Source organism: Prinia subflava, chromosome 1 (genome assembly GCF_021018805.1).
Source record: "Prinia subflava isolate CZ2003 ecotype Zambia chromosome 1, Cam_Psub_1.2, whole genome shotgun sequence".
NCBI lineage: Eukaryota > Metazoa > Chordata > Aves > Passeriformes > Cisticolidae > Prinia > Prinia subflava.
The window spans coordinates 43,138,892-43,260,787 of record NC_086247.1 but is presented as its reverse complement, the minus strand read 5'-3'; the positions used below and the strand labels follow the sequence as shown (position 1 = coordinate 43,260,787).

At 38.3% G+C, this 121,896-nt stretch overlaps 1 protein-coding gene across 3 annotated transcripts; it reads right to left on the bottom strand.

The window, feature by feature from the left end:
- Positions 1-1,296: 1,296 nt before the first annotated feature.
- Positions 1,297-119,062, bottom strand: NOL4 (nucleolar protein 4). Of its 3 annotated transcripts, XM_063394777.1 has the most exons (9): positions 118,979-119,042; positions 116,506-116,581; positions 80,714-80,997; positions 49,666-49,845; positions 48,733-48,924; positions 36,035-36,148; positions 13,218-13,398; positions 9,275-9,355; positions 1,297-3,249 (listed from the first exon to the last, which is right to left on the bottom strand). In XM_063394777.1, exons 3-9 carry the CDS (start codon positions 80,912-80,914, stop codon positions 3,056-3,058), a joined length of 1,143 nt encoding a protein of 380 aa, XP_063250847.1. In that variant the 5' UTR covers positions 80,915-80,997; positions 116,506-116,581; positions 118,979-119,042; the 3' UTR covers positions 1,297-3,055. The 3 variants fall into 3 exon arrangements, with proteins under 3 accessions (XP_063250847.1, XP_063250857.1, XP_063250865.1); XM_063394787.1 differs by lacking the exon at positions 116,506-116,581 and having other exon boundaries at positions 118,979-119,062; XM_063394795.1 differs by lacking the exon at positions 48,733-48,924 and having other exon boundaries at positions 118,979-119,038.
- Between the last annotated feature and the right edge of the window lie 2,834 nt (positions 119,063-121,896).

The window sequence follows — 121,896 nt, the reverse complement described above, 5'->3', positions numbered from 1 at the left end:
ATTTGCACACACAAAAGGGACAGAGGTTTATGGTCTCTCCTTCACAGGATAGGTCTGAATTTCAGTACCCTCTTAGAAGAGGAAGTTAAAACTATAATTGAACCTGTGATTGTTCCAAAGAAGAAATTAATGAACTTAGGGGTGGAAACAGCTCTAGAATAAAAACTCCCATCTGTCTGATGGAATTTGGTATAGACAAACCACTTGAGGACAGTTACTCTTAAGTATTTGTATGAGACTTTGGAGGACATCAATTGCTCCTATGATTGAAGAAGACTCTAAATATTCCAAAGGTGGCACCCAGAAGAAGAGGATGTGCCTAGAAGACATTGTAGAAGACATGGAAAACTATCAAAGCAGGCTGGGAATGGAGCTGGAAAAAGGGGAAACTAGTCATGGGCCTTGAAGGTTTTATGGTGATCCCAAACTTTCTTATTTCTCCCTCAGGAGAAGGAGTAATTGAGGGAGAAGTAAGAGGAGTGAGAGGATAGAACAATAAATTAAATTTCTTACCTCCTTGTCATCTAGCTTCTTGTTCTTACCTGGATTTAGCAAAAGAGCTGAAAAATGGTGAGGTTGCTCAGCTGAGGATTCCTGGCTGGCAAACAGCCTCTTGGACAAACTGCTAGTTGGCTGGTTGCTGCTTTGGTGGCAGTGTCAGGCACACTGCCCTGCACAACAACACCAAGGAAACTTGGAAACCTAGGCAATGCTGCCACTCCTGTCTGTGGAAGATGTTTGCCAGAGCTTTTTTTGGGTGAGGACAGCACAGTGACCTGGCACAAGGTACCTCCTTCATCCCCTCCTGACATGCAGGAGAGAGTGTAGATATTTGAAAGTGGAAGAGAGGAAAAAGGCTCTTGGGTCTGAAGGGGTTTTTGAATTCCTGGTGAGACAAAAGCTGAGGCAACCCCACATCTAGGGCAGAGATGAGCTGTAGCCTTTCAGGGGCACAGGGAGATGATGTTAGAAACAAACGCACCTCAAACAAAGACGGGCAACAACTGGTAAGGATTTGAAACAATATTCTCATATTGAAGAATAGGGGCCTCTAAAAAGACATCAAATATTTTTTAAAGAACAAATGTAGAGTGGCAAAGTGGTGGTCCTTCCAGCCAACTTTAAATTATATATGCCAGTTACTCAGTCCTACTGGATTTACTCAGTAATGTTGAGAAACAATGTTTGAGGGGCTGCATGAATTGGACTGGAAGGCCCTTTTCCCTGTTTATAAAGACTATAATAGTTATAGCTTTACATGCTATTTCATTTAAATGTTATAATGTTTCACAATCATGTATTTAAACACAGAAATCTGTTTATTTACCCAAACAAAACAGAGGAAATGATTCCAGCCCTCAGGTTTTGAATTCTCATTTAAATATGTGAACATGAGTCCACAACTTAGAGATGTTTGTGTATCTATGTACCTCCAAAATACTCATATTTCATAGGCTTTTTCACATTAATATTCACCAACAGTATCACAAAAGTTCTTTTTCTTTTACATAACTGTAAGCAACAGTAATTCTAGAAACACTAGAGAAAAAAAAAAGCATAGCAATGTCCACAGTTACAAGAAAAAGTGCACATTACTTGGTCACAATCACAGTCATTACTTGGAAAACTATATGTAACAAGTAGATATAAAATATCACTGATGCCTTAAACTCATTGTCAAAAACGGAATTACATAAAATTTTGTACATGAAATAAGGCAAATTTAGGAATGCACAAGAAACTTGTTATTCAACAAAAGCTAAACAACAGAACAAATAGTACAATAAGCATAAACTAAAGTACCTTTTTCTATATACTTAAAAAGAAGCCTGCCATAGTGCACAAAGAAAACACCATTAATGTGTAATCACTATTATAAAATAAGAAATAGAGGGATTGGGAAGAGTGGGGAAGGGGAGAGAAGAGTTTTATTATAGTTGCAGCTGCATCCACTTACAGTTTTGTACAGGTTTTAGCTAGGCCTGGGAATTATACAAATTATACCAGAAGTGTCAATGACCTTCCTTGGTAAGAATTTTGTTTAAATTAAGGAAAAAATATAAATACACACAAGAGTGCAAATTTTCAGATTGTCACTTGCAACCTCTTAACATTCATCATCTATATCCAATCACAACTAGAGGGACTTGTATAAGACAGCAGCAGTGATCATGAAGTCAGATGAGCTCACCGTAAGAAATCAAACCATCTTTTTTTTTCTCAACGATATGTCTTTTTTAAAAAACGCTCAACTCTTTATTAACTGCTAATAAAGCTGCAATATATTACAGAATGGAGTTGAGAATGGCATGAATGCAGGAAATGCATACTTCCTTTGGAAGGTATTCCATAGATGACAATTTACAGTACACAGGGGAGGAAATTATCCAGCATCAAGAGTTACTCATTGTAGAAAGAATATGAAGTTGGGGAGAAGGGCACAGCCAGGGATTCAAGAGAGGAAGGGGGGACTTAAAATAGCTCCTCAAAACATTTTCAGGACCAGTGAAAAAGTTTACCAAAGTAAAAATGAAAAATCTTGAATGAAAACAAAAATCTTTTGTTTCGTTTTTTTATAAAAATTACATTTTTTTAAAATACAAGATCCTTTTAATTGCAATTGTGCCCTGTAGCAACAGGACATTTGGCAATGTTTTGCCATATACTGCAGCTTTAAGTCCAATGAGTCAGTATCACATTCCACTAATATTGCACTTGGATCTTGAACCACTTGTTTTAAAAAAACATCACAGCATCTTCTGTTTCCTCCACTTGTTAGAATGAGTTAATTTCTAGCCACTTTTTCGATATTAATGCTGACACACTAAAACAAAAGCAATAGGCTGGACACAGTAAAGTACCTCGGAAATACCAGAGGCCGAAGTTCACTTGAAGCACCTTAACACATCACTTTATGGATCAAGAACAGTGTGGCATTATGGTAATTAACTCTCCTAAAAGACTGTGCAGTAACTGAAGTGTGTGCTCTGGGAAATCAAAATGTCATTAGTGGAAACTCTGAGATAAGACCAGGCCGGTGTGAAGGTCTTGTGACTCAGTTCTGCTGCAAGATCAGGTTTTCCAGTTCGTCTGCAGAGCGCAATAAAAACGCGGCCGACTCTCGGTACCCTGCCACCAGCTGCCTCACTGCGTTGATTTCAGTGGGACTCAGCTGCGGCCTGGAGCTGGAACTGCTGGAGGACCCAGAGCTGGTTGCTAACTGCCTCTTCATACTGAGATCTGTTGGACCTGCAGACAGCAAAGGAAAAGAGAAGAAGCTTCAGAGCTGCTGCCAGAGACGTTCCACAGGTTTGCAGATACAAATGCAGAGTAACAGGACCTGCTCTCAGCTGCAAGTAGCAGAAATAAGCAGTAAGTGTTCAGTTACTGGCTGCCTTGACAGGAACCACAGCAATTTATATTTATGTATCACAGACCCCACTTGCAGAACATAGTGGGCAAGTCCACTGGCAGCAGAAAGTTACCCTCCAGGGGTATATTCCAACAGTGTGAGCCACTTGCACCCCAAACCCTGCTCTGGGATCTGATGACGGTGATCAAGCAGAAGGTTCATCTCCTGCACCTCCCCCAGCTCCAGCTGCCGTCATAGACTTCATGGCAATATGCACACTTGCAATTTTTATCACAGAAAATCCAACTCATGCTCTCTAGACAGCTATTTTCACATTTTATGCTTCAATCAGCATGTGGCCAGATTGAATCCCTTGCAGACGTAGATAAATGGTCATCCACATGGCTTGCCTGACTCTGTCTGATCACTTACATAAATAGCTGCTCATGAATGAGATTAGGCTGGTGACAATCTGGCTCCCACAGTGAGGAGCACACTATCATCTGTGAGGGCTGCATACAGCTGGCAACACATTGCAAGGATCTTGTAAGGCCAGAACACTGACAAGAGATTCTGCAGCAATCACCATGCTGTCGTGTTGGCAGCTCACAGCAATATGCTTAGCACTTCTCTTCAAAAAAGATTCTCAAGACCATGAATACTTCATACAGAACACAGCATTCCTGAGGGCAGTCTGCAGGTTACTGTGATTGGCGAAACATCTGCCATCATGAACTTTGGCTTTGTGTGGAATTTCCCTGGCTGTTTGATCAGTTATTAACCAGCTAAGATGCATGGTGCTTTAATGAAGCGTTTTTCATTTCCACTTAACCCATTTTTTTCTTTCTGGAGTGTAAATTTGGACAGGTAGAATTGGACTGAGGACTTTTTTGAACATATGTAAAAGGATATAGATGGCAATTATACCTATTAAACAGAATGTTTTGTGTGACTCTGGGAAAAACTGCTCTCCCTTTTTGGCAGTGTAGCAAATCTTTACTTCTGGCAGGAAGAAGATCAGACTAGCCTGACCCTAATCTTAAGACTCTCCTGGAAATTGAGATCAAGCTAGCCAAAGCAATGTATCTTGCTCTTTTACAAGAAAAATATCACTCTTCAATTTGCTCAGGACAATATGCCAAGGTTTTCCAGCAAAGACTAGAATAACTTTAAAATTTAACATATTCAACTTTAGAACACAGAACACACTAATTTGTACTCTGGAGGTTATCCTAAATAATCCCACAAATTTATAAAATTCAAAACCAGAGATTTGCAATCATAAGCACTAGTGGAAAGGGATGTCTGATTTCCAGAAGCTGAAGATCTGGTCATAAACCTTATTTAATTTTCTTTCTTATATGCCTTTGCAGAGGTACAGGTGAGACCACAAAAAATGTGGAGATTTCCATGTCCCCACAAAAACTGAAGTTAACAAAAAAGCTCCCCTTGAGTGAGTAAAAGCAGAGATGGGACTATGGAAAGAAACTACTCAAACAGAAAGAGCCCCATTAGATCTGATTTCCTACTACACTACTAGAATGAGCAGCACTTAGCCTTACAACTTGTATTATCTGGTTTTACACTTGTATAAATGAACTGAATTTTAAATGACTTCCAGTGTACAAAGGATAAATTAAGCACAATTAGCTCAGTGAATTTGTTTGAGTGTGACCTCACACAACAGGAAAATGACTGAAGACACTCAGATGATATTTTTAAATAAAATCTTAACCCAGCACCGGGAAGAATGGTATACCAATCATAATGCCAGTTGTGCTGAATGGTTGTAAGAAGCCATTAAAGACTTCTATATTTATTGAGGCAGTAGTGAAAAAGCTGCCACTGACATATTGAGGGCATTGTGCTCCATATGAACCTACTTTAACTTTTATGTTCTTTCCTTGACTTCATTCATGTCACTGCCAAAAACACACACACACACTCAATCTCAATATCTGGCAGAACAGAGCTTCTGCAGCAGGGCACATCACTTTTATGAAATGTAACTGAAGGTCTTTTCTCATTGGTAATCCAGATTTTAAGTGAAAGAATAGGATATCAGTTTGTGTCAATCATAAATAAAATAGACATGGAAATGTGCTTGTTCTAGGTTTCCCTTACACAAACTGATGGTGCACTGCTGTGAAAGTAAAACTAGGAGCAGACCAGATGTCCATTATGCACAATGAGTATAAGTCCTCACAAGTCTATAGGGTCACATTATTTAAATACTATGAAGATATGGCTGGCTCTGTATTCCTAGATGTCTGGATTAACTTTCATGAAGAAAGTTATTTAATTCTTCAGAATATTTATCTTTGGATCCTGCAGGTACTGGAAAAAAGTCGGATGGCAGTCTGCATACACAAGGGACAGTCACAACACAAAAGTCCTCTTGGTCTGGGAGATTTCTGTTGTGTCAGAGCTCTTATATACAAAGAAAATAAAATATCTCAAATTTTAACATACCCAGTTTCTTCAAACTACTTGGTAGGTTTATTTTTGTTGTTGTTGTTTCAATTTACTAGTAAAACAGTATTTTATGTCACTCCCCAACTCCTGCCTTGTTCTTAAAAAAAAATTATGTCCTCCAACTCCCTCAAAGAAACTCCCCCCTGAGGAAAAAAAAACAACAAAGGAATACACACAGAGAGAAAAGTTTCATAGCTATGATTTTGGGACAGTGAGAACACCCATGCCTTTTCAGGAAGGTAAGCTGACAGAGAACTGAACACAAAAAAAAAATCCCATGCTTCATGTGGAGATAAGGATTTTAGCTCTTTTAATTAAGTTATGGGACCTCTACATCTCACCTCTAAAGCTTACCCATGACTGCCCAAGCTTTATATCTGGGAGAACACCTCACTCAGAGATTAGTGCCAGCATGTGTTATATTGGTCTCAGCTTTTAATAGCTACGACAGACACTGACTAGAGATTCTCGAAGATTGGCCAGGCTGCTAAATGCTAATAATAAAATTAGTAATAAAATAATAAAATACTGTAACTTATTTGTAGCTCCATGAGTCACACCTGGTCATTTAAAAACTAAGGAATAAGTGAAACCTATAAGTGCATTCTTGTACTGTAGATTTTTCCAGTGTAGCTTTATGCAAATCAGCTATTGAAACTTGGAAAACTAAACCTTACTCATACCCACCATATCTCTTTAATCAGAAAAATAAATCACAGCTATTCTGAAGGCTTAGCATAGCTGGTTAAGAACACTTCATGTACATCTATCTCCAGAAGCCATCACCACAGGTTACTAAATCTGGAAAAAGCTGAACAGCTTCACAATCATGTCTTTTAATAACTATTTTTACTATTTCTTTAGCGTATTTAGCATAATTTATTAGGCTGCCAGTCCTCACAGGAACAAGAAAGTGTATACTTGCAAAGAGGGAAAATGGAATATTTTTGCAATGAATTTTGCAGTGTCAGGTTCCTCCAAGATGTTACTGCACATTTTAGCATACTGCTTCCTATTCTGGAGTACTTCAGGATTATTAAAAATCTTGATTGCAAACATTATCAGGTTCCACAATGTCTGTTGAGCAAGCAAATATCACAGAGATTAGGACAGGAGATTTATTTCCATTTTTTTCTTTCTCCCAGTGCATATTGTCATAACACAAAATTGTCGCCTTCCATGTTTTTATAACAGCACAACAATCTCACAAGCACTGGATTAAAAAAATTGCTGAGACAGATCCTTTCTTTTATACTATTTCAGAAGATTAAAGTATTGCTCTTCTGCTTCTTGTTTGGACCACCTGATTGCACTTTAACATGGGAATATTTTTGATTTACTATCTCTGTCTAGTTACATTGACCTAATTTCCCCTATGAGGTGCAATTGTTCTTGCTGGAACCACATCAGGCTCAATATGTAAACTCTAAAACCCACTCTTCATGTGCTAGACAAACATTTATGAAATTAGCTGCTAGAAATGTCTGCCACTAAATACACTGTGGAACAAATGGCTTTTTCCGTAAATTACAAGACTTTAATGGAACTAGTTATTGCCTCGTGCGCTACTCATTACCAATGTGATTTATATCAAATTCCAAAATATGGGTCAGATGTAGATGTGCTGCTGATACTGATTGCTTAGATACTATCAACTGTCTCAGCAAAATTCCCTTAAGAGTTGTATGTTGTCACTGGGTAGCTACCAGTCTTATAATTAACAACTACTGAAAGAATAATAAATGTGTCAGTGACTCTCAAAATGGTTATCACTATTGTACATAATAATGTAGAATAAAAAATAATTTTTAAAAGCTTTATGTGCTTAAGCATCTACATGTTCATTAGTAGTTAAGCAACCTTTTCCACCAGTAATAATGCAAAAAAGCAGTGACACTTATTTGGAGAAAAATACATTTGCCCATGCTTTGAAATCTCTTGTGTGTATCTCTTCTATTGCACCTACTCTCCTCTTCCATTTTATCCCCACGAGGGGCTTTAGAGAAGAGGTTGGACTACATTCCTATATACCCCAATAAAATGAAATAGGAAAAATCCTATCAAAGTATGCTACCTTTTCTTCCAAATCAGATGTATTTATTGTAATGAGAATGACTTATTGTGATATTATGTATCTGTCAATATTTCCTCCTGTCTTCAAACATAGAGCAGATGTGCCTGTAAGTATTGTTTCAAGTGCCAGGAGAAACCAAGAAAACAGGGACTGATAAATTGGACCTTTTAGGCTTCTTTCTCCCTTGTACACCTCTCTCTCTGGCAGACACATCTTCTGCTACCTCAGACAGCAGGAAAAAAAATGCTGTCTTGCCTGAGGAAAGTGATATGAAAACACAGAAATGCCTACAGCCATCATTCATTTTCAGTGATCAGGGAACACAGTGGTCTGGGATTAAATGATTATGTGAGATCCTTCCAATCCACCATAGGAGATTAATTATGAGGTTTATACCGTGTTGTCTTAACAGTTGTCACCTCAGCTTTGAGCAGAGGTAGGAAAGAAGGATACCTCCCAGTACATCCACAGACATTCCATTCCTATCCTTGTGGTGGGAATGGAGTAGTTATTGCCTGTGCCACATATCTGACAATTTGAAGATGATGAGGAAGGAGGAAGAAGAATGTGGGGAAGATCTTAACAGAAAATTCAGCCAGCATTTTCAAGCAAAAAAATTCCCTTTGTCAAAATATGGGTCAAACGATTTAATTTCTCCCAACCCCACCTCTTGAGGTTTTAAATGGGATTAAACATACTGTCCCATGTTCCTAACTCTATCACTCTTGATCTGTTTCTTCATGCTCCAGGCTCTGTGTTAGAGACAAACTGTGTTCTCTTTCCCCTCTCTCCACTTTGATGTCATCAGGTTAGCGCTGAGAACACAAAAGACTGTGCAAGAGTAGAGGTATAAAGAAGACCAGGAGAGAGGAACCACAGCAAAAACCCATTCAACCCCTATATCCTGGGTAGCCAATCTGTGGGTAACCCATTTAGCACTTTAAAAATCAGCTACATATTGGATATTTTCATCTGTTGGTTTTTTCCCCTAGTTTGTCACTAAGAACATCACCAAGTTTATCACCGCTATCAATCATGCAAGTGCCAAGATTTAAAGAAGATTACAACTTGACCAAAATTTTGGATGTGGAAAGGAGGCACCTTCCCTGCTGTCTCATGAGCAAGTGGAAAAGAGTGCTCAGTACTCCTCTCCCTGCCAGAGATCAGCACCATCATGCTAATCCTTGGAGGTCAGCAGCACCTGCTCTAGGAGATTCCCCCAGCTGCTCCGTTGTCTTCAGCAGGGCTGCACCTTCTGGAGGACCAGGATGCAGAAGGACCGGACCAGGAGGGCTGACTGGCACATGGGTAGGAAATCCAGGGCCAGGATTTGCCGTGGTGTAGACATAATGGGATTCAGCTGAAGAACTCACCTGAGCTGGAAGGGGACTGGACGTTCGTGGTGCCTGGGATGCAGTGCTGAGTTGTGGCTGTGGTGGAGGTAGGCTGCAGATCTGTGGAGAGAAATGGAGACACAACACTTTATCTTACTGTCACGTGAGGGCATATCCTGCATGGCCAGCCCAACACTGAGTCTGAAACACCCTCTTTTTATACACACAAAAGGAATTCACTGACATTTCTGTCATTTCAGACAATGAGGCAGAAGAAACAGTCCCAAATCACCTCTAGGCAACCCAGCTATGGCAGCAGAAACACATTCCACAACTCTTAGAGAAATTAGACTTCAGGAAATGAAGCAGCTGCAAAGACCATGACTCCAAGGAGCCCAACATGACTTCAGAGAGTGCTGACAGTCATCAGGAGAGGGCAGACAGCAACCTAGTGGACTGAAATACATGGGGAGACAAGCCAATCCCACTGCCTCAGGAGATGCTCAGGCTACATGCAGGGACTTCAACAGCTCCTGGGGGTATCAAGAGATTTTGCTCCCAACATTATCTCCTGTCCTGATCCTCCTGCTCTCAAGCTGAAAATTCTTCCGAGCTCAGTCCAGGAATGATAGAGGGGGGACAGCTGGAGCCTTTGTGGCTGGCTAATTTGTTGACATTCACTTAGCTATTGCACCTTGAAGATTCTCCATTCACTTCTGTAACAGGAACTGCAATAGCCTCAAAAAAAAAAAGAGCTGTGGAAATCCACCCTTCTCGATGAGTAGTTCTCCTTTACCATCTAAATGAATCAAACACAACATGACCAAAGGTTTCTCCCAGCCCATGTACATGCTGACAGACACTACGTCAACCCACAGATTGCTTTGTGAATGTTTCCAGCCAAGCTGGATTGGCCTAAAAAGTTTAAAAGGAGGGGGAAGAGACATCTTGGTGCTGTAAGACCAAGCCTTTTCCTTCTGTGCTTTCTTGCCATAATAAAGGAGGGGTCATTGCACAAGCTGCTACATTCTGTTTGCTCAGATTGAGCAGTTTCATGAAGGCTTGCCCCGTGCAGTTGTGTGAGGAGCTAATTATGGCTCTGTAATTAGTCATGTGGAAGGACAGACCTCCCCATGTGGAGGGAAGCACTGCAACAGCAGGCAGAGTGGGGTCCCTGAGCCAGAGCCACCAAACAGTTGGGTGAACAGATAGCTAAGTCTGTAAGGTCAGAGTAGGGATGAACTTTATATGGAGGAAACAGCCAAATTAAATGAGTCATAGAATACAAAATACATACATCAGCTGGACTACTAGACAGAGAGTTAATTGGACATTAATTATCATATTACTGTGGGGGAAGGTCCAGAAATAGGTAATCAAGCAGTGAGTTTTAGATAGCTATTGCAGCAATTGCAACTTCCTTTTTTTCTGTTTTAGCAGATACAAAAAAAAGACCATATTTGTTTATACACACATTCTGACTGAGGTGTATATTTGTTTTTACACCAGGAGAACATCTGTAAACGTGACAAGAACATTTGATAGGTTACTATATTGAAAAGGAATTGCATTTTTAAATTAGGTCTTAGCTCCTGCAAACAATTCAGAAGTAAATATCCTGTTCTCCAGAGAAATACCTCATTAACCATTTTAACAGCCTTGCATATGTTTGGAACAAGAGTCCTTGAAACAGCATAATGACTGCAAGCAAAGGTCCTGTGAGGTCTGTCACGAGGGCCATGGTTACCCCTGTCAGCTGCAACTCCAGCCACTCCTCTTGCCTACCAATGGACACATCAGAGAGGAGTGACAGATCTCACTGGCCTCCAAGTCTCCCGGCTTCTCCTGTAGGGAAACCAGCTACTAGAGCCAGAGCAATTTACCCTTAATATCCAAGAGATAATTAGGTTAGCTCCTGGTTTTGTGTCAATGAGACCAAGGAATGGACAGAGTTGCCTTTCCACAACTTTCCTAATGATCTTCTTGAAATGGCAAGTGGATCACAAATCACCAACCTAACTAGACTGTCAGCATCAACAACTGGTTTCCAAGTCCTGGCACACAAAGACTTTTGGTTTCCAGAGCTTATGTACTTTGGTTTGTGTAGGATCCCTGTGGAGAAGATGGACATCTTTGCACAACCTTCCCACTATGCACAACCATATGGGAGAAGTGCAATGGCTTACTGGTCTTTCAAAATAAAAGGACATACAGACAAAATTGTCTAGTGCAAGTAGGGAAGGCAAGGAAGAAGAAATGTTGAGCATATGTCTGTATACAAACCTGTCTTGAGCTTTAATTGTGAAAAAAACACTGGAGTCCTCCATGTTAAAGGCACAAAGAAGATGTGGCTTTTAATCAGAAGGCAAGACGAATTGATGGTGTTTAATTTGTACATAATTTTTTAAAATTACATGCTGAAGAGACATAGAATACTTTTGCTTAAACCTCTCAATTCACTGCAAAATGGGATTTATGAAAATGTATCCTATTACAAAAAGTTTGAAGGGAAAAACAAGTACACAAAACAGTTGTGATTCCTCACAGTTTAAGATTATATTAACCAGGACAATATTGATGGCTTAGGCTGACATATAACACATGGGGAGCCTAATCTTACTCTTAGCTGGGTAAAATGGCAAATGCCAACTGTTTTCAGCAGAAACTGGTTTAGATCCTCTTTGGACATAATGTAAAAGACAATTTTAAAGTGCTTGTGCATTTTCACAAAAAACCCAAATTTCCACTGCTTGCCTTACTATTATGAAAATATTTGATCAGAGACCATATTCAGTGCCTCAGATATGCTCTCCATGTGTATGGAAACAATTGTAATCATCTTTCACTCTGAGTCAAAACTTATGACAACTAAAGTATCATCTTTTTAATGACTTTTTAGAACTTAGCACAAATCATCTACAGACCTTTGAGAATTCTGCAGGCAGGGGGTGAGGAAGAGGATGTGACTGAAGGTCCCCAGCATACCACATTACAATAACTCCTTGTAGGCTGCTGCGCTGATAACATTTTGGAAGCTGCTGAGCATGCCAAATGTAGATGCTGTAGCTGAGCAATTATCATCCAACCTAAGTCAGTCCCTCTGCCTGAACTGGCACTCTCGTCAGCCAGAGAAGGATCAGCCAGGGCAAAACCCCAGGGATTTCTCCATCCTCTGAGACATTTCTTTAAATACAGTCCCGGGAGTCAATCAAACCTCAGGCTTCCAGAGTAATCACATTTCTCTGACAGAGAGACAATACCCTTTTTATCAGTACGGTATTGCTCTGCATTTGTACAAAATCAATATGAGGGATAATTTCAAACAAATACTACAATTTGCTAACATTTTTTTGTTACAGAAGCTTGCCAATGTAAGAAGAAAGGAGTGTTGTCTACATAAACGACACCACTTGCTTTTTCAGAGGGATATACAATCTCATGGTAACACATATTTACCTTATCATTTTTAGTGTAGGATATAAATGAATATGCTGATTTCTCATTTAACACTTGTTATGCCAGATCCTTATCTGCAGTAAATTAATATAGCTGGTGAGACCATGTGACAAATCTATGTCAAATCATTTGTGTTACACAATATGGAGTTAGGTGTTTTGAAACTTGAGCCAAAAATATACTAATGGCCTCATTTTGTGATCAGGGCAGGAGAGGACAGTAATGACAAAGTGCTATAAAGTTATGCAAACAGACTGAAGATTTAACCTGGCATTTTTTTACTCCTCTTTGTTAGAGGCTTATGGTTCAGTCTTGCCCTATTGTGTATTAGTCCTGTGAAACTGGAAGGAGACTAGCATGCAGGGAGCAAGTATTTTGCCAGCAGTAGCTGTTTGCAGGTTTGTGCTCCTGCTCGTTATGGGATAATAGCCTATGGATATTGAACCCCATGGGCTAGCTTTCTGTACGGCAGGGGAAATACCCATTGGCACGTGCACACACAGGCACAATGTGTAAGGAGACTCACCACTGCTAGAAGCATCATTGAGATTTAGCAGCCCACCTCCGAGCCCTCTGTAACTATGGTAACTGTAGGTGCCGTTGCCGTTGATGTACAACACCTCCTGCGTGCTGGAAACAGCTGATGTTGAGTAAGTGACCTGGGCTGGCTCCTGTTTGCACTGCTTGTCAGCTGGAGCAGCCTCATCCTGCAAAAAACAAGAAAAGGTTTGGAATTATGGCTGCCTTTCACCTTGCATGTGAAGGTCTTTCCCATTGTTAGGATTCTACATCTACTGCTTTCACAGAAGTATAATGCATGTTAAACAAGCACAGATATGTTTCTGATTCACCAAATATCAGCATAAAAGAAACAATGGAAATAAGCAAAAATACAGGTCTCCTTAAAATCTGAGAATATTCATTTATTTGTGCTCCACAAACCAACTACACTGCATCTCAAAGAAGAACATGTTCCCTCTCCCTGTGAAGAGCTCACAGTCCTCTTCAAAGCCCAACTCTGTCCAGAAATAGTGGGAAAGGATAGGAAATGGCCATTTCCTGAGTACTGGAGTGACTCTTACAAGTCAAAGAATCATATACTTCTTGATAAGAAAAAATAATAGAGAATGCAGCATCTACTTATTTTGATGCATCATTCTGAGAAATGACAGAAGGAATAGAGGAATAGAATAAAACTGCATTCCTGTGTTTGGAGAAGTCTGAGTGAGTGTCCTTCCACACAAAGGCTATAAAGTAGGGATGCCTCCACAAAAGTGACTTGAATACTGTTATCTGTGTTAGAGCAGTGCCTGTTTGTACACCATTAGTTTTCCTCAATGCTTCCTGCTTGCCTTTTTGATGATTGCATAGTATTTAACAGAATTTAGCACAACAGCCCTTCAATTTTCCCTGACAGGAGATGTTTCAGGTGAAAGTATATTTTTCCCCATCTGTACTTACTATATCTACTGCTTAGAGTACCTCACCTCCACTCATGATCACAGAATGCCACGGTAGCAACTTTATTAATGACACAGGAAAATAAAGAAAAGCATTAAGAGAAGATTTCATGCATTTTAGGTAGCTGGAAACAAGGAAAACCATCAGTGCGTGACTTCTCATACTGCCACAGGGACCTCAGTGACACAAAATCTGATTTAGTGTGTATTTATTTGAACATTGTCTTTGTATCTTGACTTTTTTTATGGGTTTGATTTTACATGCTCATCTGGTGAAAACATGTTTCATTGCTTTCAAACAAAATGGATCTATGGAAGTCTTGTTTTTAAAGGACCTTTTCAGAGTAGTTAACTGAAAAAAAAAATCTGCTAAAATTACCTTGCCTTTGTGTCAGACTTTTGTCTATTTTAAGCATCTCTCCTCTGCACAACCCTTTAATGGTTCATAAATATACCAAACTTATTAAGAATTCTATAAAATATCTGAAACCTTTTTTACAGTTTTTACTTAGAGAGATCAAATAGTTCAAGCACCGTCCAGTCTCTGTGTTGAAGTAAAAAGGGTTGTGAGTCCTTTATACATTAGGAGCAGTTGTTGGTCCCACTTCTCAAAAAGACACTATTGACTTTTCTTAGATGAAGACATCCCTGTCTTGCAGGTATTTATTGGTGAAAAGACTTTCACCTGAAGCACAACTGAGATAACTTAGGGGAAGGGACACATAGTATTAACAGAAGTTTTAATATTTAATATGGAACATTGAGCCATCAGACAATTCCATAAACAATAAAAATGGGGCCTCTTGGGCCCCTATGAGCTAAGGCAAAACTTTACATTTTTTAGAGAGCTGGTCAAAGTGGTCTCCTAAGCATTTTCTTAAGTAATAATAATCTTAAACAAATGGCCAGAATTGCAATGTATTTTTGCCAGGAATTCAAATTTAACATCATTTACCTTTTATCTCCAAAGGTCATTGATGTCTCTTATGAGAGAAAATATATTATTTTCTAAGAGAATATTCATAGTAAGGTAATCACATAATTCACAGTAAGGTTTTATCTTGGCAACATAGCTTAACTCATCGTCCAAAATTTTAACACTCTCAAGACTCAGATGTTCTGCCTCCTTATGTCTAAAACAAAATGATACTTCCTGCCATAGACTCACTCAGAGCCTCATTTTTTTCACAGAGGTCAATAGCAGAACTTCTGCAAAACTATCAAGGACTAAACCGTGTTCAAGGCACAGTGCAAATAGGACTAACTCCAACAGCTGAGCAGAGTGACTCAGGATTGGTCTCCTTATGCTCCCTGTCTGGAACCCACAGATTGCTGTCCCTGAACTCACATGTCCTCCAGAGCCCCTCTAGGCAGGGCACAGAAGCCCTAACTGGAAGTCTCCTGCAGAGAAATGCACTGAGCTCCTGGCAAGGTCCAGAAGGCAGGGCCTGGCTGGAGAATGCAGCAATGGTGCTTGTGCCCCTTGGTGCACAGCAGCCCACGTGTTCCGGAGCACGGGGCCAAGAAGTGGGAGACCAGAGTTCTGGCTACTCGTCACACTACATGGTAAAGAGGCAGAAGGATTGGGATGCAGGGTCTCTGGCTGGCAGAAGGATTGGGATGCAGGGTCTCTGGCTGGCAGAAGGATTGGGATGCAGGGTCTCTGGCTGTGGTGAGGAGGGGACCTGAACCCAGAGCTGCCATCTCCTAGCAACCAGGCTCCAAGCTAAACTGCACTGGGAGCCGGCGATGAAGCTGTGACACTGCGCGGGAAGGATGCGCAATTCACAGGGCTGCAGAGACAGCACACAGAAAGGGAGCGTGACTCAGTTCCCTCTCAGAAGTGCTGCCCTGGGAGGCTCCCTCACAGCTACTCCCAACACAAAATCCACAGGCGGCTTTGAGGTCAGAATGCCAAGGCTGGAGCTGTGATGCTGAGGGGGTCTTTGTACAGAACTAATCACAGCCCTACAAAACACTGTCACATGCCATGGGATGAGGCTTGAGGTGGAGTCTGGGCCCTCCAGTGGGGAAGGCATTCTCAGGGAGCCTCAAGGAGTTGAGGATTCTGAGACCAGGACTCCTGGTTCTGCACATGAATCTCTGGCCACTCTAATCTCCTGGCCACTATGCAAAAGGAGGCTTCCTCTAAATATTACACATCTCTTTAAAGAGCACACTGATGACTTGTGCCTAAATGATTAATAAGTTGCCATACGTTTCAGATATTAAATCCGATCCTTAGTTAAGTGTTTACCTCAGTCTTTGTAATAACTACATGCAGAAACAGGGCAGGATTTTTGTCAAGCTTTTTCTGAGCAGGCTCAGGCATTAGCCCTACTGGTAGGATTATGAACCATCAGCCTGGTTAGGGGTTGCCTCTCACACATTCCCCTGGGATTTAAGCTTTTTTCTGTACTTCAAAAGGCAAAGTTGTGCCTTGTAGCCATACCAAGGATAAAAAAACAGTCTGTCTTTTACTTGGGGATGGAAGATATGAATATCATATTTACTTTTGTATATCTGAGATTCATTCTTCATAGATTAATTCTCTTCATTCTTTTCACCTGAAATGCCTTTGATTTTAAAGTAATGTAGAAATTAAATGTATTGTTGTTCCACTGAGAACTGAGATCTTTGAAATATTCTGTGTTAGTTATTCAGCACCTCCTGTTTCTCCCTATATAATGTTTACACTGAAAAGGCTTATTTATTTAAAATTTTATTTTAAAAATCCTTTAATATCAAAACAATCATTAGCAGTTAACTAACCATTTAGTGATGCATTTGACCTAACTACCTGAAACATACGCTGTTGTCATCATAACAATATACTAAACTTTTGAATTATTAACTAAGCATTGTTAAACTATTTATAATTTACCTTTAATAAGAAGTATGACCAAGGTGCAGATAAAACATTTGTTCATCTAGAATTTGACTCATACTATCTTAATTTAGTATATGCCAAAAGAAATAAATCATCCCTCTAAATTATTTCTCTTCTGAATTTATTTTGGAGGAGAAGCAATTTAAGTCTTGAGCACAATACACGTAAAATGATTGAAATCAGAATATGGAAAAATATTTCTTAGGTACAAAAGCATGCTAAAATACAAATTTCTCTGTTGGCTTGAAAAGAGGAAGCATGTGGTCCTCAACTTGATATATACCAGATATTTATGTCTCAGTTTTATGTCAAGGTCTGCACAGTGAGAACACTCTTTTTTCCACAAAAAAGCAGATAGATAAAAAATTTATTTGATTTTATTTTTAATCGGGGGAAGCAATTTAGTAACCCTCTAAGGACAGAACATCCTAAGAAAATTTTCCATGAGCTGTTGCATAACCAGTATATTGAAGAAACCCTTGCCTGCTCTGACTGATGCTCTGAGCAGCAAATGAATAGTTTACAGAGGAATAACCATCCACAGCAACATGATGTTGGTGCAGATTGTCAGGACAAAAAGCAAGGCTCACTGGCAGTTCCCAGCCTCTTGTTCCCCTGCCAGCAGAGGCACAGCACATACAGCTCTTTTCAAGCAGTCTTCATGGAAACATCTTTAGCACTGTCACTGATCCCTTCTGTTCCTCATCTCCTTTACCATCTCCAAAATAACACAAAAAAGGCAATAGTTTGTTGAAATAGAAAGCCCTGGCAAATCTGTGCTACACTGAGTTTTGATCCCTTATATACACAAGTGTCAGAAATTCAGTGTAGTCCAATCAAGAGAGAGCAGTACTATTGCCTTGGCTTCCCTGTCAGTAGCAGGCAATGCTAACATGTAAATAAATCTAAATCCCAACATGGAGTGTGTGTGCAAATCAGCTCACATGGCCAGTGCTAGCTCACCACAGAGCTAACAAAACTGCAAAAAGAGTATAAATGGTAATGTTCCAAAAATGCAAGGTTGGTGACATGCACAGAGCTACTGCTTTCAATAATGCAGTACTTCCCAGACTGACAAATCAACGACTCTGAGAATAATAGATTTTAATTGCCCCTATGTCAGTGTGATTTTTTTCCCCATGAATTAGAAAAGAGACAGAAAGGCAAGCACACTTTTGCCTCATATTTCTTGATACTGCCTTTTTTAATAGGATAAACTGAAAAATGTGGATTGCTTGTTGTTCTTGTCAATAAACACTTGCTTTAGAACAACACTTTGAGGTTAGGAAAACTCAAATGCAGATAAGTCTTCAAACAAATAGGCAAGCCTATTTGCATATGATCTTCCACTTTTTCAGCACAGGAAAAAGAATTCATTCACTTGAAAAACAAAGCAGGCTTTAAAATTTTTGTTAGGTCTCAGTAACTTGTAATATGGCTTTAGAGGAAAAGAGATAATGTTTTATATATTTTTCTCGTTTGAATGCTACTAATTTAATTCTTCAATCTTTGAATCAAAAGTAAAATAAATAGAAACATGATAAAACCACATAAAACTTTTCAAAGCATACCCAGTTAATCCTTACAATACTCCCAATAGATAGGAATTTTATCAGTGCTTTTCAGATGGTGAGATTCTGGCAACAAAGGCAACCTTAATCTAGAGTTACCTCATATGTAAAGTACTTGAGTTCTGCAACCATAACAACATAATGGGCTTCTCTTTGTGTAAATTAATTTTTAAAAACTCTGAAGTTTTTATCTGGGAACAAACTCAAAAGTTATATCACAAGACACCCTGCTATACCCACAGAGAACTGTGGGGCTGGGAGTTCTCTGCCCACCTCAGCTTTTGCACAGAGAAGCAGCTGCCAGGGTAAGCAACCATCATCATCTGCATGGAGCAAGGTATTTAAAGGAGGACAAGCCACATGAAACCTGGCTCCCACTGAAGGGCCCAGAATCTGGCCCCTTCTTAGACACCAGTCTGCTGTTGCCAGAACCAGTTGGGTACACCTTGTGCTCTGTCTTTGCAAAATCCATGAGACTTCACCCCATCCTCTTTGCTTCTCCAGTCTCACCCTCTACTCCTCATCTCAGTTTCAATCTTCTTGCCTGGCAAATCCTAACCTCTCCTTACCAAACAAGTCCCTTGATGCCAGATACCTGAGCAACTTCACCAACTCAAGGCTTTTTGTTTCCTTGTTTGTATTTCACCAGTGTTACACACATTGATGGTTCCATTTGAGATTTTCTCTCTGTGCTCAGACTCCCATCAGTATCCTAAGCCCAAAAATCTTGTCCCATGGGGAGCAAAGCCATAATTAGCCAGAGCAGCTCCTGGTTACAATAACTCACATTACTTGTCATGAGTAATATCTGGTCCTCTTTCACCACCTGGTGTGAGGACCTAGTTCTTTAATCCACCTGGACAGTTTCCATGACACTGCCAGCCTCAGCTCACTTAACCTCCTCATCCAACCACATCACATAATGTCACTTTCCCTTTGTCCCTTGTTTTCACTACTCCTGTCAACCCTCACCAGTCTCCAGCCCCAACGCTTTTCCCCTCTTTTCTACACTGAGATCAGAATTTAGCCACTAAAATACTTTGACTGGGTAAGCATGTGTACCCAGTGTCACACCCTTGGTATAAATGACACCACAATTTTGTCAAGAGCAAACAGAGATTTTTTTTTTCTTTTTAAGGAATGGTAAATATACTTAAGGATCAAACTACTCTTGCAGGATAAAATTTCTCTCATTATTGAAAATGGTTGCAATTATCTCTGAGAGAGTTCAACAGATGGAAGACATAGAGAACAGTAAATGTAATTCCAGTGGGCTGAAGGTCATGAAGCTATCATCAAAGAGCACACCTAGTATTGTAGTGGGAAATGTCAGGTAATCTTAATGAATGATAATTCTACCAACTGCTTGGATGACACACATTGTTCTGACAGAACACTGGATCTTTTATTAGCTTTAATTACATTTAAGTAACTCTCTAGTTTTTAACCCAGCTTTTGATTTTATGGCCAATATCCTGGCAACCTGGACAGCTAAACATTGCTTTGGCATGTCACAGTAAGCTATATTTTCCCTTAATTCTACAGTAAGGCTGTGGACTCAGTGTGCTTAGCAATAGTGGAAATTATATTTCTGCAAACGATGGATGTGGATTTTCACTTCAGTTTTGGTTTCCATTGCACATTCTTTCTGCCCTCTCTAGTTGCTAAGGCTTGTGTTGGGATTACTACTGAATATACTAAAAAATAAGCCTGTTCAGACTAGTGAGGCTTGAACAAAAAGAAAATATACCTATATAATTCATATTTACATAGACCTACATAATTTCCTAAGTTTGAAATGCAAATGAAGCTACAGAGTAGTCCTTTGCATTGGCTGATCTTCATATCTAAAGTACTGATTATTTATAGTCCTGTAAAAGGACTTCTTTTAATGTTGTAGGATGTGCTTGTAGGATGAGCTGTAAGCTCAGCATGGAGACAGTGTAAGGCAAGACCAGGAGAACTTCTGTGCCCAAAAGCTGATCTAAGGAAAGATACTACCTTCCCTCAAAAGCCTTATTTGTCTTATAATGGAATGAACAAAAGCCGAATTTTCAGTTAAGTCAGCAGAGTTTCAGTATTCACAATAAGAAATGCAAAGCATTTGCTACAGCCTCTGGATTTGCACATAATAATGTTAACCTGTGTGACCTGTTTGCCATGTAGCATCATGCCTTCTTACCTCAAAACTATTTTGAATAAAGTTCTATGAAATTTCCAGTCCTTGTTGAGAGATTATTAATAACAAAATTAGCATATACTTGAAATTCCAACTTGCTGTACTGTACCCATAGCTGAAACCTGAAAAATGAGTGCTAAAATCTTATAGCTCTTTAGGAAAATACTTAAAATATAACACAGCAATATCTTATTTAAGGGAAAGAGTTCTTGTCTGATAACTTTTCAAGACTTATATATTTATATTTGTCACATAATATCTCTCTATGGGTATTTCTCCACCTCTCAGGCTAGTCACAGTATTCCTTAAAATGATAAATCTATTGACAATCCCAAACCCTGGTGTCCAAAACCATCAGTAAAGACAGATTTAAAAAAATAATTGCGCCTTCAGACAGATTCCTTCCCCATTAAGTTTAGTTGTCCTTCAAAACAGCATTGCCGGAAAAGGCATTAGATTTATGGATGAGGTCTACTTACAGCCAGCAAAAAGATGCCTGAGATTTTATCCAGAAGTACTTAAGGCAAATTTGAGCAAGCTGGCTAAAATAAAACATCAAGTAAAGTTCAAGTAATACCACAGAACTCATGCCAGATATTCCTTAGACTGGGAAATATTTTGATCATTCAGAGTGGACTCAGCAGTGAAATCAAGAGCGACATAATTGCTGTTCTGGGGTTTGCACAATATTTCCCCTCTCATAAGGAGCAGCTGGGGGACTGCTAAGTTGTTTTCCACTCTCTCTTATCAGATCTAGACTATGTTTTTCTCTGCCACGTTCTCTGCATTATTTTCTTCGTTTTACTTACTTAAATCAAGTATGTATAAAAAATGAGAAGCCCATTTTTGTGTGACATACTACACAATTTGTAGCTCAGTTGGAGATGGCTATTCCAGCCAAGCTGAACACTCCTGCTTTAGCTGTGAGTCTATTATCTCATCATTACATGGAGAGCACATCAGTCTCAGAGGAGAATTTTCTGGCCCGAAAACCTGAGATTACATAAAAAAGTGCTCCCAGCCTGCAGAGGCAACTGTAATGAATATGTCACTGCCAGAAGTCTAGGTATTAATGATGATTTTGCTTTGAAGTCCAGTATAAAATTTTTCACATGTCCAATAAAAAACTATAAATAAAATTTTTAGATGGTGGTGAAATATTGATAGAGTCTAACTGAGTTAAATTGAGTGTAATACAGAGTCCAGTTAGGCATCTAAACTGCCTGGAATGCCAATAGTAATGTGAAAACTTGAAGAGTGCCTATCAAAACGTTAAGTTAGCTGCCAGCACTTCAAATATCTCCAAACTGTCCTCCTGACACAGGGTATAGAGCCAAGAAAAGAAAGCCATGCTTTAGTTTCAGATTAGAATGGCAGTAGGTTTCTTTTGCTTTCAGATTATTAACACTGAAATGAACTGTCACCATCAGCATTGTCACCAGACATCAAAAATGACATCAGTCAGTGTTCAACAAGAAATGAAAGCATCAGACTGACATGGAAAAGGAAGATCAAAATAAAAAGGTGCTATTGTGTAGAAGAAAGATAAATGCCAGAATTCTGCATTTCGGATAGAATGACACATGATCTATAAACTGGAATGGGTATATTAACCTTAAATAAAAGGTTTGTGTTTTCACATTGCAGCATTTGAGCTTTGTTTTTTCACTACTGCCACATCACCTGCAATACAGAAAACATCCTTTGGGAAGAGGTATTGCATGGCTGTTGCAAGGAGCTGTTGGAGAACCACTTTTGTTGGAGCAGTACCTAAGCAGAGGGCTCACTGCTCATAGTCTGTCAGATTTTCAGTTCATTATCCACTGTGGTAGCAGAAGTGCAACATGAGCTTTCAGAGGTCACCGAGGCTGCTGCTTGAGCAAGGACACATGGATGAGCTACTTCTACAGTTTAGCACAGTCCCTGGGGAAAGAGAAACTGTGTTCTACTAAAGGACTGTGTTTCTCTACCCAAATGGAAAGGGATAGCATTTATCTTTTCCTGTGGCCCTTAAGATGAACTTACTGCTCTTTAGTGATGTTCTAGATAGTTGATTTTTGAATGTGGTCTCCCTGGTGTGTTTTTTCCCCATAACAATATTAAAGGAATTAATATTAAAATATAAAAATTTATTAAAAAGCATAACTCAATTGAGAAATCCCATTTGAGGTGGACTAATGGTAGAAAACATCCTTGCAAGTTAATTTTCTCTATAGCTCCTGGTGTTTTTGTCTTAGGTTGCAGTTATCACCATTCATAAATTATTTCGTAAGTTATACTGATCATGCTCTCTATTTTCCTAGAGAATTTTATTATATGCAATAATTTAGTTATCCAGGTATTCCACCCCTACTAATTGAAAGTTGTCTCAATATACGAGACAGATGCACAGTGCAGGACTGCACAGTGCACCACAGTGTGTGCACAGCAGTGACTTCTTCAGTGCAAATTTAAATCATTTGTCCAACAGTGGCTGGCACCGGGTTACAAGCAGCTACAGACGTGTAAGAGGCAGGATTGGCCTGGATAAACAGAGGAATCGTGCCAATGCCTTTGAGTTTTGGCAAAACTCCTATGGGTGACAGTGTATTTCACAAAATATACATGACATTTCCTATGGAGAAAGCAGTACAAAGCCAGAGAAAGGTGTCATGCGAAGAAGAGAAGAGTCTTCAGCCCCCATTTTCTGCCTTGCAGAGGAAGACAACAGGAGAGAGGGCAGGTGGAACTTTTTTCCTCCCTCTTGTATCAGCAGAGGGAAGAGACTTGTTAGGACCCAAGCCTCATGCAGAATTTCTTCCTCTCAGGATAGGGCAGAAAACAAAGGCAGACTTTTACTCTGACCCAAAGAACAACACAGCATGATCCTTGCCTTGGACCTTATGATAAGGTATTGATTAAGGCTTTGTTTTTTAGTAGCCAACCTTGAGAATCCCCATCTCTTCTAGTCACACCTCCCCACCCACTCCCAGCCACCATTTTCCTTTAAAGTAAAGGAAGTTTCCCTTGGAAGACTACACCAACTCCTGCAACATCTGACATGGAGGATATGAAAGGATCCTTTCCTTCACTCTGTCACCTCCACAGAGCTCTCAGACTAAGATCACTCAGGACATGGGGCCATGGGCATAGGTTTGCTGTGTTTACTGGGTGCAGATTTTCTTAAGAGATTTCAAGTACATGCCTGATCCCAAAAGTGATGCACTGCATAATGAACTCCAGGGCCTAGGATGCCCCTGCTGGAATTAGAGTAGCTAAAAATCTGAAAAAAACAAAGGTAAAACTTCAGGGGAAATGAAGTAGAGGTTATGTCATGTTTATTGTCATCTTGCTACATAAACCTCCGCAAAACCAATCTCTGCAGAGGCCAACACCTTGCAGATGATCATAGCTACTGATCATTTTTGCTGCTTCTTTATTGACAGACAGTACTAATGGAGGAGTCTGAATATCTGACTTTTCTTCCAAAAGAGAAACAACATGAACTACAAGAAAACAATGTCCTCTTTTGCCATCCCAAGAGTGGTTTTGCCTGTAGGTAATGGTGCTGAATGAATCACTGTATTACTGAAACTGATGCATGATGACAAAGGCATAGCAGTACTCACTGCTGAACCAGAAATATGCAAAGCAAGAGAAATTCCTCCTTTGAAGTGTATTCCTCTCATTCAGAACAAGCCTTGCTATGCCTCAGGCAGCTCCACTTTTATTATCACAATCTCAGTACTTTTCATGCCTATGTGTACTGTCCTAAAGAAATTATCTCAGTAAGGCACTCCTGCAGGAGTTTCTTTCCTCCTTAACAAAATGCCATTTTCCAGTGACTGTGATGGGCAACACTTTCAGCTGGGACAGATTAGCATTACTCCATTCAGTGCAGAAGGACTGTGGCACCAGAGTACCAACAGAGAAAATCTTTAAACTTATGAATCAAATGTTTAGGAAGCGCACAAGGAAGCGTGTGGGAGTACTGGAGTAATGCTTGTGCCAGCTTTGCAGATTTATTACTACAATATCATCATGGTCAACAAAATTAAGCCTCCCACTATAGGTCTCTTCATCTACTGCTATACAACTGATATCACTCCCACCACTGCCAGCCTGTTTTGTTGACAAAAAACTGTTTTCCATAGTCCTGCCATATCTGGGATATTGAGATGCAACCACTGAAAAAGGCTCAAAGGAAGACTATGGGGTACAATTTGGATTTTGAGTGATTCTTCCTATTTCTCTTCTGCTTCAGACTTTCTTTTAATATTACACGTACTGGAGCATGTGGCAGGAAGAATGGACCAAAGCACTTTATGTTAGATTCCAAATTAAAGTCTTCTGCATTTAGAAACAGATAACAGCCTAGATAGACATGAAGCATTCGAGGTCATTGCTGAACTTCCTCAGTTTCAACTAATTAAAAATGTCTGTGTGTTCTACTTTGAAAAGGAAAAAATTAAGCACGCTGGAGATTCCATCCTTTTGTTTCCACAGGTAAAATACAGCAGAAGTTATAGGTCTTCAAAAAAAAAAAAACAAACCAAAAAAACAAACACAAAAAAACCCAACAAACCCCAGATTTCCTGTCCATTAGAGAGTGAGCAATTACTTTTTTGCATTCACTTAATGATTGGTTCCTTTTTTCAAAGGTAGGTTCAGATATTTTAAAGATATTTTACCCTATGTTTGATACATTTGAATGTTAATTATTTTATTTCAAGCCTGCATTAAAACTTGAAGAGCATGTTTGTGGAAAACAAAATTCTTTCTTATAAATTCAATGCAGGGTGTCTTTTTATGAATACTGTCTCAGGCAAAACCTCAATTTTACTGTTTAAAAAAGAAATCTTTTAAAAATGGTATTTAAATTGTATTAAAAAAACCCAAACAAACCTGACCTCCACACCCTGTCTCCAACTATTTAGTAGAAAGAGAATATTTTGTTACTGAAGACTTGCACTAATTTTTTTATAGAACTTGGCACACATCCTTTAACTTCAGTACTGTGAGGGTTCTGTATTTTAAAAGATTAGGCAAATAAGAAGTGATGTTTGGGGCATGGCCTTTTGACTCTATAATCATCCAACCAAAGTAGCATATGCCATTGGAGGAAACAAAGAAATGAACTTTGACTGGCCTTTGGAGGATGCACTTTCTGATTTGCTTTATTAATGGAGACAGTAAAGCTGAAGTTTAATATGAAATACCATGAGTAATAAGCATGAAATACGTGTACTGCAGTGCAAATCTGTTCCCCAAATATTCTCATTTCAGGGGAGAATTCTTTTGGCACAATGCCCAGGCTGCTGGCCACAGCCTGCTTGGCTGCCTTGTCCTGTGCCTAGCCTCTTTAGCAGCATTTAGCACTGCATTCAGCTCCTGCTCTCACAGCTTATTATTGGTCTAATTTTTTTATTAGAAAAATATGTTTCTAAATTTAGGACATCAAGCCAGTTGTTGAATCACAAACATGTTCCTGCTACCAAATATAAGCAGTCTGTGCATACACTTCTACACGTATTTTCTGTGGGCAGAACTGCATGTTCTAATTGAGGAATACTTCTGAATCCATTGTGCCATTGATGTTTGGAATTTAGAAGTAATTTATGTCTCTCTAAAATCTTTTAAATCTTACTAATTCAATAACCAAAACCAGAATTTGCCTCTCTTGAAAAATAAGGTTACTCTCATGCACACTGGCTTTATGTCGATTTCATTAAACTGGCCCACATTTTGCGTGATGACAGGGACTTATTCAGAATTTAATCCAGAAACATTATTCCCTACCCGTGCTGTTGGCAGGAGGGTGTGTGCAATGAAGTCATTAGCTAAACATAAGAAAAGAAAGACACATATCTATGATAGAAACATCTGACAGGCAAGAAAATGCTTCTCATTTAATATCTTCCTGGCATATGAAAGCAAAGGATAAGTAAACAGCTCTCTGTCCCTGGCTTTTAAGGCTGGAGCAGGAAGAACAGAAGGCCTGACTCTAAAAGCTCCAACTTCAGACCTCAATAGAGAACTCTTACATCTACATTTCCACTGTCCTTTCCTTTTCTGCCTCCTTGACATAAAATGGATGTTAAAGACACCTGGAAGAATGCTGTTCCCAATGCTGTTTGTTTTCATTCCACCTATGGTAGGAAGGGGGATAAGATTGCTTTAAAGTTCCTGTCCAAGAAACAACGCAATATTCCATTTTTGAGCCTTCAGCTTTATCAACTTCCAGAACAGAAAACTTACGTTGACTTAAATTTTACCTCACATTCGAGATCTTATTGCAGCTCAGGGTGCCTTAAAGTATATTCAGAAATCAGCAGCTTGAAATTCAACTACACATGCTCAGCATAAAGAGCCTGGAAAAATACAGCATTTTCTAATTTAATGATCTCTGTGTTGAGGTGAAAAATTAGCTGTTCACCTTGGGGCCTGACTGAAAATCCAAGGCATGAAATTATTTAGAATTGCATGCCTTGCACATTATTCGTTTCCATCGCATGTAGCAAATTTAATGTAGGTTGGTCTGGAGTGTGGAGGGAGGCAGGTCTGGAGAGTGGAGGGAGGCTGCCCTGTGATCCTCGCCATCCTCTCCAGCTGCATCTGCTAATGACAGAACCCTATCCAGCACTGCTGAAACCAGGAATTTTGCCACTGACTTGAAAGGCAGCAGGATTTAAAATTACAATGCATACTATTTATTTTCTTCCCCTTGACAATATGGCCAGTGCACTCTGGGTAGGAAACTAAGCTTCCCCATACTTGGACATAATTTGATCTCCTGACAATAATCCACATGCAGCTAAACGGTGCCTACATAACATTTTTTTTTGCCTCAGTGGTTAAGGCATATCATTTGGAACCACAAAAACAAACCAAAGACCAACCTAGAAGTAAAATAAACACTAGATGGGGAAATGATGGAAGTGAACAAGGCCTGAAATGCAAACTTGAGTGTGGGTATCCAAGGACATTACAGCCATCTTAGTGATCATTTTGAACACAGATAAAAAAGGATAAAGTACTGAAGTACAGAAGTCATTCTGATCCCTATTAAATACCAAATCACAAAGAGATGTCTGAACACAAAAAGCCATTATTAATAAAGATTCTGTAGTGTATTGAGCTCTTTGCAAGTGACATTTGCCTCTTTTGGGATTCCAATTTCTATTTGTTTGCTTTATGTTAAGTGAACCATCTGCTTCCTTTTGCTCTTTTCTAAGACTCCACAATCCTCCCATTCTGAAGCAAAAATCACTTTGAGCTGGAGTTTTTCAGGTCTTGTGTAAACATACAACAGAGGTAGGACATGGCCCTATCCCTCTGCATGGCTGCCACTTGGGTGAAGTGCCTTTTTTCTTCCATCCTCTAGAGCAAATTGGGCTCTGTCAAACTCAAAAGGAAGGGAACTCCTGATGCTTTCTCCTCCACCTCTTACAAGGATGTACAGTTGATGTGCTCCTCCTGCATACTGAATAGCTGTGACAAGGACTCCATCACCCTGACACAAAACCACTTCTTTGTGCTCCCTCTGCATTTGCAGCTTTCTGCCACACCAGCACTGCCTCAGCAGGGCATCCTCCAGCATCAGCTGGGAGATATTTTTGCGTAACTCCCTTTTCTGTAACCAATGTTGTCCAAATCTGCCCTAAACAATACATTGCCCTATGTTACCACGATACAATATAAATAATAGAATACAGAGAACATTTTAAAACCATAAAATTTTTTTACTTCCTCCTGGGAGCTGTATTGGTCAGGAAAGAGAACAACATAAAATCAGGGACACAAATGTATATCATTCTTCCTTCTTTCCTGCTCTCTAGGGGTAATACATGAAGGGTAATGCATGTAAAAACTCCTCAGCATCAAGATTTAGAAGCTGAGCATTAATTACAAAATTCTCTCTGTCCTCCAAATATGAAGGTTTAAAAGGCTCTTACCCATCACTGCTGAAAGCCAGATACAGTGATCTTGCAATAGAGGTCCATGCCCACTGCAATTTAGATTTTTAATTCGTTTCTTCCAAAGCCGTTTCACAAATACCTGTAATTTGTCCACCAGTAATTTCCTTCCTTTCTTAATCAAAACATAAACTGCTCCTGGTCTGCAACAGCCAGACATTATTTTTGTTAATAAAACGGTGCTTGAATAGTCTTTTTTTTATGTCAACCCCCCTTTTACATGCAGCAAAACAGCACCAGAAATTGTATGGAGGCAGATCATTACCATCTCCTCACAAACCTCAATTTCTTTAAAAGTTTAGGAATTAGATATAAATAGAAGGAAACCATAGCAGTTCTTTCTTAGTGGCAGTACATGTGCACTTTTATTAATATTCAGATACTGCATTAGCACAGTACCTGTATCCAGTTCTGCAACCAGCTTGTACCAATCTGCTCTCTTCGGGTTGCTGCTATGACAACTATCCAAAGTCAAATGTTAGGTCAGCTCCCAGCATATGTGTCTGTGCCATAATTCATTTTTCAGAAATCTAATAGCCAACTATTCCTACTCCTCTAACAGATAAAAGCAATATTGTTAAAATTACTATATGTTACAATACCCTTAACAGCCTATTCACCGAAAACTTTAGATTTTCCTTGCTTTTATCCTCCAAAACAAAAAATGGCTGAGAAGGATGGGTTTAAAGTGCCTATTTGCAAAATTATCACAGAATCAGCTGAGTTGAAAGGGTCCCATCAGGATCATCAGGTTCAACTCCTGGCCCTGCCCAGTCTCTAAGAGTCCAAGAGTCTCATCACGTACCCAGGAGCATTGTCCAAACATTTCTTGAGCTCTGTCAGGCTTGGTGTTGTGACCACGTCCCTGAGGAGCCTCTTCCAGTGTCCACCCTCTGGGTGAAGAACTTTTTTCTAATATCCAACCTAAACCTCCTCTGACACAACTTCAGGCCATTCCCCTGGGTCCTGTAACTGGTCACACAGAGAAGGGATCAATGCATGCCCCTCCTCTTGTCCCCTCAGTCTCTTCTTCCAGAATGAGCAGACCAAGTGACCTCAGCTGCCCTTCATACAGTTAGGGATCATTACATTTTTTCTTCCTTGGGAGTTAGTTGTTATCTTTCCCTCCACCACAATGATTACTGATATTTAATTTGGCTGGTCACAAGTCACAGCATAGAAAAAAATTACAGCTGTCATGTCGACGAGAGATTTCCTTAAAAATTCATTCAGTGTTTATCACAAAGAACTTCTTCATAGCATCATAGTGCATAATGCTCTGTGAACATAGACTCGCCCTTGTCAATTTGAAAAGCTCAAATCAACAAAGTTTTTTTTAACTGAGGTTAGCACATCAAGTTAGCTGTATTGTGATGTCTGTACAGGGAATGGATGAGGACAACACCTTTATCAGACTATAACGTTGTCTGACTACTCCTATTTTCATGTAATCTCTGGAATGAAAGGAAACTGTACCTTTTAAACACATATTTTTTAAGAAATTAAATGCAGAATAACCTTTTCTTATCATGTATATTCTATAAAATACTGACAGACAAGCATTCTGTGAAGAGACTACTAATTTAAAAAGCACCAGCTCTGACTGAGAAATGCCTTTGTTAGGATGGGAAATATGTAAGATAACAGTAACTTTCATTTTCCTCTGAGCTTAAGTTTTTCTTGGGCTCAACTTGTCATTTGCTATGTATCTACAATAGAATCCCACATTGAATGTCCAAACACTTGGGGCATAAGGATGAAAGAAGTGTATGTAGCTCCCTCCTTTGGCTGATCAAAAAATTGTGCATGTTATTACAGCCTTTCCATGACATTAGTCACTGAAGTGGAGTAAAAATGGCTAAAATGACATGGATTGAATCCAGAAGAGCACCCAGGCCACTGGCTTTGCAGTCATATGTGACCACTGTTCTATCTGCAAATATAACAATGTATTCTCAAAGGTCCAGACTCCTAACTGGTATAAATCAACATGTTGTGAATGAAGCAACATTAATTTTCTAAATGATCTGGCTAACTATACATGACATGTCCATAAAAAGGTTCATATACTTCTGCAGTCATATCACTCTATGATTCAGCTATTTTCCTGCTTTCCTATTTTCATCCTCCCTCCTCATTCCCAAGTGCTGACATTTTGTCTTGATTGCCAAAAACTACTTATTTCAGTTAGAGAAAAATGCTCATTCATAAATTTTGCAACACAACAGCACACAAAAAGTACAAATTCTAAACAAAAAAACAATTAAACTAAATGCAGATGTTACAAAAAACCACTTGTGTCCAAATGAAGAGGAAGGCATTTTTTCCTACTATCATCCTTACATGCTTTTCCACAGATAAATTCCATCAGTTCATCTTTTTTGGGGAAAATAAAGAGGCAGGTCCTCTCGCATACTGATGTACATAAAATACTATTTACTCTTACACCTTCCCTTGAAGACTTTTCATGGCTTTTTAATCTCAGACAGAACAGTAGCAACACTAATCCAGCTCCCCTTTCTCCAGAGTCCCATAGGCCAGCCCTGCTCCTCTGTTTGGAACAAACAGAGACTGACAGCGGTTCAGCTCTTGGGACAAAACTTCCATTTCTGTGATGAACAACAAATTGAACCACATGACCAAGGTCTCTGGAGTGCATAAAGCCAGCATCCTGCCCCTCTGCTCACTGCTCAGGACATAATGACAGGGTTACTTCTCCCATATTTTTCTACTTATTTAACCATGCTTCTTTTGCCCAACCAAGATGCAATTTGATATGCAAAGTGAAGAGCATGGCAAAAGAAGACTGGTTCTACTGTTCACCATATGCAATGAATAGAAGTGAATAGGGCTATATTCTAGCTCTACTTATTTTGTTTAATGACTCCCTTGTCCTTTGTAGTTCAGAACCTCCACTTAATGCAACTGCTTCATACCAAATATTGCTAGGGGTGTCATAAGTATCTTGAAGGATTATCCCAGGAGAAGAAGCACAGAAAATCTTAAGGATTCAGATAATGCCTCTTCTATCTCTAACCAAAGCAAAATCATGTAAGGTTGATTCAGTTATTGTTTCTACATTTTTCATCACCTGTGATCAAAAAAGTCTTTAAAATTCAAGAGTTACTCTGTTTCAGTATCCAGACTCAACAGAGGTCATCTGGAGAGAGAAAAGCTCTGCATTGCCTCTGTACCATCTTCCTGATCACCGCTGTGATCAACCAAGATCAACCAAACCTAGCCAAGTGGCACAAGCATTTCACTGTTCAGTACTACCAGTAAACCTAAACAATTTCAAGGTATAAATCTATAAAAATTGTGCAACAGAATAAATTATTTTTGGTACCAGGCAGAATTTAAAAGTGGAAGTGACAGGATTCTTCAGTTGGATAATAGGTATCAAATATATAACTTCTCAGAATTAAAGCTTCTGGCCAACCAAACAGTGCTTGATCTCAAGAAAATGAAAATGCACTGAAGCTTAAGAGAGCACTTAGGTAACATCTAACACGGTCAGACAGCCAAAGCATTACAGTCTGAGCTACCACGGCCTAGTAAATACATTTATATTTCCTAAAGAGAAGTCTCACAAACTGAAAATGCTTTTATTGTTGCAGTTCACAACAACTATGGGAAATTACTAGTTTCCTCAAAGACAAGAAAGCATTGATTTTCCCATTAAGAAATAAATTCCTGGCATTAAAAAAACAATATTGAAAGTAAGTCAGTGACGCCAGTGAGACCAGATTTCATTAACTTATTTTTTAAATTGGATTTTTCTGACAGAAACTTTTTGAGTTAGGAAATAAAAAGACCATATAAATGGAATTTAAGACATAGGTTGAAAGATGGTTTCTTTGTTATTCAGACTTAACTTCATCACATTTAACACTGTCCCCAGATCAGGGCTATATTAACCACTGCAGCTATCAGAAATACTTCTAGGAAGTAATCCATAAGATGAGGTATTTGTGTGTGCAGAAACACAGACACATAAGAGGTTTCTTCAGAAGAGAAAACAAATGTGTGCATGGGGTTGTAGGTATATAAAGCAAATCCTTCACATCTAATACTTGTGGAAGAAACAGCAAATACTCATGAGTGTGGCCAACACTCCATTTAAAAAAATGAGGTGTTAAAAGCATCCTTAGTTTTGATTTTTAAGCTGCTTCTTTTTGCTGAGCAAATAGTTGAGGTGGTTTTTCATCAAATCACTGCTAAAATTAACACTATAGGCAAAAAACCCCTATTTAATTTGGAAATTCATGTCATTTTAACAAATAGGGACTTCCACAAGGGACATACATGGAAGATACTCAGAACTTCCTTCTCAAGGCCTGTGTTGTGTCAGAGAGAGAAGGAAAAATGGAGAAGAAGAGGAAACAGTATAAACAAGACAAGAAAAGAAGTTCAGGAGGCTGCAAAGTTTTATCTTAGCTTCAGGATTGGGCATAACACTCACTGTGTTCTTAATTAATTCATGGGTTTTGGGTAATATTCTGAAAAAGGTGGTGGAGATACAAATTACCGAATCATAGAAACACAGAGTCAATTAGGTTGGAAGAGCTCTCTGATATCATCGAGTCCAACCTATCACAAGAACGTCACCCCATCAATTAGACCATGGCACTGAGTGCCACATCTCACTTGGAGGCAGATCCCCTGTCTGGAACACAAAAGGAAGAACTTCACTGTACTGCGTGCAAGAATGAAGGAGCCTTAATGCAATGCTTCCAGTCAGCTCTGAGGGGAAGTGCTGAATGAGTGCTGTTGCCGGATCCTCTTGACAATCTACTTGCCAAGACTTTCTAATGCTGGTCATCCATCAGAAAATCTCTTGATATAATTTATGAAGTGGTATTTTTATCATCAAAAGCTTATTTATCTTATTTCCCCTTTGTCCCTCACAAATTTTCACTGGCATCCTCAAAGCCAGTCTACCCAGAGGTATAACACACAATTTCGGAAAATAAGGGACTTCTTTTTTTTCCTTTTCTTTTCTTTTTTTTTTCTTTCTTTTTCTTTTTTTTTTTTTTTTTAAGAGCTGTGGAATTACAAAACAACATGATGAACTGAATTTTTTCAATCTTTCTCTGTTTAAAAAAATATAATGAAAATATCACATTTTAGTTATATGTAAGAAAAGTAAAGGAAATTTAACAGTAAGTTAAGAGGAAAAAAAGGAAAGACAAGCAAAATAGAACCCAATACCCCAACACCTATTAGTCACACTCTCTGGGTGAGGATACAGGTCCAGTTCCCATCCCAGCATGTGAACTGAGCACACTATTGTCCATTAAATACCACACTCAGAAATATTATGGAATGCTTTGCTCTCAGTCTAGCTCATTAATTCCACATCCTCGGAATAAATAATTAAATTTCAATGGAACTGGGGTTAAACCCAAGGTTTTCTACTTTTCTGATGACTTAGCTATTTCACCCTGAAGGGTAAATTTCTCACTAAGTTTCATGAAGCTACCCAACACATTGCCATATTTTCTTTTCCAGCATGTTCCGCATATCTACTCAGCATATCTGTCCTGAATTCACAAGTAGTTTTGCAAGCACCAACGCTACACCAGCTCAGCTAATTTACTGCTTGCTGAAACAAATGGCTGGTGCTATTTGCAACTCCAGTGTGTTCCCAGAACTCACTGGCAAGAACGGGGAAGAGATGAACGAAGCAGAACCCAACATCCATTGTTCACAGGCAGCTTTGCTACTTTAACATCACAGTTACAATTAAGGTGATCAGTTGGGAGATATTCTGACTACAGATTCTTAATTCTGTAATGAAATATAAAGAAATGCCTCTCCCTCCAGAGATGTTAACAAATCCTTCTGTGACAGTAATAGTACAAATAAAAGAAAAAAATCCTATTAATATGTTTTTTTGAGTTCTGACTACAGTTTAAATATTGATTTTTGTTTCAACAGGTCTCTGGTTCCCTGAAGAGCGTAATGGGATTCTCACTTAAATCACTTGAAAACTCTGCCTCACCCTGGCTGAACCAAGGAATTGAGCCATTAGTTTTGTGCAATGAAAGTAACAGATGTTTGGGCAAGGCATTTCTAGTTCCCCTTGGGCTAAGAGCACACTGACTTTGTAGCTTTTCTTTTTATTATTACTGAAAAATCAGAGAGCAAATGAGAGAATATAAAACCTGCACAAACTGAATGAGCACTTCTTCTAAACTAAATTACATTTAATATTACAGTGCTTTGACATCCCATATGATTTGTAAATCTTAAGGCAAATTTAGCACGATAATGTAAATACTAGCAAAAAATATCACAGCAAAAAGAAATAGCAACATACACACTAAGATCCTAAACTACCAATTTTATAAGTATAGCAGTAGTCCTTCATACAGTTAGGGCATGATCTGAAAGAACTCAATGGACTATGCATAAAAGGAAAATATTCTTTTAAAAAATGTTCTATTCCACAAAATAAAAGTTCATCTGCCATGATAGAAGCACATTTTGGAACACATGAGATATCACTAGGATTTTTACTTTCTTACAGTCATGAAGAGAAATAAATCATAATAGCCTTTGTAATAAGAATGTTAAACATTTACTGTATCTGTGAAGTGAGTAAATAATGAAAGCCTGGAATGAACTACCAGTTGGATTTTAAAAACCTAAAAGAAAGCATGTAATTTCCAGAAAATAATAGGCAATAAAATTGTAACGTGCACCTTTTGTAGTAAAAGGTGAATAATCACACAAGAAAAAAACATATGAGCTTTAAAAACTCACTAATAAGTTAACAGCATTTTATACAGCACAGTAACTTCTGTTTCAGGAAAAAAGGTATTTTCAGTCAATAACACTATTTCCCCTTATATTTAAAATGCATACACTTTTTGAAAGAGAATACGTGCACAAATAAAGACACTGATTCATGGACACATGCACGGTTTCTGTTATTTATGTACATTATATACACTCTATGTTCTGTTACTTTTAATTCTTGTATAGAGATTACACATTATGCTTCGAAAATCTACAGCCATCAAAAAGTAAATATATAGCTTTGTCCAGCTGGACATTACAAATATATTAGACCTCCTCAAATATTTTAGACACAGCTTATGTAAATATAGACAAAGACATGCTTGTGTATTCATTAAAAAAACCTACAGCTTTTGTATTTCAATTAATCTTGCTAGCAAGAAGCATATAAGGGACTGCACCACCCTTCTGCATGGCATCCTATGTGACGGAGTCCAGTGCATTTATAAATATGGATGTGGCAGACCCCCAAAGAACACAGTACCTGCTGTCTATCCAAGCGCATCCTTTTTGCAGCATTTCTGCTTTCACTCTCACAGGCGGAAGCCAGGATACTCTCTGCAACTGCTGAAGTGAGGTGTGAGGGAATAGGTCGTGACTATGAAAGAGAAAAAGAAACACAGAGATTATTCCTAGCATAACCCACAACATCCTTTCTCAAAGCACACCATACCGTCACCTAGGCAGGAAAGTCTGCTCATTGAAATGCAGTTTATACCAACAAAACAGGGAAATGGAACTTGCAAAGATGAAAAATGAAACTAGTTAGATGTTAAAGCCGCAGCTGATCCACAGATCCACGAGAAGCCCTCTCCCCCCACAGCTCTATTGTCCAGTGTGTTTAGTCTGGCTCATTAGGCTGTACTTTGAACAGACAGTGGCATATTCTCTGCGTTCCAGCAGCACCCTGGCCGTCTGATTCTTGTTAAGAAAACTGAAAGGCTTTTTATCCTGTGCAGCATGTGACAGAGATGAGTAGTGTTTTTTATAGTCATACAAAAAAAAAAAGAAAACCACAACAAAAAACCCACCCAAGTGATAGGGTTGAAACATCACTCAAAACCTAACAGATTGTCAGAACATTTCAGAGCAGCCTCAATCTGTAGTATACGAATATTTGCATTCCTTGCTGCAACATGACTGATGTGATTAAAACGACTTTAGAAAAAAACCCCTGTTTTTCTTTCAATAATGCCAGCCTTCCAACACTCCAGATATTTTGTGGTTCAACTAGATATGGTTCATGTTTCCTATTCAAAGCCTGTCATTACTAATTTCATAGCATTTACACATTTAAGGTTAAAGGTGCAGCGAATCCCCTCCCAGAAAGGGAATGATAGAATCTTTTTGGTGTCATTGTTGATGATGAACTCCAGTATGATCTTGCCAATCATTTCACTAGGAAGAATATTTACGCAGCTTTTTTTTCCTAATTACATACAAAACAATCTTCCTGAAAGATGAAGCTCATAATAATCTTCTTCATTAATATACAAAGATATATCAGAACTACCAAGAAAATAAACAAATTTGGGATAATAACAGAGATACTGATGTACATATAAGCCCATTACAGAGTCTGTAATTTACTGAGCCCAGTTCTGAACTTCCACAAATTTTCAAAGCTTCATTGAACTCAAATTTACATTTACAATGTAAAATTTTGCCTACTGAGGATGTGGCCATGGGTGAGGGGGTTTGGGTGTGGTTTTTTGCTTGTTAGGGTTTTTTGTTGGTTTTTTTTTCTTTTGGGAGGGGAGGTTCTGTTTTGGTTTTTGGGGGGTTTGTTTGTTTGGTTGGTTGGTTTTTGTTTGGTTTTGGTTTTTGGTATTTTTTGAAGAGTTTTACTTTCTTACTCCCAAAAACATGGATATGAACCTGCTATGAAATGTCAATTAGTTTTGGAAGAAAGCTTTGTAGTTATTCCTATTCAGTTCCTAGACAACAGCATTAAAACAGATCCGTTATATGGGTTCAACTGATTTTATGGTTTTCATAAAATTTCAGAAACCTTACATTTGAGGAGTCAGCCATTATCAGCATTAGATTTTTACCTTTAAAAATTAAAGTCCATTTATTGACTTTGGATATGCTCTGCAGAATGCCAATTTTTAATCTGACACACCACAGTCTGTCTGGGACCAGAAGATGAACTAGCTTTCAGAAATAGACAGGGGTTTATGGGTCTTCCTCACTAGTGAAACAGGCTTATTTCTCCCCACTTACATGAGAACAAGGTCTCTGGCATCAGCATAGCAGCAGTGCAAGAAAGGCAACCAGAGCCTGCAATACTAAAATAAATTGTACTTGGATTGATTTGATAGAACAAGCACTTGAACTTGTTTGCAGTTTGAAAATAATTCAGTCTAAGAGATGAGGGACACTGACGTAAACCCCAGTGTCATGACAGAAGTTAACATCACATGCAGTATAAGCAGACACCCTACTCAAGGCTCCAGAGGATGAAGTAAGTCTGTGCAGAAGGCTATCACTGACGAAGCATTATATTTAATGAACTACCTCCCTAGAAGGGTGCTGTAACTCTGAATTTCTTGCTGCATGCCATAGATCCTTCTCTGTATTTTCTGGCCAAGTACCACTGTACATGCCACTGGTTTGTGCATGTTCAGGGTGTACTGACTGCAGGCTGCATGGAAGTCTCATTGTGGTCCTGTAACAGTGATGCTCACACAATGATATTCTTGGAAAATAGTGATCAAACATCTGGTTAATTCCTCCAACTCAGGTCTTTAGGTAAACCTGTAATTAAGCTACACATCAGTGGATTTTTTGGAGGTGATATATGAGCCAAAAAACCTAATGTTCTGACCAAAGAGTAAATTGAACATCAATTCTCCCAGTTTATTTGTTTATGGGAGAGAATATGTTTATTGAAGTGTTTTGCAAAAAAAGAAAAATGAAGTGTTATGATAAAAATCAAACAATTATCTTTTCTCTAAAAAGGAATGTATTGGTCATGTGCTCACTATGAAATCTTGAACTCAAGTTAGCACCTGCAAAGAAGAGGAAATCTCTGGGTACTGAAGTATCTTCCTCTTGAAATACATGTTAACCCATAATTTCTCTCAATCATCACTGCAGCTGGCTGTTGATATGTTCATGTCAAGAACTACCTAGAGTGAACCTTAGGGAAAATGTGATGAATACATGGCCCAGTCACTTGGGGAGTAAAGTACTGTAGCAAAGCACATCTGCTCAGGGTTCAGGCTCTATCAACAGAGTTCTAGTGTGGCATTGACTGAGAAGATGAAAACAGTCTTCTGCTACTAGGAGCAGAGCTGTTGAAATGGAGATTTTCTGCTTTGCAAAATTCCATATCTGTAAAGTGTCAAAAGGATCAATTTCAAAAAGCCTCGCCTAACAGGAAAATTTGCTTTGAAATAAACACTTTAAAAAATTGTTTTAAAATAAACTGAATTAATATTTCCATCTTCTAAGCTCAGAAGCCCCTTTCTGGCTTATCCCAGCTTCCTTTTCCTCTCTACTTCTGATTATTCATGATCTCTCTCATAACTACAGCTGTAAAACCAATTCTGTAAGAAGCTCAAACATCCCTGTTGGGTTCCGAACAGCTCTCAGTTCCCAAGTTGAGGGTGAGATTCAAAAGCCTTGGAAAACATGACAAAAGTTGTAACATTCAGTTTTGTAGAAGGAAACCTGCAGATCTCAGCCAAAAGGACATTTTGCAGGTTCCCAGGCTGCCCTCTGCAGAGCTGAGAGCTGAGTGCTGGTTCCTACATGTTTGGAACTACAGAAGGAAATGTGGGAGCCAAGGAGAACTTTTTCCTCGTGCTCCCAGGCTGCCCCCACAATCCCTGGATCCACAACCTGCCCACTGAACTAGCAGAAAACCAGGTTTCATTTTATGTCAAAATAGAAAGCCCTTGACAAACTAACATTTCTTAACGGGAAAAAAAAAAAAAAAAAGGCATTACCAAAAATTTCCCAACCAGCTTTATGTGGTTTAGAATGTGCCTAGCGTTGTTTGAGGTACAACCTTCACAACCTCCATCTGGTATTTCTCTCATTTTACAGTGATGTAAAGCAGGAAATAACTATATTGGAACTACCCATGTGTAAAACAAAAGAAAATAAGAAATCCTGTAAACTTAATCTACCAAAAGTAGCAAATCACAAGGCAGGATAACATTTTTGTCATTTTGAACCAAGGACAGATAGAAAAGACACGTGAAAATTTCATAGGTGAAGAGATGAATAAAACTTAGAAGGGATCTGGTGAACAGTATAATACAGACCTTCTGCGCAGACTACATGCCCATCACACAAAAGCAGTACACAAAGTTGCTTTGCATTTACTTGGAAACATGATACTGCTCGTGACTGCACTAAAGCAGGGGTCACATTTTGAACATTCATATGGTTTTGGTTTTTTACATCTCAGCTGACACACAGCTAACATCCAGCCTCTATCACAACATAGGTGAAGAGCATTTTGATAAATGATATAAGGAAAACCTGTTAGATTGCATTTGCACATGGATGCCTTTGCTTATAACAACTTCTGTGTTTATCACAACTTTATCACAACTTCTGAAGTGACTAACATTTAGGAAGTGGTTGGAATTCCCTCAGTAACCCATGGGAGATGAACAAACACCTTCAGTCCTCTCATATTTGAAACTATTGTGAGGCCACCACAGAGCCTCAAATGTAGAGGACTGTAGATGTAGATGACACATTCACTGTAGAAGACAACAGTGAAAACAAAGCAACATGCACACTAACCCACCCTTTTGATATACACTTTTGCATGCTTTTATGAGAAATAATTTTTTGATCAAATCGATTTGAACTTTTTACACACTCACCCCTTTTCTCTTTCTGAAGAGTTTACAAATTGTTGACAGATATACTTTTGCAAGTTGCCTATTGGAAAATAAAATTAGTGAATACTTCTTGCTAGTCTAATAAGCGCTGTTTTGCCTAAATTATGTTAAATCTAATGAAGACCCTTTCATGACTTTGATGCTCCCTAGATCTGGGTCTCAACAATCAAAGCATCTTGCAACAAGCCTTTCTGGAGTTACCGAGTAGTCCTGCAAGGTTGCTGCTTTTTAGTGGTTAAAATCAGATATCCTTGGCCCAGTTCATCTAGAAATTAGCTCTCTTGGTATAATCTCTGACTCTTTAACAAAGGAGAGACTAGCATTATCAATATGCTGTAAAATATGCATTTTTACCATAACAACTGTATGCCGAATCATCAAGTCTGCTGTTTAAAGTGAGGTTTAAACAAAGTGACCTTTGCAATATCTTCGTGTTAAACACCAAATACCTTTTCTAGCATAGTCACATATTTCCTGTATTTCTACACAGAATCTAAAAAAAACCCCTTCTATGTTTTAATTTCTCATGTACATTTAGGGCATAAATTTACCAATTATTGATCTACTACTTAACTGATTATATTTCAGTCTAAACCACTAGGAGCAGTATATTCACTAAAAAGAATTTTGCAATTTACTGTGCATGTGGTAAAGTCCACCCATGGTTAGAGATCCATTGTCTCTAAAGTTACTACCTTGGCATGTTTTTTGAGATCCAGTATGAATAAAAGCCAAAGTTGTACTACAGTTTGGTCTACATACTTTTACATGTTACATCAGTCAGGCTCAGTTCTGAAAATACACATCTATCTGTTTAGTTAGATAATAAGCACACATGTACTCCTGCTGAAATGCCAAACATCATAAGCTGATGTGTGCATAAATATTACCTTCTTGTTTAGTCAAATTTACACCAAAAATTACATCTTTCAGTATAAGACAGTTGCAAACACATAAACAAGCAAGTTACTTCATTTTGTTCACAGACACCCTAATATAAATCATAAAATCACTGAATCATTTGGGTTGGAAAAAACCTGTAAGAACACTGAGTACAACCATTAAAGCAACATTCCCAACTCCACCACTAAACCATGTCCCCAAGTGCTGCATCCACACTTTTAAACGTCTCCAGAGAGTAACTCCACCACTTCCCTGAACAGTCTGTTCCAATGCTTCACTTCAGCTGAAGAAATTTTTCCTAACAGCCAATCTAAATCTTCCCTGGCACAAGTTGAGGCTACTTCCCCTACTCCTATTTTTTGCTACTTGGGAAATTATAATTGTGAGAATGAGGAAGTATTTAACTGTTACTCAAACTTCAAAAAATATGGTTTAAAAAATTCCAAAGTGATTTGGCATCCAAAATTGAAAATGAATGCCTAAGATGCCTCATTGACAGTAACTAGACTTTCCCAAAGGCATCACTAAGCACTTGTCTGTGTGTTGCGCTCCCAAAACCTAGACAGTCCCTAGTGCTCTCCTGTATGTCAGCTTTTTCCTGGTCTTATTGCAAGACCAATGCATTTCCAAAATTATATACTGCAAATATGCCACCACTCTTTCATAATAAATTATTAAGATCTAACACAATGTCCTCAATTTTCCAATATATTTGTAACAGTGTGCAATATCTAAATAACGCTTTTTCACAGAAAATATGCAAAATATGTTACAGGACAGGGAACACATTATCTTCAAATAAGAGTTTTTAATCAGAATAATTAGTGAAGTGAAGTGAAGTGAAGTGTATGACAGAACTGTCCTACACAGCACAGTTGCAAAAGACTCAGATACCCTTCTGCAGAGTATTTTTGAAGACTGAATTAAGTACAATAGTGCCCTATATTAGATGTAATTTTATAGTGGTTACAAACTGGAATAAATTCAATACTGGGAAGAAATTAGGATTTAGATTAGATATTGGGAAGAAATTTCTTAGTGTGAGGGTGATGAGGCACTGGTTTGGGTTGCCTAGAAAACCCTGAAACTCTTCAAGACCAGATTGGGTGGAGCTTTGAGCAACCTTATCCAGTGGAAGGGGTCCCTGCCCATGGAAGACAAGTTGCAGCTAGATGAATCTTAAAGTAACTTCCCACTTCCCAAACCATTTTGTAATTCAATGATTCCATGAATTGCTACTACAGAATAGTTGAATATGAACAACTGGACTGGCATTTTAATGCCTCTAGCACTAGGTTTCAATTGGGTTTGATATATTTTGCTCTGTCCTGTGGTCTTGTAATAAACACCCAATTGTAACACCTACAAGAGGATTCAATGAAACAGCTGGAAATATTTTCTCTAAATGGCAGAAGAGGATTTTTGAAACACCTAGTGATGTTCAAATCACTTTTTTAAGGTTTCAGCTTTGAAATACACTGAATTGAAACATTGCACCTTGATTATGATGGCACCTTAATAAATCCAAGTATATCTTAACACATCCATATTCCTGTCTAAAAGTTTAGCAAATGACTCTTTCCAATCAACCACCATGCTGCTGTTGCTGCTGCTATGCCTACATATGAAACCAGGTCTGGCTCTGCCTGTTTGAGCAATTTCAGCAAGGCTAGTGGAAATTTTAAACTACTTACATGAACAACAGCAAGAATATCCATCTGACTTTATTTACACAAAAATGAAGTATTTTGTCTAAAGTAGTCATCCAGGCTTCTTTTTTGTTTCCTTGTTGACGAACCCTCCAGACTGGTTCATCTAAGTGCTTCGCTGACGGCTGAGGGAGCCAAAGTCACCTAATTTCTCTAACAAACCTAGGCACAATTATCTCTATCCAAGATTTATCTGGCATTTTGCAATGACAGAGAACTCCAGGAATCATCCTGCTGACCCAGCTCCTTCAGAGTCAGGTGAGGATTGTACTGAATAATACTGATAGCACTTTACTAGCAAAAATCCAGAGGACTTTGGAAAATTGAGTATTATTTAACATTATTTACTGTTTCCCCTAAAATAATACACTGAATTGGCTTCCTATCCTTAAACCATTGGCACAGGACAGTTAATCAAGTAACACTGCAGCAAGATCTCTCATTCTAAGTCAGAATCACAGTATCAAAACCCACTGGAATATTTACTATTTTTTTTTCTGATTTCAAGCTTACAGGTAAACAGAGTGAACATCCTTTTAATCTATTCTCTTTTTTTTTCAATAAAAAGGGGATTTTGTTCTACATCAGAACTTATTGCCATTTCAGAGGGGATTACTTTAATTCTAAAATCAACAAAAAATTGAAACAAATGTCAAAATTCCATTCCTATATTTTCCTCTCTGACAGTATGTAGAAAACTAAGTCCTATCAGGTTGATATGTATTTTTGACTTTTAGTTTTAATTCTTTTTCCAAATACCATGCCTTTTTTAAAGCTAACTTCTTCAAAGTATCACTTCTTCCATTGCTCATTTTGCCAAAATTGCCTGTATTTTATAAAAGGTCATTAAAAAGCAAAACCTATCCGAGGAAGATTTAAGAGGAGGTAATTAAAGATCACACAAGTATTCACTTAATGGTGATGAAAAAAAAAAAAAAAAGAATAACACATCTAAGAGCCTCAGAAAAACTGTTTCTAGAATATTTTTTCTAGATTATGTGAGATCTAATGGTAAAAGTCTAAGTTTATCAGAGAGTGGCTTTGGCCTCTTTCAACCAAGTTCCCCATCAGACTTAAGTAAGTTAACCACTATCAAACAAGGGCTTGATGCTTACAAAGGGAAGTGCCCAACTGACAGAATTTGGGGTATAATACAAAGTAATACTATATTAGTATTTGTAGATCTTCATGTGCATCAATAAGAACATCATTGTTCTTATGATAATTTTCTTAATGCTTCTCAGCTTGTTAATCAATTAGATACGCATCCCTGAATCTACAGATCCTCATTTTCCTGAAAATGCTTATGACCTTTCCAGACATAAAAGCCTGGAGGACTGAAAACCCATGTGACTCAAGGGCAGCTGGACTTTTCAGCACTAAATTCAGCAAATATTGAAAGAGTCCTCTTTCTAAAACTTAAAAGCAGAACCTAGACACCTATCCTCTCTTAATGAGGCAGATTTCAGAGAACATTCCCCTTCTGGAAACCAGTCCTCACAGAAGCTGTTCAGTGTCAACACAGACGCATGACAAGCCACTAGACACATTCAAAACACCTTGATTAACATGAGCACAGTTGCAAATTGTTAAAACACTTCCCTCAGCCAACTGGCACAGCCAAGTGACAGTGGCAGTGAAAGACACAGAGCTTAGTTCTTTGTTCTTGAGGCTGGCAGTAGCACAGAAGGAGCTGGGATGAACAACACTGGGACCTAAATCAGGAACTGTCCTTAGGCACAGCGTGACTCTTCTCCAACACATCCAAACTTGTCTTTGGACAACGGAAAGCGTTTATGACTAACCTTTTCTTTCCAACACAGAACACTTTGATACTATTGTTTTGGATTACAGTAGTACTTTGAAGAAGGGTTTCCTTTTGCTTAAAAAAGGAAGATTCTCTTTGTGAATGAGAGTTTAAAGCCTTACTCTTGCATTGGGATGCTCACAGAAAAAATGGCACATCTATGAAAAAGATAGTGTAAGATGCAATTTCAAATTGAATGCAGTGAGACTGATCAAAGGAGATCATGAAGATGGGAGGAAGCAGAGAGTAGTAAGAAAATGTAACCACTGAGACAATTCAACCGTATTTGGTTATTTCTAGCATCTGAAGTTTTTCTGGACTATAACTAAATAAGTGCATTCCACATCTCTCCAGCAGTTGTCTACTAATTCTTTTTAATTGGCAGTTCTCTATCACAGCAGCTGGGACAAGTCTAAACTAAGGATTTGAAAAACATTAGTGAAACAGATCATCTGACTATTTCAGGGAGAAAATTCCTCTTGCATATCCTATAGAGGTCACAAAACATCTAATCTATATACAGGAATTCCCATTGATATCAGTCCTTGAGAATGAGGAAGTAATTTTTTTCTTTTGTTTATGGGTTAATGAATAGAAAAATAAATAATTTCTTTAGGAATATTAAAAAAATGTTTAAGTTCTCAAAGCAATACAGTACAATGCAGGCAGAAGCCCAACCTAGAAATCCCATCCGAAAGCCAGTGATTTCAGTATTTGACAGATTTCCCTCCCAATGAAAGATTCTGAGCAAGATCATAGAATTCAGTGAGAAAACATCCTCAATAGTCCGTTAGCAAGAGACAAGGGGAGGTGAAAAACAATCTTACAATTCATGAAAAAAACTGAGTGCCTTATTGAGGTATATTTTTGTGTCAGAATTAAAACTGCACAGCTACAACCTGCACAGTCAAATAGAGCATTTCCAATGCAGAGAGGAAGCTTCTCAAATGCATACTTGTAACAAGAAGCTGTGCAAGCTGCCTCAGAATCCACAGACAACTATCTGTCACAAGTAGGAGCAGAATAACTATAAGCAATCTCTTAAATATAATAACACTAAGAATCATGTTAATTAACAATATGAACACTCATGAGACTCAGTCCTTTTTATTGCCTCAAAGCTAGAACTGGCCTGTTATGCAGTAAGAACTGTCATTGAGATTACAGATGGCAAATAACTGACAGAATCAGGCTCCAGGCATGCTTTTTCATCTTTACCATGCAGTTTTATACTAATTTAACACAATGTTTACATTTTCTCTTCACTTTACAGTATGATGCTGTAGATAGCTGCACGGTTCCACACACAGTCTGAACTGTCATATGCCATAAAAGAGAATATTCTCTTTTTTTCATGCAGCTAGATGCTCCAAATGTAGCATTTTGAACATGAACTAAATAAAAAACTTGTATTTAACATGTGTATAGCAAAAACATCTCCTGTGGATGAGGATTATGTCTCATCTGACATACTGTTTAATATAACAATGGTACTGGTACTGCTGCTGATCAGATCATTATTCTGGTTTGCTGTATTTGAGGGTAACCCCTTATTCAAAACAACACCACAGTGTCCCTTCATGATTGTTGTGAACACATGTTATTAACCAGAAAAGGTGATTCTTCTCCATTACCAAAATGGTAAGTGCATTTAAAACAATCAAATAGCCAAATGCCTCTGTCCATGGTAGCATTTTATAAAATGCCTATAATCAAGAGGTGGTGATACAGTAACTTAGAAATCAAAAAATTAAAAACCCAAAGGGATACACATTAAATTTCAGAATTATTCAAGACATATGCATAAAATGCTACTTATTCTCTTAGGAAGTTGATGTGAGCTCCTCCAGAGATTTGGATAGTTTTTGGCTCATATTCCTACCTGCATACAGGGACACAGGACAAATATCCCTTCAGGCCCAAGAGGGCTGCAGTCTTTGGCATGAGTTCCAGTGCCTTGTCACTTCCATTCAGGGGCAAAAAGTCAGTGTTTTAGGGGGTGATTTGTTTGTTTGAAAATAAATAAAGCCCATCATAAACTGTCATGAAACATTATAAAACCAGGAAATCTTTCTGAACTATAAAGATTGCCTGTTTGGATCATATTCCTGGTAATCTCTGCTCTTTTTTCCCTCCAGGAATAAATGTGATCCCGCAACCTTTATTCGTATGAAAGTAACATTTGCAAATGGGCACTGAAATCAAGCCAACCCAGCTCTTATGGATCAGACTGCAGCTCCTTTTTCATATTGCAAAAGAGTTGCAAAATCTTTCAGATTACAAAAAGGAGCCAGTTTATATAGCTTCTCATCAGCATGAATAATGATAGTAATAACATCATAAATTGGAAGAGTAAGGAGACTTGCTAGCATTGGCTAATTTTGTAAGTATTTTCAATTGAAAATATAGCAAAATAAAATATTTGGCTTCATGAAAGCTGAACTTGATGTTAATGAATTATTGTCAGAGAGTAGATGTAATTTAATGCTACTTAGTATATTGTAGGAAATATTTCTTTTCTATTTGTCTTTTTTTTTGTTTTGGAGGGCTAAACAATCTCCTATGTACACCACCATTCAATCTTTGGCACTTCTGTCTGTACAGATGTCCTTTATTCTACCTGTTTTCCTTCATCTGAACTTCCATCGTTCAGTACGTGTTATCCCAATGTTTCAAATAATAAAACCATGAAGTTGATTAGAGTCCCAAACACACACAAAAATTTAGTTTCTGTCTTTGCTTCTTGTATTATCAAATAGTGGTCTTACCCTACAAATAAGCCTGATATTTTATTCTTAAAACTGTCAGCTACCATCTTAAACAACATATGGTACTCATAAATATTCTGCAAAAACTGCAGGAAAGAGAAAGACAGAGAGAAAGAGAAAAACAGTAAAATGCAATCATCTCCAATAATTTTTAATGTAGTCAATGGGTTTGCAGATGATTCATTAAAAAAATGGTATGTTTAATCTCTAAATGATATCTATTTGTAACAATGATGTGTTTTTGTTGTCCTGTAAAGGCCAGAGAGATAGCTAAGACATTAAACACAAAGCTGTGTAGCTATCTAGTTTCTTCTGACTTTTCTCCATTTTGGAAATGCAAAAATTTTCTTGAGATAATGGAGCTTCCAATTAGTCTGAAGACTTTATTTACTCATTTTTGTGCTACTGAGTAATATTAAAATAACAATGTCTGAAAACACTGTCAGTCGTATGCCATGATAATCTTCATGGGGTTTAGTTCCATTATAACTACTAAACAATAGGGATGCTCAAATTGTAAGTTTGATGTCTGTGTTTTACAACCATTGAACATGTTTTGCACACCTATCTATCCACTGAAAGATTTCAAAGGTGTTACTTTCACTGATAAGTAATTGGCTAAGGCATACAAGAAAATACTCAAAGCCAAAGCCATTGCCACTATGATGTTACCACATTGGGTATTTTCTTGAGTATAGTCTTTCTCTAGCAGGATCAATTTTATAGAGCTTACTGTTATCCAGCTAGCAGAGGCATTTTAAAGAAAAATCCATCTTACAGCAAGACTTTTCCAGGCAAAAATCAGTAACTGTAACTTAAAGTAAGAAATAAGTCACTATATAGTCCATACTTCACTTTCCCTCCATATGTCTTGCTTTGTTCTTCTTTCCTTATAGATCCATATTAGTTCATTTTGTGAACTCTAGTGTCTTATAGCACTTTTAAATCCAGGGGAATAATTTCAGGAAGAATGAAGGAGGGAAAAAGAAATCTCTGACCTTGTATTTCCAAAAAAAAAAAATAAACAAACAAAAAATAACGACGCTAAGATGAAAACAAAATAGTGCCATGGATTTACATATGGGGTTTTGATGGAAACTAGGGCTGGGTTTTAAGTCAAAACTCACCATCTCAAAACCACTTCTTTTCATCCGCCTGCAGGACTTGAGGTAAGTACGTATGCGTTTTCTGGCACGCTCTTGATACTCAGGGAATTGTCGCCTGCATGAGTCAATGATAGCCTGGATCTTTTCTTTGGGCTGCTTAGAGATTGGGACCATTCGGTCCAAGTTTTCATCTACAAACAGCCTGACAAACATCTGTTGGCAAGAGGGAGACAGAGGAGATGGGTTTGGAGGGCAGCTCTCTTCTCTTCCTAGCTTCCTGGCTTGATTACTGATAGGAAGACACTTTTTTTTCTATCCACTGAAGAGCTTTGTAATGGGAAGCCAGAAATATAAAGAAAACAGTTCTTTAAAGGGTTATTTGGGGTGGGGGTGGGTTGGGTTTAAAAAAATAGACAAGAAAAGAATAGTCTACAGGATACAGAACTTGTGAGATAAACCAGAACAGATTGTGAAAATAGGCACTACTTAAGTTTCATTATTAACAATAAGCTGTGATTGCTAATCATTTTATTGAACTGACTCACATTTTTTCTTTGTTTGAACAATTGCTTGTGTTTTCATGCATAATTATATACATTGGAAAAGCAATAGAGAACAGCTGACCACCAGAATGGCCTCCTGACAAAACTAGCTACAGCCTCTTTTCATTCAGTGGGTGAACATGCACATCCACACAGCCACGCACACAGTCACACATGCACACATACAGAACAAAGCTTTGTTTTCCTCACTGGTAAAGATGGCATTCTGCCTCAAAATTCTAAACGAAACACAGTAAATCTGTCGTCTGTTGGCAAGAGTTCAATGTGCATTAAAATGATAATTGAAATAAATCCCGCAAATTAATGTGCCTTTAACATTGCCAAACTTACCCAAAAACAACAACGCAAAAGGAACAGAAGAAGTAAACAAGATGGGTGCAAGAGAGCTTACGTTAAAAGCTTTCAGTCGCTCAGCTTCTACCCCATCTGATTCATTGACCTTCTCAGGATCTTCTTGCTCGTCATGGTCATCCTCATCCTCATCTCCTCGATTCAGAGACAGATCTTCAGCACCTCTGCCTACACTCTCATTCTTGCCAGAGTCATAGCTTGAATAGCTATGTGCAGGGGACTGAAAATAGAGAAAAAGAATATGCTTGCAAAAATTCTCAGCAAAAATAAGGTCCTATTTATAAAAATTCTTGGTAAATATTTCAAGAATTCCATTAATTCTTTTTATACTTTGTTCAAAATAAAGTGCTCCTAATCTTTCCAAGAGCAAACAATGCACAATTATATTAATTTCAGTGCTTTAAAAAAATGTGACCAACTGCAAATTCAGTAAATCTATTAACAAATTAATTACCTATGATGACTACAGTCAACTACCTACAGAAGTTTCTTATAAATACTAACTTCTTTGTATTAATCAAGATGTAAATAAGGGATAGCTGATTTGAACAAAACTCTAAAGAATTAAAATTTAAACATTTCTAGGCAAAGAGGATTCAAGTAAAAAGCACTGGTATTCACCCAATGAATATTAAATATTATAAAGAAAGGCAAAAATTTATTCAAAATAAGGAGATTATTATGTTCTAGTTTCACTTGCAAAACCCCAGAATGAATTAGAGATGTGTAGGTTTACATTTTAAATGCTCTCTGAGAACCATGTAGTAAAACCATTTTCTCTTTGAAAATCAGCATTCAGAACTTTCCCCTGAGCAGAAATTCATCTTGTTGGGTAAAACAGACAACCATCTCAATAAAGCGTATCTACTTCTAGGACCAAAAAGTTTCCAATTACCAAAAGTTAATACAGTGCATTTTCCCTTGCAATATAAAGTCCTCAGTTAACTGTTCCCACTACACACACTTCAAATTGCACACCATAAAAAGGCATCAGTAACAGAAAGCCTTCCACAACTTAACATTCTACAACATGCAATTTAAAGATCAAAGCTTTTCCCCAGCCACACAAAAATACCAGAGAGTATCACCACCAGAGCCATCAGATTCACATTTAGGTCAGTCAGAGCAAAGTTTTACTTCTATATCTTAATGCTGTAATATTTCACTATTTTTCTCTCTTGCTTCAAAGCATTCTGTACTCTGACTCAGGTGCTAGATGACAAATTTCACAAACACACTTTTTTTAGATGCCTCCTCCCTTAATATCACCAAAAGTCAGGAGCATAATTCCTCAAACAAAAATACATTTCAAATGGCATGCCTTGAACCACATTCTGAGCTTCCTAAAATTGTCTTTATTTCAGGGTGTTTTGCCAGCAACAGAATGAACCTGGACAGTGAGGTACAAGGGAAAGACAAACAAAACCATTCATCTGTCAGGTATATTTTTTACTTTATATTCTTACTTCAGCTTTTTTTTTTTTTTTCCTTTTCCTGTTTTCCTTTCCATCTTACTTTGGTCCTTTGTACACCATCAGTTTTAGAATCGCTTGCCTTGTCTTAACAGCACTCATATTCCAAGCCTTCCTTTTTTATGTATTCTCCCCAGACTATATTCTCACAGTACCAATCCCCTCTCTAGACCACTCTTTATTCCCCAGACCCTTATAGTAGATGTAGGAAGAGTGAGAAAACAGAATAAAACAGAAGAGCCAGCCTCTAGATAAAAACAGCTTCAACAAGTACCAAGCTCAGCACCACTTCTTCTGGGGCAAGAAATTAGCCAGGGTTCAAGATGGGAGATGGCATGGGAAGATAAGGCTTGCAAGAGCAGCAAAAACAAAACTCCAGTTCTTGATACACTGTTAGCTTGTCTTGTGAACATGGTGAACATCTACATTGCTGCCCAGTCAGGTAAGTTCAGGTTCCATCCTAAAGCAGGTGATGGTTGTATCTTATCACAGGGTCTAGTATATGTAAGCATGTTTTATAAAAGTGTTTAACCTGGCCAGTGGCTACCAGAAGGCCAACAGCTGCAGTCTGGTAGCCTGTTACAAAGGAAGGAGTGATTTCCCTCAAACCTGAAGAGATTCTCAGAAGATATTTTTTAAAAAAGAAAGTTACAATGAATTAATTGCTACTTTTGCACAGTGCTATGCAGTAGAAGATCTGATCTATGCTGCAAGACTTGCTCTTCTGTAGTTCTTTGTTTCATGTGCCGCTACAACTCTATAGCATGCAGAAGGCTTTGAGATAATCAAAAAGCCATTTCATGTACTAGGCACCACATAAAGCATAGAAGCTTCTGCCCTAAAGAAACCTACTGACTGAAACCCTTGTTGTGCAGACACTTGATCTCCCATGTGTCATTTCATCAGACTAAATCCAAACAGACTACTCATGTGCACAAAGTTAAACAGATGCAAAACTGATTTCAGTATGTACATATGTTTCGGCTGGATGCCAAGATCATGAATTATACACCAGGGTTGAGATTTCCTTTCGTGAAGGAAACATTCAAGCCCAAATGGCTTAAGTATGTCTCTCAAAAATGCAACAGTCAGGGTGGTTTTTTGGTTTTTGGTTCTGTTTTGGTTTGTTTGTTTTTTAAAGAAAGCATGGCGTAGAGCCTTGTCCAACATCTTTTCTAAAGTTTTTATTCAAACAACAACTTTAGTATCTTAAATGAACTGTGGGGAATAACAGTCTGAGAAAGTTACATGGCTGGAATCTATATTTATTCACTGTGAATCTGAGGACTGTACAGTACCAGGAAAAATAGGTGGTTTTCTCCTAGCTGTTTCATTAAAAAACTGAGGAAGAAGAAAGCTCACTTTGAGTTCGCAAAAGCTCAGTTAAGAAGAAAATTTTTACCTTTCTGTATTTCTACACAGATGAATATTGATTCAGAGAAGGAAGAGACATCTCTCACTTGTGTTGACTCTGTAACTGTGCAAAAGCCAATAATGATTTCCTTTTGCTACTCTATTAAGCAGCTGCAGTGCTAAGCAAGGGGTGGGAGAGCAGAGGACAACTCATATTTTGTACACAATACTCAATTTTAGGTCTTGCACTGTCCTTTCGAAAGTCTGCTCCCACTTTTGACAGACAGGAATATGCTCATTCAGATTCCTGAACAGACCTTGACACATACATTTTATGGTCCTGCACTAAACTAGACTGAAGAAGTGAACTTGGTTAAAATATTTTGGTTTTGCTTATTTGTTTGTGGATTTGTTTTTTTTTTCTAATATTTACCAGTCTGCTTAAGACAAGAAACAGTTCTTGGCACCAGTTCACCACCTGAAAGCAAAAACCTTTTGGTGACAGGAAAGTATGAGCATAGAGGGGAGCATACACATCTGTTAACAGCAATGAAAGATTAAATCTTGGTGGAGTTGAAGCATTAGTAGACATAAGATGTTTCACAGGTAAATGTTTTGTGCTTAAAAACTTAGGGCTGGATTAAAAAGTGACAGCAGTGACAGATTATTCAATGAGAAAAAATGAGGCCAAGGCTAAGTACACTATTTCCTTCCCAAAACATTTAGATGATTATTGACGTGTCTTAAAAATATGGAGATGATGATATGTATATTCTGACCACTTTGTTCTTGCCCTTTCTTGAAGGTTCTGAGTTGATTATTTTAATCTCTTCCTTGCAATAAGAAGTACTAGGCAGTACTGCTTTATTAAAATGAAAGTAAAGGTTCATGCCTAACATCCTGTTCTTAGGAGGTTGTGACATGAAATATCAACCTTTTCCTAATACATTACAAGTTAGAAACAACATTCACCTGAAGTCAAATCATACAATAGAAGACCTGGGAGGTCATCACAATGTCATCTACTTTATCTTGCTGCCCCAGAACAAGGACAGATGGTCAATCCTGACCACTGTTTTTCTAGTTTTTATCTTAAGACTTCCAGCCACAGAGATGCCATGCATCTCCAGACAACCTGCACCAATGTTCCACTGTCTGCAGAACCATTAAATCATTTTAACACCAACCTCTGACTTGCATAAATGTACTAAACCTATTTCTTTTTCATGTATGTACCATGGATTGCAATGGAGGAAAGGTGTGGTTTTGGGAGATGAGAGCATTCTCTTCCTTCTTTATGAGACTTTTTCCAACAACTGAGGACTGTTATCATGTCCCCTCCTCTCAATCTTCTCTTCCCAATAAATTCATTTATGCTGTGAAGCTCATGTTTTCCTGATTCCTAATCATTCTTACTGGTCTGCTCTGGATGTTTTCCATCTGATTTGAAACCTTCTCAAAGAGCAACTCCCAAAACTCAAAAATGTATTCCATTTGTGGCCTTTCTATGAAAAATATATTTCTTAATTTTTGATCAATTTCTAGCATGCTTACAGAAGATAAACCTTATCCCTTTATTTGTAGAAGAATACCCCAAAGATGCCAAAGACAGCAGTGTAGAAACCCCCCAGTTCCCAACAGAAATCAAGCAGTTATTTTATGAGGACTAAAGCAGAAGTAATCCATAACATTTAAAAATATAAAGTCTAGCATAGTGTTTCAGTGCCTGCTGGGGTCTGATACTGGTGTACAGCCATTGGACAGGGTTTGGAGGATGACACCACATGAACTCATTGTACGAAGTTTGTCCCAGCAGAGATTCTTGTGAGTGTACAAATATGGCACTTAATTACCGAAACAAAAGTTATTCAGCGATAGAAAGATAAATACTGAGGGTGACTATTTGTAATGACCAAAACATGGAAAAATCATGTCTTTGAGGCTCTTAAAATGCCAATATGGAACAAAAGACCCCACCTCTCCAGGGAAAGATGCCTCTGATGGAAGTATGGTGATTCCTTTTTTAAACAAAGCTTCATTTTTAACATTCACATTACATTTTACATTTACATTTAGTTAGAAAGTTTTACATCAATCTGAGTAGTGTGTAATTCTTTCAGTTGTTATATTAGACACTCATAAACCAAAGAACTCCTGTGAGCAAGACAGACTTGCACACTACTGGCTCTACATGTTTCTCTTCTAGAAATCTGCCTCTGCATCTTTAAAAGTTGCTAAATCTTTTTAACGAACACATAAAACCACATTCTAAAGCTGACAGAATTCTGCTTGTCCCCAGTTGTACAACCAGCCCTTTCTTCTTTTCCCTACATTTCTGTATTTCCCTCTCTGCCACTGAATACACAAAAGTCTACAATTTCAATTACTCTTTCAAATTATGTGTGTTTTCTGTATATTTTCCCATGTGCTATTGTGTATACATATCTTTATAGCAACTATTCCTATGACACAGACAGGGATTAGAATATTCTGATGACAATGGGTTTGATTGCTTTGAAGATCCTTTTTTCCAAAATTATCAATTAAATTAGAACTTTATTTTAATTTTTTTCACATTTACATTTTTAACTGTCTCAGTATATTACAAAGTTTTTGAAAAATGCGTAAAAACAAGCTTTTGATAAACTGGTACGAATGAGAAGCATGCCTTTTATTTGAGATATATAAAAAAAATTAAAAGTTAACCCTGAAAGGTTAAGGGAAAATTCATGTCCTATATCTTTCCCTTAAAAATATATTTGAAATTAATAGTGCATTGTTAGAGTTCCACTTCATTCCTGTGCAAACTCCACATAGCAGGGAACTTGCCTACAGGTGGTAGTTGTAGTTGGCTTTGGTTTTATTTTTTTCATGAAATCTATAAATAGCACATTAGGAAACATAAAATACTTTTGCCATATGCATGCCCCTTTTTTATTGAAATACTTCAAAATAGAAATAAAAACATTTCTAATTTTTCCTCCTCAATTCAAGTAGAAGGCAGGAGGCATAATTGAATACTCAGATTCAGCTATTATCCTAAGGAATTCGCTATCAGGTTTTATAGATAGAAGTCCAACTCTCTATTATTTTGCATTAATAAGCCATTTTCTTTCTACAGCCTCTCTTATATCCTATGCTTTTCTATCTTCCAGACTTTACAGTTATTACCGTTTCTCATGGCCCCTTTAAACCTTCATATCATCACGTGTGGAACTTTACTGTCCATCTCCTCTTTTCTGATTACAGAGAAGACTCTGAATTTCCAAATACAATTCCAGCATCTCATCATCCATTTCAAGATCCAATTACCCTCATTTTTATAAAGTCCTCACATATTTGTTCATCTTAACCATATTTTTGCATCTGACTATGACCGGTTTGCTCCCCTTGTTACACCATAATTGGCCTTTCCAGCTCCTTTATAAATTTCACCTTTGATAATGGGAAGGCATCATTGTGTGCAATTCTGCTATTTGGAGCATGAGGATGACAGCATTTTTACAGGAATAATGGAGAGCTAGAAGATAGAGTTTGACTCTAAAAAAGTGTTATCTAGCGTGTTAAACGTTAAGTTGTAGAGGACTTTTTTACACAAAACTTGTATTATACTGAAATACTAAAAGATCTTTTGTGTTTGCTCTGTATTAACAACATGACTTCCAGAAACAAACCGTTCAGTTATTTACGACAGGAACTAAAAAATAAAAAGGTTTTTCTCACAAATTATCTTTGATCTATGGTCTCTCCGGAGTCATTATTTTTACCGTAGTCTCTGAGAGAACACTGACTGTTTCTAAGACTATCTGCTCATTCTTTCTCAGTAATTTTCCAATCTATGCCATAATATGTTTGCTTATAATATTCCTTTCAACAGAAGTATATTTATTAGCTATAAGGAAACTATAAATTACCCAGACACTTTCATTCCAGTGGATTTATCTGGATAACTAGAAGTTTGGATAATTGAAAGATAAGAAATAATTGAAAGACCCCCTGAAACACATATCTTCCTTTGCCATTTTCTCCTTTTACCTAAAATACAGTCTGTCCCAGGTCCATCTACACTGGTATTGACCAACACCAAAATACATCACTTTACCCTAATAGAAATAATCTCAAAAATTAAGTAGAGAGTAAAAACAGAGAGACAACTGAGAACTCTCAGTCAAGTAGAAGCATATTTATAGGCTAGAGTTTAAAGAGCTTCTTTCTAATTTTTCACAACCTATCTCTTATTACCTGATTGGATATCTTTAGGAAAGCTCCTGTTTCTTCTCCAGCCATTCTAGAGAAGGAGAATTCTTGGGGAAATCAGAATAAGTATCTCCAAATCACCCTAGTACACTACTATTGAGAGTGTGATTTAACACTCTCAGAGCAGAGGTGATTTAACAGAGCAGGAGACTTGCCTGCTTCTTAGCTACTAAATGGCTTTTATTTTACAAAGTTGTTTTATTAATGAACTTCTAGAACTTCTGTCACTAATGTAGGAAGACAGACTTTTTCAACCAAATACTAAAAGAACTTAGTTATACAACCACCAATAACTAGTTGCAAAGTGTGTCTGCTGTGTCTTTGGAAAAAATACAATGTCCTTTGTGGGCGTTGAAAAGTCAAACTGAAATGGTGACAGACTCAAATAAAAGATTAAGTTATTTTTGGCAACATACACTGCTATTTCGAAGTCTAAAAGAATCTGACAGAGTTCTGAGAATTTGAGAAACACAGGTTGCCACATAGGAAAGCTCCATCACAAATTTCTGGATTTCTGCAAACTCTGTGCCAGCAGAGTATTTAAATATTTTCTATAGTACACCCAAAATCAAACCAGAAGATCTGAATTAATTTATACTCTTTTAAGATCTTACATTGCAAAAGAAGGGGGAAAAAACCACAAAAATCCTAAACAAACACCACCACCAAAAAAAAAAACAAACCCAACCTTACTTTATTATCAAAGTTAGGAATACTTCATCAGTGAGTTTCTAAGGACAGTAATAGCATACTTTGCAGGTAGTATCATAGCTCAGTGAAGCCAAGAGCCTGAGGGACCCCCATGTAGTTCTTGTGCTTTTGGTAAAATCCATCAACCTAAAATTTCTATAGGAAAACTATCATTTCCAATATTTGGTGAAATTTTGACCTTCGGCCAAAACTCCTTACAGTTTCCATCCAGATTCCACAGCTTTCCCTTTGTCAGGGTTTGGGTTTTTTTATTTTCTTTTATAAATGAAATAGCAGAGTTCATATGAGGATTAGTGAACATTTTTCTTATGGAATATATTTCAGTGACTGCAGAGGTTTAAATTACAGGCAGGTAATGAGCATTTTTGGCCAGCAATTCTTTGGTTGTTAGAAAACTGGCTGGTAAGAGCTACAAAATATTTTATTAAAAAAAAAAGGACTAATAATTACTTTTCATTCTGTTTAAATTGAGAATGAAACCTCTAACGCAGGCAACACATTCAGGAAGTAAAATGGAGAACATTTATAAGACCTGAATATCACAAAGACAATTACACTGTAGGTCCCAAGACTCTCACTCCCCTCTTTGCAGCCTGTCCTTATCTAACTGACAGAGGTTTAAGATACAAACACATCAACAAGGATAAAACAGGCAAGCTCTAACTCTCCAGCAAGGAAACAGCAGAATCCCTGACAAAATCAAGTCTATCCCTTAAAGATCCCACTTAGTGACCAACAGTGCTACCCCTACTGTTCAAAAATATCTCAAACTGCTGCCAGCTTTCAAACCAGAAGCAGTTACTGAATGCTGCAATGGCCTCTGAAGTCTGACTTAGGTAGAAAGCCAATGTCAGCAAAAAACAGAAGATACAGGAGTGATATCATTTCTTGAGCAATAGTGTAAATATGCAAAGCTTACTGTTTTATTTCTATGATTTTAATTTCTTATGGGTACCTGTATGTAGGGAAATAATGCCGTCATAAATACAGAGGAGAGGGTTTCTTGTCAAGGCAGCATCACTGCATGCTCTGTTTTAATCCTGAGCATACTGCCACTGGAAAACCTAAGAATCCCTTTCCTGATTTTAGATGGGGAATAAAACCAGGGAATATGGAGCACATGCAATTCACTGCCTTAGTCATAGGCCACTTGTCAGACATCTACAGTTACCTGGAAAACTGCCATAATGTTTTTTTTCCTTCTGTTTCCTTCTTTTATGTTCATGCCCTTTGGTTCAGTTTCAGCCCTTTTTTTCCATGCTGCTTTCTCCTAAATCTTTTCATTCTTTATCTTTGAACTCATTATGCCTTTAGTTCTTTTTTGTTTCAATCTCTTCTTGATTTCTTCTCTTGCCTCTGATACTATTCCTTTGTTTTTTTCCTCCCTAAATTTCTCTCTGTTTCCTCTTGCCATAAATTTAAGCTGTGATATCAAAAGAGTTCAATAACCTGTTTTCTTCTTCAGTTCCAAAATGTCATAGGCCTGTTGGAGCAAGCCAAGAAGAGGGACACCAAGCTGATCACAGGAATGGAGCACCTCTCATCTGGGAAAAGACTGAGAAAATTGGGATTTTCAGCCTGGAAAAGAGAAGGCTTTGGGATAACCCAGTTGTGGCCTTCCAGTACCTGAAGGGAGCCTACAAGAAAGATTGTGAGAGACTATTTACAAGGGCATGTAGTGACAGGACAAAGGGGAATGGCTTCAAACTGAAAGAAAGCAGGTTTAGATTAGGTATTAGGCAAAAATTGTGTAAGGGTGGTGAGGCACTGGAAAATGTTTCCCAGACAAGTTGTGGACCCCCCACTCCAAATGTTCCCAGAGAGCAAACACATCCTCAAATGAAAGAGTTTGAGTTATATCAGGAATCCAAAAGAAAAGACTGATTTTTGGTTCTTGACATTCACCTTGCTCCCCTGTCCCTACTGTATCCTAGAAAAGCTAGAGATGGAAAGTACACAAGAGGCTTCCAGATTGTACAAAGTTTCAAAAGACACTTCCAGAAACTGACAGCAGAGGCAGATGCAGAAAATACAACATCACTGCAGGGTTTGTGTGCCATAAGAATAGCAGACAACAAGAAGAGCACTTGTATTCACTAGGTAAAGAGAAAGAAAGCAACGAAGACAAAAGGTGCCTCTATCCCACCGTTGCCAAGACTCTGGCAAAAGAGTGATATTTGACTTCCAGGAACTCAGTAACTCCCTATAATGTCTGCCTAAGGTCACACAGCAGCTGGGCTTATCAAACACATAGTTGTATGCTGAGCTGTGCACCTGTTTTCTAATACAGACAGACATGCAGCATTTTGTATCGTAACTCATATGAGAAGGAAGAACACAGTGCACACACAAAAGTTGGAAATAACAAGGAACTAGAAGTGATGATTGGGATGAGAGAGGAAAACGGTTTTAACAATGGAGTATTCTTGGTGTGCTGTTTCTGAATTCATCATTAGTTCTTCCCTGTGCTGATTTCCTCTTCCTAGTTCATTCCTACACGATGGCATTTCATAATATCTCACACCTTTCTCCTTTCTAGTCTGAGCATGGCATAAGTGCAAATAATTGGGAAGGAGTTTAGAATAAATTGATGGAAGCAGTGGAGGAGGGGGCTCCAGCTCTGTCTCCATCATTTAGGAGAATTTTAGGCCCTATCTCCTACAGGTTGTGTTGCTTGCTCAGTCACAACAGTCCTACACCAGAATAGGTGAGAGGAGGCAGTCCTGATACTCTTGCCCTTCTAACCAATCATTTACATATTCAGAAACACAGTTTAAAGGAAAAAAAAAAAAAAAACCAATAAAAAACACAGTAATAATAACATACTGAGAGATAGACTCAGGAAAAAAGCAAACCAATTGATTAATAACAGGAATGTAACCCAAAAGAATCTGTACAGTACTGAACAGCCATTTACAAGTGATGATGGTAATAAGATGACATATTAAAGACTGATTTTTCTAGGGAGAAGCTAGGAACACAACATGGCCACAACACAATCTTTTGTGTATGCAAGAGATATTGCCTAGTGAGAAGTACAAGGTACAATTTGAGAATGCTTGTTCTTGCTTTTGCTTTTGGCCTTTTACCTCTATCTGCTTATAGCAGCAATCTTTAAAGAATTCACTGGAGGTAAATCAGCTGGATTGTCCCAGTAAGTAGCCCTGAGAGACAGAGGTTAATGGCCCTAATTATTGCTTAAGGACCAGGTGGGAAGATTTAGACCTTGAGACCAATCAGGAAGGGACAGATGAAGATGGGGCTCCTGAACCACGGGGGAGGCCTGTTACTGGTCTGCAATAGTCTGAGTAAGAGAGTCGGAGTAAGAGAGGAGCAGCTGAGATGTCTGTAGCTGAAGCTGATGGAATAGATTACTGATTAGTTCCCTACTTATCTACCAAAAATAAAGCTGAAAGAAATGCATCTCATAAATCAAGTACACCTTGTAAGAAATGTGTCTAATTTGACCCTCCCTGTTTATAGTAGGATAAATAAAACATTTCTCATAAGAGTAAGCCAGAGGCGTTGCTTGAGGCTATCACAGGACTAGAATAACGAGAATGTTGCAAGAGAATTCTTCATAAAGGCAGTTTATACTGAGTTCTCCAGTTCAATATATCCCTAAGACTGATACAAAAAGACCAGGAAACAACAGAAACAACAAAAGAATCTTTCCATTCTAAATCTATGCTGACTGAGCTTCTGTTAAAGACGTTTTGGGGGTGGGGGATGGAGGACAGTATTATGAAAAGCATTAAACCTGACTCCCAGAGGAGAGCTACTCAAAAATTGCTGCTCAAACTACTCAGGCAGCCAATTCTAGCAAACAACACAGTTGCATTGAAGAGCAAATGCTCTTCCCCAGGAGAGTCAGACAGGCCATGGTAGTCCCCTAAATCCCTACCAATATCATTAAATATCTCTATTGGGTGACAGCTTTCCTGGTACTATCCTGAAGAAACCAGAAAGTGTCCTGGTAAGTCATATTTTTATCTGCCCAAGATGGTACAGGACTTTCCAGCTTGTACAAACATTGGGTGATACAAAAGTGAAGTGTTTTGGTTGGTCTGGTCATAAATGAGCCCTGAGATTTTATATGCTGCCTGTTAAACTCTCAGGCTTGTGAGAAGACAATCAGCCAGTTTCCTCCAGGATAGCATGGCATACTGTAAGCTCCCAGAACAGCTGCTGTTTAGAAAGGAAATTGCACTTAAGAGCTTGATCCCATGCCCCAGTATTCTCTGACTTCTTGTAGCTGAATAAACTTTGTTCACTGCAAAATGTTTCTGTCACTTGGTACTTGGAGCTCAGTTAGAGGAAGCAATACAGCCGTCAAGCAGCACTGAAATTTCGAAGATGATCTAATAGACTTGGTCTGTAAAGGGTCAAACGCATTTACAATCAACAATATTTACCTTCTACTAGGAAAGATATTTTGAGTTGTGAATACTGGGACCACTTAGTTGCATGCATTCAGTTAGCTAACTAAATCACGGCCGTGTAATGGAGAATTCCCCCAGCCGAGTATAAAGCTGAGGATAAAATCCTATTTGGCAAAACTCCACCTTCACCAAAGACTACATTCAATCCACCTTCTTGTAGAGGAAGGATTCTGTGAAAAAAAACAGCCACAAAAATTGAATAAATCGCAGCATACAATGCATGTTCTCATAATGATATCATAACTCAACTCAATACCTGACTGTGGAGAAATAACACCTATAAAAACTGCTTGGTATCATTCTCCAACCCAAATTATTTGATCTTCATCCTGCCACTAAATTCAGGGGAAAAGGATTTGATCTTATGATAAGTCAGCTTATCATACAAAGAGAACTAGCTGAAAACTAAATGTGAATCTGAACTGGACTAAAGTTTTATAGGTTGTTGGACCTTTTTATTTGTTTTCTTATTTTGTGTGACTACTATCATATCCTTAGCTTCCATAGATGAAATTTAAAGAAAAAAGAGGAAAACAAAATAGAATACATCTTAAAAATTAAAGGAACTCATCTATATATTTATTTTTGGAAAGTGGCCCCCCTCTTATGGTGCAACTGCCTACACTCTGTGCTCTTGAGTCTCCTCTTTCACAAATCCTTACCTAAGTTCAAGGCATGCAGTGCCATGATTTAAAGACCCTTCTGGAGCAGAAATATAGAATGTAACCCTCACCTGTTGCATTTTACTAAACTCAAATACAAGAGGCACAGAATTTGAGGGACAGAAGAGTTTTCTGTGAACATCCACCACCACTGTCACCAGAACTGGCATTGGTTCTGCTCTGTCGTGTGGCCAGGTCACGGATCAGAAAACCTGAGCAGGTTTTATTAATTCCTGAGCAGGAAATCATTTTAAAAACTGAAAGGCAAGGATAACTTTAGTAAAGTTCCCTTCCCTAGTGTGTATCTACAGTAGGGCTTTCTTGGAACACAAGGATGTGTTCATGTGTGGCATAGGATGCTAATAGCTTTGTATTCCATTATTAAAATTAACACCACACAAGCAGTGGAAGCATTTAGAAATGAGTTTTCTCTGGCATACATGACATTTTTGGCTTTGTCAAGAAATTTTGCAGTTCCAGTAGTAGTGTTTTTAGATGAATGTGATGATATGGGTTCAAGCCACTGAATTTTTCTACGTAGTATATGCTTTCAACAGTGCCATAAGAAACAAACAAAATACAGCCATGACTCATGCTGGCAGTCACAGCTTACCTCTACAACTCCTGTAAAGGAGTAGCTTTAGTATCTGCTCACTGATTCCTACACAGAGATATTCAGTATATTATATTTAAACCAGTTTATCTTCAAAAAGTAGAACTGAGGAAACCTGACATCCTAAAGATGTATGTCCTAGACCCCCAAGTCTCACCAGCATGCATTCTCCATTTCACTCCACATCTCTCTCACTTTTAGCGGGCAGGAGTTTGTGGCTTGTTGAGGGCTGGGAGATCACTAATTGCCCAAGTAGTATCAGCCTCTCAAAAGTCCAACTCCCTCATGAAGGCAGTAACCTGAGTCTTTCTACTTGAGCCAAATGCAGATCTCCACAGCTCATAGCAACTCATCATTGTCAAGATTACTACCTTGTGAAATTAGTTTCAAAGGTTATTCAGGGACAAAAAAACTGACAGAGCATAAAACACCCCCTTTGGAAAAAAAAATCAAGGCAACAAATTGCAACAAACACCTTCTCACATTGATAGAATAAACTGCACCATATGGATAGCAAAACAGTACTTTTTTTGCATAAAACTTTCCTGGCAGCCAAGATTTTAAAAAACATTTTTACCTGGGACATAAGTAAAACAGGAACAGCCTGGCATAAAATCTCTAAATAACACTTTGCATATAAATGTATTTTTATGGAAAGCTATATTTTGAAAAGATCTAACAAATATCTTGCAAATTATGACTCTAGGTAGAATTAATTTCAAAGTGGTGTGTGGGAGGTATCCATACAGAGAAGAATCCCATATTCATTAGCCACTTCCACAGCATTATGTGCTATAATACACTATTAATTTTCTGGATATATGTACAAGTGGCATTATTAGGAAGTTCAAAGTACTGAATAAGTTCGGGAGATGATATTTTTTATTTATTTAATATACTTAACCCCACAGCTTGATTGAAGGCAAAAAAATATAAATTGATGATTATACAAAATCTGTTAAAAGCATGAAATCACTTTCACAAAAAAACTTTTGGAAAGATGATGTTCTTTAAAAGATTCAACTTTCCAAGTAACTGCTTCTATTTAATAAACCTATGAGACGAATAGGTTAACAAATATAAGAACAGAATTTCTGTGCAGAGACATATTTCTTTTAATGCACTGTCTTCCAAGGCCCTGTTCTAAGACATGGGTGACAAATGGACCATACAGTAGTTTTTAATTGCTAATAAATTCTGCATTACATGCTTAATCAAAGTTCCCCATGAGTTTCAGGACAATCCCAGCTGTTATTAAAACTGCAAACCCCCAGGTTTATAAACTGAAATTAAAAAAAATACTATTTACCATTCAGCCTTTCAAAAGTTGGGGTAAAGATACACAACTCATCATAGAACCCAACTTTAAGCTTTCTGTCTTATGTTTTCCAGAGATCTTGTTTCATAGGCTTTAAATAATTCATCTATGGAAACACTATCTACAAGTTCACTTTGCACACCAAAAATGGTTGGACCTTCACTTGATCTGATTGCTGAAAAATACACTTAATTAACTAATTCAAGGTAAGATGTTGTCTGCTTTTCTTTCCTGGTAGGATGAAAGGCTTTAGAGTAGGATAAGTGAGGCACATTAATTTTTGAAATTAAATGCGATCCTTTTTCTTGCCTGTACCTGCCTTTCCACCAAAGTCAAAACATTTCTACTTTGTAAGATAGCCAGCTGTGGCTTGAGCCCATGGAAATTTGCCCTTAAATGAAAGTTCTCCCATGTGAGAGAGGGATGGGCTCTGAGGTTAGCATTTCATTTTGTACCAATGCCACTTAAAACGCTTTTACATTTTCTGTCATTAATCCATATCCTTATCAGCACCTTGCACTATTGCATTTTATTTTTTCTGGCCACTTCTCCTGGGACCTGTACCTCTGTGCCCCTTCCCAGGAGCCCCATTGAAGCTGAGCTGTACCATGAGCAAGTGGGGGCCAAGAACGTCCCAGGCGGCTCCTGGCTTGCTCCCTGCCCTTCCTGCACTGAGCTGTGACCTGCACACCCCCTCCTGCTTGTCTGCTGGTCACTGGGACCTGCTGCTGCCAGCAGCCCTGCTCTGCTGTTTGCTACCTCAAGTCTCCATAACCTTACACTGTTTTTTTCCTCAGTTCCAGACTTTTTCTTCCCTTTGATACTTTATCAAAGGTAAAGCAGTGACCTGTAATGCATGCTCACAAGATCAGATAGGAAATATGTTCCATTCTTGCCAATCTCACCATTTGTTGTAGTCAATAAATTGTCCTTCTGAGTGGCTTGGCTTTTTTTCTGAAATGAACAATTACAAGAAAAGGTCACTGAACGAAAGTCATGGTAACATAAAACTCAGACCATGGATTGAATTTTGAATGGGAAACTTTGCTGACTCCTCTATTAGCTGTTGCCTTCATATACTGTAGCAGAGTTAACAGGAAGATACCGCTTCTGGCAGAAGTGTAAGAAGAGGTATTGAAAGTCATGGGACCATCTGTTGGGGTAATCCTGCACCAAGAGAAGATCACCACACAGAGTGGATGCACTTTTTGAGCTTAATTCTCTCAGTAAGTAATTACATAGCAAAGCACTATATAGTTGATTTGGATTAACTTGTAAGGGTGATTAAGTTAGAGTTCACAACACCACAGGAGACAGGGGGTAATAATATTAAGTAATTTGTGCCAATTAGGAGGAACAGGCACATGAAGTGAAGGCCTAAAATGGCTGCATGGCAGTGAAAATGTGATGTCCTGGTGACAAAGCCCTGTCAAAAGAGAAGAAAGGAAGAAGGAGGCTATTGAACACCCCGGCTCTGACCTGCAGCAGAAGGACTTTGCAGAGCACTACAGGAGTTGGAGCACTAGCAGATGTTTAGGTGTTCGTTTTGGCCCTCACCTCTGTATATTCCTTGCTTTTTAAAGTATGGAGGCTCTTAATTGTTAAATCTATGTTTTCTGTTACACATTCCAGTTAACACCTGCCCAAAACACAGTGAATGGCAAACACTGTGCCCAGCTGCTCTAACACCAGCAATGGTGTATGTTACTGCAGGTTCTTTTGATGTATACATGGCTTTGATGGTGAAGCATATGAGTTTTAGAAATTGGGCTGCTGGAAAAAGAGTTTGTAATTTGAAGGTGTGTATATAAAAGCACACTATCAAAAGCAGTTGCCAGAAACACATGGAAAATACACAGGCCTATTATGCAGGACATAAATTTAGCAACCAGGAGAGCACTCAGACAAGCAAGCTTTATGAAATAAGCATTGTGAAACAGAGATTGTATGGTAAGAAGCAACATTTAAGGAGGAAGTGAAACAATTTGCTTTATAAAGGTTCACAGATGCACAGACATATTTCGTACAGTAAGTTGAAAACCCAGATTTGAAGTCCCATGGTTCTAGTGATTTTGACTATTATTTTTATTTTGACTTTTTCTTTCATAGCTAAAAAGAAAATTAATCAATCTCTAAATAGCTACAGACAATTAGAATATACTAACACTTCTACAGTCTCATCCTCCTGCAGTTCTCCCGCTTCGGGCTACGTAATCAGTACTTAGTTCAATCAACAAATAATCGCTATCCATTTCAATTCTGCAAGGCCAGAATCATATTCTGAGACACATTTGAAGAAGTTCACAGGCTAAATGTTTGTCTTCTATCCTGAGACATAAAGGAAACTACAGCATTAATGCAGGTGGAATTAACTGCAATTTGTACCAAACTCACTCGAGTGTCGTGAGAAGAGCCTACATGGATGAGCAAGACAGCCTGACATGGAACAAGAGGATGAGATGAAAGGCAGCTGAGCCCCATTGCCATCTTAGGATGCACTAGGAGCACTGTACAGTACTGGCAAAGCTCACACAAGGCCAGTGTGAGAGACACATCCCTCCAGAGAGGTTATGTTGAGCACAGATTACCCTAGAGCCCCTACAAGGGTACTAAATGCCAGCTCTGTGCAACTGAATCCCATTCTGCTACCTAAAGCCAGGAGGAACTGCCACAGATGCCAGCCTCTGTATTATGTAAATACACTCTACAAGTAAGCTGTATGACTGAATCCAAGTAAAATCATTCAACTTTAGGTTAATTAAGGCTTAATCACACAAATACTAGTAATACAGTCCATAGGCTGTCTTGGGCATACATAAATGTGTTTTTATGATGAGGCTTGGAAAGATTTATCAAGACCATCAGTGAAAATGTATTCCTCATGGTTCCGGCAAAGCCCAAGTTAAAACAAACATTTAAAAACATTGGTTTGAATTTTAGCTATGCTAATAAAATCGGAGGAAACTTTCCAATGGCTACTCAGTTGAAGTTGATTCTGCCTCTTTACCTTAAGTGAACAGGAATGTCTGGAGATAAGGATTCATACTGTGATTAATGTTCAGCTACAACGCACAAGAAACAAATGGATTCTCCAGCTTTTCTGGAGAAATTGATTGATTTGCTTTGGGAAAGTCAAGGAATTATGCCATGCCTGTATTTACTAATCAGTAGACAGTGGTAGAACATGTTTGCCTCACAGGACCAAGTATTGTCAAGTTGATTTATTTTTGTTGATGTTTTTAGAATCCTGAGCATGCTATGTAAATCCAAAGAATTTGGATATAGGAACCTCTGGTAATTAAAATATTGATGAACACATAAACAACTTATTCATGTTGTATAAAGTTATTATGCAGATCTATCTTCTTAGAAGCAAAATAACCTAAAACTTGTATTACCTGTATGAATTACAGATGTTAAATAACAAATGTAAAATTAACACAGCAGTATCCTATACATTTCAAGTACAAAAATTTCAACTAGGAAAAGAATAGTAAAAAGGGGATCAAGTGTTTTGAAGATGCTGCTATGACTGACTGCCTATATTACATGCAGAGAAAAGTTCTACTATTTCACAGTTAACAAAAGACACAATCTATTTTTATTAATTTGCTATTTCACATAAATAGCCCTATATATAAATTCTAGGTACTGTAAACATCGTTTAAAGTGAGCATTAAACATGAAAAAATCAAGTAACATCAAAATCTAAACACAGAAATGGAGAAACAGGCTAAAAGCAAAGCAGCATAATCCCTACCAATTAATTATAAAAAAAAAAAAAGAAGATAAATAATTATCTTCACAGATCTTAGATACAGTCTTAAAGACTACTTACCTCTTATACTAAATAGAATTATCTTGAATTGGCATAGTAAGTGCAGTAAAAATAAATATTGTCCTGGAGTGTATATCTCAAACCAGATGTATGCAGGGCTAAGTACTTAAGACTTTGAAATACAGATATTTAGGCCAGGTTTCTCAAAAGCTTAGGCCAGGCAACAGGCAGTCTGAGATGCTAAAAGTCTTTTTGGCTCTTCAAACATTCAAGACGCTTCTATCAATTCACAGAACCATAGAATGTGACCATTCAACTCTTGAACAGAAGGTAGTAGTTGTCACCATTTTCCTAAATGACACAATCATGCTTCATATACTTTCAGATTCATTAGTATATATATTTATAAAAAGAACACCTACCTTACATAGACATTTTTGTGTAATGATTTACTAGTTTCATATGAACAGTTTGTTACAATAATTTTAAAAGTGTTTTATCTCAATTCCAACCTAACCTATCCAAAGAAGTTTCATCTGCTGAGTCTTTTGATAAATTTGCCTTCCAAAGAGACAACAATCTATTAATTGGCAATAACCACTGAGATCTGTGATGAAGTCATGGCTGCTTCATCTCTAACATGGTAATTCCATCTTTATGCAGCATATTTTTCCGCTCCTCAGTGCTTTGTCACTCATTTAGATCCATTAGGAATTCCAAGATCTTTTTCCAGTATTACATAAACCTGTATATTATGTGTTTCCTGAAGGCAGGGTCGACACTTAGTTAAATGTACAGAGGTGGATTTTATAAAGCTTCTAATGAACCATAGAGAAGCATCACCAACCTTGTGAGATGGTTATCTTTAGGGTGCAACTGACACAAGCAGCATATTCCAAACCATGCCTGTGTGTCATTCCTCCATGCCTCCATCTCCCAGCTGAGCCAAGAGGGTGTGAGATGGCACACACGCCACAGACCCATCTAACTTCTTTTCCACTAAACACAGCTATTCTTGCTAAGCAACACACTGGGGAAAACAGGAATTTTCAAAACCTTTATTTTAGTCATTTAATACAGCTTTGGAAACAGGTCCAGTCCCACGGGGCTCCATCTGCAAAAGATTTTTTAAGAGCATATGACTAAGTGTACAAAGTGAGACAAGGATAAATTCATTCAGAGGGGGTCCAAAAAAACATATATCTCTGAATATAATTTAATAAAAAGGCCCAAAGACTATCCATGCGTCCTTTTGAGAGCCAACACACAGTTCACACCATAACGTTGTGGACTGAGAACAGGCCATCATGGGACCATTCATGGTAACCCCTAAGGAAATCAACTCACCTTTCCCTGTTTTGCATGCAGATTCTTTTATTAATCCTGAGAGGGTGCAGCCCAAGAGCTCAATGGTAGAAGGTACAGGGAAGAAATTCTGAGTAGTTCTGCAAGGAATCCTCATGGTGGAGTCAGACAGTTCCCAAATGCCATGGGAAACACAAGAGGAGGAAACATATTACTTCATGACTTCTACCAAAATATAAATTGGAGTCAGAAGCAAGATACAAGATTGCATCCCAATACAAATTAAAACACACATGACAAACAATCACACTCTTGTCTGCTAGAGCACCTGAACACAAAGATTATGTTTGTATAATTGTAGATGCTCTAACTACATGAGGTCTTTGTATGCTCCTGATTCATCTGTAGGATTCCATACTTTGGTTCATGGCCACTGGATATGACTGTTCTCATCAGACAAAAAGGAAAAATAAAATTATATATATATATATATGTATATATATTATGTGTGTATGCATGTATATGAAGAGAACAGCATGTACCATTTCTCATCAGATCTGAAGGTAGCTCATGGCATATTCATGATAAGAAGAGTTGGAGAACACAGACTGAATAGGTGTGAAGGCACACTGAGAATGACAGTCTGACCAAAGCAGCCGATAAGAAGCAGCATCTCTATGGGAAATATTCAGTTTTATCACGCCAAGATCCAAACAACAGCTGCAATATTTCATAGAAACACTGTGAGCTCCAAGAAGCAGCAGCTTAGGGAAAACTCTAGAGATGCATATGGAATTCATCCAGTATTAAAATGTTTCATGGCATGCCACACTTACATGGGTGAAATGGAAACTCACATCAGTTACAGACTCCTACCTTTGGCTGTATATTTTTATATCCTTTCATCAGTTCCCAGTGAAACACAAATGCTGACTGTTTACATAGCTCTCAAGTACCGGTTTCCAGGATCTTTCACTGATTGTGCAGAAATACTATTCTGTAATATTGGTTACCGTCATTGTTTTTTTCCTTACCATGTATTTTGCAAAATTATTTGTTCGTTGTCTTTTGACTGTGTTTAATAAACATAACAAACATTTCACGGCTTTCAATGCCTACCTACACCACTGTCCCCCCCGCCTCAATAACAACTGTAGATGCTGGTTTTTTAATTGTTTCTTTGAAGTATTCCAAATCAGTCACTGATAGAGATGAAATACAAAGCAGGATGTTTTGATGAAACATATGGCAGACAAAACCTCAAGCAGACTGATAGAGATTACTGGCAGTTGTTCTTTTTCACTCCCCATTCTGTGGGGAACAAGATACTGCTAGAGACCATCTGGGAAATCCATCTAGCAAATCCCTTGTTGTTGTAGGGATCTAGGACAACAGCCATGATTCCAGTTCCTCACTGTTTTCCATGGCATATTACAGCTGCACCACTGTTGTTTTCTAAAAGGCTGAAAGTTATTAATCAGAACTTCATGGACATTGTGAATTGAACCCTTGCACATCCTCTTGGAGTAAATGTCTATTATCTAGGTTCCCCTTTACAGAGGACTAGACTCAGTAACTGAACTTAATTCCTCACAATCCTATTTTCTGGTAAGTAATACTGTTATCTATATCTATTTTGCTCATAAAAATCAAAATTTAAGGTAGGTTTTCCTACGAGTCTTTAGAAGCAGATGGAGAAGAACAGAGGAGAATTACCAGAAAAGCTGAAGCAGCAAAAGGCAAGCAACAAAAGGAAAGATGAAAAAGAACAAAATAGTTAAATAATTTTAAAGTTGAATTCTACTTTTCTTTCTCTCTTTCCTCTCCTAAAAATTTGACCTTTTCACTTCTCTCACATCACTCAGTAACTTAATAATAAGTAACCCAATAATTTGCATTAATAAGTAGCCAAAAAAAGCATTCAAGGTTCTAATGTAATTAATTATTCCCAGCAATTGCTTTGGAGAGCACACAAAAGCACAGCTTGAAGGTGTATCAAGCATTCAGCAATAGATTTGAGCACTGGAGTTCATTCAACAAGAAAAAAAGATTAGAAAATGAGATATCTGTAAGACAATTAATAACAATTATATTTATTTTAAAATTTCATCAATATATTTTTATAAATGTCATTAAAGATGAAAAGCCTTTGACTTCTTTCCTCTCTTCCTTCAGGATTTGTCTTGGCATGTAGAAAAGAATTCAATACCAGAAAGAAAAACTCAGGAGTAACATTCATGATTATCAACTTCCTGAATAAGAATATAGTTTTGAAGGATTGTAATGTGTAGAAAGTAGCCAAATATGAAGCCATTCATCACAGATTAGTTTTAAGGATCAGCTCTCCAACCTCAGCATCTGAAAAATATAAAAAAAGACAGTTCATTAACTGTAAATAATATTAGGACTAAACACAATCACAGTAGGTAGCAATTATTGCTGCCCCATTATATCTTGCTCAATTTACCATCAAATAGTGTTTAATCTTCCAAGAGCAAGATTTGCTCTCAGTCTTTTTCTAGGTGGCAGAGGAGCTGCATATGTGATAACGGAAGAAGAAAAAGGAGCAGCAAATCATTTCACATGGTAGGATTTCAAACAAATCCAATTTCCTTCCTAATTGGGAAAAAAACCCCAACAAATCACAACCAAAAGGTGTCTATCAGGAACAAATCTAGGCTGCAGTGAACAGGAATTTGCCTGAAAGGTATAGACATGTGCTCCCAGACTGATGAGTTATACAACATTCTTGTCTGTAAACACGGAGGGAAGAAGTAATTTCAGACCTTACCTCACCGATTGCAGATGCATTTGATAGCTTTCTCTCTTTTCTGAACAGGTGTCCAGCCACTAAAACCAAGTTGGAGAAAGTCCTTCATCTCCTTCACGTACAAGTGCTCCATTTTTGATATGAATGACCAGACTCCAAATGTAAAAGTAAGTGAGGATAGACAGCTGGATCTGTGAGTAACACAGATGCAATCTGGAATGAAGAGTACCACTTTCTGGTACTTGACCAATCTGCTCTTCCTCCTTTAAAAAAAACTTCTGAGAAAATTTATAAAAGGTCACACCAAAACTTATTTTCTTCCATGCCAGTTTTACATTAGCTGGGATTTCATACACATATGGAACTAGATTGTGTTCTCCATTACAGGAATGTAAATCTGGAGTAGCATCATCAACTTCTGTTTAATTGACCTGGAGTTACATCATAATGAATGCCCCTCAGGAAATCAATTTCACTTCCAAGAGCTTTGACTGAACATGAAAACCTCCTACTAAATGTACTTCCAATGGGAAGAATTAGACACAAAACTGATGGTATCATAGACAAATGACTTTCATGAGTGTGACTGTTGGAGAGCACTACAGAATTAATATTTCCTGACAAATACAACACTGATTTTTTTTTTTCATGCAGCTGTAGTGGCATGAAAAGCATGCTCTTCAAAACAATTACATATTTAGCCATTTACTATGGGTAACCCACAAAATCAGAAGATTCAAGTCTGGAAAAAGCAGTGTTCTATAAGCCATAGTTGTTACACTTGAATAGTGATTAAACAGACCTTATTAAACCACTAAACTAACATAAAATATTTTTGGTACCAAAGAGCTTCTCAGTGGCCTTTAAAACAACTTCCCTTCAAAAGAGTAGCAAAAAAGAACACCTTCTTTTTCTTCATAGAAAAAACATGTTTTATCCAAACAACAAATGAATTGACTTTTAGAGTAAGAAAGCTGTGATTTTCTCAGCTTGCTTGTTTTCTAAAAGTGGGGAAGAATAAAATCAAGGTGTGAGATAAAATAGTAGAGTAAAACATAAATGACTCAGAATTTATGAGATCAAGTTCTAAAACCCCTGTCCAAGAAGCAGCAATTCATTGGGTAAGACAAAAAAAAACAGGTTAATTTGTAAGTGAATGAGAAGAAAAAATTAGGAAGTCACAAAACTGCTTGCATATACTTTTTGTTCTTCTTTCAATGAAGTTCTCCAGGCATAGGAGAAGAGAACAGACTTATCTTCTATTGCAGCATATCTATCTCTCAAGAAGAGAAAAGCACTGGCATGGCAGTTACCTTTGCACAAGCGAGCACAGCAGAGAAAGAAGATACATACTTCAACAGAACACTTGAGCCTGCCTTCACACACCATAGATGTGAGATGCAAGACGAAAGATGTAGCCTTGTATCACCTACACATGATGGTGGCAGGGCTGGATTCTGCCTTCAGTTCACTTACGGTATCATCTTCACTTTTAAATCTCAGTAGAAACTATTTCCATGGGTTTAGTGTAAAGCAGCAATGATAGAACCCATTGTGTAACAATGAAGGCAAAGGTGGAAGATGTCACCATCCTCTCCTCAGTGCTATGATTGGAATGATGAAAGCAGACTGGAGCCTAGTGGAGCTGCAGACTCATTTTGTGCTGTATCTCACTGCTCCAGAGTGTTTATAACACTGGCATTGCCACCTGTTGTTGTTTGCTCAATAGCTAATATGCCACTACATGCAGTAACATGTCCTTGCCTAAATCTTTCACCAGACTTTGCTCCACTCTTCATAAGTTATTTATGACAGTAGCAAACAGCATTTCATGCTTAGTCTCTTCCTAGTCCTAACAATTAAGCCATAAAATAAGGCTGTCAAACCCCTGGACTGCAGACTCTTAAGATATTTCCATAAACAAAACAGCAGTCAGTAAAATATGGCATTGCTTGAACACTTTCTATTTGATCATGGAAATGAAATAAAATATACAAGTTAGAACAAACAAAACCAAAAAAGTCTAATTTCTTCTTTTGCCATTCCTAGGTAGTGAGATCCAACTTTAAGAAAGGGAGACAATGAAAGGTAATGAGGAGAGATGAGCTGAAATCAAAAGATCCTTTCTGACAGCTAAACTCTCAATCCAGATTAATTATCTTAACTTGGGCATTTAGCAAAATAAACTAGATGGGCAAAAGGGTATTTTCTTTGTACTAAAAAAGCCAACATGTAGAGTTTAAAGGTATCCTCAAAAGAGGAGGAGACTCTTCTATCTTACCCTTTCCATCTTCCCTCCTGCTTAAAGCTAAGGTAACCATCTCATATAGACACCACATGACAGTGCTCCCATTCAGCTGAAACCTGCCTATTCCACTTGAACATAAATAATCAATCACAGAATCACAGAATTAGTAGGTTGGAAGAGATCTTCAAGATCATCGAGTCCCACCCAGGGTGTTAGGTGCCCTAACACCTCAACTAAACCACGGCACCGAGTGCCACATCCAGTCTTTTTTTAAACACATCCAGGGATGGCGACTCTACCACCTCCCCAGGCAGGCTATTATTTACTTTATTACTCTCTCTCTGAAAAACTTCTTCCTAATATCCAAATATCCTAATATCCATTATATTTTCCTTGACACAGCTTGACACTGTGTCCTCTCGTTCTGTCAATTGTTGCCCAGAGAAATAGACCAAGCCCCACCTGACTACAGTCACATTTCAGGCAGTTGTACAGAATGATAAGGTCACCTCTGAGTCTCCTTTTCTCCAGGCTGAGCAACCCCAGCTCCCTCAGCTGTTCCCTATAAGGCTTGATGACAGAAGAAAAAATGGAAGAAAAAAATGAATTATTAAGTTAAAAAAAAGAAAGAAAAAAACCCAAAACAACAACAACATCTTCAACACTGTTCTTAATAACATGCAAATTCCCAGAGTCTTCATTTTGACTCCTGCTTCAAGTAGATACACACCTGTTTCACATTTCATAACCAATTTTTTAATAAATTGCTTCCTAAGTTTCTTGATAGGCCTCTATCATTCTCTATAAAAGCACACTGCAATTTCTAAGGATTCCACTTGCTTTAGAAAAAGCCATATGCTCCCTCATTTTCTTATCATGGCCATTTCCCCAAGGAAATCTGCAGACAGAAATGCAGGCAGATGGGAACTAGACAGGCAGTGACTCCACATGCCTCAGAAACATGTCAGATGTGACGATGTTCACTGCATTCCACTTTTTGCTAAGATGCAATCACATCTTTTAAAAGGAAAGGGCGCGAGGAAGAAATACATCAAGACTCTACCTTGCTCCCTGTAAATGGTGTCTATCTGTGGCTAAACTCATGTGCACTTTTGAAAACCAGATGGGACTCACCACTAGATGACAACAGGCTTATCAATATAACTGCACACACAGCTCAGGCTCCTTGGACAGTCGTGCCTGGTTTCCCTTGGTAATGATGAGCTCCAGCAAAACAGATGTTACTAATCACTGAAGATGACTAAATTTTAACTAGAGTATTGTGCAGGAACTTCAAACTTCACCCAGGACCTCATTTATGTTCTGGCTTTCAGATGCCTTACAAGGTTACAGCTTTTGATACCCTCTTGGAGCAGGGCCTGTGTTAAAAGCAGGCAGCATGACGGGCTAACCTGCCTTAGTGTAGGTTTTACATCCATTACAACACTGTTTGAAGGTGCAACTGCTGGAGGCAAACAGCCCCTGGCAGTGGCCCACGACAAAACACCATTCCTTACATCAGGCTGTGGAAAAAGGGTTGAGAAACACTTCAAAAGCCCAGCATTAAAGGAGAGACAGAAAGATTTTAGAGACTACATGAAAGCTCTGCCTTGTGATGAACAACTGTAACTATAATGACATGCACATTAGAGTGCAGTATTGTAATTAAAAGTCATGGTATGCAGCAACCGTTATTTACTGTTCTCTCCTTTAAAACCATGTTTTACTTTTCAGACTTAAAGACCTTATCTTGTGCAATTCATCAAGAAGCCAATTATACACTTCAGCTAAACAAAATGCTTATTAACTCAGCCTACCATACATCCAGAGGGACTCAGGTGTCCAACTTTCTATCAGAAACTTTGTCTGGAAAGTAAGAAAACCAACTGTTCACAATTAGTAGGTATCTGGACAAAATGGCCAAAGGTGCTATCTTTGTTACCTCATTTTAATGCATCTCCTAGGCATTTATGATCAGTAGCATATATTTCTATCTGGGAAATTCCACAGAGTTTTTGTATATTAAGATACAATACAGACATAACAAACCATTTATTAATCCAGGTAAAATAATGGCACAATGTAAGTATGACTGGTGAGCTCAAAAGCCTGTTTTCCTATACTGTATTACAATAACCTTGCTATCCAAATGCAGAAGAGACAAAATAATTTAAAAGGATTGGGCTTGCTGTATTTAATGAAATAAATAATGGAGAAGAGATAAAGCTATATAATAACTTTTCAAAATAAAATATATGGTACAGGAGGTAGCAACAACAAAAGAATCAGCAATAAAAAAATCTCAGTGCTACATGACCATGGTCATACAAAAACCCAGCAGGCTCACACATAAGTATTGACCTAAAATAATTTATATGTGCTAGTAACTATTTGAATTCATAGAACCACTGTTGCAGAACATTTGCTGGTGAATATTTTCTAAGTGTTTTGTAGTACAAAGATTCCGCCCAGTTAAGCTAAACTTATGCATGTATTTTTGCAGCTATGCAAAATTTCACAAACTTTGGTTTAGCCCTAAATGGTTGTAGAAATTTCTGCTACTGTGAACAACTAGGTCTTACTGGAGGATGTGTTCCCTAATATAAACTTAATAAAAGCATATATATAAAGTGTGTATATATATATATATATATATATTACACACACATGTACATATATGCGGTTAACACCGTGAAAACCCATTTTGCTCCTGCACAACAAACCTTCAGTAAACAGTAAAACATTTTGGATAAGATTTTAAGGTTGTTACAGTTTGGCAACTCCCTCCACTGCACTCAGCTCAGGATCTTTTTTTAAAAAGAAGAGATTACCTACCACACATACTCACTGCCTGAACTGAGAATTCAAGGTAACACTGTCCACCAAAATGTCACACTTGTTTAAAGAGTGCTACTAACACCAGTTTCATATTCTGAAGTAACTGAACAGAGCATCCTTTAAATAGTATACTGTATTTGTTTACTGGGTTATCTAATCCCCAGTTGCTCATCAGAGTCTTTTCAGTCAAGAAAACTTGATTTATTATTAAAAAATCCAGACCCTACATTTCTTACAAATCACTAATTACCTCCTATGTGCCATAGGCCTGATTTTAGGAAAATGTTAAGTACCCCTGTTTAGACACACAAGATTTTTTGCAGAATGATACCACTGTTTTAGCAAACTTTTCTCATAGCATAAGCATATAATTGCTTCAAATAGATATGGACAAGATGAATATCCTGAAAATTTAGCTTCCACAAAGAAGTAACTATTTTCAAAAAAAATTCCCTATTAGCTTCATATTTTCAAAGAAAATGTGGTGGAAAACCTACCATTTTTATCTCAACAGCTTCTTTTGATCAAAATTCTGGAGCAGATAAAAAATTATCTATCAGAACATATCAGCCAAAAGGTCTTCTTAGCTCCACTCCTTTGCCTCTGGGTTTCACAGTCTTGACTATCCCAAGAGAATAACATCCTATGCAGGTTAAAAGGGATATTGTAGAATTTGGAGGAAGCATAATGTATTTCTTCCTCCAGTACTAGCCCAATAACTGAAATATATTTCCATTCACTTAGAAACTAGATATTTTCTTAAGTAACTCATCTTACAAATCTCTAACAAATTTTGTTTATTGCAGGATTGTGTTCTTCCTGAAGTCTTTATATTTAACAATCTTTACTGCATATCTAAATAATCATATACTTAAACGAACTTTAAACATCAACATGAGTTTCACTGGGACAAAAAGAGATCTGCACATTGTTGGCAACATAGAGTGGGCAGGATGACAGTGAGTGTGAAAGAATGTATTAATGTGGGGGATGATTCTGGCCTCTTAAAAAATGAGATGGCTTTGATTGTCATCTCAATTCATTATAGATTTTTAACACTTTTCAATACATTTTTATTGCATCTGAGTTGGAACTGATTCAAATTGGAAAATGAACATTAGGCTATGTTCTTGTCTTAGCTGTAAATGAGTTTCACATTAAAACTCCTCCCCATCTTTGCCAAGTTTATTTGTGTATTTGCAAAAGTGATGGCAACAACCTACCTCAGGCAAGAGAGCCTGTGTGTCTGTCAATATTTGGGTGATGGGCCTATAAAAGGTTCATTAGAACAATCTGCCCTGAAGCACAAAAAGATACCATTCCTATCAGCCAATTTGGCACCCGCTTTGCAACTCAAAGTACTGAGTAAATCCAGCACTGGGGTTCATACACAGGTGGAGACTACAGCTAGGCAGAAATGTCATTTTCCATGGAATGCAAGTTTGTGAGGAAAAAAAAAAGTATTCCATACAGATAAACAGTTTTTCATAAAGATTTCGTGAAGAAGGTGTTGGGATACATATTTGCTTAATGGCCATGAGAAAGACTAACAATGTCCCATTTAGTCTCCTTTTGTTCTACCCACTAAAACTTACACACTTAAGTTACAAAAACATTACAAGTTTTTATTTTTACTCCACAGGCAATGCAGATAGGAGATAAAACCTTAGCATGATTAAATGTTGTTCTCTAGGTATCAATCATGTATTACCCCCTTCTAAGTATGACTAAGGGTTTTAACACTCCTGTTTCAAATCTCTGTAAAAAATATGCCCATTCAAAGTATATCTATGTTGTCAGGCTACTGAAAGCTAGTGACTAGCATTAACAGTCTTTGGATCCAGGATTTACATCCTATTATTGCTGTTGTAAAAGGGGTGAGCCAGTTGATCATCAGATATCAAAAAAAAAGAAAAAGAAAAAAAAGGAACTTGTGACCAGTAAGATCAGTGGGTAAACTCTATGACATATGCCATTTCTTCAGCCTCCCTATTGTAGGTCCTTGTGAAAAACACCATCCTAGAAAGCTAGCTAACTTAATCTATAAGATCTGTCTTTATCTACAAAATAACATCCTTGCTTCCTCTTACCCACATAATAGAAACTACAGCAAAAAGCCCTCAGGGGATTACAGCTTCTTAAAGCAAACTTGTCAGTTTTAATTCAAGTTAGAAGCCCACATAACACAAGAAGAAACCAAATCAGTTCCTTTCAGATGTTGATAATTCTCTGGTAGGAATTTTTTTGCCCATACACACTTAACATTCATATGAATTAATTCTCGTCCAGGTTTTGGTGACAGAGTTCATTTTCTCCCTAGTAGCTGGTGTGGTGCTGTGTTTCGTATTAAGCATGAAATAATACTGATATCATACTGATGCTATAGTTGATGCTAAGCAGTGCTTACCCCAAGTCAATGATTTTTCAATTTCCCAGGCTCTGCTGGCAAGCACAAATGGCTGGAAGGGAGCAAGCCCAGGACAGCTAACCCGAACTGGCCAAAGGGATATTCCACACCACAGACAATATTGCCCAGTATATATATGGCCAGAAATTTTCAATCACTGCGCAGACACTGGCTGGGCATTGGTCGGTGGGTGGTGAGCAACTGTATTGTGCATCACTTGTGTTTCTTGGATTTTATTCCTCTTTCACTTTTTTTTGTATTCTTTTTCGTTACAATTATCAGTAGGAACAGTAGTAGCAATGTAATTTACTTTATTTCAATTATTAAACTGTTCTTATCTCAACCCATAGGTTTTACCTTTCTTCCATTCTCCTCCTGACTCCACCAAGGCAGAGAGGGGAGTGAGTGAGTGGCTGTGAAGTACTTAGTTGCCAGCTGGGTTTAAACCATGAAAACTCTACAGATACATAATAGATGTGATGAGATGGCCATCTGTAAATATACATACATATATATCTCCATGTTTATACATATATATATATGTATCACATTATAGACATACTTTAATAGATATATTTTTTTCAAATTGGTAATGTAGACAGTTCTCAATAAATGGATTGATAAAATTCATGTCTGATAGAGAACTACACCATTTTTGCCTGTGTGTCAGCACAATATATTTGCCTATACATATGCATTCACCCATGTACATCCACATACACTTAATGTATTTATGCATCATATATGTGCAACAGAGCATACAAATCTACGTATGGCATTTAAGTAATGATCTGACAAACATTAGACACATCACATTAAGTGCTTAGCTGGGAATAACCTTCAGTTTGGCCTCATAAATATTTTTCTTTTCTGAACTACATGCTTCATATCTGGACCATGTGGAAGCATCTTACCTTGCTTCCATTTTCTCTTGCCTCCCGTTCCATCTTGAGATCAGAAATTAGGAGAGTCTTGTATTTGTTCTTTCCATTACTGCTGTGATCATCTAGTCTGTATTCTGAAGTTAGCTGAGCAGAGAGGGGACTGTCACTCAGGTTCAGAGGCTGCTCATCCTGCTCCAGATTTGTTTTGCCATTACTGTTGGTTTCTGCCATCTCCCTGCAGTGTGTTCCCCCTGAAGCATTGGAACTGTGTCCCACGGTCTCATTGCCATTAAAACTCTCTGCGGCTGAATCATCTATTAAAAAAGATATATTTTCAGTCAGATGCCACATAATCATCTCTGTCCAATTTAAACATAATTTATATATTCATAATGGGCTTTTTTTCAAAACAGAATGAAAACTGTTTATATTAGTAGCACCAGTAAATTTCTGCAAAAAAGGCACACACTCCACATTTTCAAGTAAAAGCTTTCCGTAAATCCATAAAATTTTATTAAGTAAAGGCAAATTGTCTGGGCTGACACTTTAGTACCACTGTGTACATAAAGGACAATCACAAAAGATTTTTAGAGACAAACTGATAAAGTCTGCCTCAAACAATCTGTCCACATGCCTATGGATCTATTTAGATTCTTGTACCACACTCATTAATGCACTATTACATGTTTCTGAAATCAACAGAGGTGCTCGTGGTACTGAGAGAGTCTGAATCTCAGGTTTTAAGTGTGCAGAACAGCATGTGTCATATCCATAAATATCCTCTTGCAGAGATACAGTGTAAATACATCTGATATGTTCAATGCTGGCAGCAGAGATTACACTAGAAGAGCTGATTCCATACACAAAGATCCTGTCCTCATTTTGTTCAGATGCTCATTCACTGTGTGTCATAATATACTTACAAATATTGATAAATAGTGGACTAAATTATAAACCTGAAAGCTCCATCTAAAAACTCTGGATGTGTAATTGTTTCCCTTAAGATTTGACAGCTGGATTGTATGATTAATATGTGTCTTCACAAACTTATGGATTTGTGTATCCCATTCTTGTCAGTGCCAGAATTTGCCACCTGTGCTACCACTCAGCCCTTCTTTACTTCTAAACAATCTTTCAGCCAACAGGCTACCTAGTAAAACATTTTATTTTTCAAAGGATTAAATGGCAGCAGATGTGGCACTCAATTTGCCCTCTTCTTGTTCTCTAAAGGACCTCTTTTTTTGCCATTTACATGGTTTTGCTAATGGTGCAAACACCTGCTCAGGCTCTGCATACATTTGCTTATTGCAGACTATGAAGCTGGACACAGAACTGGGGAGTCAGTGGTCAGGAATGCATACAGATTGAAACTGGATATAAAGAATGAGACAGACCTTAATATATTAAGCACCTTAATATACCATATTTTGTGGGCCCTTCTAAACAACTTCCATGGAAAAGATGCAAACACATTTATACTTATGAGGAATTAAAAAAAAAATCAGGACACATCCTTTAACAGATGTGCTCAGAAATACTCACACTTTAACTACATGATTAATCAAATTGTTGACTCACCATCATTATTACGGTAAAAACAACTAAATCTCAGATGAGATTTTTAAAAGACAAGAAAACACTGGATAAATGGGTTGTGATCTAATTCAATTAAATACTTAGAAATTCAGAGACAATAAAAGAAAGTTTAGAAAGCTATCATACATTGTTCTCTTACTTGCTGCACTCAAAAAACATTTTTATGCCATAAATATATACAGGATTGGGCATGCAGTATGAACATATTTTTAAAAATTGCTTTGTTTGCAAACCTGTCAAAACATCTACTTTCATAACAGTACAAATTAAGAGTCATAATGTAAATAATATTAATTCAGGAAAATTTTTTGTTGTTCTAAAACAGCTGTATAACAAATGGCTACAATTACAAAACACTATGCTTTGATATGCATCACTTTCCCCTTACCTCTTGGAAATACCAATGTATATACAATAAAAGACATAAAATTCCTGGAATAAGACTTTTAAATGTGTACACCAAACAAGCTTGTAACAGAGCAATGCTGCTTGAGGATTTCAGCTATGTATGTGAATAAAAAGAGCAGGAATTATCCTTAATAAACCTTCTATCATGCCCTGAGACTTATGTCTTCAAGGCCATAACACATAAAAAAGGCTAAAATTCTAAACATACTTCCAGAAATAAACAAGCAGTTTTACTATTTCAAAATAGAACATGAAATTCTAATATAGGGTCTTTTTTTTTTAAGAAAATAGACACATTTCCAACTTATTTTAAAAGCTCTGAGATAAGTGAAAGAAATCCAGATTTTTTTTTAACAGAGAAACACTTTGATTACAATTGTATTTAACACTGTTAACAGATAATTGGCTACTTGATTAACAGTTTAAAAAGTGACAGTTAGTTTCAAATTAATTAAATCAGTTACTGAATGGGTCACTAAGTGAGGGATGTTCTTCCCTTTGAAGGGCTCAGAAAATTCCCTGCTGTTGGCAGCAAAGTCAGAAACAAGTGAGTAACCCGAGGATACAAAGAACCACCTAAAAGGTGGGGGCACTGCCTACCCAGCAGCACACAAGTCTGATCCCTCGGGAGCCTCTGTGTGCTGGCACTGGTGCCCCGGCTCATGCAGTGCAGAGGAACCACTACCAGGACACAGACGCTGAATGGGAATGATGAGAGATGTGCTAAGAGCTAGATCCAGGACAGCCAATTCTCAAGCACAGCTGTTGGTTTTGCCTAGCAATAATGTTTTAATTTCTTTTCTTGTTGCCCTGTATGACATATGGTTGACAACTAAATCTTACAAATGTGTGAGAATGTTACAATGCCGAAGAAAAAATAGTCTTCTGTTTGTTCTAAAACATGACCACTCAAAAGAATTCCTATGTTGAGTAAATGTGATCAAGCATTATTATACTCTGAAACAATAGAAAAATTTTGCTAGACTTTTGCTTTTCTTAGCAAAAGCTTAGTTACTTGACAGCAAATCTTGGTTTCCACTATAAAGTCAAATATCTGGTTTTTACAATCATTTAACCTTGCTTGTTAGAGATGGGAACTTGTTTGTCAAGATAATGGTCAGGAGAATGGCTACAATGGGTGTGGTATAAATCATGCTTTTTGTCAAATAAACAGAAATAAGTATTTCCATAAAAGAGATGAAGAAAAAAAACAGAAAATGGTTTAGAAATAGTTTCTTACAGATGTTACCAAGGTAACCAGATTACAAGGTTTAGTACATTCCTCCTCCCTGGGCAGCTGTCTATTTTTGCTAAGAGTAAGGCTATTTAAAAGCAAGAGTTCCTCAGAAGGTATCATAAACACAGAACACATCAGCAATGACTGGGTTTGGGGAAAAAGGCAAGAGGGTATTGCCCAGGAGAGGAAAGTGATGCTCATCCTTGGATACAGGCAACCACAGCCCTGACCACTCCTGGGCCTGCAGGGGCTGCAAGCACTCATGACCATCACACGGATGCCAAGGAGCAAGAACAGATCCATGGACATCTGTCCAGCAGACCATGTTCCCCAGTGGCAACTGCCTCTGCCAGGGGCAGGAGATGAGACCTCATCTCCTCACTGTGTCTGGTGCAGCTGGTGAGTGGGGCTGCACCTAAAGCAGAGACGGCATTGGGACCAGCAGTTTGTTCACATTTTTCTTACCTTCATATATCACAACACCTCAGCGACAATGAACTGTTAATGCCAAGAGCCTCTTCTCTTTATCAAGTATTTTTCCCCTCCATCCAGCAGAGGCAGAGGCACGGTGGCTTGGGGAGAGCTCAGGGAAGAAGGGTGTCCAGCTATGGCCACTGGCCCCTGCTCCTTGTCCACCCCAGAGGCAAGGTCCTCCCCAGCCTGGTGCACGGGGAGCAGCAGCCATGAACCCACTGCAGAGCTGCCCTCCCACAGGAGGCTCAGCAAACCACAGCATTCCTCTCTGGGCCCACTTCGGCCCCACTGCCAGAGGGCACTCACTCCAGTCTCCCTTCCCACAGCTGGCTGAGGAGTACCATATAAAACTCCACTGAGGCAAGGGCAGCACATTCTCAAATCCTGTCTCTTGTCTGAACCACTGCTGCAGGGTGAATTTTATGGAAAGACCTCCAGAGCAGCCAGCCACAGGCACTGGGAGCTGAGAAGGGAGGGAGCAAAGGGGCCCGACGCCCTGCATTGGGTATTGGGGCAGTCATAAAAGAAGATGTGGGATGAGCTCACGTCTTCATCACCACCCAGGACTGCTTTTATCCACAAGTATCAGCAATGACATAAAATCAACCATCAAATGCTGCTTGCCCAGGGCAAGACATGTTTTTAGGAACTGTGCAGCTTTCAAACCCTTACCCCAGAATGCTGGAAGACTGGAAGTATCTCTACAACTGGTTTTGTTACTTAAGCCTGTAAAGGGAGAGTCTGGCTGCAAGATACATACTCACTTCTAAAAATAGTGAACTGGGGCTTCCTTCACCTATGCAGAGCTGCTTTTCCAAGGATTAAAGAGTGTCACCCCTCAGTAAAACACTCCAAGAGCAGAGAGAAGGTTCTTTTGGATGAGGCAGCAGCCACCTTCTTGCTAAAGCAGGGGCTACTCTCTAGGCTTAGGCACAAACTTCTCACTCATGGACCAATATTTCTTAAACCTCTTGATGCCAACATGTCCTCCTTGCACACTGCTCCACACTGATCCTGTGCTCTGGTCTGAACAAAACCCTGCCCCCAAACCCTTTGGACACCTTTAGTCCAAGTACTCTCCATATCAGAGGTGATCAATAGAACAAGGGGTAATGGCATTAAGCTGAAGGAGAGTAGGTATAAATTAGATATTAGGAAGAAATGCTTTACTGAGGTACTGGAAAAAGTTGCCATGAGAAGTTGTAGATGCCATGGGCAATCTACAACTCTGGGACTGATTAAGGGCACATTGGAGGGTGCCCTGGGCAACCTGGTCTAGTGGAATTCTGTTCTACAGTTCTATGAGTCTAATTCTCAAAACAAGATCTACAGTAATTTTTTTACTTCAAGTTAATGTCTTATTACATTGCATTACAGCTTCCAGTTTTTCCTTCTAGATCCCACTGAGACCAGCAAGATACAAAGCGACACCAGCTTTATTTTTGAACACATGTGAATTCAGATTCCTGCTGTGAACTTTCCAAGCTCATTGCACTCATCACTGTGTTAGATTTTCTCCCTGCTTTTGAAGGAATTTTGGAAATGGAGGAAGAAAAGAGGGCCACACATGCAGACAGACACAGATGCCTGCAAACTCCAAGGTAGCAAGCACGCAGGTTAAATGAACATTTTGAGTGGGCTGCCTGTCGACAGAGCATCTCTGCGAGCAGCAAGATGGGTAATCGTTCCTTCTAAAAGGAGACTGGAAATGAATGAGCTGAGTGGGATGAGTGAGACTGAAACTCCTTGCTGTGCAAATGCAGGCTGTCATAACACCCACTCTTAAAGACTGTCTACCAAAATCTTGGATGATGAAGGTTGCTTTAATCTTGTTGGTTTGGACACCATCAGCCCAGACCTTGAAAACACCACCTTACACTCCGTAGCAATCCAATCCATTTGAACATGGTCACTTGCAAGAGGCAGCACAGCTTCAATAGTACATGTGCTTTATTTTCCTATGTTAAAATACAACTGTAACAAAAATAATATGCTTCATAAGCAAACAGTATGAAGTTAATTACATTCCTTCCACAACACCAAGGCAACCTTCCTAATGGGGATTAATGAAAAAAACACTCTTTGGGTGGCAACAGAGAGCAGGCAGTTTTGGGAAAGGAGCACCATGAATCAGGCAAAAGGTAGTGTACAGTGCTGACTCACAGAAACTTCTGTAGTATAAAATATTATAGAGAATTTTCTAAATGAACTGGTAAAAAGGCAAGGACACATTTCACTCCCACAACTTTTCATAAGGACTGTTTAATACTAATTTGTCACAGTTATGTATTTGGTCATGCTTCATTTACATCACAAGTCATGTTTGAACTGTAAGTTCAATACATAAACTTAAAAGCCAGTCCAAATCAACTCTATCTATTCATCATCTCCATTCCCTTTCACATTGTTATATAGAACAGGGCTTGAATTAATGGAGTTACAAAGGGATCTCAGACCTTCCCATTTCATAAAGCGCAAGAATGGTCATAGTTGGTCAGATAAAAAATACATTTAGTCCAATATTCTATCATCTAATCACTGGTTATTAGGAAATGTTTAGAGAGGAGAATAAGGCAAGCATATACAATTCTTCCTCCTGGGGATTTCTGAGCCCTTAACAATTTCAAATGCAATTTTCCTGAGCAGGACATGGCGTCTAGTTACATGCTGATGCTCAACATATTTTTTCCTTCCAGGAATCCAGTCTTTCTTTGAACCTGTATAAATCTCAAGCATCCTTCTCCGCTCCTCAGAAAAATTACTGCTACTATTTCTGTTTCCCTGTCCTGTATCAAGGAAACAAACAACAGGAATTAAGAGGTGGGCAAGAGCCTTTCCAGAGGACAGACCAGGATGGTGTTCACAGAGTTCAGTCCCTTCATTCCCAGTGAGACTGCAATTGAACTGCCACATTGAACCATTTCAACAATATGTATTAATTCTCCTCTTCAGTTAACCACAATAACAATTATTTTTCTATGCTTTCTTGATGGCATTGCCTTCTGTGAATTCAACTACAGAACTCACTGCATTAAATTTAAATCTGAAATGTCCACCAGTTTCAGTGATGTTTATCAAAAAATTCTTTACTGTTATTTTCAGTGGTGGAGAAATAAGAGGTACTTCATATAATCACCCACTGCATGAGTTTATGAAAAAGAAGGAACAGAGCAAACTGATCCTTAGCCTAATCAACAAGAGTACAGTAAATCTGATGTACACATGCACATACACAGTGGAATCAGCATTAGCCAGGCCGTAAATCTTATTTTATTATTAAACAAACATTTCAGTAATTCACAATTTTCCATGGGTAAACATCTCTTCTTGCTGGAGGTACAAAACAGGAAGCTATTTCATTCAATTATAATGTGAAATAACAGAGCAGTGAAAAACCCCCACTCCATGACATCAACAACTATCAGAAAAATAATACTGCCCTGTCAGTCACAGCATTATAGAAGGGCTCATTTATAAAGCATCATGAGTGACTTGCATGCTTACTTTTTTGCCTGCAGAGCTACTGTCCCTGCATATGCACAGCAAGGAGATGAAGGAGCATGTCTGTTAGGAGGGTACTGCACACATAAACAACCAATTTGAAAGCTCACTGGGTGCACAGCAGCCTTATTACCCCTGTGTATCTAGCTCTCCTTGTTCTTTGGCATTTACACTTCAGAACAGAGCCCTTAGTGCCTCTGGGGAGGAAGATCCCTGGTTTTCCCCTTACTCTGGAGAAACCTCCAGGGTGCTTTTTGTGGCAAAGACTCTATCAAGCAGTTCTCAATGCAGAAAAACTGCAATTCTTCTAAAAGTTTTAATGGCTCATATAGGATCGTATTTGACAGGCAAAATGTCGTCTGGCACCAAGAACGTGGCTTAGAGCTCCATCTCTGGGCAAGCACTGCAGGAACAAGTTCTCAGCCCAACACATGAGTGGTGCCAGAGGTATTGTCTTATGCTCATCCCAAAGATGACTCCAGACTGCAGAGCAGTTTATGGATAAGAAGATGGGAACTGAGGAAGGCTGGGAGACAGACAGGCAAATAGGGCTCAGGCAGGGAAACAGGACTCTTATCTTTGGGGGTCACTTCCAACTCTGAACAGAACACATCAGCAGCAAAGATGTCTGAGACTGCAACGTATTGTGAAAGGGAGAAACATGAAGCCTTTTCGTTAAAAAAGAGGTAACCTAAGAGATATTGCACTACCCTCCTCCTTGTCCAGCAGGGAGAGGCTTATGCTTTAGCATAACCAGCAGCTGCCACTGCTCCTGGCAGCATGAAGAATCTGGTGCTGTGCCAGTAGCAGACAAAGAGTAATATGTAGGTGCATGTTTGGTGCCAAAATTTCAACCCAAATGGGGCTGAAAGGAATTATGTGAAGCTTATCTGCCATTTGGACATAGTGTGGGTGTGTAGTGCTGAATTTTACTTCATCAGGATCTGCCAGAAGACAAAAGCAAAGAGGAGAGATCAAGCAGGAGTTGGTAGAAGAAGTTGTGTGCAGACTGGATGCCCTCAAACCTGGAATTTTTAATAAAGCCCTTTAAAATATACGCCACCAGCTTTTGTGTGTTGAGTGGCTTCAAACAGTGATGTCAGTCTGTATTTCTTTCTGGAAGGGTGAAGCCCTGAGTGCAAGCAAAATAAGTAATTGCTTGACAGCTCTGCATCCCCTCAGCAAATTGCTGCCTATTCTTCCATAAGAGCAGAGGATATGGAAAGGTTCATTATACCCCCTTCATCAGTAAAACTGGGAAAGAAAGGAGGGAGAAGCCACAAGAATAAACAGAAATGGCTGCTTTGAGCTTCCTATGTCCTTAAAAACATTTAATCCACATTCTGACTTGGGGCCCCAAACTTTACAGTACAAATTGCTAGATTTGCCTGTTTGCTATATTCCAAACAGAGAGCTTAGTAGAAGTTTCCTCTTGAAATATGAAAAATCATATGTCTGTTAATATTGTGCTTGTCACTAGATGACCACGACAGAGTAGAAATAAGGAAAAACCTTACCTATGCAAAAAAAAAAAAAAAAACCCAAGAGAGAGCTGGGAAAATATACCCATACCTTCCCAGATGTACAAAAAGCAAAAATACTGCTAAAGTTCAATGGAACTTATTGTATTTCAAGTTTTATTTTAGAACTATTTTGAGAGAAGAACAACTAACTTGCAAGCATTCTTTATTTTATATTTATAATTGCTACGCATTGTCAGTAGTTGCCAATTGCTATTTAGGCACATAAAACAAAGAGCAACAGAGATCAAAGTGCCCTGTCAGTCCAGTATTGAGTACCTCTATAACAATAAAAACAGTTCAATTGACTTGACAGCATAACTCTCAGTAACAATATTTCTACAAATAGTTCAGACTCATTAGACTTTTCATGATCATCTTTGTCACTCTGTAGTCCAGGATTTCAAAATTACAATCTAATTTTATTGTTTGGTTGGGTTTTTTATGCAGCAAAGTATAGTCTAAGGACTTGTATTACTTAAAGCAATTTTATTATTACAACTTCATACTAAAAGCTAGGGCATGAAAACTCAAAACTAGAAGTGAAAACATTTCCTTTTATTTTTTTTCCTAGTTTTTATTTTAAAATGTTTAAAATGTTGGTAAAATGAAGCAAGTTTTTGCAAAACATTTGTTTTTTCACTCTGGAACAACTCTGTCAGATCCTTTCCACTCAGTTGTCTCCACTCACATTAACAGAGAGGCTTTCAGGAAAATTTCCTACCTCAGCAGAGAGTAAAACAAATGCCTCTGGTATTCACATACAGAAATTCAGCTTGAAAATAGGTAATAAACATACAATTGGGAGGAACTAGAAGAAAAGTATGTGGAATAGGAAGTAGGAACTTAGAGCCTTTGTTCTTCTATGCAATTCTAGTGTTATCAACAGTGAATTAAAACTTCCTCAATACAGTAGCAAAGTGGATGTTAGCGAATCTGAGTAGTCAGAACAGTAAATATGCTTGTGTAGGACTCCATAAGGGTTGCTCTTTCCTTATTTAGTGGCTGTGATGTAATTAACGTTTTTGCTGAGATAGAGTCTCTGTGAGTCAAATTTATAACTCTGTTACAGATAAACCGTAAGCATAGAAATTCAATGAATTCCAGAGCTTGGAAACCTGCTATTACAAACTTCAGCAAATAAGCATGTCTGAGGGATATAAATTACATGTCCCATTTCAATTCTGTTTGCTTTTGATTCTGCCACTTTAAAATGCTTATAAATATCCATGGAAGCTCATACATTACTGCTTCCTGCTTTGAGCATGCCATGGGTAACAACAGTAAGTGGTCTCCTTGTTGCTTAAATGAAAACACTGTTCTGGTCATACAGGACAGCACTTGAACACAAACTTGGCCTTTCTTCATCTGGCAAGCAACCATTTTTGAACAGTTATACCCATTATGCCTTTCCTGCTGTATTTTTTTACGGTATCAAGCGAAAGTTAAAAATATTCAGTATGTCCAATGCTTGAGTGCCAGCCCAAACACCACCAAAAGAATGCAGAAGGTGGTGAGAGTCAGCAGTGCTAAAAAGTCAGTAGTGCTACCTGAACAAAAAAAATATTGCCACTGAAGTAAAGGACACAAGCCTGTTTGGAGCCTCTCTAGCATGCTGACTACAATTATAAGGCATAAAAATAAGCAGTGCTGATGACTGACCTCCCTTTGATCTGAAAAATCTGTCTCAAGTAGTGAATGCCAAAACTGTTAAGCGAGATGTATAGGCATTATCATATTCAAGACATTAAAATTTGCCTGGAAGCTTACAACAGTTAATGGTTCTTCCTACTAAAAACTTCCATGGCCCAAGTCAGGAGAATGCTGAAATATGTAATATAACTTGGGTTGAAAAGTGGCAGATTTGCAAGCTCTATCCACAAATATCCACAACGTGAGGAATTTGACACCAATTGCATGGCATTGCACAGAAGAGAGCAGAGGTCCCGTGAGCTATTAACGCTACAGGAAGGTCTCTCCTGCCTTTGTTAAAGTCACCACTTTGAAATCCCAACTTGCCTCATAATCCTACAGATGCTGACTTCCAATGTGACTGACAAAATTAAAACATGCCTTTTCACTTGCAGAAACTATTTTCAGGGGGGAAAATATCAACCATGTTTTTTTCATCGACATCAGTTATTTTTTTCACAATTCCCAAAATATGGATGAGGATTTAGTTACACACTGGCTAAAAAGGGACTAGAGTAAGAGGTATGTGAACATCAAAAGGAAAAAAAAAAAAAGGAAAAAATTTATTTTGCTAGATGGTCAGTTGTCACAATATTCCTGGCAAGCCAAGTAACTATGATTCAGAGCTCAGCAACTCCACAAAGCCCAAAGGATTTGACAGATAGTTCTGGCATATCTACTGCAAAGCCTCACCAGAGCTGTGGACTTGAAATTTTCACTGCCAAGCCACCTGACTAAGCAATGCATCTCTTGTTTCAAACTTTCCCTCCCAGTGCTATGCAGCGGACTCTGCCTGGGTGGGAAACAGAGCAAGTGTGAGAGCCTGTAATGAACAGCATTGGAAATGAAAGATTAAAAATTGAAAACTTCTTGCACTTGAAAATTTTTGCATGAAGACTATCATTTTACACTTCCTTTCTGGGAAGCTAATGCCAGCAAAAAAACTACAAGTTCTTGAACTTAATACTACTTAGTAACTTTCAAAAATTTTCTTCTCATTAAAGGCAGTCAAGTGCACCCTTGATGAAACATCACTGAGAGCTAGACTCAAACCAAGATTACTCAAAAAGGCCAGAAAATAGGGCAAACAGAATACCACCCTTCAGAGAGAAACCATGAGGTGTTTTGCTATTCTTTGCAGACTGAAGAGATTTCTTAGGAAGTAAAATAACTAGTCCATGATTCTAATTCACTTAAAGGCTTCTGTTAGCCCAGGAAATTTCAGCAACAGCACAATCCACACACAGCGTAATTGTTGCATGTGCTTTTCCTGTACTTTACACTACTGACAAGGTACCATTGCCAATGACATTTAAGAATGTTTTAATAACAGTAAAGCAGCCCTACTCTCACTAAAATTTCAACATTTATGTACAAATTGTTGTTAAATGTCAGAGCACTAAGAAGGGAAAGAACAAAACCTTACCAAAGAGTGCAACTGTAACACCTACTTGGCCTCCTTATGATGAGGAGCTGACTGAGAATAAAGGGCAGGATGGAATTGTAAAAAAGAACCACTGAGCTGGCCTAACAGATCTGTGTGTGGAAACCAGCAGGCTGCTCCTGGTAAACCAAGAATTCTGTCCAGAGATGATTTTCTCCATGGCAAAGCCAGCTTGGAGAGAAAGGGGAAGCCTAGAGCAAGAGCACTCACAGATATCCTTGATGTTACTTTAAATAGAGAAGTAAAGGTGAAGATATTTCAAAATTTGATCTAAAATTTGTTTTCCCTTTACACTCTGTAAACAAGATTATTTGGCCAATGGTATGCTTTATATTTTGAAAGGATCAGCGTTGTATAGTTACTTTAATCTAATTGAAATGCATGTTAGGAACAGAAACAGATGTATGACAAACAGCTGTATGGCAGACCTGTTCCCAAGCTTCCAGAAAACTTAGAAAATATAGTGTTTGCAAAAAAATAATGATGAGAATGAACAGCACTTCTAATAAAATCTTTTCTGCTTAGTAAAGCTGCAAATGTCCCTCAAAACAACAGAATCCTGACAAATTCTTTCAAATCCTAGATTATTACTTTCCAATTCCTAACATCCCCTTCATAAACTGATCACCTTCCCTCCTAAATAATAATTACATATTAGAAATTACATAGAAATAGAGAATAATAATTCTCTATTTCTGAGAGAACTAGGTTTTTCAAAAGCTAAGTTTAAAATTTATAGAAGCAGAACATGGATCTGAAGAGGGGTGTGAGAATAGATTAACCTTACTTCTTTTGGGTGGAAAGTTTTTACCACTGGATAGAGCAGAAAAGTTATGCATGTTGAAACACATTGTTTCAACCCTGATCATGAATAGAATGTTATTTCTAATAACTATTACGATCTTGGTGGGGGGCCTTTATCTTTTATAGCCAATGTAAGAGCAAACATTAGGACCAACACTCAAAAGAGTGAAATGCTTACTATGTTCTCTTTCAGAGAACACAAGCACGTTTTTCCTTTTCTGCAACTGCAAACAACTGCCATCAGAAGAAACAATAGAACCAATGCAACAACAACAAGAAAACCAACAACCTAAGGGAGAGCTGGCAATGGTAAACACACTGCAGTCAAACCTATTAATTGCACTTCAAACACAAATTTGATTGTGAAGGTTTGTTGCTGATGGCACCTGGTGAACCAGGTAGGGCAGTTTTCTGAGACTGTTGGATATTCTGCATGTAGGAGACATCAGAAAATGCAGAGCTTGATATTTCATTGGTGCCCAAATTACAAAACAATCTGGGGAATGCGTGACTTTACCAATCCTGAATAAGTTAGTGCTGGATGGGCTCCAGCACAGAGAAAACTATTGACAGAGGTGGAATGCTCAAAATACATATGTCAGTTTAGGTATTTAAATGTCACCTGTCTAAGCAAAGAAAAAGTTATCAACTTGGATTTTGCAAAATGTGAATAAAAACATTTTGGAGTACTCAAGCCCAGTCTTTCTAAAAGAAAAACCTTTTCTTTATTACCCCATGTAAAACATAGTGGCTCCAAAACAGAAGTCTTTAAAAAGTGGTCTAAAGCTATCATCTTCTTTAGAAAAGTCTGCAATACCTGAGAGATATTCTTGGCATTCTCCTTTATGCAAACAGACAGATACAGATTTTCTAGTTCCTGATCCTGTCAGTCAGGAAGGACTCTAGGAAAACTGATCTTGGAAGCTTTTGAAATATTGGTCCAAAATCTTTTAGGCTTACTCAAGAAGCCTTTGAAGATGAATTTTTTCTCAGAATTGCTTTAATTTCAACATTATCTTCTTTTGTTGAAGAACACCTGGGATGGCTCTAATTTGAAATATTTTTTTTTTAAAAAATGCCCAAACCAGTTGAATAATGTGGTGAAAACCACTGGAAATCACTGACACTAAGACCTTTTTATGTAAATGTTATCAGCCAATTCTCAAGTGGCCTGTTTTTCCAGGAAACATTTATTTTTAACTTCAGCACTGCAATCTGCAATTTCTGGAGATTCCTACACTAAGAATCCCTGTGAAACTCAACACCACAGCTGGTGATGCAGGAATCTAAGATAAAATACAGGGATAAGAGTCTGAGTTTTTGTGTCAGACATGCACGTATGCTGACAGCGCATTTGCAGACAGTAAAAAGGATGGATTCTGTTAATGCATCAGGTGGTAATCACAATAGAAGCCATTACAAAAATCTTCAGTAGCTTAGATAGTAGTAAAGAGCAGAATGGGAGGACATTAGTGAATATCACAGCACTTTTGGTCTTGGACTTGAATACTCAAATGATAGTTTTGATTAGGTCCTATTTAGTTTGCTGCTGACTGAAGGCATTCACAAATCAGGGTGCAATCAGTGGTTGCCATCAAACCAAACATACAGCACTTGTTTTCTCCTCAGCATGTTTCAGAAAACAATCTCAGTCATAACAACTAAAGAAATGACAAATTTAAAATTTCCAATTATTCACCTACAGAGAGACTATTAAAGGGATCCACACAATAATCTATGTTCAAGAATGATTTTGCAAAGATAAAATAAAATACACTACATGTGAAAAGATCAATCACTCATATCCTGAACTCACATTCATCCTCCCATTGCCTGTAAAACTTCCAGTGGACTCTTCTGGCAACAGAACAACAGAAACACTGGATTCCTTCTGTATAACTTTCTACTGCAATTGAAAGATTGGTATTATTGGTATTGATATTTTGATATTGTGATATTTGGAATCTAAAAAAAAACCAAAAAATGTAGCATTGCCATTGAGGATGCATGTGTTTCTCTCATCTTCCTTATAGCCACCTTCTTTCATGACCTGATAAACAACCTCTGGAGAAGACAAAAAATATTCAGATTCCTATGGATGGCAGCATAAAAAATTAGGATAATGGAGCTGCAACAAAAGCAATTGCACTTCTTTTAGTATCAGGGCTGCCAGATAGACTGCATGTAGTATCTCAACTACTGTTACAAAAGAGAGGTTGCCCAGGAATTCTTTGCTTTCCTCTCTTTGTGTTTGACCCTGTTAAAAATTAGTGTTGCTGGTTTGCTTTACAGCTAATATAAAGGACCTACAATGCAGCAAGCCACAATGCCAGCAGCACAGCACTGAGAAAGCACTTTTTAATTTACTGCTAGAGAGCTGGCCAGAAGAACATCACACACTGGGCTAAAATCTACCTTTGGATGCACATGATCTTAATCTCACTAGAATCAACAGGACCCAGCATGTGCAGCCTGAGAAATAAATTAGTCCATTAAATTCATGCAATTTACATACAATCAGTGGCTTCAGAGTTTTACTTTCCAGGGGAAAGGGAAGACAAAGGAGGTTTAAAATAATCAAAATACTCCCACATGGATGACTATTTCTGTTTCAAATTAGAACAAATTTTAAACTAAAAAAATATATTTAAAAATATTTCAGATTAGTTTAAAATAAAAAAAATGATCAAAATATTTGAGTTCCTGTTTAAAGACATAAAAACTCAATAGATTTAAATTTCCTGTTTCAAGTGAAGGTACACTTCTTTCATTGAGGTCCACTTCTGCTACCATCAAACTGACCATTTACAGTCTCTTTGGAAACATTTTATATATATATATATATATATATATATAACATTTTAAAGGAAATAAAGAGGCAGAGATGCCTCAGGAAATAAGATGCCTTGCAACCAAGAAAAAATGTCATCACCATTACTGTTTTCTTATTAAAATGTTTAGGATAAATCTCTGATATGGAGAGACATACACACATTGCATATGAAGTCTATATATAGCATAGAAGTGTGATTTCTTTTACTGAATTAATGGGAATATCAGCAGCAAGATCCATTCTGGGACAGAATAAAGTTTGTGGCTTTATACTTGTGGATGTTAAAAGACAGCCAGGTTCTGCAAGGTGCAGTGTACCACCCAGTAAGTGCTGAACATTTTATCTATTTTTCTGTGAAAGAGAATCTCAGTGAAAGAGAGACAAATTGTCAGTCATGAATTCCAAATGGAGGTTGTAGGCAGATGTTGTGCTCTACAAGTTTTGGAGGCTATTTTTACAATAGTGAGAAACATATCAAGGAAATAGAGTGACACACTATTGACAATATTTTTCTGTTTGGTGCCATAACTCAAAACCTTGTTCTGATGAATCAGTATATACATTAAATTATCCTACTTTTATGCATGGAAAAGATACATCAGAAAGCATTGTGTTAGCCAGTTCAACATCTGGCCAGCAGACAGCTTGAACACTGGGACACAGTGGAACAGGGAGAAGGCAGCTCAGGAGGAGTGTAATACCTGTTGGGAGTGGGAATGATGGGCAGGAAAGGAATGAAGACAAAAGCAGAGGGCTCACCCACTGCTGTAGAAAAGCAAATAAATCTCAGAACAAGAGAGTGCCAAAGAGAAACCCTGGCAAAATGCACAAGTTCTGGTCTTCTTAAAAGTTTAGAAACTGGCATTTTTGAATACAACAAGTAAAGTCACCTTTGCTTTTTAGTTTCTGGTAACTTAAGGAATTTAAGTTTATTTAACTGACAGATGGTTTACACCAGGAATTTCCTCAAGTTTGGTGGCCTGGACTCCTGAGTGTGAGCAGCCTCTACCAACTGTACCTGCCTGGAGTAGGAGCATTCAACTCCTGCCTGCTGCAAGGAGCACTCACACCTCTTCCCTGGAAGGGAATGTGAACACAGGCTATGGGTTTGGATGCATGCTTTGAATCCCACTGCACCCCCTGACATGAAGGTAGTCCTGTTTATTCATGTCTAGAAATGCAGATAAGAAATTCAAGTCCCTTTATGAAAGCTCCTAACAGAATTTGGACCAGTTTCCTAAAATCACACACTTTGTAGGAGACAGAATAAGATAATGTTTGACCAGCCAACATTACTCCATTTAACACAAGTTACATGCTGGTGGAAAAATAAATGGAAACAAATCATCACCTTGAGATTAAAAAAAATCCAGATTTAAAAAAATCCAGATTTTCAGTTAATTAATATAATAAAACAACACACAAGGTAGAAAATCTGTACATTTAACAATCTCAGTTATTTTAAAGGCTACTAACGGCCAAAAAGATATCCTCGAAGAGGTGGTGAAAACATACAACGAAACCTCTGGCAAATCTTTCCCAGTGTGTTTTTTTTTTTTTTTAATCAGAAAGGACTTTTTAATCACTGTTTTAATTTGATACATATCAAGAAATAATTTCAGAGCCCTCTCTAATTAAAAGCATTTACGTGATGAATTTGCTCTTACCCAGATCCCTACTTTGCTTGGCATTTCCGTGGAATTTCTATCATCCATATGTCCACCACAGATTCAAGGGTCAGCCTAAATGATGACTTATAGCTTCCATACCCTTTGTGTTTATTTCTATAGTCCTCCACAATAGATATACACCAGCTACTGAGATTGTTAACTGCAAAGACATTTTTCTTTGATTATCAGTGTTCTCACTATTTGGTAAAACAGCCCAAAAAGAGAAGTTTGAAGAGAAGACTGTTCTTATGCTAACCAATCTGGAGCTTATGTGTGACTCTTTCTGAGCTGTCCTGGGAGGGAGGAGAAATAAAACAACCACTGTCCTTCAACTGCCTATGCCATGGACCCAAAACTCTGGAAAGGTAACAGAGCGCCCTTTTGTCATATCAGCATGATGATTCTGCTTTTTGCTCCATAGACAGAGAAATATAACATCCTGTTTCTTTAAGCAGACTGAGTGTGTGTTTACTGGGATTTTTCAGCAATAAGCTTTTTAAATAGCAGAAAAATACCTGTCCTGAAAAATGAAAACAGGTCTTTAATTTCCTCAGTGTTATACTATCATGAATTACTCACAGGCCTCATTAAAACAAAGACTCCACTTGTCTGCATATGTATATGCATGTATGTATTGCAAAAACACACAAGCATGCTTACATTTTATACATGTAAAACACATATGCACAACAGATCTAAGGTAGAGGATATGGCTATATAAAAAATAACTATTAAATATTTATAAAGGGGTTTTTTTGATTAGAACCAGAAAAAGCATGCATACTAAAAATGCAAGAATATATAGGCTGAACATATAAACTGGTGGAAAAATTAGTTTAGGAAAAGCTGACAGTAATAAAAAGCAGACAGTTAAAATCTCACTGCAAACAGTCTAGTTTAAAGCTGGGAATCTTGAGCATCTATTAAAGTGAAATTCAGGATCGTATCAAAGAAAGGCAGAACATTAAAATAACCAGAAATGTAAAAGCTAGAATATCCTCTGTTTAATTCTACTAGCAAGAAAACAAACACAAATTTTACACACTGCATCATGTTACACACCACCTTAATTCAGCTATATTAAAATGAGTTTTCCTCAAAGAAAAGCTCATATTATGACTATACCTTTAAAAAGCTCATGTTTTCATTGTTTGGGTTTTTGTATAAAGAAAAAACAGGACTGCACAGGAGTTGTAAATTTTTATGCTTAATTTGATAGCTCAGCACTTTTGCAGTTGAGTTTGCAGCACACAGAGACCAGTTTCCTTATGCTTTCCCTCTTATTTTTCAGCACTCAGGAATTCTTAAGCACACTGCACAGTGCACACACAATTTGTAAAGGCATGCTCATCATCACTTGTTCAGCTTTATGCACCAAATGAGACACGCTTCAGGTTTCTATGTGCGCATCTCACAATGATGTTTTAAAATTTTATCACCTAGTTTCCAGGGAACTGAGGCTTTGAATCTATATTTGAAATACCACCTGAACGGGTGAAACATATTGGTATTCCACACACAGCCTCCTGCTGTCATTCCACTGCTGGCACGGGACAGTCTTCACCAAGACTTAGAAAACCTCATTCAATATTCCTCTCTGGAGGATCTGACACTTACTGTGAATTCTGCTCTTCAACTTAAATACCAGTGTCTGTGGCAGGCCAATTCTATCATTGCAGATACAGCATCCCTCAGGCGAGGTCCAACCTTTCTCTTGCAGTGCACCCAGGGATTAGCTTGACTTCCCCTAAATTCTCTCCAGTGCACAGTACAAGCTAATCTTTCCTGTAGGAAGCAGGAGATGGGGTTGCCATGACAACAGAGCACATTCTAGCAGTGGGACCACTGAGATGAGCTGGAAAGACGACAGTGAAACATGCACTCAGCCTTCCTCCGGGGCTACGGGCTTCCTCCTCCAGGATTTAATTCCCCTGCAAGTTTACTGACAGGCTAGGAGGCTGATTAGCTATGTATTTTGCTGAGGGGAGATTACTAGTTAAGAATATGGTTGAGAGATCATAGCATTATTTAATGAAACTGCCATTCCTCCTCACATTAAATTGCTGATTTAAGCGTGGCTGCTTTAAACCACTACTCTTTCATACACATCAGTCCTACACTTGGTCCACACTAACATCTCACTGTAATACAGGAGCAGAGTCCTGTGCTGAGCTTCAGTTTTCCAGCATATTAGGCACGTTTTTCTGCTCACACACACACATGCTCATACACACACATGCACACAAAGAGCGCAGTGTAACATCTGTGTTTGGAGCTCAAAGGGTTCTGCTCGTGGGGGAGGGGGCTCCGAGAAAAGCAAGGCACAGCAGCCACGTGTCCTATACAAACGGCACAACAGCCACAATAAGCTTTGGGAGCCCTGTTCATCAGGCAAAAGAAAATTGAGTAATCTATACTGTAAAAATCTATACTGTAAAAATCGGCTATTTTTATTTTTATTCTGCCCCAGAATAATGTCTGAATCCTATGCTTTAAAGATTTTTTTCCTCAATGAGGACAATATAAAGCTTTTTAAGCTCCTGCATTTCAATTATTTACACGTTTTTAATTGCTCGATCAAATTTTCATGCAGTGCTTTTCTTTGTGTTTTAATTTCTCTTGCAAAATCACACAACACATTATTGTGGTAAATTCCTGGAGGCTGGACCATGACTGTGTCTTCTCCTGTTATTTCAGAAACAAGCATGTCTCAGTGAGCTTGCACCTTAAAGACACAGCAACCAAGAATTTTCAGTTTCTAATCATATTTGTAAGCCATTCACTTGCCCAGGATGGAATCCTGCCTCCTTTGTGCCTTCACTTTTGAGCATGTGTGGCCACACACTGAACACCCCATCATCAGGCAACACCAGTCCCCTCAGTACATGTACAAGTATAACCTTTCCAAGTAGAAAAGAGCTGTAGATGAGCTAAATCCACACCATCTGAATCCATTTCTCTCTCTGGAAATTTTAAAAGAAAAGAGCCTCCATAAGGGTCTCTGACACAAGAAAGAGAAGAAGCCCAGGGGTTGCCTTTAGCCAGAACTCCTGTAGGCCAGGAAGGTGGGGTGGATGGAAGAGTGGGAAGATGTACAACAGCTTTCCCTCAACAGCAAAAGTTATACAGGACGGTTGCAGGCTAGTCCCAACTAATTTCATCTCGGCAAACCACATAAGGTCAAGAATTTGGCTGAAGAGGGAAGGTACTGTGTTGCTGAGGCACCTTGATGACTGGAATGTGTAAGGAAATTTTTGGGAGGTCTGGGAGGATGAGGGCATGTGGAAGTCTGGGCCAGGATCTCTCAATGATCATCAAATCACTGGTTTTATCCTGGTACCACACCAATTGCATTTATGGTGAAAAGCCCTCTGAGAAAACCCAACCAATAAACCCCCCTACAATTCCTTTTCCATGGCTATGCAATATTGCACCTCCATAGTCTTGAAAAGTGTCTCAGTGTTACACAATCCTTTAAAGTTTAACCTTAATTTGGATTTTAGCATGTGCCGGGAATATATATACACAAAACAGTATCCCTCAGAATCTGCTGGCTCTGACTCATCCCACAGCTTGCTATGAAGATGAATTACACCACAGAGTATAGCACCTGTATTTATTATCATCTAATTAGTGTTAGGTTTTACTTTTTTCTTTTCACTTTTCCACTCAAGCTCTATCCAGCTGGAGAAATGCCAAATCATGTAAGCGACATATGTTTTTGCTTTTGAAATCATCCAGCCAAAATTCCCAAATACTGAAAAATCTTTGCTTAAATAACTTTCAGCTTGAAAGACAATATTTTACACCTTCAATTCCAATGGGAAGCACTGATATTTGTAGGTATGCAAATTGGTTTTGAGGAAAAGGGGCATATAATCAGATGTTGAATGATGTTATAGACTTTTCCTGTCACATGCTGTCTCCTTACAATGTGAAAAGAACAGTTAACAGCAAGATTAATGCTGTGAAAATAGCTAAACTACTATTATGGTTAATGACAGTAAGGTTCTGTTTCTTTTTTGTTTCACAAGCTATGACTGAGGAAATCAGTAAATATTGCCCTTAGAATGCAAACATTCATTTCTCACTGCTCATGTGCAGATCTTCCATTTAACAGTACTGTATCCTGTGTTCCTGGAAACTCAGTCTTTCAGCCAGGTACAAAACATAAGTACTATGTTTGTTTAGTTGTTGGATAGGAAATGGATTCCCCTGCTGGCACCCTAAACAAGTTTAACCGCTGCTAAATTGAGTCCAAACTATTCCTGACCACATTCTTTTCATTTGTGGCAAAAATTTCTTGTGTTTTATTTCAGATGAATATTCAAATCATTCTCTCAGCAGGAACACACCCTCCTACATGCATGTGAAGTAACAAAAACAATTTAAATGAGCTAAGCTTGGAGATCTCCTGCAACATCCAAGCTCTCACAGGTATTCTTATTGCATCCGTATATCCCTGGGTATATCCAGGAAAAGGCAATGGCTTTAGTGAACCCAGATGGAACACACCAAAATAGAGGATAAGATAAAATGAAAGCTGAGGACATACATTTAAGTGGTCTACTCCAATTAAGAAACAGCACTTAAGTGTATCATACCAGGAGCAAAGCAGCACACTTCTAAGGCTTGAGTAGAATAACAAGCTCTAGATCCTTAGCAGAAAATGCCCCCACCACTCTCTTACATCTCTCCCAGCTTTTTCAAAAGTAGACTGTACCTTTATCAAGACTGGGCTCTGAATTTTGCTCTTTGTTTACTGTCTTGCTTGAAAGAGGATGAGTGGCGAATACACAACAGCTCCTTTTCCTCTCAACAGGATGCCCACAGCTTAAAGACAAGATGTGGAAGGTCAGAAGACACATCCTGTCCTGTGTTTCTGCATGAGTTCACAGCTTTGGCCTCAGATGAGGAGTCTGAGGATTTCACATTGAAAATAAACAAGGAAAAAGAACAATAAAACTATCTATAGGTTCAACATGAAAGGTGGACATGAGAAAGTGGAGGTTTTTGTTTTTATTTCCTTTTTCTTTATTATGCTTAACCATGAATTCATAATTGAATTCTCAATTATATTATACCATTTTTATACATAGCTGTTCACAGAGTCCTTTGAAATGTGTGGATGAAAGAAAATACCACTCTTCTTTCTAAGAACTATTCATTTGAGATTAAACAGTGCTAAATGCTGAGCCTAGAACAAAAGGTTTAGGCACATTCAAGTCTTGCTGAAATAGAGCAACAGTGCCCAGTACTTTACAGGATCAAACCTGTGATTTGGAGTTTTAAATCCCCTAATTCTCTGCCCTTTCCTTTCTCTTTTTAAATATACCTTGGAAACTGAGATCCTGCTTTGGTCAGATGAATTGGTTATATGAAAGAGAGTGACCTTCAGTCCTTCTGCAGTGATACATCAAGGAGTAGGCTACACCCAGTGCGAGCTGTACCACCACCTTCTGAAAGCAAACTCTCAGACTTCATTTTCTAAACACAGAACTAATGGCACAGAGCTAATCACCTACATACCCCTAAATTCGTAAATAGAAAAGAGGGGTTTGCTTCTTTGCTTCAAGACTGTAACGAAATTGTTTTCAACCACAACCTGGTTTGTGGGGTTTTTTAAATGTGTCATACAATTAAGCATTTCCCACCTATAATTTTACCACTGGATCATTTAGGCAATCAGGACATATTTCCAGTACCTCTCGCTTTTTTTTTCCCCTCCCTGTAGTTCCTCTCAGTTCACTGACTTTACTCAAGGTTTACAAATAGGAGTAGGCATCAGCAGAATCAGTGTTCATGAACTTTGAATCAAATTATTTTGTAAGTAATGGCACTTTTCAGAAGACAGGATTTTTTTTAATATACAAAATGATATAGAGTGATGTGATTTAATTCTAATAGCCAAAGGAACTTATACAGAAAAACTAAAACAGCCGATACTTGTAAAATTGTAATATAATTTTATACTCTAAAGAAAATGCTTTGCATTTTATGACTTAGTCCAAAGGTAGAAGTACTTGCTGAAGGGTTAAAGCTACCCCATTGTGAGACATGGACAACACTGAACACCGTTGAATTATTTCTACACTGAAATCGTAAATGCAAGATGAGGTCAGATGTCTCGGTAGGATGTTCTTTTCTCCAGGTCTTTAAAATTAGTTTATCAGATTAGGAGTGGTAGAGAGGTCTAGAAAAGATAAAAGTGCTCTTTCAAATGTTTGTTGCTTATACAGCTTTCAAAAACTTTCCTAACTTTTCTTAACAGGCAGCAGGACTGGACTGTGAAATCTCCTGAGGTGCCTTCCAAATTCACCTATTCCATAATTCTGAGAGATGCATTGACTACTTTGTGGCAGTAGAGTCAAAAATAATTTGATTCTCTGATTCGTGAAAGTAACAACAAAAGACTACACAATACTTCTGATGGACATTCTTATTCAAAAAGAGGATATATAGAAAATAACAATGACTTTGAAATACATAATATTTCCAGCAATAAGCCCTCAACACTCTCCTGCAAGAGGAAAAGAACAGATATATACTCCCAACCCTGACGCGAGTCATCAGCCACAGGCATGATGGAGAAGAGAGGGAGTAGGTTTCCCTGACTTACCCTCCCACCATCTAGCTCCATTGTCACAGAATCCTGGATCAAATAGGTTGAAAAAGATCTCTGAATCACTGAGTCCAACCTTTGAGCAATCAACACTTCGTCAAGTAAACCACGGCACTAAGTGTCACAATCCAGTCATTTCTTGAACACCTCCAGGACAGTGACTCCACCACCTCTCTGGACAGTCCATTCCAATGTTTAAAAGCCCTTTCCAAGTAGAAATTCCTCCTATTGTCTGGGTGTTCCAGTGCTCAAGCTTGCAGACCCCGGTCCTTTACTGAACCGCACACAGACGTACCCTACACCAGCCAAAAGCTCTGCAAATCTTTCACACAGTGTAACACTTTTGACTCCTAACAGTCTGAGCTTCTGCAACTTCATCAGTCCACAGTACATTGTGTTACTGTGCTCCTGCAGACAAGTTCTGTTTTCCAGGACAGTTTTGTACCAATGTGACCAATAAAGATCTCTGATTTTTTTTTTCATTTGCTGTTCCCTGGATACCAGCTGCGACATTGCAAGATTCACATCTGCTATTTCCATTTTAATGCAAGATGCTTTGAAGGTCAGATCATTTTTTGCCTTCATAAAATGTAAGTGTGAGCATTAAAATCTACCTTCCCAGTTAGGAAATTCAAGGCACATGTACTTAGAATATTTAAATTAAATATGATCTGGGTACTATCACAAAAAGGTTGCATTTAGCAGCACGTAAATTTGAACAAATGAAAATGTTCCACCTATTCACACTCTGAAATAACAGAGCTCATTTACAAATGCATGTTTTGCAAGCTCAGTGTTCTTGCTGTCATACAGTGTCGAAGTATACTCTGAATTTATAGCACGAAGCATGCCAGAGTTCAAGGAATGTCTGGATGACACTCTTAGTGATATGACTTAGGTTTAGACAGAGTTCTGACACTCTTAGTGATATGATTTAGGTTTAGACAGAGTTCTGACAGTTCTGTGAGTTCTGACAGTTCAAGTAGTTGGACTTGATGATCCTTACGTGTCTCTTTAAACTCAAGATATTCTATTATTTTCAGAGTCTTATATTTACATTTAACACAATTAAAGAAGCTAATTGATTTCTGCCTATTATTATGAATTTTGCTCTACAAGCTCTTGTCTTTGTACATAAGCTATTCAAATGGGCAAAGTATCATGCCGTAGTTTTCAGAAAAAAAAATTAAGACATCTAGAGTAATTATTGCTTTGTTCTTTCAGTATTCATCACTTCATTTGGAAAGCAGAATCTCTATGACATATTCTGCAGTCTGACTTTTTCAGCTGATTTTAAAAATCCAGGAAATCTAAGTTTTTATTGCTTGAGCATTAAAGAAATTCAAATACTACCTTTAGTTAAGAAATGAAAACTTAATCTAGATTGGCTTTATGGAAGCAACTTCTGCTTCATTGCTCATATTTATGATATTATGGGAAATTATCAGTATGATAAATGCTTTTTGTAGTGCTCATGGTTTCAAATGAAATTAATTTTAGAAACTGCATCAAATTTCCTTCTTATTACTCCAAATCATGTCACTATGGTACCATGGATGACCCCCTGTGCATTTCTGTGTTTGAATTTGTTTAGGTCTGTTTTCAATGTAACAGGAAGTCTGGTTTTCAATTATCTAATACTTGGTCTTCTTAGAAATGTACAGCTTCTTTTCCCATACATATCAATTTAGCTTATTGTTGAGGTGAAAGACACTGACGTTAAAGAAGTTGGAAATGGATGCAACAACACATAAGTTTCTGTTACAGAAACTGCACTTTCTGTAAACAAACAATTTGGAAAGACAAAAAAATGCCCCTTTCCCAAATCATGCCAGGCCAGAAGTTTTATTTAAAGCTCCCTGAACAGCTTTCACAGAATCACAAAATCATAGAATAATATGGCTTGGAAGGGACCTTAAAGATCCTCTCAATCTAACCACTCTGCCATGCGCAGGGATGCCTTCCACAAGACCAAGACTCCAAAGCTGAAGTCAAAGTCACCTCCAGCCTGGCCTTGAACATTTCCAGGGATGGGGCATCTGCAACATCTCTGGACAACCTGTTCCAGTGCCTCTCCATCCTGACATGAAAGAATTTCTTCCTCATATCTAAATTAAATGTACTCTTTTTCAATTGAAAACCATTTCCCCATGTTCTGTGACTACATTAATTATGAATTAAGAGCAGGAGAAAACATTTTAAGTAATTTCTGTCTTAGAGATCATGGTAAATAACAAAGTTCACATAAACCTTATTTGCTGGTGATGTTTTTCATGGAGCTGCTATTTATGACAGACAGAGAAATCAAGATCAGGTAATACAAAAAGTTAGTGGACCAGAAAAGTGACAAAAAATCAACACAGTTATTTATCTTTTAAAATCTAAGGATGAATAATTGTTATAAGACTATGAATACCAAAATCAGAAGTGAAGCAGCTTATGCTCTATTTCTTTGCATATCTATAAAAAAAGCAAGAAAGATATGCTATCCAGCTCTGGCTTGACAAAACTTTATAATCAAGGAATACCCAATATGGGAAAAGAATTGAACATTTACATGTTCATTTTGGTTCAGTAGACGTCAGTGTATTTGAAAGAACTTTACTCGTGTTACCCCATGGCTGCTGAATGACAACTGAGGAAGAGAATAGGGTGAAGCTAAAGAAAGTGCAAGCTGTGAAATAGTTCACAAATACCAGGTACAACCTTTTAGGCACAGCTGATGTGTATCCAAGTACCTGCATTGGTTCTTTGCTTTGCTATGAGGTGCACCTCTGGAAGACCTGTATGAGATGATGAAGCAATAGCATTTCAAAAAGACCTGAGGAAGAGTGTGAAGAAAACTTTACTTACTCTTGATTTTTCCACCTTGTTCCAACGCTCTGTTAAGTTTCATCAGCAGGTACAGAAAGAACAATACTTTGGACCTGGTAGGTGCAACAACTAAACTAGTCTCTAGAGGGGAATTATGTAATTCTCTTTTAAATTATCTTACAGAACCAGAAGAGAAGGCAGTTGACCAATTCAGTGCAGCTGGAGTTAGACTTAAAGAATGTTATGAAGAAACTATTACAAGGACATCTACCCTGAAGTGAATCATTTAGGCACTGCAGATAAGAAAGACAAATAAATGAAGTTGAGGCATGAGAGCATTACCTGGGCCAAAACCTCTGCTTACTCCATCTGCTAGCTAATATGTTAGCAGATAGATAATGCTCACAGATAGATATCAATGTTAAGGAATATCTAGTAGGGACAGAGTGGGGATAGTGCCATAAAATTGGTCTAAGAGTATTCACCTTGAAGGAGGAATGGGAGTGGGAAAGGAATATCCCACTCATAGCAGCGTATCCTCTAAAACAGAAACAAGCCCGATGTCCCCTATGCAAGATAAAATAGATGAGGGTAATATTGATGACTACTGCTGCCAGCCTAGTCTCATCCAGGCAGTGCAGCAGTGCAAAGTGGCAAGGGTTATTGTTAGTTCCCATCCACACATCGGTTCTGAAACTCCCACTAGTAAACACGATTCAGGAGGACTGCTCCCCACCAACGTTCACATTACATAAAGGCTTTGATTACATCAAAATGAGAACGGCAACATTTTCACCCAGCATCTCAGACTTACAGATTTGCACTGACAAATTCCCTTTGATTTTGTTTTTTTAAAATTTTTGTTCACATTTTCTGCCACTAAATCACTAAAAGGTCATGGATACACAGAGAATCACTTTTTAGAGCCAGTGCCCTGGGGTGCTGGTTCCTCATGAGAAGGCTGGATGTGTGCTTCTGGTTTCCTTTTGCAGAGCTGGTACACTGGTTTGACATTGCCAGCAGGCACATCTTGCAGGCTGCCTGCAACACCTGCGTCTCCACTGAGCTCTGCCTCCAAGGCATGTACCAGTGTGTCACCCTCTGCACAAAGAGGGAGATGAGGGTGGGTGCAAGCAGCTCCAGCTGCAGCACAGCCCAACCCCTGAGGAACACACCTAAGCACTCGAGTGCCTGTTTGGAGGAGGCAAGCACATGCAGCTCAAGCAGTGACTCCTCACAGTTTACTTTTTCTTTTAATGAGCATCATCAAACAGAGACAGGTTTTTTGTTTTAGAGAGATTGCTCTTGCCATCTGAGAAAGATTAAGGAAAAGGAAGCCAGTGTATCAGCAGTGTACATGTAGGGGAATAAATAGAGAAAAAAGGGACAGAAGTGAAGAGCCAAGGACCTGCCTACTCTTTGTCCTCAAGTACTTTTTTTTGGTTGGTTTGGGATTTTTTTTAGAATTTCTGCTTAGCATAGATGTACATTTGCTTGCATTAGCACTTACATGCCCCCACTTGTATCAGGTCACTGTTACAGCAGGTATTGTACCCATAAAATCCCTGGCCTAAAAGCTTGTCCCTTCCATTCTTCAGACAAAAACCAAGACTAAAAAAATTGAGACCTGACCAGGGCAAAAATTATTAGGAAAGAAATGCAAACCCTTTAAATCCCTGAATCTGCATCTACCCCTCTCATGACCAGAGCAGGAATTGCATAGTGGTCACTTCCATAATGCTATTTTTTTTTTGGTAAGCTGGTTTTTTCTACCACACCAAAAAGGGTAATTTTTTCCAGAGGTACATTTGTTTTCTCTGTGTAACTGGTGCATTTAATAACATAGCCTCCATTAAAAAAGAAAAGAGTTGCAAATTGTCAGCAGCAACAGACTTTAAAAAGCCTCAGGATGCTTGAATTGAACGTGTTAGCACAAAATAACTGGACAGTTTTCAGTAAAGAATTCCACTTCACAGATGACAAAAAGTGTATTAAGAAATAAGTAGAGGTAAAACAAAGATTCAAGTTACACTCTGTCTTTATGTTGGTTCATCAGGATAATTAGGACAATGTAGACCAAAAATCAAAGAGCAGGCTCACAGTACAGTATGGAACTGAACACTGCCTTTTCTTCCTGTTTTGCTACAGGCTCTCTGATGCTCTGCTAGGTGAAGGGAATCCCCTCGCTTATTTCATCTGCAGGACTTTGTTTCCTTGATACTATGCAGTGTATTCCATCAAGTATTTGACATCTAGATGTGATGTCTGGAAATCTAAAGCATAAATAATCACAGTGGGTCAAGCAAAGATTCATCTGGCCAAAGATCTCATTTTAAGCAGATGTTGGACAAAAGACCAAAGGAATAGCAAAATACAATGATTTTTCTCCTACTACATCCTTGCAGCTTTCAGCAATCAAAGCTTTATCATCTTCTCTGAGGGAAGGTTTTTTTAAATATATTGAATAGCCATCAGTTGATCTATGCTTTAGGACTATGTTCACTTTGGGGTTTTTTTTTTCTGCAACATTCTGTGTTGCTACAACATCAGCATCTGTGACACTAATACTTCAACTTAGTGATTGCCTGTGCACAAAAATGCCTTTTGATTTTTATGATCTCACTGCTTGATCATTTTATTGTGACCCAATTTTTACAGTATGAGAAACAGCATAGAAAAATACCATGTTTATCATTACACACTACTTACAACTACACAATCCTCTCTCATACCATTCCCTCAGGCATACTCTTCTCCAAAATGAAATGTCCAGGAGTTTATTTCATGTCTCTTAATTTCACACCTCTTTCTATTATACAGATTCTTCATAGTGTCTTCTCTAGGCCTAGAGTGTTTTGTGATAGTATTTGTTTTATAACATCAGTCCTCAACGTGTGATAATGCAATTAAGTTCAAGGAAGCACACAGAATGTAACATGATAATGAAATCATATTCTGTAAGTAAATTTTTAGCAGTGTTTAAGCAGAGTTTCAAGAAGCAGAAAAGATTTTTAGCTAACATTTCTTTCTAAGTGTACAAATATGAGAGCAATTTATGTGTAAAAGATTCACAAGCTGTAGACTGGGAAGTCCAAATTTGCTACTCTTCCATATAAAGCTATCAAACTTTTCTGCAGAAGAACATATAAGATGTTTTCAAAGCTCAGTGAGTCACTCTGATGAACTGGACTCATACTAAAGCCTTTCAGGATACACAGGTAGATATTTCCAGCTAAGCAATCCTACACAGGAGTCCAGCAAAATGCCTTAAACTCTTCCCTCCTCTGTTTAGCACATACCTCTAAGAAATATCAGAGAACACATCACAGATGACCTCAGCTTTTGTATGGCAAATAAAGATAACATAAGTCCTTAAGAAAACTCATTCCCAAACAGAATGGAGTGTATACAAAACTGAATTACGTGTGCAAACAGGTAGGAAGTCAAAAATTGTTCAGTCAGTAAATGACAATATACCAAAAAGAGGATGCATGCTAACTGTGTCTTCATATTATAGATTCTACAGTTAAGGTTTTAAAATTTCACAGTATGAAAAGATATTGGCAGTCATGCACTGGTTACTATTCTAGAAGATCCCCAGGAGATGGTATCTATTTAGGTAGAAAACTATTTCTGAGGATAGCCTCCTGAGAGATTCAGTACATCTCTTCCTGAGCCTCCCGAGGGGACAGCAGTCAGACAATCTCACTTCAGCATCCTGCAGTACAACACAAACAACATAATGCAGGACATTCACTCAGGACAAGCAGACAGCCACTGTCACTGTCTCATTAGGCTGTCACAGCAAGTAAAGGCTTCACACAGGGATATTAGTATTCCAGTCACTGAATCTACACTATATAGAAAAGTCCTCTTTTTCCTTCACATATTTATATGTATATTACTCTATACCAGAGGGAAATCCTTTCCAAGGCTTTCTTTCACCCAGCTTGTAGCATACAAACCCAGGTCCTGTCTCCAAGCCACAGGTCTGAGGCTATTTAATTTATAGACACTCTAGCCTTAAGTGAAATACACAGTATGTCGATTCAGTCAATGAAACCAGCACCAATTATGGCTTTTCCCAGCCAAGTATCCATATCCAGTTCGGTATCTCTGGTATTTAATAGATGCATTTAATATGAACACAGCATCTAATTTAAGTTGCCATAGTTTCTGATTTCACAGGTTAAATGAAAAGAACTTCAGAAACATTAATTACTTGTACATAAGTTTCACTTTCATGATATCAAGTGCCTCAAATTAGAAGCCCAAAAAATGGATTTTTGCATTTGGTTTATGTGTTTCATTGGGCCTTGCTTGAATGAGCATTTCTGGCTCTCCTAAAAATCAACCACATTTTCTGGAGAATTGAAATTTAAAAATGAAAAAGAAAAGAAAAAAAAACTAAAAAAAATTAAACAAAACAGACACACAAAACAAGCAAAAGCTCTCATTAATTTAGTCAAACTTGTTGGCAACAAACAAGAGGAGCTGGAAGCCATTGTGCAGCAGGAACAACTGGAGCTTGATGATGGTGATGATACAACTGAGTGGTTTTGGGTAAGAATGAGGGGGAGGACCAGCAAGGCAGGTGTGATGGTGGGACACTGTTATAGACCACCCAAACAGGATGAAGAGGCAGACTGAATACTCTAAGGGCATATGAGAGAAGTCTCACTATCATTATGTGTTGCTCTCCTGAGGGCCCTCAACGTACCCAATGTCTGATGGAAATACAACACAGCAGGGTTGGGACTGCCTAGGAGGTTCCTAGAAAATGCAGAAGAAAGCTCCCTGACAGAGCTGGTGACTGAGCCCGCTGGGGAGGATGCCCAGCTGGATTTGTTGTTTGTGAACAGAGAAGGACTGGTGGGTGCAGTGATGGATGGAGGCCCTCTTGAGCATAACAATCATGAAATTATAGTTTTAGTTCTTGGAGAAGTAAGGAGAGGTGCTAGCAGGACTAACATCTTGAATTCCAGAGGGCAGACTTTGGCCTGTTCAGGAGACAGGTTGACAGCATCATTTGGGAGACAGTCCTGAAGGGTAAAGGAGTCCAGGAAAGCTGGACATTCTTCAAGAGGGAAATCTTAAGGGCACAGGAGCCAACCATCCTCATGTGTCAAAAAATGAGCTCATGGGGAAGAAGACCTGCCTGACTACTAAATAGTACAGAGCTATTTAGCTGGATCTCATAGAAAAAAGGAGAGATAATGATGTTTGGAAGAACGGATAGGCAACCCAGGAGGGCTACAAGTATGTCATGAGGCTCTAGAAGGAGAAAATTAGAAGGGCCAAAGCCAAACCACTTAGATGTACACGTGGTGCCAGATAAAATCCACTCAAAGGTATGAGGGAGCCAGCAGAAGTGCTAAGCAAGCTGTTTTTCATCATTTACCACCAGTCCTGGCTAATCACAGAGGTTCCAGGTGACTGGAGGCTGGCCATTGTGGCACCCATCTAAGAAAGGGCCAGAAAGAGGAACTACCAACCTGTCATTCTGACCTCAGAGCCAGGGAAGGTCATGGAGCAGCTAATGAAACAGAACAGCCAAGGGATCAGACCCAGTCAGCATGGATTGAGGAAAGGCAGGTGCTGTTTGACTTACAAAATATCTTTATATGATAATGTGATATGCTTACTGGATGAGGAAAAGGCTGTGGATGTTGTTTACCTTTCAATAAACCTTTCAATACTGGCTCCCACAGCATTCTTGCAGAAAATCTATCTGCTCATGGCTTGGAGAAGTATACAACTCAAAGGCTAAAAAAACTGGCTGCATGGCCAGAGAGCCCAGAGTGTACTGGAAAGGGAGACACACCCATGGGCAACCAGTCACCAGTGATGTTCCCAAGGGCTCAGTACTGGGTCCAATCCTGTTTATTATCTTTATTGACAATTTGGACAAGGGGATCAAGTGCCCTGACAGTAGGTTCACAAATGACACCAATTTGGGTGGGAGTGCTGATGTGCTGCAGGGCAGGAAGGCTCTGCAGAGGGATCTGGACAGGCTGGATCAGTGGGCTGAGGCCAGTGGTGTGAGGTTCCACAAGGCCAGGTGCCGGGTCCTGCACCTGAGCCACAACAACCCCAGGCAGCGTAACGATAACAGCTGGATGGACATGAGCCAGCTGTGCCCAGGTGGCCAAGAAGGCCAGTGGCATCCTGGCCCGCATCAGCAACAGTGTGGCCAGCAGGATTAGGAGAGGGATCATGCCTCTGTACTTGGCACTGGAGGAGCCACACCTTGAGTGCTAAGTTCTGTTTTGGGCATCTCACTCCCAAGCTGAGGTGCTGGAGTGAGTCCAGAGAAGGGCAACAGAACTGGAGAAGGGTCTAGAGCATAAATCCTGTGAGGAGCGGCTGAGGGAGCTGGGGTGGTTTAGCCTGGAGCAAAGGAGGCTTATCACTCTCTACAATTACATGAAAGAAGGTTGTAGACATGTGGGGGTCAGTCCTTTCTTCCAGGTAACAAACGACAGGACAAGAGGAAATAGCCCCAGGTTGTGCGAGGGGAGTTACAGAGGAACAGTTTCTTCACAGAAAGGGTTGTCAAGCATTGGAACAGGCTGTCCAGGGAAATGGTTGAGTATATAAAAGCAACCTAGATGTGGCACTTAGGGACGTGGTTTAGTGGTGGACTTGTCATTGCTGGGTTAGTGTTGGGCTCAATGATCTTTTCCAACAAATTCTATGGTTCTATATCTGCCAGCTTGAGAAAGGATTGGGTTTCTTGCAGTGAACAGTATTCCTCTCATTTACTTCTAATGCCTTTGTTTCTGGCAGAGGTCCCAGCTGAACAGTAGTGAGCATAGCAAGTGTTAATGAACTGCCATTTGACTCCTCATCCTCTTCTTGCAATGAAAGGAAGCCAGAGGATGGAAATTTGCCCCACTCTACTCAGGGCAAAAAGGATTTTGCATTTTCCTAGTCCAAATATTGTTTTTTCTCTCTAAACCCCTAACTTGCAGAAACAAAAATGAAACTGTGAAGGTGTTCACAATACTGCTGACATAGACACAGGGAATAAAGCTTTGAAGAGATGAATCACCAGCTCTGGCAAAAGCATAACTAGGAATTCAAACATCTGGAGAAAATGCCATGCTGGCTCCACCCTCTCTGCCATATAATTCCATTTAAACACTATCTTTAAGAGCTAAGAAGAAAAATGTTCACATTAGTTTTGCTACACTGAGACCCTGTAAGTAATGCCCCATTAGCCTCACATAGCTTACATCTGCTTTTACTTAAATATGAAAAACATAATAGCCCATGCTCATGATATATCTTGTATCTTTTCTGTCCCTCACACTAATCATTTTTAAGCATTCAATCTTCTCTAGTATGGGATGTTCAGCAGGAAAACCAGACAGTCACAGTATTTTGCCTGTTGTCCAGCACTTTAGGAACAACTTGAAGCTAGAATCATCACACAGTCTGCATGTGGATCTAGCACCAGAACAATTTCTGGGGACTGTTAAGAGAGAGATGATGGTGACAACATAACAACACTAGCAACAGTAACATAATACCTGTAGATTTTTTCAGCCAGGTTTCTCAATACTAGATGAAAACAGATAAAATAATTTTTGATTCAGAAGCTATTAGGCAGTGAATGGATGCTGACAAATAGCTGGAGAATGCACACTTTCCCTCACTTTTCCCAGCTATTCTGGCTGTATCTGTTTTGCTCTAACCAGCTTCACTGAAAAGACTTCTTTGGAGCCCTGATAGCAACTTCACACCACCCATCCCCTGACCCCCTAGAAAGGGCAAAGCAGCTCCGCCACCTATTCTCTCAGGGGAATCCCTTTTGGGATGCTGGTTCCACACTCCCGCAGAAAGACACCTCCCTGCGCTGTCTTGAATGAATCTGCTCTTTTGCCTTTCACACAAAGGACTTGCCTTACTCTCCAACTGTCCAATGAAGAAAGTAAAGATATTCTTAAAAGAACTAATCTCACTGGTCCTTCGTAAGGAAAGCATTGCCCCCTTCATGAGGCAATGCCCTCTTTAAACTGAAGACAGAGAGAAACGAAATATTTCCACAAAGGACAATAAGTGAGAACTATTTTGGGCAAGACTTATGTACACAGTGGGCATTTATACACAGGTTTATGGAAACTCTTAGTTAATAATTTCCACTGAGTTCTTCTGCTACCACACTCAAAATTTCCTCTCCTATTAAAGAGGTGTACTCATACCAAGCACTCTGACTAGTAAGAGGCAGTTCTGGATATCTCCATAAATATTCACGTTTACAGATGTGTCCATCAGATCTTTTACCATTATAATGAACAGTCTGAAAAATGAGACATACTTCATACATATTTCTTTACCTTAGGTACCAGCCATAAGCTACTGGCTTCACACACATAACTGAAGTCACTATACTGTCACAGCCCTCATCCTTCAGTGAGAGAGGAAAAACTATGCACAAGGCAAGAGACAGTGCAAGGCTAAGAACTACAGGAGCCCAGCAGTCACAATACAGTCAGAACACTATTTCATTACAAGACCAAATACTCACATAGTAATATTTCCACTATGATGTATCCCAGTTCAACAAAGCACCTAATACAGTTAAGTACCTATCAGGAAAGTTTTACAAATATTCTGAATCAGGCCTTATTTGTATCCTTTGCAGCTGTTTTTGTGACACTGTCTGCTGTCTGTGATACCACCTTCTTAAAAAAAAAAAAAAAAAAAGTTCTCAAAGGGATCTTCCCATGCCTCAGCTTAAATCTCCACAAACTCCAGGTAAGAAGCTCAGGAATCTCAGGGAACTGCAATTTACCTGTTTGGTTTGGTTTCGGGTTTTGTGTTGGTTTTTACCGAGAAGTATGTTTCACCTGATTGGGAAATTACTGGAAAAAAAACATTAATTAACTTTTTATCTCGTTTGTCCCACTGAATACATTCCTGTTTTTGTAATTAATAACTAGGCCTAAAGGAAATGCAGTAAGACTTAGTTTCCACTTACTGTTAGAAATTTACAAGATATCATACTAAGGTCACTTAAAAGAAAGCTTGAAGATTGATTTATTTTCTGAGAAATAAAGATAACCTTCAAAAGCAAATAGAATTCAATAATGCCATAAAAAGCCACTAATTGTAAAACAATTTCACCAAAACATTGTTTGCTTCAAAGTTAACCACTAAGAAATATATTCTATCCACTGAATTACATTTTAATATACTTACTTGTGTGAATATAGTTGGCAATTTTCTAAGTCACTTTTCATTTTCTTCTAAGTCAGTTTTGCATTTCAACTCTTCCCTATTCAGTTAAATATCACTTAATTAAAAACAACTGTAAGGGGTTAAAAATTCAGATAATTTAAATTATACACCTCACAAAGCAAACTATGTTTAATAAGGAACATTTTCTTTTGGATTAAACATTTTTAATACTTGCAGAAATAATTGATGTTGGTGGAATTTTGATATCAGTAGACCTCTAGTGGCTATTACAGTAATTGATGGTTACATTATGTTTTCAAAATACAAATATGCTCCTCAGAAAACAAAACAGGAGAAAATCCACAGAAGAAAAACTGCAGCAAAATTTTATTAGAACTATTAACCCATAGTAAATGCCTGCATAATTTCACAACCTTTATACAGTGAGTAGATAGAGACCTCGTTCTCTATTTTAAAGAAATTACACAGCTAAATACCTTAGCAAATTTAGTCACCAAAACCCAAATCTGAACCAGCAGTGGATGCTTTAAATTTTTCTGAGACTAATATATAAATATTTGCCAAACATTCTGAGGAACCTATTTAGAAACTGAGTCTTAAAAGGGACAGAAAAACACTTCATGGCTCCTCAGCCAGGGCATGGGTCCTCACTCTGCCCACACACCCTGCTTGGAGAGACCTCAGACGTGCAAGTCAGAACTGGTCTGCAGAGGGCTTGAGACCATCTCCAGTCTGGACTGGGAGCTGTGGGACAGGAGGACAACACCACATGGTGTAGCTAGCCAAGCAAGTCATACGTAGAGCCAGACATTGTCAGTATTTAGTACAATACCCCTGTTAATGATTTCTCATTCATTTTGGCTAAACTGTCATATTGCAGTGGCTATCAGCAAGTGTAAAATAGAATAGGATCCCCTACAGTGATTTAGCAAAGGAACCAGTAAAGGGCAAACCTCAATGACCTTTGAAAAATCAGTCTACATTAGCTTAATGCAATCTCAAATACAGAGATTTGATGCCTGAATATGGGACACTCAGCTCCAAAGTTGAAGCTTTTGCTCATTTAATTTTCTTATTTAAAGTTTTTATCCTCACATTACAGTTCACGAGCTTGGGTATAGATTTACAGTTTTTACCTTTCCCACACTCCTCAATATGAAAGAGTCAGATTTTCCACAAAATCTAGAAAGGGAAAGAGGACAATCTATATGAATTTATCTGAATATTAGCCATCTTATCCTTCCTGCTCGTGCGACTAGTTAAAAGGCTTTTGCGATATTTAGACCTAACAAACACTTAATGGCTTTTACAGATGGTATTAACTATCTTTTTCTCTCAGGGAATCAAGGGGGTTTATCTCCTAAGAAGAAACACTTAGACTCATACAGTATTAGTAAGAAAGCAGTATGAAAATCAAATTCTCATTGCCTGAGGGCCTCCCACTTGCCCATTTAAGAGACTCTAGTTTAGTTAGTTTTCTCATACTATTTCTTTCATATATACTTTAGACTCAGAGTGGCTGTCTCCCTCACATAGCAGTACACCTTCACACTAAATCCAAAAAACTCTATGTCAAAATTGTTCAACAGATATCTGTGTGGTCTCCCTCATATGCTGGTGAAAAAATAATAAATCATATGTACAATCTGAAAAGTCGATTCTTATTTAAAAGACAATCATGTCCACCTGTGCATGAAATCTACTGCCTTCTGATGGATCTTTGTGTCAAGGCAACTTAAAATGGTCACAAAAACATGATTTTGCACCACATGTGTAGGTTTAGACATAAACAGTATCTAGAGAATATCTTCTATTCATAACTTTGCACACAGTTGTGTACACTAAGACAGAAAATGCAACACTGTCAAAAAGGTGAACCTTTAACCTGCAATAGAGTTTTTTAAAAGAATGTAGGAAAGCCCACTTAACCAAAGGCAGATTATTTGAATGAAAAAAACAAACACTGTGGAAATGAGTCCAAAGAGATATGACCACACACAGGGAAATGCAGTGATGTAAGATATGAGTGCCAGTGCAAAAATCTCTACCCTGAAGGAATATCTTCCAACACACACTCATTGAAGCTATTCTTGACTGATTATCATAGTTCAAAAAGAATGAATTGAAAACATTTGCAGCTAAGCATTCATATTTTCAAAGAGGTCAGCAGACAATCTCTTGGCAGTCTATGTCCAATAGTTGTGTATTCAGATAGGGTGATTGCTTTTCATTATCGAATCAACTCTTTTCCTAAGGATGTTGCCAAACTTGTTAATGTAAGTTTAGCTGAGCAACCTGTGCACTGTTAATTACTCTTTAAGCTCTATTAAAACAGTATGTTCCTTTCTCCTCCAAACCCAGAAGTATATTGTGCATAAATAAGAGGCGCTTACAGCTCAGAGGATTCTTGACACATCCTGCCAAGACAAACATTGAATCAATCATTTAAATCAGCTAAAATTCCTATTCTTACCCTGCTCCTCCCAAGGTTTCTCAGAGCCAGCAGCTCAGGAGAGCCAGTGTTCCTGTACAACCTTCAGCTCTTCCTGTACGTTCCTGGTTACAGTCTCTTTGGAAACACAGCAGTGAGAACCCACACAACAGGGAACGGCTTCATTCAACTGTGCAACTAAGCACACAGGTGCCTCTACCTCAGTGTGAAGTCAATAGGAAGCAGCAAACTCAATGGAAAGGGATAAAGCTTGAGCTTCCACATGTGTTTGAATTAGTCCTGAAATGGAGCAAGGGTCAGAGTGTCAACAGCTCCCATTTGAGAGATAATAATGAAAGGCTGTGTGTTTGAGGCATTTCCTGCACTCAGCTGATCCTGAGGGGACTCCAGCCCAAGGCAGACCCTGCAACAAACTGGAAGTCTGGAATCAGAATAACTGCTGAAACCATCCAATATTATCTCTGCTGCTAAAGTCCTCCCCATGTTGCAAGGTTCGTCAGTACTTTTCAACTCATTTAAAACTCATTTTGGCTAAAAATGTGGATGTGCAATCATGTGCCCCAACACTGGCTAATGAAGACCTAGAACCAGGGCTCAAGCTCAAACCACTTTTTTTAAACAAAGACTTTAAAAAGGTTCATTGATGGCCCTATTTATAGCAAAGAACAAAGGAATCTGCAGGCTTTTTGTGTATCTGCCAAAGCTTGCCTGCACCAGATCCATATAGGTATAAGAAGAAACCCTGAAACAATGCCTCAGCCCTCCCTTGAAACATTAGCAACTCACAGCTTTCCTATGGCTTTTTATGTAATTATGTCATCCAGTCAGCGAGCTCTTACCAGAGAGGATTTTCTACCCTATCCTTCCTGCATGAATGTGTCATCAAAAGTGCCTGTCACACTTCAGGCTGAGCTGTAGCAGGCAGAAAAAAAAGGTTCCTACTTCAAATACCTTTGGCCAATCCATATGTTCTACTCATCCTTATATTTGGCATGTTTAGGGAATCTAATTTAGAGTAGTAAAGACTATCTCACAAGATGTAGGTGGATCTTAAAATATCCTCCAGATTTCTGGCTTAGTGTAAAAGCTGTTCGTCTTTAATACCAAAGGAGTGGATTTTTTGAAGGAAAAAAGTATTACAAATATATTCAGTGCTGAATCAGTATGAACATCCAAGGAAAGAAAAAACAAAACAAATACAAACAGTTTTCAGTGTTCCATCCTTTCCTTCCAAAAACTGGTCACATTTCATTAGGGTGTAGTTCAGATTTAAGGTGGCATTTTTTCCACTAATTCTACAACTTGCTCCCAACAGAGCTTGTAGTTGACAGAAATCCTCCATTAACTCTCTTCATTTTGACGAAAGGAATATAACAGTAATGTCCTCCCTCTTCTTTATCCATTCACCAGAGTTCCAGGAACACATTACTTACAGCCATCAATAAATTCCAGCATCACCAAATTTGAAACCAAATTTTTTAAACCACATGGTCTGGACTTTTCTGTCTTCTTTATTTCAGAGTGTGCAAGGTATATTCTGGCCTTCAGTCATACTGCTTCTTCAGTCATGATGGAACTTCTGATACCTCCAGCTTCTAAATAATATATATATTGCTGTGACACAAAGCAACAGACATTCTTCATCTCTCCAAATCCCTTCTTCTGACGGAAGACCCATCTTGTCTTGCCTCATTTCCCCAGTTTCACTACCCTTCTGATGTATCCAGGGAAATGGGAGAGTAACCTCCCTGAGCTGTGCTATCTCTACTAATAGCTCTAAACCTTCTGGATTAATGATGCTCTGAGTCACTGGAAAAAGCTGTCACTCTTGTTGTATGGATGAGTACATTTAACAAAGACTGTAATATTCCTCCAAATGCTCCCAATTAAAAACACTTCCTTTAGTACTACTACTGTGAAAAATAAAACTACTGATTCAGACCTTCAGTTTAAATGCATAAGCAAAAACTCTCAGATTGCTTTGAAAAGATACCCACATGCAGAGGGTGGGTGGAAGAGGTGACAGCATCTCTTTTGGAAAGCAGACAATATAATAAGGCGTGCCACTTATGCCATGCTACTGACTTGCTGGTCTTCCAAAACACATTTTGTTAAACTGAATCACACAGGTGTTCACCACAAACACCTGTGTGGTTTCTTCACCATTTGAAGATGAAAATGGATAGTGGATGGACATCAATAGGTTTGCTTTATTTCCACTGCACTTTGGACTAATACATTGTGTTAATAATTAATAAAGTTAAGATGGTATTTTTCATGCTTACAGGGATGCACTGACAACTATCAACTGTCACAGATATCAGTGTTGTAAACAGAAAATAACACCACTTTTTAAAAAAGATTAGGACCTCATTTGCTGTAAGCCAGTGTAGGCCCAGTGAGAATATGATGCAAGACATTCAAATTTGCCTGCACTGTCAAGTAATACTCTTTTAAACAGCTTCTTCAGGGAGTAACTAGAGGAGAAGTAGCAAAACTTCACCAAGAGCAGTGGTTTAAAAGGCACCAATGGCAGAAGAGTTCTCCCTCTCCTGCCACCTCTCTGCAGGAGTCAAAGGTCTAACTACCACTTATGCCTCTGCCAAGGCCATCACTGCTGACCCTCTTCCTGTCCATCAGACAACTTTTTGGTTCCTTGATGCTCAAACTGACTTTCTCATCTCATACTCAGGATCCTAAGCCAGAAACAAGGATGAAGATAGGTGATCTTTCCATTTGCTCTACACTGGTCCATTCTCCTCAAACAACATGCCCTTCAAGGCATATTTTCCTAACTACCATTCTCCTCTCCTATGACACAGTTTCAGATTTCCTTAGACTGAGAACTAAGGACTAGTATGAAAACTGTTTCTCTCCTGCTAAAATCCACACCTTACAGACAAAAAAAAAAAAAAAAAAAAAAAAAAAAAAAAAAAAAA

Excerpts from the sequence above, each read along its gene's own strand:
- NOL4 (XM_063394787.1), bottom strand. The coding sequence starts at position 80,914 with ATGGCAGAAACCAACAGTAATGGCAAAACAAATCTGGAGCAGGATGAG. Across the intron at positions 49,846-80,713 it reads CAAGAGAAAATGGAAGCAAG|TCCCCTGCACATAGCTATTC; the intron begins GTAAGATGCTTC and ends CTCTATTTTCAG. Across the intron at positions 36,149-48,732 it reads AAAGAAGTGGTTTTGAGATG|TCACGACCTATTCCCTCACA; the intron begins GTGAGTTTTGAC and ends TCTCTTTCATAG.